This window comes from Pleurodeles waltl, chromosome 7, assembly GCF_031143425.1.
Source record: "Pleurodeles waltl isolate 20211129_DDA chromosome 7, aPleWal1.hap1.20221129, whole genome shotgun sequence".
NCBI lineage: Eukaryota > Metazoa > Chordata > Amphibia > Caudata > Salamandridae > Pleurodeles > Pleurodeles waltl.
The window spans coordinates 64944240-65088418 of NC_090446.1; the positions used below are offsets into that span (position 1 = coordinate 64944240).

At 46.5% G+C, this 144179-nt stretch overlaps 1 protein-coding gene across 1 annotated transcript; it reads left to right on the forward strand.

The window, feature by feature from the left end:
• The first annotated feature begins 40781 nt into the window (after window positions 1–40781).
• Window positions 40782–105892, forward strand: LOC138303638 (C-type lectin domain family 2 member D-like). The gene is made up of 5 exons (XM_069242935.1): window positions 40782–41022; window positions 87223–87330; window positions 92385–92614; window positions 96931–97034; window positions 105543–105892. The coding sequence occupies exons 1-5, from the start codon at window positions 40896–40898 to the stop codon at window positions 105697–105699; spliced, it is 726 nt and encodes a 241-aa protein (XP_069099036.1). The 5' UTR covers window positions 40782–40895; the 3' UTR covers window positions 105700–105892.
• The last annotated feature ends 38287 nt before the right edge of the window (window positions 105893–144179 follow it).

Below are 144179 nucleotides of genomic sequence, written 5' to 3' on the forward strand. Positions count from 1 at the left end.
TTTCCGGAGACAAGGTTAATGATCAAATCCCTCGCATTGCCAGGTTCACAACTCCACTGTTGCAATATGACTTCACAACTACATTTGTGCCTGGTAGTAAAAATGGAAGAGCAGATTATTTGTCTAGGTTTCCGATTAAGGAGACGGATGAACAAATGATTGAGGATGAAGAATAGGAGAGTTGTTTAATTGCTTCAGTTGATGTGGAAAGAATGAGTACCATTAGTGAGAAGAATGGAGAGCAGAATTGGCAAGCGATGAAGTTTTGCTCCAAGTGATGAAATATGTGAGAGGTGCTTGGCCTAGAGAAAAGATTGTTTCTTACCATTTCCAAACTTATGTTAAGGTGTCTAGTGAGTTAACCATTGAAGATGGAATTCTCATGCAAGGTGGGAAACTAGTTCCTCCAGAGAGTGTGAGAACCAAGCTGATACATGGGGCACACAAAGGACATTTGGGGAAAACATTGACTAAACGCAGGTTGTGTGAGGTGTTCTGGTGGCTCTTTATGGATAAGTCTGTTGAAGAATTGGTGGATGATTGTGTGATAAGTTCCAAAGATGAGAAAGGGTTCACAGTTAGAATTCCACCCATGCAGCCTATTGATCACTCAACAGGACCATGGGAGAAAATAGGAATTGATTTAGTAGGCCCATTTAACATTCTACCTTTTGCATCTAGATATGTATTAGTAGTCATGGACTATTATTCTAAGTGGCCTGAAGTACGTTTCATGAGTGAACCAAATTCCAAAAATTATTGTAGATTTTCTGAAGGATGTATTCCTAAGAGAGGGGTTTCCTTCATCTATTGTCTCGGACAATGGTGTTAAGGTTATCAGCTCTGAATTTCAATGTTTTTTAAAAGAAGGGGGAATTACACATTGTAGAAGCTCTCTGTACCACCCATAAGCCAATGGTCTGGTTGAGAGCATGAATCGAGTTTTGAACAACTATGTACAATGGGCTGTTGCTAATGGTTGTGTTCTGCAGAATGCTGTACGTTCTATGTTATGGTTTTACCGTAACACTCCGCATTCAACGACTAAGGTATCCCCATTTGAGTTCGTTAAGAGGTAGGAAACCCTCAACAAAAATGTGGCCAGTATGGATGTCCAAATGGGTGAAGATGGATGATTGAAGGGATAGATGAAGTGGTGCGTAGGAATGTTGAAAACTCACAAGAATATCAAAAACAATGTTTTGATACTAGAATAAAGTTTGCTAACAACCTATTAGTGTTGGTGATGTTGTGCGTATAAAAACTCTTATTCATCTAAAAAAAAGGGTTTCCAAAATATTGTGAGCCAGAAGTGGTTGATAAGGTTTGTGGAAATGCCATTCGTGTTGGCAAGAGGTACTGGTGGAACAAAGCAACAGTGTTCAAGTTAAAGGGGACAGTAGGGAGTAACATTGATGTCAATGGATGTACTTCTCCTGATCACTCTGATAACACATTACTTAAGGCTCAGGACGTTCCACATAGGAGTAAACACCACATTTCTCTACCTCTGAGGTATTGACAGTAACGTGTGGTGTTAAGTGGTACATATCCAGGTGTTTTGTCAGTGATGTGTATGCAAACATTTCATTTTATATCCTTAAGGTTCATGTCCATTTATATCCTATTCCAGTTGCTGTAGCTTGCACAGTGTTTGCTCACCCGGGTGCTCTTTTGTAAAGTACTAATTGTTTCTCACGTATTAATGAGACTAGTTCTCTTTATATTTCTGTATTTTGTTTTATTTTGTAATTGACTTATTGTTTAGCTTTGTATTTATGAAAGAGAAAGGATAATATAATAATCTGTCATGCTATGTGTGCTGTCTCAGCCAGGCTTGTGCGAGTCTTAGCAGACATCAGCGTTCGGAATGTGTAGCGTGCCCTGGCATGCAAGGAAAATGACAGTTGGTGTTAAGAGATGTCATGTGAAGGATGTTGTGCTCCGACGCAGCGTCTGTGTGAGGAATAAATCAACTTAATTTTAAACTGTACTCAGCAGTTTTTACCACACAGACTCACTTACCTCTTTAAATGTTTCGCTGCTGTGTGCTTAGCTCATCGTTGGCCTGAATCAGGTAGATGTGGAGTGTTGTGTAGCGCAGGTGTAGCGACTGCGCTGGATGTATGTGTGCTTGGGAATGGTACAGTACAGGAATAGGGCATTACTGTGTAGTAAATATGAGATTTGTACATGCGCTGAGTGTATGTATGCTTGTGAGGAATACATGACATGAAAGATGTAGTGCTGTGCAGTGCATGTACAAGGTGAGCATGTGTTGGGTTAATGTGTGTTTGTATGAAGTAAACTACACGAAAGGTGAAGTGTTGTGCAGCATGCACATGGTGAGGATAGGTGTGCTGGCAGGCTGTGTGTTTTGTAAATAGTGCACACTAGTACAGTAAGGAAGCTTCAGTGCTAAATAGTGCATGCAGACTGAGTGTGTGTTCTAAATGTATGTGCACTTGTAATGGTATGATGCATGGAGGTGACAGTGCTGGACAGTAAGTGTGCTGTTAATGCACAGTGAGAATGTGTGCCCGCATTGGTACATTAATTAGAGGATCCTGGGTTCCATTTTGGGAGACCCAGTACTGCCTGGTGAAAGCATGAGGAATAGATGAATCCCCCCAGACAGATTTATGGATTGCTGCATTCCTGTGAGCTGGTGGGACACACACTGGAGGGAAGGCAGAAGAGACTCCCTATACACTTCAGGAGGGGCCTGGATATGTCTCAGGGAGGGAATGGGACTGATAAGGGAATCATAAAGAGTAGAGCTGGGAGCCTGTGACTAACCTTTTGATCCACAAATCACTGTGGCTGACCTCCAGGTGTGAACTCTGGTCACTCAAAGGAATTGTGTTGTGGGTCAGTCAGCCACAGAGTCTTGCCTGCTGTGACAGACATTGTTTTAAGAGGAAAAAAGCAAAAGAGAAGTGGACACTTCAAAAGAACCAGAACCCCCAACATAAAACTTCAAAGAGTCGGACCTAAATCACATTTTCGTGTCTGGAAATGAACGATAAGAAGGAGAGGTTGAGTGCTCACGTTTTGTCATCTGCCAAGCAGCCAGACAGGCTGTGTGAGGAAAGGAAATTCTGCAAGACATCTGCCCGTGACCAGGACTGGTGACAAGACCTACTTGGTGACATCACCCAGGGACAAACAAGTTCACCTGCCGTAGATGAAGCACCAGTGCCTGCCTGCTTGTCAAGACCAGTGTGCCCTGTGAGGAAGAGGAGAGCGTTGGAGGGAGTGAGGTCCAGTGGGGAGTCCTACCAAGAGGACTCCCTGAGCGAGGTGTGAGGGAACAGCTCTGCACCGATCGGGTCATTGTTCATGTGCAGAAGTGGTTCAGGGACTCTCACTGAGGGTGCTAGAAGAGGGCCACCGTGATCTGAGCTGAGTTGTTAGCTTTGAGGGTTAAGTACCCGGGCCGCATTGCCACACCGCGATTACCCTCCCTGCTAGAGGGGGCCACCATTGAACCTATTCGGGGCCAGGAGCATGAGACTTGTGTCCACCAAAGATCAGCGACACTGTATGCTAGGATGGGCCGCCGGAGTGAAGGCGATTGCACAGGAGAAAGTCTTGGCCTTATTGTGAGGAATGAAGCAACCCCATATGCCAGGAGGGGCTGTTGGTGCCACTGTTAGCAAATGTTCAGTTTGTGGGCCAGACGAGCGGATTACTTCTGTGGCCAGTGGGTCAGGTCCGCCAACTGCACCAGACGGAACCCTTTTATACCACCTGAGCGGTAAGACTGGGCCTGTGGGGCCCGCGGGACTTACTGCTACTGGGAACTTTTAGTAAGTTGTAATATATAAAAATGAAATATGAATGATGTGTATTTATATATAGTGCAACTGTCATTAAAAAGAGACCATCCTAGCGCTGTTCTGGAAACTACTACAGGTTCCTAGATGAATAAGCAAGTAGAATTAAATTAATGAACTACAAAGTGAGTATGAGGCTCGGGAGAGCCAAGCTTTTAGTTCTGGTTTTTAAAGGTGCTTGAGATCTAATGAAGTGCATACTGCTAGGAAGCCGGTTCCATGCTTTGGAACCTAATCCTGCAAATGAGTTTCCACCTCGAGATTTCAATCGGAAAGAGGGTAGTTTCAGAAAATTCTCAGGGGATGATCTTACAGTCCATTGGGGCAAGTAGTGACAGAACCAGTCGTTGAGGTATTTAGGGCAGGTACATTTAAAAGCCCTATAAACAAGAGTAAGTATTTTAAAAAGGATCCTTTTATGAACTGGAAGCCAGTGCAACGTTTTAAGTGCAGCTGAGGATCTCCACCTGGGAACTTGTAAACCCAGTCTGGTGGCTGTATTCTGTACCATCTGGTGTTCATGAATTGGGCGTTTTTTGCAGCTAGCATAAAGACTATTACAACAGTCCAACGTTGAGGCAATAAGAGCAAAGGCTACAGTTGTCCTGGCAGCCAAGGACAAAAAGTAAAATAATTACATATATGCAGCATATAGATCTAATAGTATCAGCACAGCATTATTTCCTGAGTACAGGGTCGTTTTGATTGCTTCTGAGACTTCAAGGAGTGCTGACTTGGTTAAATGTTTGGGCCTAAAGCCAGGTTGTCCAGTGTGGAGTAAATCAGAATTCTCAAGGAAAGTCATATGTTGTTCATTGACAATTTTTTTCCAGGATTTTGCTTCGCATAGGATGGAGAGAGATGGGCCTTAAATTGGACAGAATGTTTGGGTCAGCCAAAGGTTTCTTTTGTAAAGGCGTAACATTTACAAAAGAATATAAACACTATACTTCGGGTGTGCATTATTTTTTTAAATAAATCTTAAAAACATTTTAAATTAATTTAATATACTTAAGTTACTTAATTTTTTTATATAAAAAGCAGTTAATTGTACTGTACAATGTTTTAATTGTTCTACATTTTTAATAAATATATAAAATTAATTTACATTAACTTTTAACTTACTAATATCTTAAACTTATTACAAGAAAGCCTTCCAGAGAATGAGAAAATGGGAGTCAGGGTGGCACACTTCTATTGCACCATGGACTCAGAGTCATGTAACAGAATACACTAACCTTCATTATTACTCTAAATTATGTCAGGTAATAAGCAAACCTAGTGGTATATTAAGGTATTTGTAGTTTGCTGCCTACAGTGCTGATACAAAAGAATGAAGAGGATGCCAGTTTGCAACAAACAGTCTAAAAAATTACCTTGATGCTAGTAGAAAAGGAGCACCCTATGGGCAAAACATAACTTTGCCTGGGGTACGGAAAGGCATTGCACTGGAGGATGTAACAAGGATATCCTTGTCCTTAGTTTGCTAGTAACAAGGCCCAATATTTTGTGGACATGTTCTTAGCTCAAAATTGCAAGGCACAATGTTTTATTTAAAGGTGTTCTGAGGACATAGCCCAATGGCAGCGAATTCTGGCGACTGTTATCCCACTGAATGTTCCACGTTTAGGTATTATTTCTATTTGGAGAATGGTGTTTGCATTCTTTTATGTGTCAGTAGTAATTCTTGTTGTGTATTTTAACCGTAAGATTGTTTGCCTGTCATCTCACTTGTGGTGGTCATTAACTCAGGTATGACTCACATTTTCAATGCTCAGCTGTTCAACATTTTCCTGCAGTGCATTCAAGGTTCTATTGGGCACCAAATACTTGTGATGGGTGTATGCCTCATTGCGTTAATTCACCAAAATATGAGGGATATTGTAAGTGGCACCATGTCCCATTTGACCACGATGTCATCCTACTGTCAGCTCGTTGTACTAATCTATCAGCAGCCTCCTATTTGCTGCTGCAGGAGTAGGCAATGAGCAAGGAATTGAAGCTATGGAGGATAAACTAGGATCATGGAACATTGTTTATTTTCTGGTCTGGCTGCCTTTATGAGCACTGAGATCAGTGGTAATAAGAACAGGATCTATAGGTTCTCCTGTACTGGCCTTCATCCCTGCTTTGGGATACCCATAGCAGCTAAGACAGTGATTCATGACCCTAATTAAACTCCCTGATGAAGTGCTGTAATAATAATTGCAAGATGCACTGGCAATGTAGCCTCCATGAGGTGATCAAATCATGCAGGCCAAGCAACAACGTTTGAGGGGCAGGCCAGGCAAACAATTACACAGGAGAAGAGTAGAGGGTAAGGCAAGCAACAATGCGGGAGGGGGAGAGATGAAGGGGGCGCAAGTAAAATAAAAACAAAAATACCTCTGAAAGCGACGAGCAGGGAAATTACACTGTGCAAGGGAAATAGTACTTGGGCCAAGCTCCAGGTTATTAGAGACAAAGAGGAAGTGAAGCCAGCACTCACTGACTAAAGAGAGGCAAGTAAATAAGAGTGACAATGAAGCCAACCTATGGAAAGCAATGGGTGGGCTGTAAGCCCCCTGTACGTAAACAAAATGTCTTGCAAGCAACAGTGCATGCTCTGTCACAGGCGAGACCTAAAGTATAGAGTATGTGGGGGAGAAGGAGAGAACAAACTGTCAAAGAGGTAAGGGTGTCTGTCAAACATACTGAAGGGCATTAAACAAGTGACAATGCCCCGAAAACATTTAGGATGCTAGGATGAAGACAGGAGAGTGTTTAATGAAGGGGCGGGGATGTGTCCTGCTTCAGGGGACGCAAACTCCACCTCGCTGCCGTTACCATGCAGGACCTTTGCCACACAGGTTTCACTTGAGTAAGCATTTGTACCTTTACCACGCAGTACTTTTTCACAGAGGTATTCTTTTTAAATAACATACTTTTTATTTTAAAAAAGTGATTTTAGGGTTTATCGCTGGGCAGAGGTAAAGGAAGGTGAGCATGACACTAGGGTTCAGAGGTGGTTAGAGGTAAAGGGGGGGTGAGTGTAACTTGAGAGCTCAGGGGTAGGCAGACGTAAGGGGAGGTGATGGTGACTTGAGTGTTTGCAGGATAGGTTGAGGTAAAGAGAGGTGAGGGTGACTTGAGGGTTTGGGGAAGGTAGAGGTAAAGGGAGGTGAGGAAGAATTTAGGGTTTAGGGGTGGGGTAAAGGCAGGTGAGGGTGAATTGAGGGTTCAGGGATGGGTAGCGGTAAAGAAAGGTGAGGGTGGCATGAGGGTTCAGGGGTGTGCAGAGGTAAGGGGAGGGAGAGTTACTTGAGGGCTCAATGATGGGTAGAGGTAAGGGAACGTGTGGTGAGGGTGACTTCAAGGCTTAAGAGTGGGTAGAGGTAAAGGGAGGAGAGGGTGACTTGGGGGCTCAAGGGTAAGCAGCGATAAAACGAGGTGAGGATGACTTTAGGGTTCAGTGGTGGGAAGAGGTAAAGGGGAGTGTGGGTGACTTGATGGTTCGGGTGTGAGTAGAGGTAAAGGGAGGAGAGGGTGACTTGGGGTTCAAGGGTAAGTAGCGATAAAGGGAGGTCAGGATGACTTTAGGGCCGAGGGGTGGGAAGAGGTAAAGGGAAGTGTGGGTGACTTGATGGTTCGGTGTGGGTAGAGGTAAAGGGAGGTGAGAGTGACTTGAGGGCTCAGGGGTGGGTAGAGGTAATGGGAGGGAAGGGTTACTTGAAGGTTCACGGCGGGTAGAGGTAAAGGGAGGTGAATGTGACTTGAGGGCTCAGGGGTGGGTAGAGGTAAACAGAGGTGAGGATGACTTCAGGATTATGGGGTGGGTAGAGGTAAAGAGAGGCGAGTGTGACGAGGTATATTAGGTGGGTAGAGCTAAAGAAAGATGAGGGTGACTTTAGGTTTCAGGAGTAGGACTTGACTTGAGGGTTGACTGCTGGGTAAAGGGAGGTGAAGAAGACTTCAGGGTTCATCGGCGGGTAGAGGTAAATGGAGGTAAGGGTAACTTGAGGGTTCAGTGAAGGGTACAGGTAAAGGGATGTAAGGGTGATTTAGGGTTCAGGGGTGGGTAGAGGCAAAAGTGAAACATAAACCCTTTGAAAACACTGCATGTCTAATGATGAATAAAACACTGTCTAAATTCCAAAAGGTAACTGGACAATAAGTATATGTGACACAGCGGCAAACATTATGCCAGAAAATCACATAGGGCCTCATTACAAGGCTGATGTCTTCAGAATGCCAGTCCCGCGGTGGCGGTCATGACCGCTGCTGCTGTGGGGGTCCGACCGCCACATAAAGACCCTGGCGGTCAGACCGCCAGCATCGCAGGGATCGGTGATCCCGACGGCTTGGCTATGGCTAAGATCGTAATCCACCAGGGCACCGCTGCATGCAGCACTGCCCTATGGATGACCTCGTTCTCTGCCAGCCTTTTCATGGCGGTAACACTGCCGTGAAAAGGCTGGCGGTGAACAGGTGAGGGGTCCCCCTGCCCAGCACTGTTGCAATGTTCACTGTCTGCTGTGCAGGTGTTGTTGCACCCTGCGGGCTACAGCATTGCCGCCGGCTCGATTATGAGCCAGAGACAATGCTGCATGTAGCCTGTTTCCAGCTAGGCCGGTGGGCGAAAACGAGATTTCCACTGGTCGTCCTAGCAGGAAACTCCTAACAGGTCTGGCGAAGTGGTCCACCCTGCGCGTCCACTACTGCGGCGGACACTCTGTCGGGAGTTTGGCAAATGGGCTTTCCCGTCTGCCAAATTCATAATGAGGGCCATACTGTCTGGCCACAGTCTTAAATGAAGGAAGTATGATTACAGCTTCATCGTCAATTAATGCAGCAGGGGGCCAAGTTGTATGTTTCAGAAATTGGTCACATGCCACAAAGTTTAGTTACTGTTAGTTGTTTGCATTCGGCTCCTGGAAATGCCAGGAACAGCAAGCTTCACTCTGATGGTTTCAAGTTATGTTGCAAGCAAGAGCAGAAAACAATTATAGCAATCCAAGCACAAACAGCACAGAAAAACACTAATTGAGAAATCAATCAGTATTTGCTCCATGATCCAGGAGAGAAGAAAAACATATGAGGGGGTGAAGTGAATCCGACAGGTAGTGACACACTCAGACCAAGGAGAAAGAATAATAATAAAAGTGACAATGACGTCAATCAATGGTTTAGTAATAGCGGGGATAAAAGGCCCCTTTTTATAGTTTTTTTTTTTTTACAGAATCAGTAGATCAGGCTTCTCCAGTGAGTAGCTTGTGAGCTACTCGTAGCTCTCCAGCTACATGTAAGTAGCTTTCCTGCTTGTAGCCTAGTCAACTAAACTAGAAGCTTTTCTTTGATGGATTAATATTTGTATACCTAAATTGAAAATGCATGAATTAGAGACATGAAAGTGTGTATTTTCAGAACTAAAAAATTAAAATAAAATGGTGTTGCGGATACTTATTACTAATATTATTAACTTGGTGGTAGAGGCATTACAGCTAGAGCTAGTATGTACCACCCATACAGAAGCATTCCACATCAACAAAGCATTTTTACATTAGTGCAATCAACGTGCCTGATGGACTAAGGTGATCGCTAGTAGTAATCTTGCATAAGGTTGCCACTAATGAAATCTTGTCTAATTTGGTAGCTTCTACATCTGTAAAAATATCAGCAGCTCGTGAGGCTTTCCATTTAACAGAAGTAGCACTTGTTACAGAAAAGGTTGGAAACCCTTGCAATAGATTGTCACGAGCAACAACACATGCCGCTGTCTCAGGAGAGGACCTTGAAATAAAAGCTTAAATATCCAATACCTGAAGAAATTACCCTAAAGGTATTTCAGAGCTTTCTAGTCTACCTCAAATTGATTATTAAAACAAATAGATGCAGAATGATTATGTTAGAAACGACTGCTGGAGGACTATATACAAAAATCTTATTCAGGTACCAACTCCTGACCTTTCCAGAACTTCAAAGCTTAAGAACATGATAGGTATTGTTCTTCAAGAAAGGCATCAATCCTATATGGGCACTAATGAAATGTGATCTATAGAAAAAGATGAAGAGATCTTGATGAGTTCTCTCTTTAAAACAGACCACATGGTAAATTGCAAAAAGCCTCAAAAACCTTACTTTATTTTCCCCAAGACCTGTTGGTGGTGGTCGAATGGTTGTTTCTGATTCTGTATTAGAACTCAGAGGTCATTGCAATAGAAAATGTGCACACTATGAATTTCCAAACACGTGCACATTAAGTTTTTAATACATTTTATCCATAATTCAGTGCTTGGAATGAAACTAGAGAGCAATTGTCTTCAAACGTTTTCATGGTAGGCCCCCACTTGTGTAAAAAATTCAAATAAGAGCACACCCAGAGTGACAAGCATATTTTCTTATGCTATTCATAATTAGCAATTCAAACATTGCAGTTATGTTCTGATATCCCATTTAAAAATGCTATCAAATACATGATAGTCAACATACTGGACTTCCTAAAAGTTTAACAACATTCACTGTGGGATGCTTTATCAGCAATGGGGAGAGGGACTTTGAGCATAATTTCGAACATTCTGGCTCCCCTCCCAACTCCAAACACACACACACACACACACACACACACACACTTTAAAGGCTCACTGCCAATCTGTTGCTGTTTAAGCAGGGTGTTTGTTGCTGTTACCTGGGGGCATAATTCATGTTCCTCTTGGCCAGTGCCTGGAATTCCCCAGAGATCAATTTAGAGCCTTCAATAGGGGCCCACCGCACTCCCTTTGAAAGCTTTTGTTATAGAAATATAAGTAGTCTCTATCTGTGAGTGGCTGTTTGCTTTTCAGAGGTGTCCGTTGGCTCTAATTAAATTTACCGCACCCAAGCTGGGAATGGGGTTGCCACCAGGCTGGTTTTCAAACGGCTCCACGTGTGGCCAGGACAAAAATAAGAAAAAAAAAGCCAGTAGTTGTTTACCCCTTACCTGTACATACTCCAAACACCAAATATAAACACAAAACTCTTTTAAATGTGTTCTAGAGCTACTTTAATAATCCCTAACTAATGATTAAGTGAAACAAAGGCTGAAAAGTAATGTTACAAATGTATGGATACAGCCCTGCCAAGTACCACGCATTTCAGGCGTTAAACTAACGCATTTTAGTGCTGGTGTCCACATCACTGCACTGAAATGCATCAATCACCCAAATATAGCGCCCAAGAGACCACCCCGAGATGCGCTAGTAATGGGGGAAGACGCAATGCATTTATGCAACGAGCATGCGTGCTGCCCAGCTGCATGCTATGTGTCCTCACAATAGTTGCCACGTCCATATTTATTTTCAAAAAGAACTGAACGTACATTTCACCATGCTGTGGGCCCGGCATATCACCTGCTTACAGGAGACAGTTTAATGAAGCAAGATGCCTTGCCCAGTCAGTGAGAGTACCACGTGGTTGCTCAGTGGTGACCAGGGCACAAGTCCTAAAAAAGAAGTGCGAAGACTAACTAAGTTAGGCAGTATGTAGGTGATATCATGGCCCATGACATCACAGCGCATCACAGGAAGTGACACCAGAGGAAGTTGAATCACAAGCCCTGATTTTACAGGAAATTACATTACAAGAAGTGACATCAGATCATAAGACCTCACACATATGCTTAGCAAATCTATCATGAGTCCATTTGAGCGCATTACAAGTATACACACAAACATCCCTGATTTAGACAGAAGACTCACTCTTTTGTAAGCTACACATAAAACAATGTTGCCTTTTGTCAGTGTGAAGCTTCCTTTACCCAAGGATTAAACAAACTAACTCTGCCGCCAACATACCCCACCAGGCATAATATTTCATATGCAGCACATTTCCACGTAGATGTGATTGCTTTAGCTGCCTGCTCTCTCCAGAGTTGAGACCGCTCTCCTATGCAAAGTATGCTTACTAAGCCCTACCCACCACTTAATGGGTCTGTGGTGGACACCAGCACTCGTTTTAGGAGGTTGAGGCTCATTTTTCACATCAGTTTCCCAGACCTAAGAGCATCAGAACAAAGCTGCCCTATGGTATTGTGTTATTATACAGTACATCGCAAACTTTGCACCATCGCTGCTGTAGGTAGGTGTGAAAAAGACACAAAACAATACCACCCATACCACTGTAGGGTAGCAACTTGGCAACATTTACCACAACCATACCAGCGTTCTTGAATTTCAGAGCTACAAAAAAGCATCTTCCTTTCAAGAAAAACAGCTCTTCAGCATTTTGTGATTGGAGTTGGTAAGTAAAGCACATAATTTCAAATCTTTGAAAATAATTTTTGTTGTGGTGTGACGCATTTAGATACTTCTGGAGAAGCAAGCAGGATTATGCAAGACAGTCCTTTTTTTAAAGTGAAAATTGCAGTTGCGCGATCTGCCTGCCACCCACGCTCTAACTAGGAATGAATTACAACGCATTAAAAAGTAAAACAGTAAAAATAAAGAGGTGTTCTTCTAATGGATGAAATAAACAATGTGAAAGCAGAAAACCTGTGATCGATCCCGGCTTCCCAGCTTGACCAACTTGTGTGATGCTAGGCAAATCACTCTCTTATGTTTGATTTAATAGGCTGTACTGTTACACCATATATAATGTGAGCCACATACAGGATGCACTTGACTTTCATGTGGCCAGCCACACTCTACCCCCATGTACCAAGAATTTGAGATAAAACATGAACCTTTGATGTAAAATAGGGTAAATAAAAAGAAGTGATTGAGAGCTGTCGCCCGGAGAATTGCTCTATCTAGAAGAGGGTTGTCGCCCTGTGCAATGATGTGACCGGATGTAGCGTTTCCCTTTGTGCATTGTAACGAACCACAAATGCCAGGATCAGGCCGTAATGAAGTGAGAGGGCTGTCCCCTGGGAGCAGCATGTAGCTGTGAAGGAGAAACAAGCCATTACCAGTCGAGGAAGAGCAACGATTCAACTACCCAACAATCCAGGAGGACCTAAGACCTGCTGCCGGATTCTGGAAGGCTTACTGTGTAGGCAGAGGAGTGCCTCAACTGTAGCACTGAGACTTCTGCTCACCGCCGGACGGTAGACATGTGCCAGGGCACTCCAAACCTCTACTCCAGCAAGAGTAGGTAAGACTGAATATTGGGCCGCCAGGCCTCGGGGACAACTTGCTATGACTGACACACTATGGGGTGGAGCCTCATTGACTTTCTAGGACTTCTTCTTTTCAAGACTTGAACTCAATAGAAGAGCATAGCTGGAATGTCACCTCACATAAATAGGGAATAACCATGATCCTTTGACAGGGGGACTCAAAAGCTGGGCCAGGGAAAGCTAGTGTCCCTGTTTTAATAAGACTATGTATATTATTTGTAAACAAAATACGGGGGTGTACTAGAATGCCTAGGCACTACCCATGTAATCTCTACCTGACACATGGTAAGACAAGGCCTTACATTAGTTTCTGGTTGTTTTATCTTTTTCATACAAAGCCACGCAAAGGCTATCGTATGAGACTATTTCCGCTTTGCAAATGTGCTGCAGCCTACTTGCAAAGAGGAAATAATGAGGAGATATAAAGATCTTTCTCATTGTTAAGCCAGCCTCCGGTAGACTCACCAGTATGGTTCAACCATAAGTTTACAAGTCTTTGTATATATGGGTTTGCATCAAACTACATGGGTGGATGCACAGAAACACCCAAGCACCATCCATATAATGCCTTCATGACGTACAGTAACACAAGGCAGTGCAATGTGTTGCCTTTTTAAAAATAATTTTAATGTCCTCATAGATTTCCACTCCGGCTAAGGAGGCCGTAGGTTTATGTCAAGAGGGGGAGACCACCCCGTGTCACTGTTAGTCTCCCCTGCCTGGCCCGCTCTCCACCCTCTTGCCGTATTCGGCCAAGGTGATGTTATTTACGGTTTCTACTAGACCCACTCAGAACAACACCAGCCTAAGACCTTGCCACACGGTCCAAAGACTGGTAGCGTCTTTTGTGGGATCTCATAATCATAGGACTCCATTTTGTTGAATGCCCCTAAAGACCTATCTCTTGGCAACTATTCTCCCAGATGAGCCAAACTGTATCTCTTTTATTTGGTGTACCATTGCGTTCTAAACAGCTCAGTTTATTAATTGACCTCAACATTTCTGTACAGTAGTGGCTGATGAAATGACCCATTTTAAGCAGGTTTCTAGTCTACCTAATAATATTAGGACAAAGAGCAAATGACTTTGATGCCTCGTAGGCAACTTGCTTTGACTTTCCCTGTCCAGCCACCCAAAGATTATCATCGGGAGGGGCTTAATTCTAGCTCAGAACAGAATATCTTCTTCAACACCCCTTCTACTGGGTTACAAAAGGACCCAAGCACTGCCAAAACATGTGACTGTCGTCTGCCTTCTCCTCAGCACATCGAGGGCAGCATTTTTTAACCCTTCCCAGAGCTGTTATCCTTTCCGGCGACCAGTATGCCCAAAGCAGGGTAAACAAATGTGTCTTCTTCAATGAGGCTGATTTGACTGTACTCCAAAGGGTAGCCATTGAGTCTTGCCAAAGATGAGTGATGTCTAAAGTAGGCAGTTCTTTCCCCCACTTCCTCACAGGAAGGGGGGAGACTCTTCTCCTGCCTCAATTATCATGCAGTACCACAGGACCACCTCCTTATGATAAACAGAACTCTGCTACAATCTTGCCTCCCAGATATTCTTCCCTGTCCCTTCTTTCTTCATGAATTGACCCACCTTGCCACTAGGTAATACTTAAATTTAGAAATTCTGTTCCCTGCTACCTCTTTAAACCTAGACCAAGATACCAATGAACAGTCTTCTAAAATTTTGCCACCCCACTCACCTGGAGGGGGACAGATAGTTTATCTAAAAGACACTCAGGTGTACCCGGTAAATCCCATATGTGAGCTTCATTACTGCAGTATGCTATCCCTCCTTGCCTCCTGATCTGAAACCATATTCTAGAAGCAGTGGTCAAAATGTTTAGTCGGATTTGTTTGAAATATTTTGTGTGGACAAACTTGTACACAAAATGATCTCCTGTTCTTGCTAAGAGATTAGTGTTTGCCCTAAAAAGAGGAGTATAATTTGATCTATTGTTTAAAAGGGCCCTTACATTTTTTAATTGAAAGGCCAGATAATATTTAAAGAAGTCTGGATTTTGAATACCCCATACTCCTTCTTCCTACTTATTTGAGGCCCATACAAATGAGGTCAAATCCTCCTGCAGTTTTTAAAACCAAGTCAACTTAAATTCAAGTGGGACAGTATTAAACAAAAAAGTAAATTTAGGTAAAATGGACATTTTTATGATATTTGACCTCCCTAAAAGATAAAGGGAGGCTAGACCATGTCTTTAACAACCTCCTTGTTTCTGCCCATACTTTACTAAAATTGACCTTGGAAACCTCCTCCAAGTTAGCTGTTATCTGCACCCCCAGGTTCCTTATCTCTTTCTTAACTAATAGGCTGTTATAAGCGGTGTTCCAAACATAATTTCTGTTTTCTCCTGATTTATCAAATAACCTGCCAGTCTGCCAAATTCCTCTAGAGAGAGTAATATACTAGGAAGGGAACTCACTGTATTCCTAGTATATACCATTAAATCATCCGCTTAGAGTGCCACTTTCTTCTCCCCACCATTGCTTTGAAAGGGCAAAATGTTTCCATTCTTCCTAATCAGCGCAGCCAAAGGTTCAATATATAGACCGAAAAGAAGGGGGAGAGAGCGGGCAGCCCTGGTGGGTCCCTCACCCGCTCTTAAATTTATGTGATAGTTTATCATTAATCAAAATTCTGGCAGTAGGGTTGTATTGCACTAATGAAGACATTCCCTAACTTATAGGCCTCCATCGTCTTCTGCAGCAAGAGCCAGCTAACCCTGTCAAAGGCCTTAGCCGCAACAAAGGTAAAGACCGCTAGAGGGGCATTCTCAAAAAGTGCTAAGTCAATTGCACCTAATAGATCGTGTGTAAGTTCATGGAGTTGTCTTCCCTTAACAAAGCCTTTCTGATCTTCATGAACCAGAGTACTAACCACCCTTCCCAACTTTTTGGACAGAATATGCATATACAGTTTGTAATCTGAATTCAAAAGCGAGATTCACACTCTGCCCGATCTTTCCTGGGCTTCAGGATGAAACTGATTATAGCATCTTCCCACAACTTCGGCGCCTCCATAGCTGCAAGAACAATTTGGTTGAATAACTAACGTATATGGAGCCAGCTCATCCTGAAGTTGACTATATAGCTCATTTGGCAGGGTATCGGGACCCGGGGCTTTTCCCCTCTTCAAACTCTTAATCACCTTATTCACTTCTTCCATCTCTATCCTTGCCTACAGCTCCTGTCGTTGCATCTCCTCTAAAGTTGGAAGATAAATACCCCTCAGAAAATCTCTGATCTGATCCTCCGAAGCTTCTAAGTCTTCTGTGTAAAGTTTTTGAAAGAAAGACGTGAAGGTGTCCCTATATCAGATTCCTGCGTACAATTCAACCCGATAATTGTGATTCTGACAGAATTCTATGTAGTTCCTTGACCAATCTGTTTTTATTTTCCATGCTAAAAGGTTACTGCACCCGTATCCATACTCATAATGTGAAAACTGACTACTTTCCCATCTTCTCCTGTTTTTATTCCTCTAAAAACAGCTCTAAATTTGCTCTAGCACTCTTCAGTTGCGAATCCACAGACATCTGTAGTTGTTTATCGTCTGATATCTGGGTGGATTATAGAGATTTTTGCAAAAAGTCTATAGCCGACTTGAGCCTGCCTATGTGATCCTTCTCCACTCTATACCTACATGCTGCCGGGCTAATTAACCTGCCCCTTATATATGCTTTGTATGCATCCCAGACCACCTGTAGGGAAGTGGATCCATAATTTATTGAAAACAATTCTCTAGTGTCCCGCTTTAAATTCCCAACTACCAATTAATCTAAAAATAAACCCGATTCATGGTCCATCCAGGGCTAAATATCTGAGCTTCAAAAACAAAATGTAATTTTACCGCCGAGTGATCGGAATGATGTTCTGGGGCATGACCCACAAACTTTACCCTCTCGCATAAACTCTTATGCACTAGGAAGAAGTCAATCCTAGAGTGGTGACCGTACTTGTTGTAAATGGTGAATCTGGGGCCTTCGCCACCTTTCGATCTCCAGGTCTTTGATAGCCTGCTTCACCCAAAATCTAGTTTTTATAGAATTTACAGTGCTCCTGGAACCAGATTTATCTAACATAGAGTCTAGAAGTACATTAAAATCACCCCCTAGTATAAATGGGTTTTCAGACATTAACAGATGGTTGTATAATTCCTTGAACGGGACCAGGTCGTCTATGTTGGGGCCATAATATCCCGCTATTGTAAGCTTCGACCCAAATATTTCCACCTCAGCACTCAACTATCTACGTTTAAGATCAGCGGTCACTTTGTCTACCCTAATCTTTAAGGATGTTTTGAAAAGAATCGCCACACCCTTAACCACACAGAATTGATTGGTAATTACACTATGGCCAACCCACTTCACATGCTTAAAAATTTCTTCCCACTCGTCTCGTAACAAATGGGTTTCTTGAAGAATGATCACTTCTTCCTCTATCTTATGCAAAAACTCCAAGATCCTCCTCCTTCTTGTCTTAACCCTAAGCCCATTTATATTCCATGAGAGAACCTTCAGCTGATTATATTTATCCCTTAGCATTCATTAGAAACCAACAAAAACAAGCATATAATGAAACCCAAAGTTTTCTGAGTATTTTAAGAACATCAACAATTAGCACCTGTGAGGACATATTTTTTCAATTTTTTTCCCTCAGTTTGCTCCTACACCCAGTGTACAAAAGGAGCAAGGATACAAAACAAAATCCCTATCCCCTTGCCTACCCACCCCGGGGAACTCTCCATTTCTTTTTTGGGGAAAGACAGAATAGCCCCCCATTTGAGCTCTCCTCAAGGCAGCCTGCATAAAAATCTACACTCGCTAAGGTGATGCCTTAATTCATTTTACAAAAGCGCAAACTTCACTTGGCTATCTAATATTATACATCTTATTCTTCCACATTATTCTTAGAGCAGCAGGGAAACTCATCTGGACCGTTGCCCCCAAAGTCCGAAGCTCCTGCATGAACTTCCCTAACTCCCACTGTCTAGCCAAAGTAGCCCTAGAAACATATGACTATGCGAAAAGACCAGTTCCCTTTTGAGAAGCTACTAACTTTCAGTGCTTCTGAAAGACTCATTTCTTTGATAGTATATGTTCCAAAGTTTACTAGAGTTCTCCTTTGGGTTTTCCTGGCAGCGTTTTTTTTTAAAAGCGTCTCAATGCACTCTTTGAATGTCCTCCTCCAGGATAAAATGCCCAATTTTAGGAATATTGGCCCTCATTACAACCTCGGCGGTCTTTTTAAATTTCGGGCAGTGAATTGCGTGACAGGGCTATGCTTGGGGGGCCCTGCACTGCCCATGCCAAGTGCATGGGCAGTGCAGGGGCCCCCCAGGGGCACCCCAAGTCCCCCTTACCGCCAGCAGTGTTTACCGCAGTGGACAGGCTGGCGTTCGGGGACTCATAATCCTCATGGCAGCGGTGCTTGCACCACTGCCCTGGGATTATGGTATTGTGCAGGGGCCGGCAGTATAGCCGTGGCTGTAGCGCCGTGGTCATAATAGCTGGCGGAACACTGCCAGCCTGTTGGCAGTGTTACCGCCACCTTACCGCCGGCCACCAGGGTCATAATGAGGCCCATAATCTCTAAGTAATGAAATGACTTCTTTAATTTTACCTTGATTGTTTTCAGAGACCTCGAACTTCTCTCTGATCTCTTTTGCTAGAGAGATCAGGAGTTTTGGAATTCCTGAGTTGTGCAGACTCAAGAGTTCCTCTTGAGGCACTGGTTCAGAGGACCCAGGGGAGACAGCGGAGCAGTTTCTAGGTGTATGCCAGGGAAATTAGAGTCATCTCAGGGAAGAGGGGGCTCCTGGCTGCTCATTTCTAATTCCCGCACCTCCAAGCCAAGATCCTCCACAGAAGACGTGGGGACCTCTATGACCGCTTTCACCGTCTCTATATCACTACTTGGCTTGGGGAGGGTGTTAAAAAAGGACATTACTGTCCCCTGTCAGCCTTTTCTGCAGCTCAGCGCCCTTTCTTTTACTGGGCTGCATCTTTCCAAAATTAGCAGTCACCTGTTGACATTCTTCTGAGCAAACTGGGCCTTTTAACATTCTGCTCCTCAATTTGCCTTTCGCCCCCCTTATTTCCCCTTTTTAACAACAAGTGGGTGGCCTCCCACCCCTGCCTTCTTAAAAGAGCCCACCCTGCCCTTCCAGTAGGCACTGCGCGGCGGGATGGGGGACAGAATCATCCTCCTCACCGTGTGCACTCCTCTGACCACGGGCCGGCATCATGGGCTCCGAGCCTGCCGAGCTCTGGGCCCGCATCACCCCTCGGCCTCCACTCGCCTCTTCTCCTGGCGAGAGAGCACCTCTCGTGCCCCCTGCTCCTCACAAGTTGCAGCGGGCCGAGAAGCGCCCCCCGGCATACGCTCCAGGTGGCGTTCGCCCACACGCTGCCTCCCAAACCGCTCAAGCCTCGCCGCGTCCCTCCGTCCTGACCTCCTCCCCAAGCCGTCTCCACCAGCGTCTCCTGTAATGACTCACACCACGCCGCTCCAGTCAGCTCCAGGTGAGAGCCTTCTTAGAGAACTGGCATCACTTTCTCAATCCGGAGCTGCAGGATTGCCTCAGAGCTCCCGGCCGCGCACTTCAGCCGGCTGTCATGTTCCCTCTGCTACTATGGTTACTATGGGGGGTGTACTAGGGTGTCTAGGCACTGCCCTACGTGACACATGATAACACAAGGCCTTACATTAGTTTCTGGTTGTTTTTTGTACAAAGCCACACAAAGACTTTTCTATGAGACTATTTCCGCTTTGCAAATGTGCTGCAGCCTACATGCAAAGAGGAAATAATGAGGAGATACAAAGATATTTCTCCTTGTTAAGCCAGGCTCCGGTAGACTCACCAGTGTGGTTCAACTATAAGTTTACAAGTCTTTGTACATATGGGTTTGCATCAAACTACATGGGTGGATGCACAGAAACACCCAAGCACCATCCATATAATGCCTACATGGTGCAGGGTAACACAAGGCAGGGCAATGTGTTGCCTTTTATTCATTCTATTTTTTAACAGAACCATACAAACACGATTTGTGTAGCACTGTAGATCCTGAAACAGATATTGCGACAGGGTTGTGCCAAAAAAAGGATGCAATCGCAAAGCAAAATCTGGGTCTCAGCTTATACATTTCCTTTGTAAAACTCTGCCACAAAAATTGGCAACAAAGAGAAACATGTCAGTAATCTTTTCAGCTTAATTGGTTGAAAAGCCTGCATTTTGAAATGTCTTATTGGGTTAAGGCACCTGCTGCACAGATCGTTGTGTTCCCAGTAAATCTTAGGGAATAGTAATAATGGTAAGATAACTCTGGTGGTTAACACATTTGCTGGAAAGATCTGTATTTAGTCTAGTCCCAGTTTCGACTTGAAAGTAGCATACATGGTTAATGTGACATCTGCAAAATATATCATGTAACATACAGACAACTGATTTTTATTTTATGTATATAGATTTGTAGATTACTGCTTTTAACGCAAAGATCCTTTTGTTCCTTGCAGTTGCATTGTAATCCTTCTAATACAGCAAAAATATACTAAAAATGTCCCAAGGATACTCTGGGTACCAGGAAAGTAATCCCAGATATCCAAAGAGGAGATCTCAAACATGCAGACCAGACGAGCGAGAAAACATAAAAATATATCAGATAAAAGTATACAATAATAAATGTATTTAAATATTATAAATATACTCAAACTCTACTAAAGACAAAGAGATAGAAAGATAGATTACACTCTGATAAGAGCCCACAATGTAAACCCTGGAAAACAAGCAAAAACTAAAACACAATAATCACATTCATACACACTCCACTCATACCATATTAAACAGTGTAAATGACAAGGACTCAACTAGATACATTAGGACCAACAAATATTTAGTGTAAGGGACTACCAATTGTAACAATGCCTAGTGGGCCAATCGGTCTCGCCAGGAATAACACAACAAAGTGATTCTCCACTGATATCGTAATCTACTGACCTAAACAAACCAACTGGGTGGGTTTCACAATATCTGTTGTACTCTCTATTAGCCCAACTTTCTAATTTATATATTCTTCTTTTTTTGTAAAGTGTGTCCTTTGGTCCCTCCTCATGTTAGACGAATGAATTAATTGTACTTTGCAGAAAAATGTCCATGTTGATCCCAACAAATGTCTTTTTCATTTGTAGTAGTGCCAACGTACGTTTCGGTGACCAGCGGCCCACCACGGGTCGCCCACCTTCCTCAGGGCACAAGACCTTGATATATACACAGTAATTCCAGGGAACAGTTTATTAAATACATAATTCTGGAGTATAAAAAACAACCTAAATATATCCATGATTATGAGATCTCCATACCAACAATACAAAAAGAAGACGGACAAGAAACCCAAAAGAAAAAAGAAGACGATAGAAAGGCTTTGTCCTTCTAATACAGCACAGTGAGCTGTGAAGGACATGTGACTCCTATACCTTGTAAGCCTGTCTTTTGTAACATATTGTGTACATTTATTTACAAGCATGTATGAATTATTGTCAATATAATGTGTATGTGTTATGTATAGTGCTCTGACACTCTACATTAGGATGAATAGCACTATAAAAGAAATACAAAATACTGGTGTTTAAATTGTTATTTTGTACTGGGACAGAGTAATGTCTGACATTCTTACAGTGCAGGCATATCTATTATATACGGGGTCTGAACAAAGTCAAAATTGGGCCTCTCTTAAGTACTTGTGAAGTGCTAACAAGCTGTGTGCTTTTGCTTCCCTTTCACTGCCTTTACATCTAGTGAGGCTACAGGCAGCGCCCAGTCTGGATACTCGAACAAAAGAAGAGCAAATGGCCCCTTAAGCTCGTCCTTGGTTACTTATGGCCCAGCCGCAGATGGAGAGCAAAGCCCCCTCCCCGCCTGCATGTTGCTGCTCGGAATGAAACCAGACAACCAGCAGACGCTGATGAATGTGTTCTGGTGGTTAGAAATTACACCTGGACATGCAGAGGCCGCCCCCGCAGGGGGCATTGAGGGCTGGCGCCTTAACGGTCGCCTTGGCCCGGAAGGGACCGGTTAAACCGGTTTGGGGGGGCACGCACCAAATAGGTGCCAACGCACCCCCCTTCCCCCCAGGAAGGTCTCAGGGGGGTTTGGCCATCCTGTGGCCACCAATTGGGGGGGTTTGCTATTTACAAACCCCCCAACAGAATCAAAGTAGAGGCGGGGGACAGGGGACAGGTAAAGGGATTTAAGCAGCGCTGTCGGCATGAAGGTCTAATCAAGACCAGGACAACGCACCCCGGCAGTGTCTGCAGAAGAGAAGCAGCGACGGAGAAGCTACGGAGACCAGCGACTACAGAGACCAGCGAGTATCCACCGCTTGCACCAACGCTTGACCAAGAGACCTAACCCCCCCCCCAACGAGGTGCGCCCCACTACACTCTCCGGGCACATCGAAGCAGGCCAGCCTTACCTCAAGAAACATCGAAGACGGGGTGACCTCTCTCTTCCAACGACGCCTCCTCAGCGAGTGCGAGCCAGCTCGAGCGTCAGGTCCGTTGGCCAGCTGCGGTGTCGAACCGCAAACACTCCGCCCGGCCCGAAAAAACGGATCCCAACTGCTGTGGGGGACCGCCTGCAGGCGACACGACCCCGCAGCGCAACAAGGCCCACGATCATCAGCTACCCTTTGGCAGTCCGGTAGGGGAATCACTGCCCGCTGGGGGACCGCCAGGCAGGCGACGCGACCCCGCAGTGATCCAGGGACGAAACGAGTCCCGCACTGCCGAGAAGGCACTGCCGCTGCGGGGGACCGCCAAGCAAGTAACGCGACCCCACAGCAAGCACCGCGTGGCTGAGAGCCCCGCGCTGCGTCGAAGAAGCCCAGATCCGGGGACCCCAGCCACTTCGGGGGACCGCCAAACAGGCGACGCGACCCCGCGGTGAGCCCAACCATCGGCTGGGAATTCCAGCGCCGAAGCGCTGCCGCTATGGGGGACCGCCTCACAGGCGACGCAACGCGACCCACCACGTGGTTAGGACCGTTGCGCTTGTGCGAGCGCAAAACAGAGGCACAATCAACAAGCGCCCTGACTGCGGGGGACCGCTCTCACAAGCGACGTGACCCCGCAGGCGCCCCAGTGAGACAACGCCTGCACGCATGTCTCCACGGCAACCCACACGCCGCTCCAAACGTCCTTTCCTCTAAAAGGAAAGCAACAACGTCCGAGGCAACGGGCGAGCACTAACAGCACGAGACACCGAATAGCCGGATTTCCAGGAGCAATTTGAGCAGAGTTGGCCTGCGATCCCTGCTTCAGGCAAATCACAGCCGGGACAAGACTAGCAGGATATCAAACACCTGCATTTAAAGGAACCCTCCTCACCCGCAACAGGCCGGAGCACCCCCACCAGCAACATCCCAAAGGGGTACGGCAGGCATGGGGGAAGATCAAGTTGTCGAACAGCAGGATGACTTGGAGAGAATGATCGCGCACATGAGGGCAGAGGCGCTAAAACGCGGCAAGGATTGGCTGCGGGCTAAGATAGAGGACAAGGGGGGAGAAGCACAGGAACGCGTGTCTGAACAACCAGCCCCCCAGAACGAGTCAAACACCCCAACGGCAACGGAGGACACTTCTCCCACAAGGCAGAAGGCAGTCAAAAGACAGAGCGCGGAGAAGAAACCAACAGGGAAACCGTCCAGGAGAGCCAAAGCCATGGCGCAGGACACCGACGACGGCGCACCAGCGATGCCGGAGACCAGCAGACCACAAATACTAGCAGAGTGTGAGCATATAAGCACAATAATTAAGAATGCTTTAAATCGCTTGCGCCGCTACTGCTGAGAGGCGAGGGGGCTGGGCCAGTACCAGAGGGGAGCAGTAATTCCAACAAACAAACAGTCCTAGCAGCAGGGCACAGAGACCGCCTTTCCCCGGGGGACCCATTACCTGCTTGGGGCGCGACCCCCAAGCCAACCGACACAGGCACAGGGAACCCCCCGAGTCTTACACTCGACCGTCCCTAGGCCCCACTCCATGACCACCATGGCCGCAGACCTAGCAACAAACATCCCATTGACAGTAAAAGAAAGAATTTGGAGAAAGGAGTTTATAGACATTTTCACACTGTTAGAAATCCAATTGGAGGGCCTGGACCTCACCGTGTGTGATAAAAAAGATGAAGATAGAAGGGACAGGAAGAGAGCGAGGAAAGAGAGGAACTTTGAAAATTGGTTCGATGCATTTAGGATCCTGGCCTGTGTTATAGTGGAGAAATTTCCCCACTGCGCCGCCGACCTCTGGCTGTACGAGGCCAAAATACACGAAGCGCACCGCCAATTCACAGGGGATGCATGGTTAGAATATGACAAAAGCTTTAGGCTAAAAATGCAAGGTCATCCAGAGATGGAATGGAACCAAGAGGATGTGTCTAGTTACATTCATAAAATGATGGTAGCAAAAGAATTTGGCGCTTGGGCTGGGAAGGGGGAGCAGTCCTTTTGGACAGCCCATCATAAGGGGAGGCAAGAAAAATACAAAACACCATTCAGACACAAGCCCTGGCACAGTAGCAAAGCACAAGGGGACAATGGATCCCAGGCTATATGTTGGAAGTTCGAGTCGGACGAATGCACCTGGGGACAGAAGTGTAAATTCAGACACTCTTGCTCAGCGTGCGGGGGAGACCACCCAGCATCAACATGTAGAAAGCACAAGCATAAGTCGGAGAGAAAGGACAAAAAGAAAAAACAATAGATCCTCCCCTGCTAGACCCCCCACGACCAACCAATTGAACTTGATGCTGGCCAGGTCCCCCATCAACACAAAAAGGTTGAGAAAATTAGCAAACGAATACCAGAACAAACAAGACGCGTGCACATTAATAAAGGGTTTTGAGGAGGGATTCATCATCCCTTTAAAAAGGCGGGTAACAGGCGGAACCCACAAGAACTTAAAATCAGCAATGCAACAACCAGAGGTAGTCCAGCAAAAAATTGAGAAAGAACTGAAGCTGGCCCGCATTGAGGGCCCCCTCTCACCCCCACTGCCAGCAGACCTAATCATCTCTCCATTGGGAGTGGTACCCAAGAAAGAACCAGGGCAATACAGACTAATACACCACCTATCATACCCCGAGGGTACATCGGTAAACGACAGCATTCCAGAGGAGGCGTGCGCGGTAGGGTACGCCACACTGGATGATGCAATAGACATGATTAAAACAGCAGGTAGAAAGGCGCTGCTGGCAAAGGCAGACATAGAGTCAGCATTCCGCCTACTACCGGTCCACCCGGACAGTCACCATCTGTTGGGTTTCCAACACAATGGGCAGGTGTTCATAGACAAGGCCATGCCAATGGGTTGCGCCATAGCCTGCGCCTACTTTGAGCAATTCAGCACATTTCTGGAATAGGCTCTACATAAAAAACATCCGGGAGGGGGGAAGATGCATTACCTGGACGATTTTCTATTCATAGGGGGGCCCGACGATGGCACCTGCGCCAGCCTACTAGCCGCGTTTCAAACATTGACAAGCGAATTGGGGGTCCCCCTAGCGCACGAGAAAACAGTGGGCCCTGCCACCTCTCTGATATTCCTAGGCATAGAGCTAGATTCAGTGGCCGGTACCTCCAGTTTACCCGCCGATAAAGTAGCAGACCTGAGAACAGACATTGAGTACCTGTTAGGTAAACAAAAGGCAACCCTGGGGGAAATACAGAGCATGATGGGAAAACTCAATTTTGCCACCAGGGTCATACCAGCAGGCAAAGTATTTGCCAGATGGCTAAGCAGGCTAACAGCAGGGTTACGGGAAAAACATCACCACGTAAGACTATGCGGGGGTAAAAAGAGACCTCGCCATGTGGCATACTTTTCTAAAAGATTTCAACGGCCGACTCATTTGGAGGGATGGCTGGCTATCCGCCAGCGAGATCTCACTCAACACAGACGCCGCAGGGGGATGCGGTTTTGGGGCCATTTTAGGCCGGGAATTGTGCGCAGGCAAATGGCCACCAAATTGGCATGAGTCAGGGATCACCAAAAACATTACATTTCTAGAGCTATTCCCCATCGTGGTGGCTCTGTCGATCTGGACGGCACAGTTGAAGGATCTAAAAATAACATTATGGTCTGACAATCTAGGGGTAGTCATGGCCATCAACAGAGGGTCCGCGTCATGCCCCAACACATTGAGGCTTTTAAGGCGCCTGGTCCTCATACAGCTAAAAAGCAATCTGGACATCAGGGCCAGACATGTACAGGGCACAAAGAACTCACGGGCGGACGCCCTTTCTCGTTTCCAGATGGAAAGATTCAGGAGGCTCGCGCCAGAAGCAAGCAGCAAGATGACCCCTTTCCCTCCAGAGCTGTGGGACCTGGCAGACCAGACCTGTCCTTTCTAATCCAGAACGCATTTACAACTGAAACACAACACAGATATGCCAAGCATGCCAAAACACTCATGGACATTGGGGGGCTCGAGTCTCTCAACGATCCAGCTGCAACCCGAGCAGCAGCAGAACAATTCATTCTATGGGCATTCAAGCAGGGAAAATTAAAGTCCTGGGCCCAAGCACACTTGGCGGCAGTGGCACATTATTCAAAACTCCAAACAGGCTCAGACCCCACGGCCTCCCACTACATCAAGACAGCAATGAAAGGGTGGAGACGCATCGAGGGCCCCAAAAAAGATACCAGACACCCCGTAGATTTTAGCAAACTGACACAGGTAATAGACACGCTGCAAATGATCACGGTTGATCAGTACGAGCTAGTACTGTTCCGCGCAGCATTCATCACAGCTTTCTTTGGGGCGTTCAGAGTGAGTGAAATAGTTGCGGCAGCTAAGAACACAGGGGGCAGGGTTTGCCTTCAAATGGACGACTGCCGGCTAGAGCCTGACCAGGTGTGCCTCACATTAAGGCGATCCAAAACGGACCAGCAGGGCAAGGGCACCGACATTATACTAAAATGCATTAAGCAAACAAGGTACTGCCCAGTGTGCAGCATAAGGGAGTTCGTAGAAGTACGACCTGCGGGGCCCGGTCCCCTTTTCAAACATACCAACGGGGACCATCTGAGCAAATACCAATTCACTGCAGTTATGCGAAAAGCCATAGGCAAGGGGGGCTTGCGCCCATCAGATTTTAGTGCTCACTCTTTTCGCATTGGGGCAGCCACCACAGCCGCCGGTTTGGGGCTAGAAGCAGACGCAGTCAAAGCAGTTGGCAGATGGCGTTCCAAAGCATATAAAGGATACATTTGCCCAAATTTACTATAATGAGATTTTATCATTTCTGCGGCAGGTGCGCCCAACAAGCTTGTATGGATCATAGGCCACTCATTCATAACCAGGCTAGAAGCCTGGTGGAAGCAGAACCAGATACCCACCACAAGAGACAGACCAACAGTTGGCATCAGATGGTGGGGAATCCCAGGGATGAAATGGGATCAACTCCAGGTGACAATGCAAAACATAGCCAAAAACGCCCATAGCCAACCAGATGCCATCATCATACACCTGGGCAGGAACGACTTAACAACACTAGGGCGAAAAATACTCCTGAACTACATCAGGGAAGGGCTCTGGAGTTTCACTAGGCTGTTCGACAAGACCACCATTATATGGTCCAAAATAATCCCCAGAATCACATGGCGCGGGCAACTTCAGACAGAGCAATAGATAATTCCAGGAGGAAGCTGAACATTGCCGTCGCCAAATCATGCAAATTCAATGGGCTGGAAAGCATCCGCCACGGGCTGATTCATCCCAGGCGACCAGAGCTGTACGCGCCAGACGGCGTTCATTTGTCAAAGGAGGGGATGGGCATTTTTTGGTCCAACCTGGCAGCAACAATAGATTACTAAAGAAAACAAAAAAAAACAACAAAAAAAAAAAAAGCAGCAGGGGAGCAGCCAGGAGACGTGAGCCTCTCTGTCTGCGTGGCGGAAGGTAACAAGGTTTTACCAAAAAGCGATTGGAAGACACACCCAGTAAGGGGGTGTGCGAGCAAAACCATGCACCTGGGGATGCCTTAACGGCAGGGTGTAAAGTGACCAAGCAAGGGGAGTAAGCAGAACACGGCACTCGCAGCCCAGACCCGCCACGTCGGATGGCAGGGCATAAGATACGCCAGGTAGCGAGTTGGGCCTAATACAAAGAACTGGAAGCTACCCCCTGAAACAACGCAAGCATGGTAAAACAAACTATAATGGAGTGAGCCCCTCCAAAATCAAAGGTGGGACTGCCAATATGCGAAGGCCGAAAGGAGGCAAGAAAAATGGAGGCCAGGACTTGAAGGCCCTCCATTTAATCACTGTAATATTTGGAAAAGATAACGTGATGTATCAAATGAGTAATATGAATGCATTTGCCTCAGGCCCGTATATCTCACAGCGCAGGGCAGTCACGATTGCCAACAATAATAAAGCGGCCAGTTATTATCCACTCTAGAAAATGTGTATACGTCTATTTCATGCATGAGGTTGGCTATAATGCAAACGCTTACTGTGAGTGGTAAATTGTCAATCAGGACCGGCTCTGCAGTGTGGCAAGTGCGGGAGTTAAAGTTCAGCATGTTATACAGTCGGGCCCAACTTCTTGGCAAACTAGTGGGTGGATGCCGTCCACAAGGGTGTACCCCTGACTTGTGCCCTGGTTGTGACTACAAACTGTCCGGACTGCCAGCAGCGATGGTGCTCTGCTCCCTCCGGTGGATCTGGCGCCTTGCCTGTTGTAATTCTCCCAATTACACCAGGGTGTCTGCCGTACTGTGATTACTCTGCAAGATTGGCTGAGAGCAGACACTGAGGCGATGAGGGGGTGGGCGTCAGTTTTGTTTTCTTGCCGTACAGGGCTGCTGCCTCATCCAAGTACGATCCTCCAGGATGCAAGTAGCACTCACTGGCACTGAGCACACCTACCTGTGGTCAATGAGTCGCTGATGACTTCCAGCTGACAAAAAAAATCACCAGCTGCGCCCGGATTCTGACTCCCACAGCAGCGAAACTGATGAGTGGTGCTGAACTCCTAACTCCTCTGGATTAAAATGGAGCTGCAGTAAAAGAGAGCACCCAGGGATGTAAGTGGGATGAAAAAAAGTGGGGGACCCCAATGGGATGGAGCCTACATAAATAAAGGTGCGGCTTAAACATCTACACTAAAATTCCCATAAAGTGCCACCCTACCCACATACTTGCACAGAAGCACAACTCCAACTGGCATACATGACTACTGCTGTGTGCACTTTGCACAGAGGCCAAGGATTGGATGACCACTTATTCAGAACACACTTCAAAGTGAGGGACTGCTCCATAGCTGCCAAACGTTCATGTGTGATACACTACTCCAGTCCAGGTTTCTTCCTCTGAATTCTGTGGCTTGTAGGTCTATCTTACAATGGAATAAACAGGAGACTACAATTCCCAGAATTCAACAAAAAAAAATCATGACTAGTGCATCGCCTCACACATGGATCTGGGAAACTTGGCAGAGCTGCTGCTCAAACCCCTAATGGCTTTAGGAACTTGCCCAGTGTCTTGCTCTGGATTCAAAGAGTTAAATATATGTTTGCACTGAAACTTTAAAGGAATGGACTGCTTTTGTCTGGAAAAGTATCAACGTAATTGTAGATCACAACAGACACAACACAGCAACAAAATACAAAGCAAAATAATTTAAAAAACCTCAATGGTGAACAATAAACAGAAGCAACACAACAACCCAGGGGTGTGGGAGACAACAAATTTCTGGGGGAACAGCGACAGTCCTGGAGACTTTTCAATTGACCCTATACAAGTTGCCCATTGTTTGTGAAATGCAAGCTCCGATAAATGTACATAATCATGTAGTTTGGACGTGAAATAGGGAGAAAGAAAGGCATGTTGTTACATTTTGTTATTTACATTCACAAAGTATTTAGACCAAATGTGAAAAATACGTGTTGATTAACCTTGCATCTTCATGCATCAAGCAAATAAAGGTCAGAGGGAGAAAAGGAAGAACATACCTTTTGTGCCCCCCACCGATCATGCCTCTCGCCTCATGCAAATTGAAACCACACTGGAGATATCAAAAGCAATCAGATACAATAATTGTAAACTGTGCTCCGAAAACATTGTTCAAGTAACACTTCTACACCTCTGTGCCATCTTGGGCAGCTCAGCTCCTCAGCAGTCAAAACTGGGAGCATTTACACTGAAGAAGCTCTTGTGTTACAGGCTATTTAATAAATAGGATTCTGTTATCCCTGTACAAACGGCAGTCAATAATTTCTTTATAATGGGTTACTTCTGTTGCATCAAGTCACCGATTATAAATAAAATATGTCAGATCTCGACTTTTATAAGGTTATTACAGTCGAGTTCCATCTCACAATGCCTTCTTCCAGAGCCAGCAACCAAGGTGAAAAGGAAATCAGGTCACGGAGGATAATTAAAGCAGCTGTTTAAAGCAACAAATGGAACTTTGCTTTTCTTTCTTCTGCTCTATTTTAATAGCTTTCATTGACAGAAGCTATGCACTAAGGCAGTGATTCCCAAACTTTTGACTCCTGAGGACCCCCACTGAATCACTACTGGAAGATGGGGACCCCCAAGCAATTTGTATGATTGAAATTTAAAACATGAAAACAGTAATTCACAAAAAAATACACAAACAAGTTCACACCAAACAAATACTCGAATTACTAAAGATATAATTATTTTATATTGCAAAAATATGCAAAACCCAAAAAATGTTAATGGGAAGGTTGCCGCTGCATCTCAGACGACTAACTTTTCAATGTTTGGTCTTAGTTAGGAAAGCTGAATCCTCAGATCAGATTCTACATTTCCCGAGTGATTTCTGTTTTTATTTTGTAGGAACATAAGATCTGAGAAGGCTTTTTTCACATAAATATATTTTGGGGAAAGGAAGTAAAACCATAAGGGCCTCTCTTCTCTCCATAACTTCATAGTCGCATGTAATTAATTTGTTTTATAGCCCTTCTGATACCAGCGTAGTGTGTCAGAACACTTTATAGGGGCCTACAAGGTGTAGGAATTACATGTCATCCACACTGGTAGGCATTTTCTAATAGTTTTTGGTGTGGAGAAGCACAAACTCAAGATTCAGAACATAACACAGTGGTTAGCATTGACTTTAATAATAAGAATGTATTTCTACACAAGCAAACCTTTTTCTAGCAGCATAAGAAAAATGAAAGACTGGAAAAAAACGTAACTTTCTAATTTGTGCCATGCAGTTTGCATGCAGCTTCTTGACAGCAGTTCACAGCTTACTGTGCTAGATTACCATTGTAAATTATAAACTGCACTGTAACAAAAGAATCTCTGTGGCAGAAGTAGTAACTCACTGTGCTCTGCACATAAAATACTTTTCTTTGCATTATACAGGGTCCTAGCAGTGGGCATATTAACCATCTGCATTAACTTAGATGAGTCAAAACGTCCACTAGATAAAACTTTCACCCCTCTCCAGCAGGTCAATTAATCCAAGTATCAGGTACTGACGTAGACAGTTATCTTGACGCTTTTATTTTTGCCTGAAAGCTGCTGGATGTACAAGGAACTTTGCAGTGCTTTTAAAACTGCTGCACAAAGGAAGTGATAAATATAAAAATGCATGTGTTTCTAGAGGCCCCAGCTGGAAAAGTGCCTTCCTGCAGACCCAGGCCTGCAAATCCTCCTGTAATGTGTCACGGACCCCTGGGGGCCTCAGACCAAGGTTTTAAGTGGTTTGTGGGAAAGTTGATGGTGTTAACATGTATATTATGGGCTATTGTATCCCCTGGCATAGATGATAAGGATACTGCAAGTCACCTTGAAGTTCCATACTTTATAAACACGCATTGGCAAAGCCAATAGGTCTCACCTATGCACAGCTATTGGCTTTTCCAAAGTGTTTTAGCCATATTGTAAACTAGCATGGCTACTGTTCAGCATGGCTATAAGTTAATGGCATAAAGGAGAATGACGTGCCATAGAGTGCTGTTGATTGGTGTGGCATAAAGTGTCAAGGAGTGAGTAAAGTGTCGTAGAGTGGAGTAGTGTCATAGAGTGGAGAAGAGTGTCAGAGTGGAGAGGAATAAAGAAGAGTGGAGTGGCGTAGAGCAGAGTGGAGTAAAGTAAGTGAAGGGTATAGAGAGTTGAATTGGGTGTCCTTGAGCACTGTACATTGTCGTATAGTGGAGTAGCATGGAGTGGCACAGATTGGAGTAGAGTATCATAGATTGAAGTGGCATAGAAGGTCGTGGAGTGGCATAGAGTGGATTAGTGTGTCACAGAATAGAGTGGAGTAAAGTGACATGGAGTGGCATAGAGGCAGTTGTTAAGAGAGTTACAGAGTCGAGTAAAGTGTCGTAGAGTAGCACAAAGTGGAGTAGAGTTTAATGGAGCAGAGTGTCAAAGTGGGGTATCATGAGTGTAATGTTGTATAGTGAAGTGTCGTAGAGTGGTTGAGTGAAGTGGTGCAGAGTACAGTGGTGTAGAGTAGATTGCTATAGAGTGAAATGATTTAGAGTAGGGTGCACCACTCTAGTGGTGAAGAGTAGACGGGCGCAGAGTGGAGTGGTGCAGAGAGCTCTGTCGTAGGTTGATGAGGTGCATGTTAGAGTGGAGTGGTGCATGATAGAGTGGCGTAAAGTGCAGTGATGCTGAGTAGAGTGGCCTAGAGTGTAGTGGCATAGGGTGCAATGGTGCAGAGTACAGTAGAGTGGCATAGAGGTGTGCAGTAGCAAGTAAAGTGGAGTGGTGCAGAGTAGAGTGGTGCAGAGTTCAGAGGCAAAGTATGCAGTGTTCCAGAGTAGAGTGTCATAAAGGACAGTGGTGTAGAGTAGAGTGGCATAGAATGCACTGGCCTAGAGTGCAGTGCCATAGAGTGGTATAGAGTACAGTGGTGCACAGCAGAATAGAGTGGCGATGTGTGCAGTGTTGCAGAGCAGAAGGTCGTAGAGTGCTGTAGAGAGCAGTGGCGTAGAGTGCCACGTGCAGAGTAGAATAGAGTGGCATACAGTGGAGTGGTGTAGAGTAGAGTGCTGCAGTAAAGTACAGTGGTATATACTAGAGTGGTGTAGAGTGCATTGTCTTAGACTGCAGTGGTGCAGAGTAGAGTGGGGTGGCCTAGACTGAAGTGGGGTAGAGTGCACAGGCATAGAGTAGAGTGGTACAGAGTAGAGTGGAGACGTGCAGGATAGAGTGGTACAGAGTAGATTGCAGTGGCATGGAGTGGTGCAGAGTAGAATAGAGTCGAGTTGAGTGACATAAAGTGGAGTATGCATAGTGTGGTAGCACACTGCCATTACAGGCAACATATCTTCAATTGACATGACCATTACATTTGCACAGAAATATGGTTTTACAGTTACAACGTACAGATGTTAATGGGTGAAAAGGTCATTACCAAGTTATTGATTTGCTTTGATCATCTTAAAATAGTTCCTTCCCCCACACTTATATTCTTAGGTACCTGCACATTTAATTTACAGACATTGAAAGTTTGTTGTGTGGTGGGAAAAATTAGCATTCTAAAGCCTTCCTCCACCACACCCCCTGTAGCTAGTATAATTTCCATATAAGTCCTCTCACTTTGAACCCAGAGAAAGAAAGATAAACACCAAGCTGCATGGGAAGACAGGGCCTGTCATTTGACCTTGGTCTTTGAATGCACAGCAAGTGAAACACGATAAGAACAAGATTTAAAGGGCTGTTTACAGAAATCTAACACTGGTGGAAGTAAACAGTAAACAGGGGATGCTCTATGGGAGGGCAAACTCAAGCTGGACAGCCTAATACAAATACAGCTAACAAAAAGAAACCAAGCAAATGTGAGTTACAAACCACAAAGCCAAAGGTAAGCAATGGGTAGAATAAATTTCCAGGGAAGCTTTCCAAATGTCTCCTAAATGTCTTTAGCAAACTACATAGATGTGCTGTCTGGTAGGCTTCGACCTAATGAACTCAGAATTCAACCTTGTTCCTCTATATGTTTGCGGAACTCCTCTGTGACTTGGAATATCTTTATACTGTATGGCAGGGGGTACTTTATCCCTTATAACATGGATACTAGCAAACATTTTCACAGGGGCCACAAAGTTTGGTTTGTGATGTGGCCAAGCGCCGCATTGATGCTAACTCTCCAAGGGAGAGTTTGGGAGAGTGCTGGAGCGGGGTGGTGGTGGGGGGAGACAGTATGATGGGTGTGAGGGAAGCGAAGCATATACATCTAGTGGGTGAACTGAACAATTTGGAACCAGAAAACTTGGGATTAATCCTGGCTTCCTCACTTTACCAAATTGTGTGATCCTAGGCAATTGTTTTATTTCCATGTGCCTCCTTTTTCTTCATTATTGCATGTAATAGAACTTCAAAATACATGACTTCAGGATTTGTGCTGTACAAACCTTTTCCTGTGTTTCATTTATTAAACAATATTGTTGTTCGTGTATAAAAGGAACCCAGGCCACCCAAAGAGTGCACATAACAACTGACTTGCCTCTTAGTTCACTATTGACATTTTCTTCAGGGTGGGGTGGGGTGAATGAATATTTCTGAATTTATGTTAGAAAACTATCACTTAAAAAGAAAACACTTCTCAATGCTCTGATATAACCTGATGTACTAAGATGAAACATCTCTACATGTTAATGAAATACACTTTTAGATTTTTTGAGGCGACCTTAGCATATTTTGACACTTTAGCTGCAATATGGCTTTAAAAAAAAGATGTTTTCCCAAAATTAAAGGTGCATGAGAAATGAGTTACTTCCTTTCTTTACCTTGGATTAACATTTAAATGAAGTTTTACCTGTTTATTTAACATCCTTTTGATCATAGTGCTGAGTCGAGTTAACAGCAGCCCACTGATGCTTTTGACCGGTGGGGCATGTAAAGGTCAGGAGGGACGCATGCGCCCCCCCGGGCCGTACTTTGAGTATCACTGCCTTACATTAAGAACTGTGTACTAAAACTTATAACCTAATGCAGAGCTTGGTGAGGCTGCACACTGAACCTCCATACCCCCTTCACTCGGACGTGTGTACCGTCCACCACCCCCTACTTCACTTGGAGGGGCGCTGTTTGAAATGGAACATCCATGATTAGCCAATTATGATACGTCACAAGGTTGACTAAGAGATCTCGCTCTCTGTAACACAGATTAAAATATAGGCGAACTTCCTTCTTTGAGACACAAAAGGATATCTGAGGTCTGCTATGTACCTTCTTATTCCATGTTGCTGAAGACGAAGATGTTGAACCATCAACCTCCTCTGGCCTAAACCACACATCAGAGAAAGGATGGCAGACTAGAATACAATATATCATCTATCCACTGCGAGAGTCAGACTGTATCTTGCTATTTAGTGCCTTTTACACACACTGATGGGCATGGACTGCACTCACTGTATTTTCCTGTAACATTATGAAATGTGTGCAGATTTATGCAAATGCATTGATACGAACACTGTATTGCTGATGCCTCAGTTGGCTATCACCAGGGCCACTGGAATTATGTGATTGTGTGCTGCAGTGATCTTCACATAGTTATGGATTTGCTGCATTTGCCACAAGATCCATCACCTGCAGCATAATCTGCAGATTTAAACATAAAAAATTGTTTCTAGCTCAAACGGTTAAAAAATTACTAAAGGTGCCGCAACACATGTTGGTGCACAGTGGAAGGCCCCTTTGCAGAAGGTGACTGCTAACCTTTCTTTTGCTTGTTGCTATATTTGGGTGTTACTAATGAAGTGCAACCTAAGCCCAGAGAGTGTTAGCAAGTGTAAAAATGACAAAAAGATGAAATTCTATCACAAAATGTGTCACATTATGCTGTATAATTTGCGTCTTCTTGCATCATAACTTAGTAAATTCTTCCACATAATTTGGCCCTATCCTGTCGCATAATTCTAGTGGCCCCGATTATCAAAAATGTATCCTCATGTAACTGTTGTTCTTTATTTGCCATGTTTTCTGTCTCTACTCATAAAAAAAAGAAAATTAATAAAAAAATATATAATACAAGTAAAACGAGCATGTTAGAAACAGAAAAGATAATATACTTCAAAATACATCAATATACTTAAGTATGTAACAGAAATAATAACATACCTAATAACGCTAGGCAAAACTGCCAAAAATGAAACATGGCTTCTCCCTGTCAGTCACGCTGTAATCCAACTAGTCATTACTTAGATCAAAAACATTACCTGTAAATGTTAGAAAGAGATACCCTTCTAGTAGCTAAATTGTATAGTGTGGAAAAGTAAAATCTTGCCTTCCCTGTTTCAGCAAATGGTGTGATCCTAGGCAACTACAAATACACAGGGCACAAGTCCCAAAAAAACAGAAGTGGGGGGACTAACTAAGTTAGTATGCAAGTGACATCACAGCACATGATATCATAGCGCATGACATTGCACTTAGTATCACAACCCATGAACTCACAGGAAGTGGCAACAGATCATAACACCTCAGACATATGTTTAGCAGGTCTATCATGAGTACATTACTATATTTAACAAATGATATTTTGCTTTGGGGTTGTGCCAAAAAAGATACGCAACCGTCACACAAAATCTGGGCCTCAATTTTGAAATGTATTTTTTAGAGGCTCTGCCATAAAGAAATTGGCATAAAGGAGAAATGTGGCAGTAAGTCAGTTCTGCTTAATTTGTTGCAATGTCTGCATTTTAAAATATCTTGTGAGGGTCAAGTCACCTGCTAAAGAGATCTTTGTGTGCCCAGTATATGTCAGGGAATAATAATAATGTTTATGTTTGATGTAAAGTGCTTAGACACCCTGCATTGGGATGAGTAGTGCTATAAAAGAAATAAAGCAAAATAGTGGTATTTAAATTGGTATTTGTGTAAATACTGGGGCAGACCAACACTTCAGATATTCTTACAGTGCATGCACATCTCTTATATGCAACGACTGAACAAAGTGAAAATCAGGTCTCTCTTAAGAACCCGCGAAGTGATAGCAAGCTGTGTGTCGTTTTTTCCACCATAGCTGCTGGGTGTGAGGCTCCAGACAGCTTCCAGCTAGAAAAAACAAAACAAGCATTTGCAATGCAAAAGGTCTCACATTTGCTTGAGTTAGAGCTATTGGCATTGTAAATTCATATCTGGACTTTTCTTGCCACACAAATTGGTCAACCCTGCCTCATAATTTCGTCTTTTCCACCATATAATTCCACTGGCCCTACATATTACAAAAGGACTCCCCTTCTTTCTTTATCTGCATCAAAAAAAAATGTTGCCATTTAGCATCCTAATTTAAATCTGCCATGCTAATTACAATAGAATCCCACTTTCCCCATCTCACCATCAGAGCTGCTGGCTTGCGCACGCGACTTAAAAATGAAAGCCACCGGACTTGTCAAATTATTTATTTTTTTGTTTCTTTTTTGCAGCTCCCATTCCCTCTTCCAGCTTCTTCCTTCTGTGCCTCCTTGCATAACAAGAATTACAGCAAATTAATTTTAGATGAAAAACAACTATGCTGAGGTTGACATTTGGAACAGAAAGGAAGCACAATGGGTATATAGAATTTCCCATGTCCTCTATCGAGTGCAGGTGGGAGTACTTCAACTAAACAGTGAGAAATGCATGTATAATTACAGGCATAGAGTAGCTTTACAGCATATACTTTTCTTGTCAATTACATGTACACTGCAAGGCGCCCTAGGTTCTCAGTCTACATAAAATGGCTTTTACATTCATTAAACAATTCCAAAGCGTAGATAAAATTCTTCCTTGAAAAAAAGACAAAAATTAACTTTTTTAAATCAACTCTTGGACATCAACGTAGTAAAACCAGTGTCAAGGCCACATTAGCTGTATCGAAGTAATATACAAATGCCAATTTCAACACAATACAAGAGCTGTTCTAAAGAATAAACTGGCAGTATTTGGTAAAACACAGGTACAGACTGGACAGGAATGAAAGACACTTTAAATATGAAACTAAAGTTAAATATGTCTGGATGTTCTCTGACTCTGCACCTTATAGTGGCATAATGTTATTGATCATTTCACACTTAAATTCATCTAATTGTAAAATAAAGCTAAAGAACTTAAATAGTGTATTTAAACAGACACATGTTCTTCATAGTTGTGTTTAAATAGCTTTCTTCTGAAGTGCATTAGATGTATTTCCAGGTGAGTGGCAGCTACTTAACATTTTGTTCCCTAAGGTGTTGTCTTCTGTATGTTACTGTGGTGCTGGCAAGAACCTCCCTCCAAATGCAAGCCCAGCATTCTCCCAGATTCTTACATATTTTCGCAGCTTGTTTGCTGCTCTTTCCATTAGAAACAAGTAATTCAAAATGTTTTGTAAACTTCAAAATGAACATCTTATATGAGGCAATAGAAATTCGAGAACCTATGAAAGATTCCGGCCTCACTGCTTCTTTGCCTTTAAACAATTGAGCAAAGTTACTATTGTACATACAGGCTCTGAAAGACATGGTGGTAATACTGCTGGTTGTTAAGATGAAATATCTTTGAAATGTTGATGGCTCCATCAAGCAAGACGTCTTCTTGGTCTGTGGTTGGCACCCAGGGGGCAGTAGCACTAAAAGCTTCTAGATGGAGTTTAACTGCTGTTTAGTTAGAACTGGTCCCTGAGGAGGAGGGGCGGGAGTCATATGAGATTCTTGTGAGAGATTTTGCCGTGGGGAGATGGTTGGGAGTAAAGAGCAGAAGCGGATGAGGAGGATTTCAAGCTGAGGATGTGTACAGACATGCTATGTTGATACGAAGCCACTGACTGCCTGGCTGGGAACACTTTGTGCCTCATTATGACCCTGGCGGTAGAGAACCGCCAGGGCCAACGGGGGCGGGAGCACCGCCGACAGGCCGGCGGTGCTCCCTTGGTCATTCTGACCGCGGCGCTTTGGCCGCGGTCAGAAAGGGAAAACCGGCGGTCTCCCGCCGGTTTTCCACTGCCCCTAAGAATCCTCCAAGGCGGCGCAGCTCGCTGCGCCGCCGAGGGGATTCTGACAATCCTTACCGCCATCCTGTTCCTGGCGGCTCGCCCGCCAGGAACAGGATGGCGGTAAGGATTGTCGTGGGGCCCCTGGGGGCCCCTGCAGTGCCCATGCCAATGGCATGGGCACTGCAGGGGCCCCCGTAAGAGGGCCCCGCTACGCAGACAGTGAAATACGCGACGGGTGCAGTAGCACCCGTCGCACCTTCCCACACCGCCGGCTCGATTACGAGCCGGCTTCATGGTGGGAAGGGAGTTTTTCCCTGGGCTGGCGGGCGGTCTTTTGGAGACCGCCCGCCAGCCCAGGGAAAAACTCATAATACCCTCCGCGGTCTTTTGACCGCGGAGCGGTATTATGGAGGGCTGAATTCTGGCGGGCGGCCTCCGCCGCCCGCCAGAATCAGAATGAGGGCCTTTGTCTGCAAAGGAAGCTAAGAAAACAAGCATTTGAACTGCAATGGGTCTCGCGTTCGCTGAAGTTAGAGCTGTTAGCGTTTTCTTGCCACACAAACTGGAAAAAAAAAGTAAAACAGTTGACATAAGTGGCCGGCTCAAAGCGCAGCCGTGAGCTCGCAGAGACAGACAAAAGGAACAAGCATTTGCAATGCAAGAACAGAAAATGCGTGAGGGAGAGTAAGGAATGCAATAAAAAAAAAGTCACACTTGACTGCAGATGAAAATAAGTAATAGACTAGAGCCCTGTTAACAGAAACAGACTGGAGCCAATGAAACATCCAGCGCTCTGGTCAAATGCTAATAGCCTTTGAAAAAAGTAATCCCTAAGCACATGCTACATAGGCACAAGTGGAAGGGTACAAGTACTAGGGCCATGCTCCAGTGGAGTGTACAACTGTGGAAAAGGTGGGACAAAGAGCAAGGATTGACCACTAGCAAGCAAGGATTTTTTTTAAGGACACTGAAACAAACCAATGAAAAAGCAGAGACTCTGCAAAGAAGTATAGAAGTATATACTAACGTATATATACAAGAGGTCTTGAATGCTCGACTTAAAAAGGAGGGCTGATGGCCCCTTAATTTCGGCCTTTGTCCTGGGCCAACAGGAATTTTAAATCAGAAAGCCCTCTCCCATGCTGCCCAGAAGGAATAAAAGTGCTTCTGAAAGTGTGTGCAGGCGCTATTGAAAATGTCCCACTACATCAGGACAAATTCGCCATATTTTACTGTGGCCAAACTTCTTGGCAGGGTAGACAGAGTGTACCCCCAACCTGTGCCCTGCAAATACTGTAGTTCACAGTCTCCTTTCTAGCCTGCAGGAGTCAGGCTGAGTGGGACTCTGTTCCCTCTGATGATGGTCCTGATGTGCCCTGAAGGGCTCGTCTTCCAGCGGCAGGTGAGGGGCTGAGCATGGCAGGATGGAGACAGCAATCATCAGGCAGGGCCAGTCTGTAGCGCTTCTGCGGGCTAATGGCCCTGCGAATAACAGAAGGAAAAGGGGAAATTATAAAGTCTCCTTGTCCCCCCCTCCCCGTGTCCCCCACACTCCAAAATCTGGAGGGGTACATCCCCCGCGTCCCCCACACTTCTTACGTTCATGAGTCAACAACCACAGGAGAGCTCAGCACAAAGCCAAAATGAAGCACACAAACACATGAGCACAAACAACACACAAGAAAAAGAAAATACAACACAATAAGTCACAAATATTCTAGTCTCTCGTCACCCCCTGCACCAAGTTTCTGTGTTGATGATGGTAGAAGTGGAAAACACCGGTACCGCCTTGGCTTGGCACGAGCCTGTTATTGCAGGAGTCCTCGGCTTAAGTTTCGTTTCCAGGCACAGCCCTCCCTGCGGGACGCTACAAAGGGCGTCAGGGACAAGTATTCTCACAAACATTTGTATCCGTCCAACCTCCGTGCGACAGAGGAGCGCCCGGGAGCCGCCTGGCCATGGGTAAGGGAGAGAAGTCCACGCCAGCGGCGGAGTCCACCCGGAGCCACGGGGACCGCGGGTCCGACGAGGGGCTCCTGCCCGCTCTGGAAAACGGTGCCAAGGACGAGTCAAAGCCCGGGACCGGTGAGTACCACAGGCTCTGCTCCCTGCCACCCGCGGGTCACGGGTGCGAGACCCAGCTCACCTGTAATCCTTCGGAGGCCGCTCACATGGTTACCACTGACTCGGTTACACCCCAGAAAATGTGAGAAGTGTGACCTAACTGTCAGAGCAGAGCTGCCGACACTGGAAACAGGTTCGAGTCCCCCGTCGGCCTTAGCATCCTGTGTGACTCGGGGCACACCACTTTATCTCTCTCTCTCTCTGACTAATAAGTCTTTGCCAAAGTGCGCGCTTTGTAAAACTGCAAAAAATAAACTCCTATTTGAATTTTTTTTGGTTTTTACTACAACCGCCCCAACCCCCTTTACTCTCTCTCTTTCTCGCCTAGTATGGGAATTCACATCCTGTCTGGCACCCGGTATGGAGATATTTCCAACATCCCCCTCTCAATCCCCCGCCCTCAGAGCATTAACAAAGGGAGGACTGATTCTGCCCCAGCAAGGTTGCGCTTCCGTCTTTAATAAAGAATGAGTTTTGGGAATGGCACAGGGTTATCATTACTTACACAGACATTAATGTGAACTATTTGGGTGATTTCAAGTGGGTGTTTACAAGGGCACACCTTTCAGAAGCAAAGGCTGAAGGCACAGCCATTTTTTTCACAGTGCCCATCCGTGGGTCAAGATTGTGTTAAAAATTCGTGCACATCCAATCCCTGGCCTCTCCACAGATGTTACAGAACAATTCACTGGACCAGGGGCGGCTCCTCCGTAGGGGTGAAAGAGCGTCGCGGTGCGGCCAGCAGCGGCAACTGCAAACCTTTTCCCCCAAAAACGATCATACACTATATTTATGATCGTTTTTTGGGAAAAAGGGATGGGGCCATGGGGGTGACAAGTGTGAGGGGGAGTGCTCAGCACTCCCGCTCAGAGCTCATGTATGTTTGGCCGGCCCTCTCCGGAGTGTTGAAACTTTTCAAACACTTACCCCCAGTCACAGACTGGGGTTTAATCCACGATATTCTGCTTGCCATGTCACCCCAGTTTCGACCCACCCGTATGCAAATCAGTCTTGGCCCTGCTCCCCATGGAAACAGTCCAACCCGAACTGCCAGGCCAGGTTCTCCCTCATCATCCAGGCTAGCTTGAATCCAGTACCGCAGCGCGCAAGGGACCCACCTGCTCCATGTCAAACAGGATTACTTTAGAAGCCATCCCAGAGTTATCAGATGATCATCTCACTACTGTAGAAGCCATTTTCACATCATCAGACATCATCAAGCTCTGGAAGTCATCAGCAAAGTTTAGAAACTTGTGCTGGATGATTTGTGGATGACTTGAAAATGAGTATCTGATGACTTCACAAGGTGTGACTATACCTGATGACTTCAGGATGATCTAAAAACAAGTATCCAATTACTTCACAAGGTGTGACTATTCCTGATGACTTCAGGGTGATTTAAGAATGAGTATCTGATTACTTCACAAGGTGTGACTATTCCTGATGACTTCAGGATGATTTAAAAATGAGTATCTGACTACTTCACAAGGTGTGACTATTCCCACAGATTTTAGGATTATTTAAAACTGAGTATCTGATCACTTCATCAGATCCAGTTGTTCTTGATGATTTGGGGGTAATTTGCAAATAAACATCTGATGATTCCACAAGCATAATTTATTCTTAACGTGATGAAACTGCCCCTGATGTTTTGAGACAGATTTGCTGATTACCCCAAGAATATGCCCACTGGTTGGTTTCATTTTTGGGCGGAAAGGTCCAACTTTCTCTATGATTTTAGTTTTTTTTGCTGATTACCACTTAGTGAGCACTATATAGGTATTAAATCACTTTTCTTTAACTGTAAACTGAAATACAGTGTGTTCATAAGACTATATGAGAATAGTCATAGGTAAATAGTTTTTTATTTTATTTTCTTTAACACAATTTACATAATTTCTATTTATAATAGCTGCTATTAACAATGTATATTGTGATAAAATGTTCAAAATGTTATAATTTGATTCCAATTTATCAATTGTAGGTGAAATTTTGTGTTGCAAGCATAACACATAATTCCCAAAATTAAGTGAATGATGTCGCTGTAATACAAATTTCTCGCAGGCCTAGTATATATATATGAAGCTTATATAGCACGAACCTGGCCAAAAGATAGAGGAGCACTGTACAGGAGCATAGGCAAGAATACAGACAAAAGACTGTAGTGGAGGAAAAGCTGTCTTGTGGCAGTAGAGGTGGACTGTTATTGCCATGATGTAGTGTTCTTCAAAGAGGTGTGTCTTCAGCTGTCTCCAAAACTGAAGCATGGTTGGGGTGGTCCTGATGGCGCTTGGGATGTCATTCTAGATAATGAGTGGACAAATGTAGCAGGCCTGCAGCATTGTTTTTTTCTTTTTTAACTACATTATCTCCAGTCGGATGGTGTCCCGAATACATGTGTGCTGAGAGTCATTGGAGGTGGTGAGCATGTTGGCCAGCTGACTTTGAGGATGGTACAAGCTGGCAAGGGGCAACCAATGGAATTCCATCAGGGTAAAAGGCGATGTGGTCATATTTTTTGAGGACTCAGTGAGGAATGCTAGAGCATACAGGATGCACAGCAGGAGGTGCTGGGGGCAGTATGATATCTGGGGGGTGTTGAATAGGGTATTACAACCATCTGGATGTGAGAGGACAAAAACTGGGATAGCATTTCTGAAGTCACTTTCTCTTAAGAATGGTTTCACTTCCTTCAGTATGGATAGATGGACCTGGCCATCTTGGTTTTCTTAGCGATCAGTTTATTCAGGGTGAAGTCGGTGTCCAGAGTAAATCTGAATGACTTGAACAAATGTTGGGATTCACATACATCCATGCTCATGTCACTGTGCCAGATTTCCACTAGTTGTTGCTTGTCGTTCTTGAGCAATAGTGGGAGTTCTGTCTTGGTGTGGTTGAGCATCAGATATATGTTCGACATCCATATCTTGTTGAGGTAAAGACAGTGTTTGATGTGTTGGATGGCTTGGCAACACAGGATGACTGTGGGTCATCATCCTGCTGGGGAATTTCGATGTTGTTGATTTGTGGCATGGTCAAGGGACTCCTTAAGGAGGTTAAAATGACCCTATGAACAAGATGAGACCCTGTGGGATCCACAGGCGAAAGGGATCTTCTAGCAACATACACTGAGTTGTATTCATCAGAAAAGAAACCTACATGCTTTAAAGCACGAGCAAAGTGGGCTCTGGCCCAGGGCCCCGGCCTTTCAGAGGGCCCCCTGATAGAGTCAGCTCTGTTCTGCAGAGAGTCTTGTCATGATGCCCTTGAATAATACTTAAAAAGAATATATTAAATATTGTTTTACTTTAATTTATTTCATTTATTTTTAATGTGGGTGATGTGTGAGCCTTTTACAGACATTTTGCAGAGAAATGTTGTGGTTTTGTTTCATGCAACATCCATCTTTTTTTTATTTATTTTAGATCAAAACATGACATGATATATGGGAAAAAGGAGGTTGTCACTGAGATCATTTGCAGTATTATATTGTTACAATATTGAAAACATGTCTCTATCCCTGAATAGTAGATGTAGAAATATTTCGAATTTGGACGAGTATGTCTGTGCACTGTCAGTGATCTGGCCAAATATGTAATGAAAGCTGAAACTGGATCATAAATTCAGAGCTGTTTCAAAAAGGGGTCTCCAAAATACCTTTGGCTCAAGGCCCCTGTAGGAGGCTGCCCTGGTTTGCAGTGGGTACCCTAGGTACTTACACCAGGTCCAGTTATCCCTTATTAGAGAAATGTAGTCAGTGTTCAAGCAGCTTAGGCTGTTAGAGGTAACTGTAGCAGAGCAGCTTAGGCTGAACTAGGCGACATGCGAAGCTCCTGCAATATCACTATAGTTACACAGTACTTATACACAATAAAAGACAATACCCAGTGTTACCAAAAATAAAGGTACTTTATTTTAGTGACACAAGGCGAAAAATATCTTAGAGGTAATACTCCTTCTGGAGGTAAGTATTATACACAATATATACACTAGAGACCAAAATCAGGTAAGTAGTCACGGAATAGTGCAAACAGTAGAAAATACAATAGGATGCAATAGGAAGCAATATGCTAGGGGAAACACAAACCATATACTAAGAAATTGGAATGCGAATCACGAAATCCCCCGTAGGCAAGTGTAGTGTGTAGAGGGGCGTAAGAAAACCACAAAGGTGAGTAAAATACCCCACCCCAGAGCCCAGGAAATGGGAGTAAAGTACTGCAAGTTCCTCAGGTCACTCTACAAGTCGTGATTAGAGTTATTGCAAGAACCAAGCAAGACTGCAAGCAACAAATGGTGAATTCCTGGGCCTGAAGACCTGTGGAGAGAGGAGACCAAGTCCAGAAGTCACAGAAGATTCCAGGAAGGACAGGAGCCCCTGTCAACCTAGAAGATGGTGCAAAAAAGGATTTTCCGGTTAGAGGAAGTCTGCAGAAGACCATCAAAGAAGATGGCTGTGGGTTCCTGCGTGGTGCAGGAGATGTCCCACGTCGAGATGTTGGTTGCAGGCAAGTTGCAGCGCTGGATTCGTCCAACAAGCCTTGGTTCAAGCAATGTCGCAGTTTGCGTCAAAATGGCACTGCCTGGGCCCAGGAGGGACCTGGGGGCCTCAACTCAGACTGAGGAGGCAGAGGGGGCTCCCAATACTGGAGGGAACCCACAGATGACCAGGCAGCACCGACAGGAGTCTGGGGATAAAGAAGGTGCAAATTGCAGTTGCTGCAGCACTACAAAAGAAGGTATCATGCCGCCGGAGAACAACTCAGCAAGTTGTGCATCACAGGATGGAGTGCTGGGGACCTGGGCCACGCTGAGCAGAAAGGATTTTTGCAAATAATGCACAGAGGCTTCAGGAGCTACGGATAACGCAGTGCACAGGGGTACTGTCGCAACCCGGGAAGGCAAGCTCTTACCTCTGCCAAATTTGGACAGCTGGACCTTAGGGGTTCACCACCTGTGTTCCAGGGAGCACGCTCGTCGGCAGGAGAGGAATCCCAGAGAACCGGTCGTCATCTTAGGAGGTGCCACAGGAGATTTCTTCAGTTCTTCTGGTGCAGGATGAATGCAGGGAGTCCTCAGAGTGTGCACACCTTGGAAACTGTTGCAGTTGCTGGCTGGAGCTGAAGTTGCAGGGTCACAGTAGCCTTTCTGTATACTTTGCTGCAGTTACAGTGGTTCCTGTAGCAGTCTGCGGTTGATCCGATGGTCAGAAGCTGAAGCAGAAGTTGCAGAGGATTCCTGGAGGAAACCTGCAAGCTGAATCTGAAGAGGAACCCACTGGAGAGACCCTAAATAGCCCTGAGAGGGGGCTTGGCTACCTAACCAGGTATGCACCTATCAGGAGGGCTCTCTGACATCACCTGCTGGCACTGGCCACTCAGAGATCTCCAGAATGTCCCCACACCTTGGAAAACAAGGTGGATAACGTCAGGGACACACTGGAGGAGCTCTGGGCACAACCCCTGGGGTGGTGATGGACAGGGGAATGGTCACTCTCCTTTCCTTTGTCTAGTTTCGCGCCAGAGCAGGGACTGGGGAGGGGTCTCTAAACCGGTGTAGACTGGCTTATGCAAGGAGGGCACCATTTGTGCCCTTCAAAGCATTTCCAGAAGCTGTGGGAGGCTACCCCTCCCAAGCCTGTAACACCTATTTCCAAAGGGAGAGGGTGTAACACCCTCTTCCCAAAGGAAATGCTTTGTTCTGCTTTCCTGGAGCTGAGCTGCTCAGACCCCAGGAGGGCAGAACCCTGTCTGTGAGGTGGCAGCAGCTGTAGCTGCAGTGCAAGCCTCAGAAAGCTGGATTGGCAATACTGGGAGTCCATGGTGGAGCCCCCAGCATGCATGGGATTGGCCCCCCAATACCAGATTTGAAATGGGGGAAATTTCCATGATCTTAGACACCTTACATGGCCATATTCGTAGTTACCGTTGTTAAGCTACATATAGACATTGACCTATATGTAGTGCACGCGTGTAATGGTATACCCGCACTTACAAAGTCAGGGGATTTGGCCTTGGACAGCGTGAGGGCACCTTTGCTAGTGCAAGGGTGCCGTCACACTTAGTAACTTTGCACTTAGCCTTCAGTAAATGGCGGTTAGACATATAGGTGACTTATCAGTTACTTAAGTGCAGTGAAAATGGCTGTGAAATAGTGTGTGCACTATTTCATGCAGGCTGCAGTGGCAGTCCTGTGAAAGGGTTTGTCTGAGCTCCTTATGGGTGGCAAAAGAAATGCTGCAGCCCCTAAAGATCTCCTGGAACCCCAATGCACTGGGTACCTAGGTACCATATACAAGGGACTTATAAGGGGGGGGGCAGTGTGCAAATTGGAAATTGTAGATGAAGTCACTAAACTATAGTGACTAATTTGGCAGCAGAGAGAGCGTAAGCACTGAAGTTCTGGTTAGCAGACCTTCAGTGACACAGTTAAGCACTACTGACAACACACACATAGGCCACAAACATTGAGCACTGGGGTCCTGGCTAGCAGGATCCCAGTGAGACAGTAAAAACACACTGACACACACTCACAAACAGGCCAAAAGTGGCGGTAACCATGCTAGAAAGAGGCTACTTTCTCACAGCCCCCCAAATCCTTAAGATGTCCCTGATACTATTTTCAGTCCCAGGCACTCTTAGCCTCAGTCACTCTCACTCTGAATCTCTTTCAGTCTCATGCTTAATCTATTTTGTTCTTAGTCAGTCTCTTAATCTAAGGGGCAGATTTAAGAAAAGTGGTGTTGCACCCAGTGCAGAGTCACTTTTCTTGCACCCCTTAGCGCCCCCTTCCACCACCATATGTGCGCCATATTTAAAATACAGCGCACCATGGCACAGGGAAGGGGGCACTAGTGTCAAAACTTTTGATGCTCTTGATGTACTTTTCGGGGTTAGTGCCAAAGTTTTGGCGCTAAACATAAACATGAACAGGACATAGGAGCCCATTATAAATAATGGTGTGCCCTCTTTTAACGCCTGCTCTGAGCAGGCGTTACAAATGCGGAAAAAAATGGCAAATCTTTTAGATTTCTTTGCGCCATTATTTCAGCCCCCTAACGGGGGAATGCCCCCTTGCATACATTATGCCTAGTTCAGGCATAATGTGGTGCAAGGGGTTACAAAGTGGTGCAATGCATGCATTGTGCCGCTTTGTAAATCTGGTGCGGCAATTTTGGCCTTGTTGTGCCACATTAGCGTAAAAAGAAATGACACTAATGTGGGGCAAGGAGGTGCTAGGCCCTCTTAAAACTGGGCCTAAGACTCAGGCATCCTCCAAGTTATTCTCACTTTATCAATCCCAGCCTCTCAATTGCCATATGCTCTCAATCTGTCACTCTCAGTCCCAGACACTGTGCCACCCTTGGTTCAATTTATCCTCATCTTAGTCGCTCTGAGTCTGTCATTCTCAGTCTCTTTCAGCCTCAAGCTCTTTCAGACAGGCAGAAACATATTTAGACACTGGGTGCTCATTTACTTGAGGTCAAAAACATTTTAATGGACAGGATGCTCCTATGTGTTGCTATGCATTCTGGGATTTTTAATCCAAGAAAGAATGCAAATAATGAAAATACAAGTCCCACAATGCAATGTGTTTTCGAGCAAAAAAAAGCAGTTCAATTTGATCCCGTTTGTGACTACTGGAGCGCACATTAATTGCCCAACACATTTATTTATGTACCCTCCCCTAAAACAGCCTCTGTAAATATCACAGTACACAACTTACTATTTTGCATACTTCTCACCAATGACCTTTGCGGTTTTTAAAGCGCATGTTTGTGCACCAAAATACCATACACAAGTTTAAAGGTGTTTTATTTCAAGGGACCGCTAAACAAGTAACTCCTAAAATGAGAAAAAGCCTGCTGTCACTGGCTTCAAAGAAAGCCTCCGCTTTGGTACGCACAGCCGGTGGCGACAGAAGTACGTCCCTTACTGCGTCACCGTGTGAGAAAATCACGTCGAGGGTAAGGAAGATTAGGACAGGAGATGTTTTACGGAGATGAACTATGGCACGTTTTCAAGCACTTTTGACTCTCTTCTGTATGCCTCAAAATCGACTTGCTCCAGCACCTGTTGCTCCAAGGAAGTTATGCAAAAGACAGCAACAATCAGCCCGGTCGGATCTTTGTTCGAAATGCGTGTAAGATGATAATTGTGGGGTGTGTTACTTTGCTATGCTGAGCAGAGTCTGTTTTAAACTCTGCAACTTTCTGCAGCAGCCTCTGTTGTTTTGGTTTATGTGAAGAAAACTAACGGGGCTTTCATTTCAAGTTGCAACCGAAGTTGAGCGCACGGCTTGGCTGTGGAGGAGTACACACAAATCTACCCAAATCTAGGCATCTGCAAAATTAATCCTTTAAAAATGTATGCATTTCATTTCTGTACAGCCTGTGTGTCCCCATCACCTGTAGTTGTGTTCTCGATTGCTAGACCCTCCACAGCAACAGCAAACTGGTAATTATTGTGCATTCAACATTTAAGTAATGCATCCCCGTTTTTCATTCTTCTGTATATGTTAGTGTGCAGCAGGAGGAGAGAAGCTTACTACTTGATAGAACCTGCAGATATGGTGCACATTTGTATCACTACCGAATTTGGACAGTAAAGAGTACAGGTTTCTGACAATCACTGCTACCTATATATTTCACAAACGTGTTCTATGGCATATGCAAGGGTCTCTCTGGCGTCTGAGAATTGTGGGATAGTGCTGCCATACCTGCCACAGGCAAAGCTATTGTGAAAAGCTGCCCTTGACTTACCGTTCTGTCTGACATGAAGATGTAGCACATACACACTGTTAGACTGGCAGACCCAGCAAAGTCCCAAACTTGGTTTCACACACACACACACCTACCTCTATCACCAGAGACAAAGATTCTACCAGTCTGCTTTTCCTCTTCACTCTCCTGTTTTGCTCCCCCATTCCCTTCCCTCCACTCTCCTTTTGTGCTATTCCACCAATGATTTACTCTTTCCCATTTCACATGTATGCATATTTCTCGCTTTACTGTGTCCTCTTTAACTCCCTTGTCCTCTTTTTTTCCTTTCCCACCTGTCTGTTTTTTCCTTCCCTTCTCCACCCCAATGTTCCTTTCAATTTAATTTCCTCAGTTTTCTCTTCCTCCCTCACCATCCCTTCTCTGTCAAATCCACCTCCCACTTAACCACCTTCCTCCATATCCTTCTCTCACCCGTCTTTCATGGTTCTCCCCTCTTACATTAAGGGACTGTTACTAAGTTAGCAAGAGACAGATGTGTAATCTGCTTCAATGAAGCTTCCATACACATACTAGCAATTGTTTTCTGAGGGTTTGTCTGGTTTCAAAACCAATATATAGCATTCTGTTAAAATAACTAGAACCCTACTGCGTCAGCCTTGGCCCAAAAATATCACATAACATGGAATTCTGATCAGAAGAAATGATAGTGTGGTTTCTGACCCAGATATCATCATACAATATAACTTAATTAACATTTGATAACTATGTCTGGTGATAGATGGCAGAGGTAGTTGTGTTAGTTTCCAAGTGGTGTAAATAACAGGTTACTTTTTAACTCGAGTATGGTATTCATTTTACCAATCTTAGAAGGATGGAAGACTAAGCTGGCACTGTGGGGATCCAGACTTATGACCTGAAGACTACCAGAACTGGACTACAAACTTTCCCTCATTGAATCATCTTTCCAATGTCAAATGAGAAGGTGTGTGATGGAAGAGAGAAGGCTGATTGGACAGCCAAATGCGTGTGGCAGTGCCACACAACAGATGACAAGAGGGGGGTGACTGAAGGGACAGGTATGGATATCTTAGAGTGTGTGGTTCATGAAAAGGTGTGGGAGTGGAGGGTATTGCAACTGAAGGGCTGGTGTAAGGACATGGGATGTACAAGTAGTAGTTTAATTGACAGGACACAGTAGAAATTGGAAGAATAGGTAACACAGTGTATCTGGGATAGGTGATAGTAGAAGAAAATTATAGTTGAGGGAAGGAATGGGTGTTGGGGTGACTTGAGGGGAGCAGGTGCATATGAGGTAGGACAGGGCTGTGAATTAATGGCATATCATAAGGGACATACACGGAATGAATCACAGCTTTGAGGAGGTAGCAAGGTGGCAGAGTGTAAGGGACAAACTGTGAAAGTTGATGGGCGACAGTGGAAAGGAGATAATCAGATAGGATGGAACGGAAATTTCAAGTGACACAATATAGATAATAGGAATCAACCTGGAATGTTTAATGGGGGGTTTGAAAGGCAGAGCAAGAGAAAGGAGGGAATGGACGACTGGTCAGGGCAGGTGTTGGGTGACACAGAAAGGGGGAATAGAAGGACTGGAGGAGATAAGTATGATATAAGGGCATGGTGGTTTGGTGGCATGACCAGAGGGAAAAGAAGTTGAGTACCAGGAGTGGGCAGGTTAAGGCATGAGGGGAGTGAGCAATCTGATCTGGGCTGCATGTAGGGCACCGAAAGACAGCAATTGATGATGGGATGGGTGGTAGAAGGGAGCTGCAAAAAGGAGTGGGTTGGGTGGGAGGGAGATGAAAGGGACGTTTGACAGGATGGTGTGTGTAATCAGGGGAGTAATTGTGACAAGATGTGGTGTACATAATGCTCATTTGTAGAAAACCTATAATGTACTTCTGTAACCATCTAAAGTATTTTCCTCTTCCAGCACATTTGTATACAAAGCTGAAACTACATTTCAAAATCAAAGGAGCCTTATAAAGCAACATTCAAAGACAGAGAGCAGAGCTGTGTGCCTCAAGAGAGCAGGGACTGCGATACCTTGGATAACGTAAGTGGCCACAGCACATGACCAGTGCCTCATATCAACATAGAGGAGGGTAAGTGCTACTTGGTTTGTTCCTGTCACAGCCTACACTCAGGATCTCTTGCAAGTATTCATGCCCACTGCCTCTCCACACAGCTTTGTATAATATCTCTTACTCACAGTATGATTCAACTCCAAATATTTTGTGTTTTCTAGTTACTTACAATAATATTGGAGCATGGCACGCAGTCAAAGCCTGCCATTCACTATGCCATTGAACCACACACATTGACATATTATAATATCCCTCTTAAACCCGTACACAGCCACTTACACCACCTGCTCAAAATACCCCTGATCTCTTACCACACATGGTTATCTGCTGCCTTTTACACCATATAATAACTTTCAGCTGCTTACACTACTCAGACCACCATTCATTGCCTCCAGCCTCTGCAACATTTGTATATCTCATAACATTAATCACTTATCTCACTGATTCATACAGTAACTCACCCCTGCAAGCAGTCATTAATTTGGTATACCACTGGACTCTAATCATACCAGTTGGCCTCTCACAATACCGAACTGCCACCTGCAACATTACTAAGTGGCACCACTTGAAACTAGTAATACAGCCCGCAACACTTATCTGCTTATACCATTCACTTACCATCATTCACATATACCACTCAGTTGCAACACTAAGAACGCATACCAGATGCAATAACGCTCATCCATGCCATCACCAATCACTCTCAACCTCCCAACACAGCACACATTCAGCCACATGTAACACCGGTGATCCACTGAGAAAACCAACATGCAGCTTGCGCTCAGTGTCACACCACTGATCACTCGCACTCAGATGGTTAGCAGAACTTACTTTTAACACCAATCACTCACGCTATCACACAAGCACAATATATCTTGCCCACTCTACAACAGATCACTATTCCTCAAATAACTTGGACAGTGATTAGATTGTCCTGCCATTCTCATAATTTGTCTGTTCACAGAACCACTTTCACCACACCTCTCATTCCTAGTCACTTGCAACACCACTCCTCTTTTGCACTTACAGTACATATTCACTACCCCAATACTCACAGCACATCAGCTACATTCTAGCACAATCCAAACACCATTTCATCAAGCTACTCACCTTCAGCCACTTTGACATACACCCACAGCTATTCTGCAACACCAGTCATACTGTCACCCACAAACCGCACTCTTTAAATCATAGGGGGTCATTACAACATTGGCGGTAAAAGCCGCTTACCGCCATGCAGAAGACCGCCAATACACCGCTGCTGCTGCAGTAGACCGCCACAGCTATTATGACACACATCTCGGAATCCGCCGAAATTCAGACACCCACACAACACCGCCACACCAAAGGTCAGTGATAAACATGCGGAAACAAATCCTCCACCTCCACGCCAACAGAAACACGCCCATGCTATTACGACCCACGAATCCACGCGGTGGTCTTATAACCGCGGTATTCCATTGGCGGTACACACCGCCGCGCTCAAAATACACACACATCTACAAAACACCGCCACATTGGACAATTCAAAATACACACACCTGATACACATACACACACCTCTCCCACACACACAATACAATATAAAACACACACCCACAAACCCATACGACCAGAAATTCTGAAAGAAGGCCAGAGAGAGAGCACAGCAATTGACAACCCCATCACACAGATGCACACAACACCATCACCCACACAACATCCACGCACAAAACACCACACACCACTACACTCACCACACTTATCACCACATACACCACCCCACACCTCACCCACACCACCCCATGGCACGCCAAAGACATCCCTGCTTCTCCGAGGAGGAGCTCAGGGTCATGGTGGAGGAAATCGTCCGGGTAGAGCCACAGCTATTTGGCTCATAGGTACAGCACACATCAATAGCCAAGAAGATGGAGTTATGGCGCAGAATAGTGGACAGGGTCAACGCCGTGGGACAGCACCCAAGAAATAGGGAGGACATCAGGAAGAGGTGGAACGACCTACGGGGGAAGGTGCGTTCAACGGTCTCCAGGCACAACATCGTGGTGCAGCGGACTGGCGGCGGAGCCCCACCTCCTCCCCCACAACTAACAACATGGGAGGAGAAAGTCTTGACCATCTTGCATCCTGAGGGCCTCGGAGGAGTCGGTGGAGTATGGGACACTGGTAAGTCAAATCTTAACTATCAGATCCCCCATTCTACCTGCATGCTCTCACACACCCCCTCCCTCACCCCCTCCCCTATCACTAGAACTCCTCACTAATGTACCCATGACACCAACCACCCATCCCAACACCAAGCCCTGCATGACACAACTAAGCATGGACACCCCTCACTAAAGCATGCCCACTGCATATACCCAGAACACCCCCCCCAACCATCATCACACAAACCCACACACAGGAATGCTTGCACTGGGGTACACAAACACCCACCCATTGCACACCATTACACACACACATGCAATAATCATGCTCTTATGCCCCTGCAGGAACCCGAAGGACCGTCACCACACCAGAGGGTCCAGACAACACCACTCCACCCCCAGAAGAGGCCCACAGTGACGATAGCAGCTCTGCCCTACTGGATCTTGATGACCAGTCTGGGCCATCGTGGGCCTCAGGACAGTCGGTTCCCCTTGCACAGGCACAGCCGAACACCGACCTTCCACCCTCTGGTAACACCAGCACAGCACCCACCCAGCGGGCCCAAACCTCCCTACCCAGGACAAGTCAATCAGCGGTGTGTCCACCACTATAGGGCACCCAGGGTAACCCACCACCCCAACAACAACAGGGACCTGTGGGCAGTGGTAGTGGGCACACGGTCCACGGGACGGAGGCACAGGAACACAGGGCAACTGGGAGGGCTGCTGTGCGACAGGGGGCGGACAGGCCAAGGGAACCCACTCTCCATGAGGCCCTATCCTCCATCATGGGAGCATACCACCACTCCCAGGAGACGATGGCCAAGGTCCTGGACAAGTTGCAGGAGACCCTGCGCCTGCAGGAGGTGCAGTATTTGGGGTTCAGGGAGGAGCTCAGGACCATCAGCTCCGCCCTGGGCACCATTGTAGGAGTGCTGAAGTACATACAGCAGACCTTGAGGGACACTGTGGCACTCCAAGGGGCCCCTGACACTAGCCACGACGATGAACTGCCCTCCACCTCCGCCGGCGCTAGTGGACAGGACGCCCCGCCACAGGACCACCACACCAGCACCCCACCCCCTGCAGACGGACAACAACCACGCAAGCAGTCCATGAGATCCAGGAACAGGACAGAGCAAGATGGCAAGACCCCGCCAGAAAATGAGACCACCCTGATTGTCCTCCCACTGTCCCACTTTGTTACCCTGTCCATATTCGAACTGCCCCAGCTCCACTTCCTATGCCCAGATGGGCAGTGCACCTGTGAGACTAATAGACTGGACTCTGCCATGGACATTCCTCCACCATCCCCCATCACCATTTTACAACCCCCCCTTCATTTTTTGAGCACTTAAATAAACACCCTTGAAACACAAAACAATCTGGAGTCAGTCTATGATTTGGTCATTTGTATTATCAATGACAGTGTCATAATGGCTGTACCATTGTAAGGCTAACATACCTATGTCACACATCACAAGCCCTTGAAGGATGCAAGCAGTTGACACGTAGGTTACCACACCTGTGAAACCGTAATGGAAGGGTACATCTCAGTTAACAAATAGTGATTGAAATTGAGAAACAGGATAGAGGTAGACGGGTGAAAGTTAATGTAATGTTAAACCTGAATATGTTCTCACCTGTGTGTCACTGGAAATATTGCTGTATGACTGACTCCCTGTTGTCGTTTTCTTCTTCCTCAGCTTCATCCTCATCACTGTCCACAGGCTCCACAGACTCCACAGCTGCTACAACACTGTCATCTGGATCATCTTCCTGCAGAAAAGGCACCTGGCGTCGCAAAGCCAAATTATGGAGCAGGCGATGATGATGTCGCACACCTTCTTTGGTGAGTAGAATAGGGATCCACCTGTCATATGGAGGCACCTGAACCTGGCCTTCAGGAGGCCGAAGGTGCGTTCGATCACCCTCCTAGTCCGCCCATGGGCATCATTGTACCGTTCCTCTACCCTGGTCCTGGGATTTCTCACTGGGGTCAATAGCCAGGACAGGTTGGGGTAACCAGAGTCCCCTAATTGCCACACACGGTGCCTCTGGAGTTGACCCATCATATCAGGGATGCTGCTATTCCGCAGGATGTAGGCGTCATGCACAGAGCCAGGGAACATAGCATTTACCTGCGAGATGTACTGGTCTGCCAAACAGACCATCTGGACATTCATGGAATGATAACTCTTCCTGTACACCTGTTCACTCCTGTGGGGTGGGACCAGAGCTACATGGGTCCCACCAATGGCACCTATGACATTGGGGATATGTCCAAGGGCATAGAAGTCACCTTTCACTGTAGGCAAATCCTCCACCTGAGGGAAAATGATGTATCTCCTTACGTGTTTCAGCAGGGCAGACAACACTCTGGAGAACACGTTGGAAAACATAGGCTGGGTCATCCCTGATGCCATGGCCACTGTTGTCTGAAATGACCCACTTGCAAGGAAATGGAGCACTGACAGCACCTGCACGTCAGGGGGGATTCCAGTCGGATGGCGGATCGGTGACATCAGGTCTGGCTCCAACTGGGTACATAGTTCCTGGATAGTGGCACGGTCAAACCGGTAGGTGACGATGACATGTCTTTCTTCCATTGTCAACAGGTCCACCAGTGGTCGGTACACCGGAGGATTCCGCCATCTTCTCACATGTCCCAGCTGACGGTGCCTACGAAGGACAACAGCGACGAATCAGTCATTATTCCTCCAGGTATGTACCCACAGTTACACAGAACACGACACCACACACAAAACCCTTCCTGTATGTGTGTTGAGTGTAGGCCTAGCTATGTGTGACGCAGTAGTAAATGAAGCCATGTGGGCCCCTGAAATGGCGGCTGCCTGACCTCTAAACTGGGACAATGGGATTGTGGGGTAATTGCGCTGGCGTTGCACACCGTCGCGGTAGGCGGTCGTAGACCGCGGCACAATGCTGCATTGGTTAACATTGGACCCTATGGGTACCAGGAGCCAATGAACAGGTGCGCCGGCCGTGATGATGCGCACCGCCGCGGACGTCACCGCCATTTTCTATCTGTTCAATCACTAGATACCCGACCTTCGACAGGAGAGGACCTACACTGCTAGTGCTGCTGTGACCTCGGTCTGGAAGGGACGCTACTCTACGGTCCTCCACACCAACAGGTTAGTACACAGGGAGCACGTTGTATGGGCTAGGCCTAGGTGGAGAGGGCTGGGTGGAAGAGGGAAGGGGGTAGAGTTCATAGAACATTAATGCAGGGGAATGAATGGGCCACATGGCCAGAGTAGGGAGGGGGCCACTCACATTGACGGTGCAGTTGGTAATGACTGTTCCTCTTCCCTTGTGCATGTCATGTAGGTCAGCGCCCACCAGAAGAGGGACATCTGGCGTGCCATCGCCAAGGAGGTCCGGACCCTGGGGGCCCACCAGAGACGGGGCACCCACTGCCGGAAGAGATGGGAGGACATTCGCCGCTGCAGCAAGAAGACGGCGGAGGCTCAGCTGGGGATGGCCTCCCAACGTGGGAGGGGTGCCCATCGCACCATGACCCCCCTGATGTTCCGGATCCTGGCGGTGGCCTACCCGGAGTTGGATGGGCGCTTGAGGACATCACAGCAGACACAAGGGGGTGAGTACAACCACATTCTGCGGACTTTGCGTGCATTGGAGGGGTCTGGGTGGGGGAGGTGGGCTGTGGGTGTCCCTAGGCCAGGGCGAGTTAGGTAGGCAAGGCCCCTCCGTAATGTAGGCCATGTGGCACTCAACCCCACCTCAGCAGAGTGCCAAGTCGAGGTATAGTTGCCCCTGTGGCATCCATGTGCGCAGATGTCCACCATTGCCATGTAGGCCATGACACAGAAATTGCGTATGCAGAGTGCAGGAGCACGCGTAATGCAGGGGGCTGCTGCGTCTGTCTTATCCACCAACGGTAGCGGAATGCCAAGCACTAAAACTCTCTTTCTTCTGTCTCCCCCCCCTTTTCCTGCTCTCCCTGTCCTTTTGTACATCAGCATCAACAGGCGGAGGTACAGTGGCACCGGAGCATGAGGGAGCTGCATCCCACATGGCCATGGAGGGCCACACCACGGACTCTGAATGCACCATTGGGACGGAGGGCGAGGGGAGCTTCACGTCGGCCACCGGATCACCAACCAGCGACACGGACTCGTCCGCCGATGGGAGCTCCCCTGTGGTGGCAGCACCATCTGTGCTCCCCACTTCAACAGGTACAGCCGCCACCTCCCCTACCAGCACCGCCGTCCCAGTAGCCCCTCAGCGTTCGCCCCGTGCCTGCTCACCCAGGAGGGTGGGCATCACCTGCGCCCCAGGCACCTCAGGCCCTGCTCCAGTCACCCCTGCTGCCCTCAGTGAGGAGGCCATTGACCTCCTCAGGTCACTCACTGTTGGGCAGTCTACCGTTGTGAATGCCATCCAGGGTGTAGAACGAGAGTTGCAACACGGTAATGCATTCCTGGAGGGCATTCATTCTGGTCAGGCTGCCCTTCAGCGAACCCTGCAATCTCTGGCCTCAGCACTGATAGCAGCTATTGTCCCTGTGTCTAGCCTCCCCCCTCCAACTTCCTCCACCCAGACACAATCCCCTGTACCCCAGCCCATCCCAAGCACACCTACAGACCAGCATGCACGCAAGTCAACACACAAAAGTAGCTCAAGCAAACATAGGCACCACACATCCCACAGGCACTCACACAAGCATCACACCCATACAGACACAGCAACATCCACTGTCTCCAATGTGTCCCCCTCCTCCTCTTCTCCCTCCTCCCTCCCAGTCTCGTCTACACACACACCTGCATGCACCACATTGACAGGCACCAGGAATCGCACCAGGACACCCAGCACCACAAGCCGCTCACCTGCACTCACCACCTCCACTGCCATTTACACGTCCCCTGTGTCCTCTCCCAGTGTGTCTGCGACGCCCCCTCCCAAAGTACACAAACGCCGGCAATCACTCACCCAACATCCATCCACCTCACGACAGCCTCCAGTACCTGCACCCAAAACAGCTAAAGTGACACCTCCGACAACCACCTCCTCTTCCTCCACTCCCAGACCCCCTCCAGCTACCCATCCCAGTGTTCGTCAGAAACTGTCCCTGTGTAAAATTGACCTTTTTGCCACCTCCCCACCCCTCCAATTCATCAGTCCCGTCGTAGCGCCTCAGCCAAAAAGCCTCCAATATCAGTGGTGCGTGTTCAAGGCTTGTGGAGTGCACCGGCCACTAGGGCAGGCAGTAGGACCCGGAGCCAAGGCACTGGCAGCCCACCCCCTGTAAAGGCTCTAAAATTGGAGAGTGGACGACGGGACCGTGTTAAGACTCCTGGTACAACAACTCACATGGGTTCGAAGGGGACTGGAGAGTCAGCTGTGACTCCACCAGAGGTAGGGAAGGTCCAGAGGAAGTCTGCCCAGCCTGTTGTGAGTGTCACGGCGGAGAAGTGCGACATCATTTCCGGCGGTCCAGACACAACCGCCAGCACCGTTGTCACTGGTCCAGAGACCACCGCCAGAGTCACAGCCCAGGAGGGCCCAAGTATCGTCACTGGTCAGGAGACCACCGCCGGAGTCACAGCCCAGGAGGGCCCCGGCTGCCACAGCCCCGCTGGGCAATGATGGAACGTCATGCCACACACCAATGCCCAGTGTGAAGAACGTAATGCCACACATCAATGCCCAGTGTAGAGATCGTCATGCCACACACCAATGTCCGTATCAGAACCGCCATGTCAAAGCACCGCTGAACAGTCCAGAACCGCCATGGCAAAGCACCGCTGAACAGTCCAGAACCGCCATGTCAAAGCACTGCTGAACAGTCCAGAACCGCCATGGCAATGCACCGCTGAACAGTCCAGAACCGCCATGTCAAAGCAACGCTGAACAGTCCAGAACCGCCATGGCAAAGCACCGCTGAACAGTCCAGAACCGCCATGGCAAAGCACCGATGAACAGGGCAAGGACTGCCATGGCAAAGCACCGCTGAACAGTCCAGAACCGCCATGGCAAAGCACCGCTGAACAGTCCAAAACTGCCATGGCAAAGCACCGCTAAACAGGGCAAAGACCGCCATGGCAAAGCACCGCTGAACAGTCCAGAACCACCATGGCAAAGCACCGCTGAACAGGGCAAAGACTGCTATGGCAAAGCACCGCTGAACAGTCCAGAACCGCCATGTCAAAGCACCGCTGAACAGTCCAGAACCGCCATGTCAAAGCACCACCATGTCAAAGCACCGCTGAACAGTCCAGAACCGCCATGTCAAAGCACCGCTGAACAGGGCAAAGACCGCCATGTCAAAGCACCACTGAACAGGGCAAGCACCGTGTAGGAATGAATAGCCCACCACATCAGGCATCCTTATCCCATGTGCAGCTGGGACAGTGACACGACAGGAACATTCACGGGGAGACTCATCCAGTCTGGGCACCAGTCCCACCCAGTACCAGTAGAGAACTGCATCTACTTGAGAGACTGTGGCTTTGCACTCCCCAGGATGGCACAGTGGGCAAACCACCCACTGTAGAGACATGTGAGACTGTGGCTTTGCACTCCCCAGGATGGCACAGTGGGCAAACCACCCATTGTAGAGACTTGTGATACCACCCACTGTAGAGACTTGTGAGACTGTGGCTTTGCACTCCCCAGGATGGCACAGTGGGCATACCACCCACTGTAGATACTTGTGAGACTGTGGCTTTGCACTCCCCAGGATGGCACAGTGGGCATACCACCCACTGTAGAGACTTGAGAGACTGTGGCTTTGCACTTCCCAGGATACATCAATGGGCATGGAGCCCGTCGTGGATCTGGCTTTGCATTCATCCGGCTGAGGTGCCCCCCCCATCCTTCCCCCTGAGGTGCCTGTAGTTTTTCTATCTGATACCCCGGCAGTGTTCTCTCCGATAGTGGTCAGGTATCGTTTGTGGGCCCCGCCCATGCATTTTTGGACTGTTGGTGCACGGACATTGTTGTGTACATATCTGCACTACTTCTCGTATTGTTGTGTATATAATTATGACTGATTTTCAAATATATATCTGTATATTTTTGTATGACATGTATATGGGCACATTATAATGTTTGACCGAATTTAGCATTGTCTTTTCATTCTTCCGGGGGGATTGTGGGTTGTTCTTGTGATTTTTGTGAATGCATTGGTGTGTATGTTGTAATATGCGAGGGTGGGGGTGGGGGTGTTTAGTGGGTGTCCCCCTAACTTTTGCCTCCCCTCTCGCCCGCGTCGTAGGTGCAGTGCTCACCGCTGTCTTCGGCGCCTACGTAGCTGTTGGTCGTAGAGGAGCAGAAAGACAAGGGCAGGGAGTATTTGTAATTCCGGCTCCATGGTGGCCTCCTTCCTCGTGGGATGTGTTCAGGTGAGCGTTTTCCCATAGCAAAAGCTGTTTCCGCCGTCTTTTTATCCACGGTGAATCCGCCCCGGAAAAGGTGGCGGATTGGCGGGTTGTAATACTGTGGGCGGTACATTGTCTCCTGCCTGTCTGTTGGCGGTAACCGCCGCGCTGCTTGTCTGTACCGCCGTGACGGGAGGTGTGTTAAAGTGGCTGTCTATGTTGACGGTTTCCGCCAGCGTCATAATTCCCTTTTTTTGTCCGCCGGCCTGTTTGCGGTATTTCCGCAGCTTTAACACCGTCGGCCAGGGTTGTAATGACCCCCATAGTCTTCATTTATGCAAGCAGTCATGTGCAGACATTCACCCTCACCCACTTGCTCACACCTTTTACTCACTCTCAACCATTTTAAACACCACTCATCAACATAACCAGTCACTCATACCAGTTCTCACCCACAGTCAGATGCACACCCTTTCAGCCTTGCACAGCAAAACCTACTGCTCACATCTGATACTGAAAACCTATAATCAATCCGAACATTTGCCTAAGCTACTTGCACTACTCATTCAACACATCACTTTGTACAGCAGCAGCCACTTATCTCCAGCATTTAACAACACATATTCAGTAACACTTTTCCCATATATCTGCTTAATCTCATGTAACATTTCCCATAGCCAGTTGCCATACCCACCCTTCACAACATGTCTGCAACCATTCACCACCCACTCTTTTGTGGTCACTGTAGCAGCTCTTTGCTGGTTTCAGACACTTTTATCTTTATCCTAGAATGTGCAAAGTTGTTAAGACATGCATAGAAATGTTGGCATTGTGTCCATTTAGGCTCACATAACATCATGCCCACTTATTGTGTACCCTCACTTGCTTTTTCGTTATAAATGCATCTAATCCATATGTGAATCAATTTGACAAATTTGTTGCCATGATTGTTAGCCTTCTGGATGCTTTACTGTCTGCAAGCCTTGCATTTATTTTCACAAAATAAGATAAAATAGGGGATCAGATGCTACAGAAACCCAGGTATTGGATCATAGTTGGAGAGGGACTTCCTACAGCAATATCACACCAGAGGTCACACCGGTTTGCAGCACCAAACAGCCTCAATTTGAAGCAACATTGGAAAACATGCTGTGGGCCAGTCGCTGTTTATACAAAAGCTCCAAACAAGCTGCAATGGAGAATAGCTGAGTTGATATTTATTAATGAAAATGGGTATGCTGCATGAGCCATTTTAAGAAACGTGAAAATAGGATATCTATTTACAACTTTATATCTTAGCGCAGTACTTCGAAATAGCCTAAGGGTATTAGGATGAAAAGAAGTAAACATCCATGTTAGAGACTTTCATATTGGTTTTGCTAATCGTGACATGGTTAGTTGCATTTCATTTTTGCATCCTGTGTGTTTACCATTCATATTTTATGCACTGGGTTGGATTTTAAAATAAACATTTTAAAATACATGTATTGTTCCTTTGTGCTTTTGTGAGTGTGTTATTTGTTTATGCAAGAGGGTTTGGATTTCCACTGTGTCGCTGAACCTATCTTGTGGGGCTGGTCGTTACCAGAAACACTTCCATTGCTCAGTGCGTTGTGTATAGGTTGCAGTCCAACTTGATTTCTAATTTATATTGCTGTAATGAGGAACTCTGACCCCTGTAGTTCTGGTTGGGGGGGTGGGTGGGGGCCCTTGGACCGTATAAACTCAAACCCCTCTCCTACTACTCAGTGTTACTTGTATCACTCACTGCTCTCTATATTACCCACACCATTCATCCAGATTCACAAAACAACACTGTTGCGTTAGATACATGCTCAGTTACTCGCATCATCCACTCAAAACATTACTTGCCCTGCCTTTACTCACACGCACCATGTAATCATACTTAGGACCTGATTTGGAGTTTGGCGGATGAGGTTACTCCGTCACAAATGTGACGGATATCCCGTCCGCTGTAATACGATTCCATTATAGCTTATGGAAATCATAATATGGTGGACGGGACATCCGTCACGTTTGTGACTGAGTAATCCGATGGCAAAACTCTAAATCAGATTTTAGTCATTTACACCTCACTTTATCATTCACTCATAGCATGCCCACCATTTCATACAACACTACCTGTTCATCTCTCTACCAATGGCTACTCATCCAAAGATACTCAGAGGCTCACTCTGTTCTCACAGCGTTCAGCATTCACAGCATTCAGCCATTCAACCAATTACTTAGTTATGTATGAAAGTTCCCTGACACCATATTTTTGAAACCACTCTAAATACCTTTGAGTCACACCAACACTTCTTTCCTCACTTGTAGGATCGCGAACTACAGAAACCATCTGATCAAGCCACTTTTCATCAGGTACTGCCAACCACTCACCACCACAGCACCAATCACCCACCACTGACATTAATCTTTTACAATATCTTCAAACCCAACTCCATTGAATTGCAGTATCCTGCTCTGCTGTACCCAATATTACATTGAATCTCAGTTACAGGCCTCAACCACTGTTCGTCACAAAATCCCGATCACACAGTCACACATACCTAGACACCTTGACTCTCTCCACACAAAGGGCCACCCCTTCATATTTGCGAGTCGAATTCACAATTTGTGAGTTGGTACCGACTCGCAAATTGTGAATGAGCATCGCGATGAGCATTTTGCATGGCGCAAACTGCGATTTTCGCAGTTTGCACCATGCAAAATGCTTCCTACATCTGGCCCTAATTCTCCGCCTGTTGCATTATCGCAGGCACTTACAATCACTCACTTTCTCCTGCCTTTCCACTAGTACCAGAAGGAGTCACAGAACAATATGGAAGCAGGACTATAAGGAGCGGAGAAGTGACAGGTGGGTTTGTGGTTGTTGCTGTGTATTAGCTTAACAATACTTCTTTGCATTTACGTTGTAATAGGATGAGTGATATTCATGGATCTTAGCAATTGTTAAATCATTCTGAAGTACCTTTACATATCCTACAGCACTCATGAAGTTTGCATGGTAAGTGGGAACCTGCTATTTTCTGTCGCCTCCTCCTCCAATTACGATGCACAGAAAAGGCACCAATAGCCAATTATATCCTCTAGTAAAAAATGAGTTGCTGCAAGATTGTTTACATGCTGGAATGGGCAGACAGGAACAGGGCTATTATGGGTTCTGAGAAGCTAATTACAAGGGTATAACAACTGCATTGCTTGCTGTTTATACACAACAAGTTGGCTCCCATCAACCAATCAGTACAGGTATCTGTTGCTAGATAGTTATGATTAGCCACTGGAAAACCTTTCAGAATAACAGTGGGTAGCCAGTGACTTCTTGGATCATTTTGCAGCACAAGGTAATGCAGGCAGCTTGACATGTGTTTTCCCATTTTTGGAAATAAGGGACTTCACCCCTTTTTCTAGTTTGCCTGCAAAGCACTTCTGGTGTTTCTGTGACCATGATCCACGCTTTTCGCACAAAAACAGGTTTTATAATTTTCGCAAAAGTGTTCACCCAGTAATACTCTGAGATCATCCTGCCATAGCACCTCCATCTTGAAATCAGTATGGGACCATCGTGGAGTAAAACAACTACATCGAGGAGTTAAGAGGGCACCACCCTTAAGTAGTAACAGCCTCCTCCCGAAATCATCATGCTATCATTCTAGAGTAATAAAACCTCATCCTGAAGTCATCGGGGAGTAATCCTGGTGTAGTAACACTCCATCCTAAAGTCATGCTGAGATCATCCTATTATAATCCTGAAGCAATACTAGCGTACCCTGAAGTCATCAGGGAATCATCCTGGAATAGTAAAAGATCATCACAGGCTTTCCACTGAAGTAATCAGAAGGCCATCCTACAGTAGTAAATGATCATCTCCTTGAAGTCATCACAACACCATCCTACTGTAGTTTTTCTGATGACTCTAGAGTCATCTCATTTAAATATTTCGCCCTATAGGCATACTTCAGGATGGCCTGTGATGACTTCCCCAGTTAATTACAGGAATAGCCCAGCTGAAGTCATCGAATGACTTCAGAATGACTCCAGGAAGATCTTCCTTTTTGACTAGGGTGGGGGATCAGGGGGACCTGTCAAGTGGGGGCCGAGAAAAAGGGGAGATCCCAAAACAAGTTTCCCTATTCATTTTTCCATAGGAAGTTTAGACAGGCGCAACTCAAACCGCTGAATGGATTTACCCCAAATTTGGCAGAAGGCTAGATCTTGGTCCAGAAAGAGTGCTATTTGTGTTTAGGTGAAAATCTGTTCAGTAGTTTTGGAGAAAAGAAGGTTTAAAAAAATGTACAAATCACACTGCAGAGGATTCCTAGAGCCCACAGATCTCAAACTGAGATCTGATTGGCTGCCACCACCTCACCCAGGAAGTAGTAGCAGCCATATTAGGACTGGGAACTCAGTCCTGAGTCCATAAAAACATAAAAAAAGAAATATGCGGAAGAGTAGAAATAATCTGACCCCTAGGCATGATGGTGGGGCCAGAGGTACTCTGCCTGGGGCCAAAAATTTTGTTTTTCTGAAAACGTTACCGCAGATTCGCAGAGGGTCCATGAATTATCAGCAACATTAAAAAAAAAAAAAAAAAACCTTGACTCCTGGGCTTCATTTTTAAATCTCCCGGGGTGGGCCAGGGCCTGAGGGGGAATTCTTGATGTTTATTATTTTGTGAGGGGCACGTGCCCCCCCCCCCCCATCTCCAGGTTGTTTTTTTTAAGGGGAAGGAGTATGTGTCCCACCCTTCTCCCGGGGAATACTCTACTTTTAAGGGGAGCGGCTGCACGTCCTCCTTCCATGAGCATTAAAGTGGCCCTGGGGGATCCATCTTCCAGGGTTGCTACTTGCAAAAAAAAAAAAGGGACCTCCTGAGCCATTAATGGCCCCTGGGACTCCATTCCCCGGGGCTCAAAGTACTTTGTAAGGGAAGGGGCGGGTGACCCTTCACCCCAGGCTGTTTTTGGGCCAGAGACCCCATCCCTCGGGAACAGAAGTATTTTTAGGGCAAGGGGAGTGCAACCCGTCTCCCTGGCCTCTTTTGGCACTGGTGACCCTTTCCCTGAGGACCCACTATATTTTTTAAGGGGAGGAGAGATAAGCGCCCCCCCTTCCCAGAGCCTTTAAAGGCCCTGTGTACTTCATCTCCCAGGGCTGCTACTTGTAAAAAAAAAAAAAAAGAGAGAAGGGGCCACAAGCCTCTCCTCCCTAAGCCATTAATGGCCCTGGGGACCCTATCCCCTGGGGCCAGTTGACTTGCTGGGTCCCGGGGAGCCCACTCCTGGGACACAGCAGTTTCCCTGCCCACACCAGCGTGGACAGGGAAATTTGTTTGCTCTAGTCTGGTGGGAGCATTTTTAAAACTCCCACCAAAGGGGAGCAAACACAAAGGGGGTCATTATGAGTCTGGCATTCACTAGACTCCCAGAATCGTAGATGGCGGTCTGACCGCCGCCAATGTAGGGGTCCGAGCGCCATATTACAACCCTAGCGGCCGGGCTGCCAGGGAAACGCCAGCTGTGCCAGGATCAGAGATCCTGGCTGTCTGAAGCTGGTGGCGGTCCTAATCCACCACGGCAGTGCTGCCCTGGGGATTTCGACCCCCTTCTCCGCCAGCAGTTTCATGGCATTACCACTGCCATGAAAAGGCTGGCAGAGAAAGGGTATAGGGGGCCCCAAGGGGGACCCTGCACTACCCATGCACTTGGCATGAGCAGTGCAGGGGCCCCCTTGGCCAGCACCTTCACAATGTTCACTGTCTTCTTTGCAGACAGTGAACCTTGTGAGGGTGCTGGTGCACCCTGCTCGCTACAGCATTGCCGCCGGCTCGATTAAAAGCCAGAGACAATGCTGTAGCCTGTTTTCCGCTAGGCCAGTGGGCGGAAACTCAGGTTTCTGCCCGCTGATCTAGCGGGAAACTCTTAATGGGGCCGGCGGGGAGGTAGCCTGTGTGGCGGCAACCTCCCCTTCGGTAGTTCGGCGGATGGTAAAAACCATCCACCGAACTCCTGATGGACCCCAAAGTCTTCCCCTAGTGGGAGGGACCTCTAAAAAATCTCCCGCTGGCGGGGAGCAGACTTCTGATCTGTTTCTTTGCCCTCACTGATGCAAGCAGGCAAACATATCAAGATATTGTTCCTGCCCAGAGGGGGTAGCATAAGCAGCTGCTCCCTCCGGGTGGAAGTAATTCTTGCTCCCGCAGCACAAGGGGAGCCGGCTGAGGCTGCAGGGTACCTGGAGCTCACTCGCCGGACACCAAGGTCAGCCAAGGGCTGCTCGGGGTGGGCACTGAGGCAGCCAACTTGAATTGATGCAGGCCCTGGGGGGTGGGGTCCCTGGGGTCGAACATGGATCAAGGAGGGAGGCCAGAAGCGAGGCACCTCTGGCCTATCCTGGTGTGCCACATCACCTCTCCACTCCTGTCCAAACTTTCCTGCACAGCATGCTGGGACAATGTAAAATTGCATCACCCAGGAGTCACTAGTCACAATTGCTCTGGGGGCCTCAGCTCCTAACCTCGCTGACATCACTGCCAGGACATTTCCCCCTCAAATCTTCAAAGAAAGCTCCCTCCTTTTGTTCAGTGGGCTTAGGCTGGCCCATCACTGGTACAGTGTGATTGATTGATGAAGATTCTTCATTCCCACTTCTTTCCTCCTTAGAAGGTGAGTGAAGCACTGTTAATTGCTCCCTGTGTTTGGGGAGGCCTTTGTTCATGCTGTTGGCGAGAAATGTAATTAACTTGCTGCTGCAGAGTGACAGAAGAGCTGTGCTCTGCTCCTGAGCTGAGCCAGAGAAATATAACACTCCTGGATGGTGTTCAGACTGCCACACTTGCGGTGGCGGTCAGGAATGCTGCTGTTGCGGCGGTCAGCGCCCCCACATTAAAACCCTGGGGGTTAGACCGCCAGCCCCGCCAAGATCCATGATCCCGGGGGCCTGGAGGTGGCGGAGATCGTAATCTGCCAGGGCAGCACCTCATGCATCGCTTCCCTGCAGGCCTGCAGAATACGATGTTGTTTTCCGCCAGCCTTTTCAGAGCAGTAACACCTCCATGAAAAGGCCGGTGGAGAACAGGTGCAGGGGGCTACAGGGGGGCTGCTGCACTGCCCATGCACTTGGCATGGGCAGTGCAGGCCCCCCGCCTAGTACCATCGCAATGTTCACTGTGCAATGTTCACTGTCTGTTTTGCAGACAGTGAACATTGTGTCTTCTCACTCAGACACCAATTTGGCGATTCCTAGGACTCCCTTTCTGTTTCTTAAGTACTACATAGAATTTAAACAGACTACATACAAAGACACACAACTACCTGCATTTGGCCAGGGTGAAAACTCAGAACAAGGCACACAAAAATATTTTCCAGATAGTTAAGAGGGCTACAGTGCCACACTAATAGTCGGCATGTACCACAAGAGTAACTGTCGCAGGGCCCGGTCGGACTAGAGTCAGTGTCGTATTTACAGGATAGAAAATGATTATGTAAACTAGTTTGGTTGAGATTTACTCTATGTACATTTATATTGTATGGCTATCCTGATAATATGGCATAGATCCAACTATTCTGGACACACACTGGACACCCTTAAGGGTGGTGAATGTTACTGCTTATTACATAACTACCCATATATAATTACCGTTCATTTCCAGGCGTTCTAAAAATGTAACTGTACAGTGCACAGGAAGGTGGATGCTTTGTTTGTTTATAGACCTACGCTGCCCCATGATGATGCGTTGCTGGCCAGTTGTGATACGATACCTAGTCTTTCGCTATGGAATGCCTTGTCTCTCACATGGCATCACATGGGATCACGCTGAAGTCTGATTATAGGAAACAAGACTCATGTGCACAAAGGCTTTGTAGTGAGAAAATAACTAAAAATGCTGTGTTTTCATTACATTATTACATTGTTTTTAACAGTACTTAAGCCACACCATTAATTAATGAAATAGGCCACACCAGTTGCTAAGGATGTCTAGTTAGGCTCCTTAAGCAACAGCCCTCTGAGACTCCCTTCCATTTTTTCATTTTTTGCGGTCGCAATTAAAGTACAGCACTCCTGGCTGACAAATGTCAGTCTCGCCCCTTGAAAATTTCCACATTCCCACTGAGGAGTGCCAGTACTGTCCGATTAAACATATCTACCCTTGTTGCAGAGAGTCAGCACTTTTCAATTTCATATGTGGCAGGACTGCTTGGTGCCAGTACTGTTCCAATAAAAATATAGTGCCAGCACACCACTATCAGAGAGGTTTACTGGGGGATACTAGTTCAAAAAAGGTACAAAAAATAAAAATTAGGGCTGTAGTCTCTTCTGACAAGTGCCAGTATTGTCCTTTGAAAAGCGAGCACTGTCCCAATAATTGCTTATCAGTCTTGCACATTAGTGACAGAAATGTCACATTAAATTAAAATGATAGCTCTGAGATTGACTGTTTCTGGCTTGTTACAATTCATATGGTAGTAGCCAGCTGTGCTGAGAATTGCTTATGCTCTCCAATGAAAAATGTTTACAGCATAACAATTAAGTTGCTGGGACTGTCTAATAAAAGGCATATATATGCTGCTGAGAGTGCCCGGTCTGTCCAATTAAACAATGACTGTGCTACTGAGAAGAACTGATCTTCTCCCCCTTGAGAGAAAATCAGCCTTGAGGATAAATGACCCATTAAATGTTATGCAGCCCTTCTGGGACCTGCTACAAGTTTCACTTTCAGATTACAGGATCCTTGCAAATAAGTGCTGGTATGCTTCAATAACAAAATATCTAGGTCAAAAATATTGTTATACAAAAATATTGCAGCAAAAATATTGAGGTCAAAAATATCAACTGTCAAAGAATAAAAAAAACAATATTTCAAATATTTAAAATAAACATATACAACTAATATAAATGTTTTAAAACGGAATTACAAAAATGTATCTAAAATATCAAAATGAATACAAAAAAACAAAATTCAAATACAAAAATAATGTAAACAAATTAAAAAAACCCTACTATCTATAAAATCCAACAAACATTAGTGAAAATATGTATAGCTTTGATACACAGGGTAACATATTTACAATTCTTACACCAACCAAAATAAATATAAATATTACATATAAAAACATACCATTGTAAACGTTAAGAAAATACATACCACTATAACTCCATTCAAAGAAAACGTTAAAAAAATACACATGGAACAAATGTATGCACAATGGTGGATACTGGTGAAGTCACTTTTTTTCTATACACTCCTCAAAGAGTCAATAATTGAGAAAATGTTGAACTGTGGAGAGAAGATGACTTCTATTCCCAATCCAACCTGATCAGCACAGTAAAATTGTTGGAATTTGCAAAAATCAGATTTACTATTCTAAACAATAAGTAACATAAAAACAGTAAAATGAGACAAAATGCAACTGACTAAATATAAAAAATAAAATTATTAGTTCTCAAATCCCATTGAATACAACATATTAATTACAAAATATACATTAAATAGTAATATAAACATTACAATTTAAGCTCAGAAGACAAAAAGAAAAAAAATAACTAACAGTAAAAAATAACTGTAGAAAACATAAAAATATGCACTGAAACTGAAAATAAATAATAAATAAAAACTGTAATAAAAAACAAAAAATATGCGCTCATTTTGACATGTTTATAAACCTTGAGGCTGATTTACTAAAGTCTCTAAAATTAGGACAGTCTTAGATAATGTTTAAGAGCATTCTTAACTTAAGATTGATATTTCAATTCACAAAAATGGTTGTCATTGAGAGTAATTGTAAGAATGTGTTAAGTTTTACTCTGGTCCTCAAAAATGTGTAACTTTTGTTAATGGTACTGAATTACTAGTGGGGTAACTTATAGCACTGATGTAACTGACACCAGCTGTTTAAATAGTGCTTTTCCTTATTTGTTAATTAAAATCCAAAATATTTCCTTGGCACTTCTATTTTTACTCCACTGAGTCCTTGTAATTTAGGGGAAATAGAATTTATTTACATATGGTCTACCAAAGTTACTCTCTTATTATGCACACTTAATTAAGGCTGACATGAGCAAGAATGGACTTCAGATTATTTTGTGAATTTTAAGAGAGTTGGGGTTTTACCTAGAAATCAGATAAGACAAACTATGCATAACATTATCATTTGCATTATCAGATGTCCTTTGCACACTGGATAACCCTTTTTTCATCAACGTGAAGTTGTCAGTAAAGTTTTGTGGCATAATTTATGCACTAATGTGTAACTTACTCATGTGCATTTTACACACTTATAAGTAAGACATCATAATCATCTATATAATCAACTATATAATGGTGTTAAATATGCTTGTATCTGTAGTTGCAGTACAATTTAATAAAACAAAATACATTTTAGAAATATTTATTTTAAATAAATTAACCCAAAGTTTGAAAACATCTTCCATGCTACTTTAAAATTACATAATTGCTTTTTTTGTATGTAAAAATTGAAGCTGACGTAAATATGTTTTATAGCATATATTCACTAAAAATTAACTTTAAAATATAATTGCATTACAAGCATATTGTGAATGATATCAAAGGGATTTTTATCATTTGTAAAATTTCATGTATTTTTTATTTTAATTTAAAGAGTTAAAGGTGGAGTAAATTACCCAATGATGCGTAATTTATGCATTTTCTTACAACAATCCACACAACTTTAAGAAGGCATTTACACGATTTTGTGAAAAGTAAACCATATAAAAGAAAACATAAACATTCTGTAACATTTCAGTATGATAACTGTGTGAATAAAGGTTATTGAAGTACTAGTGGCCCTTAAGGCCATTTCTTGTGTTCCCTTATGGAACCTCTACGTTATGGGGATTCTAGGAATGTTGGTGAGGGACACAGTTGGGAGCTGACTGCGAGCAGCCTGGGTTGTCTGTCGACATCTGCTTAAGGAAATAAACACCAGAACCAGTGTTCACTGACTGCGAGATTATTTCTACTTACTTCACATTCCTTTTTCACACTTGAGGCAGCCATATGTCTCTTTTTCTGTTTAGTACACTGACAAAATACATAAAGTTAATATATATATATATATATATATATATATATATATATATATATATATATATATATATATATTAAACCAAGGTCCTTTCAGGGATAGAGTGACGCATAAATTATGCAAAAAACAAAGGCGAACTCTGGGAAGTTCCCAATTTTAGGTGGAGAGCTGCTCTAGTAAGGATCACCCTGCAACACCAGCGGCACTCTAGATTTGCTCACCTCAAATGTCTGCTTATCTAGCAAAGTCTTTAAGCATAGGATTAGACATTTGAGGTGAGCAAATCTAGAGTGCCGCTGGTGTTGCAGGGTGCTCCTTACTAGAGCAGCTCTCCACCTAAAATTGGGAACTACCCAGAGTTCTCCTTTGTTTTTTGCATATATATATATATATATATATATATATATATAGTTACAAAATAATAAAAGAATGTTTGTAAACAACCCTACTTAAATACATACACCACACATCAAAAATAATAATAATTGTAAACCATTTTAAAACATAATTAACACAATCAAAATCTATTTAAATACACTAATTAACACATATATTAGTAAATATCTAGGGGGTCATTACAACCCTGGCGGTCGGTGTTAAAGTGGCGGTAATACCGCAAACAGGCCGGCGGACCAAAAAAGGGAATTATGACCGTGGCGGAAACCGCCAACAAAGACAGCCACTTTAACACTCCGACCGCCACGGCGGTACAGACAAGCAGCGCAGCGGTCACTGCCAACGGACAGGCGGAAGACAATGTACCCCCCATAGTCTCACAACCCGCCAATCCGCCACCTTTTCCGGGGCGGATTCACCGTGGATTAAAACACGGCGGAAACAGTTTCTGCAATGTGAAAACGCTCACCTGAACACATCCCACGAGGAAGGAGGACACCATGGAGCCGGAATTACAAATCCTACCGGCCCTTCTCTTCCTACTCATCTACGACCACCAACGCTGGCGCCGGCGAAGACAACGGTAAGTACTGCACCTACGACATAGGGGAAGGGGGAGGCAAAAGTCAGGGGGACACACACGCAACACCCACACCCCCACCGCCACCCTCGCATATTACAACACACACACCAATGCATTTACAAACATCACAGTAACAACTCACAACCCCCCCCCCGGAAGAATGCAAAGACAAAACGAAATCAGTTCAAGCATTGTAATGTATCAATATACATGTCTCAAATATATACAGATATATTATAAAATCATTCAAAAGTATTTACATTACGAGAAGTAGTGCAGATATGCACATATCAATGTCCGTGCACCACTAGTCCAAAAATGCATGGGCGAGGCCCACACAAGATACCTGTCCACAAACGAAGAGAACACTGCCGGGGCATCAGAGAGAAATACAACAGGCACCTCAGGGGGAAGGGAAGGGGGGGCACCTCAGCCGGAGGAGTGCAAAGTCAGATCCACGACGGGGCTCCATGCCCATTGATGTATCCTGGGGAGTGCAAAGCCACAGTCTCTCAAGTCTCTACAGTGGGTGGGTTGCCCACTGGACCATCCTGGGGAGTGCAAAGCCACAGTCTCTCAAGTCTCTACAGTGGGTGAGTTGCCCACTGGACCATCCTGGGGAGTGCAAAGCCACAGTCTCTCATGTCTCTACAGAGGGTGGGTTGCCCACTGTTCAATCCTGGGGAGTGCAAAGCCACAGTCTCTCAAGTCTCTACAGTGAGTGGGTTGCCCACTGGACCATCCTGGGGAGTGCAAAGCCACAGTCTCTCAAGTCTCTACAGTGGGTGGGTTGCCCACTGTTCAATCCTGGGGAGTGCAAAGCCACAGTCTCTGAAGTCTCTACAGTGGGTGGGTTGCCCACTGGACCATCCGGGGGAGTGCAAAGCCACAGTCTCTCAAGTCTCTACAGTGGGTGGGTTGCCAACTGGACCATCCTGGGGAGTGCAAAGCCACAGTCTCTCAAGTCTCTACAGTGGGTGGGTTGCCCACTGTTACATCCTGGGGAGTGCAAAGCCACAGTCTCTCAATTAGATAACAGCCTCCACAGGTTTTGGAGGGGGACTGGTGCCCGGATTGCTTCATCCTGTGAAGGACAGACAGAGTGGATGGATCTCTCCACTGGTTCTGGAGGGGGAATGGTGCCCAGACTGGATTAGTCTCCCCGTGACAGTTCCTGTCCCGTCACTGTCCCAGCTGCACATGGGATAACGATGCTTGATGTGGCGGTCTTTTCCTTCTTCAGCAGTGCATGCCCTGTTCAGCGGTGCTTGCCCTGTTCAGCGGTGCATGCCCTGTTCAGCGGTGCTTTGCCATGGCGGTCTCTGGACTGTTCAGCGGTGCTTTGCCATGGCAGTCTCTGGACTGTTCAGCGGTGCTTTGCCATGGCGGTCCCTGGACTGTTCTGTGGTGCTTTGCCATGGCGGTTCTGGACTGTTCAGCGGTGCTTTGCCATGGCGGTCTCTGGACTGGGCATTGGTGTGTGGCATGACGTTCTCTGGACTGGTCATTGGTGTGTGGCATGACGTTCTCTGGACTGGGCATTGGTGTGTGGCATGACTGTCCCTCATTGCCTAGCGGGGCTATGGCTGCCGGGGCCCTCCTGGGCACTGACTCCGGCGGTGGCCTCCTGACCAGTGACGATACTTGGGCCCTCCTGGGCAATGATTCTGGCGGTGGTCTCATGACCAGTGACGATAGTTGGGCCCTCCTGGGCAATGACTCCGGCGGTGGTCTCCTGACCAGTGACGATACTTGTGCCCTCATGGGCACTGACTCTGGCGGTGGTCTCCTGACCATTGACGATACTTGGGCCCTCCTGGGCACTGACTCCGGTGGTGGTCCCCTGACCAGTGACGATACTTGGGCCCTCCTGGGCAATGACTCCGGCGGTAGCGGTGGGCTCCTGACCAGTGACGATACTTGGGCGCTCCTGGGCAATGACTCCGGCAGTGGCGGTGGTCTCCTGACCAGTGACGATACTTGGGCCCTCCTGGGCAATGACTGGCGGTGGTCTCATGACCAGTGACGATACTTGGTCCCTCCTGGGCACTGACTCTGGCGGTGGTCTCCTGACCAGTGACGATACTTGGGCCCTCCTGGGCAATGACTCTGGCGGTGGTCTCCTGACCAGTGACGATACTTGGGCCCTCCTGGTCGATGACTCTGGCGGTGGTCTCATGACCAGTGACGATACTTGGGCCCTCCTGGGCGATGACTCTGGCGGTGGTCTCATGACCAGTGATGATACTTGGGCCCTCCTGGGCAATGACTCTGGCGGTGGTCTCATGACCAGTGACAACGGTGCTGGCGGTGGCGTCCCGGCCACCAGGAAGGATGCCGCCCTTCTCCGCCGTGAGGCTCACACCAGGCTGTGCAGACTTTTTCTGGCCCTTCCCCACCTTTGGAGGAGTCACAGCTGACTCTGCAATCCCCCTGGGACCCCTGTGAGTTGTCTTGCCTCCAGGAGTCTTCACACGGTCCCGTTGGCCACTTTCCAACTTCAGAGCCTTTACAGGGGGTGGACTGCCAGTGCCTTGGCTCCGGGTCACACTGCCTGCCCTGGTGGCCGGTGCACTCCACACACCTTGAACACGCACCACTGGTACTGGAGGCTTTTTGGCCGAGGCGCTACGACGGGACTGATGAATTGGAGGGGGGGGGGGTGGGGGCAAAAAGGTCAACTTTGCAGAGGGAGAGTTTCTGACGAACACTGGGATGGGTAGCTGGAGGGGGTCTGGGAGTGGAGGAAGAGGAGGTGGTTGTAGGAGGTGTCACTTTAGGTGTTTTGGGTGCAGGTGCAGGTACTGGAGGCTGTCGTGAGGTGGATGGATGTTGGGTGTGTGGGTGCCCGCGTTTGTGTACTTTGGGAGGGGGCGTCACAGACACACTGGGAGAGGACACAGGGGACGTGTAAATGGGAGTGGAGGTGGTGATTGCAGGTGAGCGGGGTGTGGTGCTGGGTGTGCTGGTGCGAGTCCTGGAGCCTGTAGATGTAGTGCATGCAGGTGAGAGTGTAGATGACACTGGGAGGGTGGAGGGAGACGATGAGGAGGGGGACACAGTGGAGGCAGTGGAAGTTGCTGTGTCTGTATGTGGGTGATGCTTGTGTGAGTGCCTGTGTGATGTGTGGTGTCTATGTTTGCCTGAGCTACTTTTGTGTGTTGAGGTGTGTGCATGCTGGTCTGATGGTGTGGTTGGGATGGGCTGGGGTACAGGGGATTGGGTCAGGGTGGAGGAGGTTGGAGGGGGGAGGCTAGACACAGGGACAATGGCTGCCATCGTTGCTGAGGCCAGAGATTGCAGGGTTTGCTGAAGGACAGCCTGACCAGAATGAATGCCCTCCAGGAATGCATTACCGTATTGCAACTCCCTTTCTACACCCTGGATGGCATTCACAATGGTAGACTGCCCAACAGTGAGTGACCTGAGGAGGTCAATGGCCTCCTCACTGAGGGCAGCAGGGGTGACTGGGGCAGGGCCTGAGGTGCCTGGGGCGAAGGTGATGCCCACCCTCCTGGGTGAGCGGGCACGGAGCGAACGCTGAGGGGCTGCTGGGAGGGCGGTGCTGGTAGGGGAGGTGGCGGCTGTACCTGTAGAAGTGGGGCGCACAGATGGTGCCACCACCACAAGGAAGCTCCCATCGGCGGATGAGTCCGTGTCGCTGGTTGGTGATCCGGTGGCCGACGTGAAGCTCCCCTCGCCCTCCGTCCCACTGGTGCATTCTGAGTCCGTGGTGTGGCCCTCCTTGGCCATGTGGGATGCAGCTCCCTCGTGCTCCGGTGCCACTGTACCTCCGCCTGATGATGCTGATGCACAAAAGAACAGGGAGAGCACAAAAAGGGGGGGGGGGAGACAGAAGAAAGACAGGTTGAGCGCATGGCATACCGCTACCGTTGGCGGACAATACAGACACAGCAGCCCCCTGCACTACGCCGTGCTCCTGGCCTCTACAGATGCATATTCTGGGATCTGGCCTACATGGCTATGGTGGACATCTGCACAAATGGATGCCACAGGGGCATGTATACCTGTACTTGGCACTCTACTGCGGTGGGGTAGAGTGCCACATGGCCTGCATTACGGAGGGGCATAGCCTACGTATTTCTGCCTGGCCTAGGTACACCCACAGCCCTCCTCCGTCAGCCAGCCCCTCCACTGCGCACCAAGTACCCAGAATGAGGTTGTACTCACCCCCTTGTGTCTGCTGTGATGCCCTCAGGCGCCCATCCAACTCCGGGTATGCCACTCCCAGGATCCGGAACATCAGGGGGGTCATGGTGCGACGGGCACCCCTCCCACGTTGGGAGGCCATCCCCAGCTGAGCATCCGCCGTCTTCTTGCTCCAGCGGCGAATGTCCTCCCATCTTTTCCGGCAGTGGGTGTCCCGTCTCTGGTGGACCCCCAGGGCCCGGACGTCCTTGGTGATGGCACGCCAAATGTCCTTCTTCTGGTGGGCGCTAACCTACATGACATGCACAATGGAAGAAGAGAAGTCATTACCAACTGCACCGTCGATGTGAGTGTCCCCCCTCCCTACCCTAGCCATGTGGCACATTCATTCACATGCATTAATGTTCCCTGAACTCTGCCCCCTTCCCTCTTACAACCAGCCCTCTCCACCCAGGCCTAGCCCATACAAAGTGCTACCTGTGTACTAACCTGTTGGTCTGGAGGACCGTAGAGTAGCGTGTACTGGGGGAGGACCCCATCCACAAGTTTCTCCAACTCCTGAGCAGTGAAGGCAGGGGCCCTTTCCCCAGACGCAGCAGCCATCGTCGCTTCCAGACCGAGGTCACAGCAGCACTTGCAGTGTAGGTCCTCTCCTGTTGAAGATCAGGTATCTAGTGATTGAACAGATAGAAAATGGCGGTGACGTCCGTGGCGGTGACGTCCATTGCGGTGCGTATCATCACCGGCTGCGCATTTGTTCATTGGCTCCTGGGACCCATAGGGTCCAATGTTAACCAATGCAGCATTGTGCAGCGGTCTACGACCGCCTACCGCGACAGTGTGCAACCCACAATCCCATTGTCCCAGTTTAGAGGTCAGGCAGCCACCATTTCAGGGGCCCACATGGCTTCATTTACTTCTGCGTCACACATAGCTAGGCCTACACTCAACACACATACAGGAAGGGTTTTGTGTTTGGTGTCGTGTTCTGTGTAACTGTGGGTACATACCTGGAAAAAAGTTGACTCTGTGGTCGCTGTTGTCCTTCCTAGGCACCGTCATTTGGGACAATTGAGAAGATGGCGGAATCCTCCGGTGTACCGACCGCTGGTGGACCTGTTGACAATGGAGGAGCGACATTTAATCGTCACCTACAGGTTTGACTGTGCCACTATCCAGGAACTATGTACCCAGTTGGAGCCAGACCTGATGTCACCAATCCGCCATCCCACTGGAATCCCCCCTGACGTGCAGGTGCTGTCAGTGCTCCATTTCCTTGCAAGTGGGTCTTTTCAGACAACAGTGGCCATGGCATCAGGGATGTCCCAGCCTATGTTTTCCAACGTGCTGTCCAGAGTGTTGTCTGCCCTGCTGAAACACGTAAGGAGATACATCATTTTCCCTGAGGTGGAAGATTTGGCTACAGTCAAAGGTGACTTCTATGCCCTTGGACATATCCCCAACATCATAGGTGCTATTGATGGGACCCATGTAGCTCTGGTCCCCCCCACAGGAGTGAACAGGTGTACAGGAACCGGAAGAGTTATCATTCCATGAATGTACAGATGGTATGTTTGGCAGACCAGTACATCTCTCAGGTAAATGCTATGTTTCCTGGCTCAGTGCATGACGCCTACATCCTGCGGAATAGCAGCATCCCTGATATGATGGGTCAACTCCAGAGGCACCGTGTGTGGCTATTAGGGGACTCTGGTTACCCCAACCTGTCCTGGCTATTGACCCCAGTGAGGAATCCCAGGACCAGGGCAGAGGAACGGTACAATGAGGCCCATGGGCGGACTAGGAGGGTGATCGAACGCACCTTCGGCCTCCTGAAGGCCAGGTTCAGGTGCCTCCATATGACAGGTGGTTCCCTATTCTACTCACCGAAGAAGGTGTGCCAGATCATCATCGCCTGCTCGATGCTTCACAATCTTGCATTGCGACGCCAGGTGCCTTTTCTGCAGGAGGATGGTCCAGATGACCAGATGAGATGTTGTGGCAGCTGTGGAGCCTGTGGAGCCTGTGGACAGTGATGAGGAGGTAGCTGAGGAAGAAGACAACGACAACAGGGAGTCAGTCATACAGCAATATTTCCAGTGACACACAGGTGAGAACATTTTCATTTTTACCATTACATTCACTCTCACACGTCTTCCTCTATCCTGTGTGTAATTTCATAGGATTATTTGTTAACTGAGTTGTTCCTTTCCATTACGGTTTCACAGGTGTGCTTACCAACGTGTGTCATCTGCATGCATCCTTCAAGGATTTGTGATGTGTCACATAGGTATGTTGCCTTTACAACTAGAAACGCATTTTGACACTGTCATTGATAATACATTTTACCAAATCATAGACTGACTCCAGATTGTTTTTTGGTTCAAGGGTGTTTATTTAAGTGCTCAAAAATGGAGGGGGGTTGTAAAATGGTGAGGGGTGATGGTGGAGGAATGTCCATGGCACAGTCCAGTCTATTAGTCTCACAGGTGCACTGCCCATATGGGCATAGAAAGTGGAGCTGGGGCAGTTTAAGTATGGACAGGGTAACAAAGTAGGACAGTGGGAGGACAATCAGGGTGGTCTCATTTCCTGGCGGGGGTCTTGCCATCTTGCTCTGTCCTGTTCCTGGATCTCAGGGACCACTTGCGTGGTGGTTGTCCGTCTGCAGGGGGTGGGGTGCTGGTGTGGTGGTCCTGTGGTGGGGCGTCCTGTCCACTAGCGCCGGCGGAGGTGGTGGGCAGTTCATCGTCCATGCTAGTGTCAGGGGCCCCTTGGAGTGCCACGGTGTCCCTCAAGGTCTGCTGTATGTCCTTCAGCACCCCTACGATGGTGCCCAAGGCAGAGCTGATGGTCCTGAGCTCCTCCTTAAACCCCAAATACTGGTCCTCCTGCAGGCGCTGGGTCTCCTGAAACTTGACCAGGACCGTCGCCATCGTCTCCTGGGAGTGGTGGTATGCGCCCATGATGGAGGATAGGGCCTCGTGGAGAGTGGGTTCCCTATGCCTGTCCGCCCCCTGTCGCACAGCAGCCCTCCCAGTCCCCCTGTGTTCCTGTGCCTCCGTCCCGTGGACCGTGTGCCCACTACCACTGCCCCCAGGTCCCTGTTGTTGTTGGGGTGGTGGGTTAACCTGGGTTCCCTGTAGTGGTGGACACACAGCTGATTGACCTGTCCTGGATACGGAGGTTTGGGCCCGCTGGGTGGGTGCTGTGCTGGTGTTACCAGAGGGTGGAAAGTCAGTGTTGGGCTGTGCCTGTGCAAGGGGAACCGACTGTCCCGAGGCCCACGATGGTCCGGGCTGGTCATCAGGATCCAGTAGGGCAGAGCTGCTATCGTCACTGTGGGCCTCTTCTGTGGGTGGAGTGGAGTTGTCTGGACCCTCCGGGGTGGTGACGGTCCTTCGTGATCCTGCAGGGGCATAAGAGCATGATTATTGCATGTGTGTGTGTCATGGTGTGCAATGGGTGGGTGACCGTGTACCCCAGTGGAAGCATTCCTGTGTGGGGGCTTGTGTGATGATGGTTAGGGGTTGTAATGGGTATGTGCAAGGAGCATGCTTTAGTGATGGGTGTCCATGCTTTAGTTGTGTCATACAGGGCTTGGTGTTGGGATGTGTGGTTTGTGTTCTTAGTATATTAGTGAGGAGTTTGGGTGATAGGGGAGGGTGTGAGGGTGGGGGTGTGTGATAGCATGCAGGTAGGGTGGGGGATATGATAGTTGAGAATTGACTTACCAGTGTCCATTCCTCTACCGACTCCTCCGAGGCCCTCTGGATGCATGATGGTCAAGACTTGCTCCTCCCATGTTGTTAGTTGTGGGGGAGGAGGTGGGGGTCCGCCGCCAGTCAGCTGAACCTCGATGTTGTGCCTGGAGACCGCTGAACGCACCTTCCCCCGTAGGTCGTTCCACCTCTTCCTGATGTCCTCCCGATTTCTTGGATGCTGTCCCACAGCGTTGACCCTGTCGATGAGTCTGCACCATAGCTCCATCTTCCTGGCTATGGATGTGTGCTGCACCTGTGAGCCAAATAGCTGTGGCTCTACCCGTAGGATTTCCTCCACCATGACCCGGAGCTCCTCCTCGGAAAAGCAGGGGTGTCTTTGGCGTGACATGGGGTGGTGTGTGTGATGTGTGGGGCGGTGTCAGTGTTGATGTGTGTGGTGATGTGTAGTGGTGTGTGGTGTTTTGTGCGTTGATGTTGTGTGGGTGATGGTGTTGTGTGCCTCTGTGTGGTGGGATTGTCTATTCTGTGTTGTCTCTCTGGCTTTCGTGACTAATTTTTGGTCGTAGGTGTTTGTGGGTGATGTGGGTGTGTGTTTTATATAGTCTTGGTTGTGTGGGAGTGGTGTTTGTATGTGTATCAGCTGTGTGTATTTGGAATTGTCCAATGTGGCGGTGTTTTGGAGATGTGTGTGTATTTTGAGCGCGGCGGTGTGTACCGCCAATAGAATACCGCGGTTGAAAGACCGCCGCGTGGATTCGTGGGTCATAATAGCATGGGCATGTTTCTGTTGGCGTGGAGGTGGAGGTTTCGTTTTCGCCAGTTTAACACTGACCTTTGGTGTGGCGGACTTGTGTGGGTGTCTGTATTTCGGCGGATTTCGAGATGTGTGTCATAATAGCTGTGGCGGAATTCCGTGGCCGCGGCGGTGTATTGGCGGTCTTCTGCACGGCGGTAAGTGGTTTTTACCGCCAATGTTGTAATGACCCCCCTAGTCTATATTTTTTTTAAAACAGCCAAATATTTTATAACATTTTCATAAAAATATCTATTACAGCTTGCACATTTAAGAGACAATTTAACCTATTAAAAAAAGCCAAAATTTAAAATATATATATTTAAAACACTTCTAACCTTGCTATTCTACAAGCACCCCGGCAAAACAAAATTAGAAAAAGTATTTATGACATATAAATACACTCAAGCATTGCACTAAAAATACCAATCGGTAAAACTTTAACATTAATAAATTACAAATATACACAAATGAATATATTAAATTAATTGATTGGCATAGTTAATAAACTAACTGTCCAATTATAATTTTAAAAAATTAACCAAATATTAAATATTGAAACATGTATCCTAACACACTTCCCACCCTACTCCTCTAAAAAATCCAACAACCAGATAACAAATAAAATAAAATATTATTCTGGGTGATCTGAATTATTTCAAGGTGATTTAAGATGCATGGTATATCTGGGTCGAATGGTGCAGGAAATACAATATAATGGGTGTCCATCCTTATCTATATATATATTTATATATATATATAACTTTTCTCATACATCTTGCATGACTGCACTCTTTATATGTGGTACAGTAGGGGGCTCAAAACTATTTGTCAGTTTTACAAATGTGGCACACTTCGTTCTTTATTCGAATTTCAAGGGAAATTTGTAGTCCCACCCAAGACTTTTGTTAAGTATCTTCAGGTGAGGGACTAATTAATTAATGACCCATATTCTGTTTTTGAGAATAATGAGCTTTTGAATATTCCATTTAAGCAGAGGGATAGAATTCCCATCAAAAGGCTCTATGTCTACTTTTCTATGCTGCAACAAAACGATATGATTAAACTGGCCGATAAATGGTCTAGCAAGCTAGGCACAATGGTTGACACCCAGATGCTTACAATGGAATTTAATACGTCCTCTACACTGCTATTGTCCAGCAGGTTGAAGCTACAACAATTTAAAACCAGTTGTATGCTTTACTATACCCCAAAACTGCTTACTAAATGGATGAAAAGAAACAGAGGAATGGTGCAAGGCCCATGTTGTGGCCTCAAATATAAGGCCTCATTACGAGGCTGGCAGTAATGAGATAGCCAGCCTCACGGTTGCGGTCGGACTGCCGCACTCCAGTCCGTCTGACTGCTACATTATAACCCTGGCGGTATGATCGCCAGGTGACTGCTGTCCCTGCCAGAAACATAGTTCCTGACGGGCTGACGGTGGTCAGACTCGAGTTCAGTGCCACCATGCTGGTCACAAGTCCCCTTTTCACCAGTGTTTCATGACAGTTTAGCCGCCATGAAAAGGTTGGCAGAAAGGAAGCCTTGGGCTGTGGTCATGGGCACTGCAGGGGCCCCCCTGCCCAGCACCCTCGGAATGCACACTGTCTGTATTCCAGTTCTTGAGGTGTGATGAGTGGCAGAACTGCTTTTAAGTCTGTTTTGACTCAGTTGGTATAAAATACATTTTTATAAATATACTTTCATTCTTAAATAATTAAACATCTAAATGCAGCATTAATTCAGAATTTAAAAACCAAGCAGGAAATAACTTTGGAAAATTTTCTAGCCTTTTCGTAAATGGCGATTAGGAATTACTATTTTATACCCATCTAAGCTTATTTAGGGGACTTTTTAGCAAGACCTACACAATGAAATAGTTTTTTGCCTATTATTCCACTGGCATGATTTGAATGCCTTTGTGGATCATATCTTCACTAATTGGCCCTAAAAAACAGTGGCAGGCTCTTTCTAAAGTTGCCACAAGTTTTAACTAATTGTGGGTAGCCCTTTTGTAGTATTGAGGACCCACACACTTATATGATAAAAGCAACCTCACCTTCTCGTTGCACATTTTCAGGTCCTGGTTGTTTCCGCCATGGACATGCAACTTTGATTACTAAAAGCATTTGAACGTTACTGTTTGAAGCATTCAGGTATGAGCACTTGATAAAATGCTAAGCTTCTCTGAAGATGGGTAAAATCTGTGAAATGAGCATAAGAAGATTGCTGGCATGTGATGTGATACTGATTTGAGAAGAAATGTAAACAACTGTGATGAGAAAGAACTACAAGTACCAGAGTTTACAAGAGTTTTACTGGGACAAACATCTGTGCACTGTAGATGATGACATAGTTTGGCACTTCCAGACCTGACCTTCAAAGACTTCCTGTGGACATCAGCGCCTGATGACTTGCTGCAGAGAGAATTAACCCTTGCTACAGAATAGAGGCTGTAGGGCGACTGCTGAAAAGGTAAGATCAGTTGAACATCTGTAAAAACAGTGAAACGTCTATGGAAGAAGACCGCTGACCTACCGTAAAACACTGACTTTAAATTGAGAAGACATATGTAGGATTGTGATGTCAAAGCCTGCAAGTACCAGAACATGTCGGACTTTTACTTGTGACGACAACCGATATATTATGAAGGATTAAAGTATTGTCTCTGCACACCCAGACCTGCTCTTCAAAGACTTCCTTTGTGTGGAATGATGGAATGGTTTGCTGCAGAGCTACTGTTAATGGTTGAAGCATTCAGTGTAGATCGACAGCTGAAATGCTGACCTCCCCTGAAAATATGTAAAACAATTTTATTTTATTATACCTCTCCTGAACGGATCAGCAAGCAGAGACTTCTTCGTCAGTTGGACATCTGTCTGGTCAGCATTGGCAGGGGGAAATGAAGCGTATTGGCTCAGCCACGATTGGGCTCTAAGTTAACTGAACCAACTTAGAAGGGGTATAAAACTAAGGAAAGAGCATTAATAGCATTAACAATCAATGTTAGCTACTAAAAGAAAGGGTATCAGGAACTGCTCTGGAACTGTCTGGGGGCCACTCTGGTAAGTGCAGTCAGGATAAGTTAAATCCATAAAGTTATTTCTCGAGTCGTCATTGGTCAGAATATCGAATGTTCACAGTAGAACATTATCTCTTAAGTCTGTGATCTAGTTAGACAGTCTTTCACAAGTCGATGAATGGCTCCTCTTCTCCTATTCCTGTCACCAGTTTCCGTCAGGTAACTTTTAGTTGCAATTCATAACTCCAGTCAGTAAAGCCACTGTCAAGTCCTGGGAATGATAGCTTCTCATACACCAAAGATACAAATGTATCTCTAGGTAGTACATCGTATTGCAGCAGACAGTTCTCACAAGAAAGTTTAAGACATCATCTAATTTAAAGTTACATCACAAATCTATTTGGTCAACACTGTGTGAACAAATAACAAGTGAAAAATTCTTGCTTGAAACAGAAAACACTTACGAACATTTATTTATGCTATGAAACTTAACATGAGGCTTTGTCTACTAGGCCCAAAATTTCATAATTACTCTATGCTTATAAAAATTAAGTAAATATATGTCATTAATACATCAGTATGGTCCACTAATACATTTAATTCTATATGTGCATATTATTTAAAAACTGTTAATATTAATTCTTTATTAAGGTCGTACCAATATGATTGCCACTTAGGTGGGCACATTTTCCAAACACTCGATTTCTCTATTTTAGCATAATTCAGGTCAATTCTTAGCTACAAAAAATGCATATTTATGATTAATTAATTCAGCTTTCACATGAGTGAGGGGTGCTGTTGTAGAGAGAGAGAAAAGTGCTGGATGTGAGTGAGGGTGGAGGGTGTAGAGACAAAAAAGTGCTGGATATGAGTGAGGGTTGCTGTGGTAGGGACAGAAAATTGCTGAATGTGAGTGAGGGTTGTGAGTGTAGAGAGAAAAAAGTGCTCTATGTGAGTGAGGGGTACAGTGGTAGAGAGAGAAATGTGCTAATTGTGAGAGAGGGATGCTATACTAGAGGCAGAAAAGTGCTGGATATGAGAGAGGGATGCTGTGGTAGAGACAGAAAAGTGCTGGATATGAGTGAGGGATGCTGGTGGTAGAGACAGAAAACTGTTGAATGTGAGTGAGGGATGCTATACTAGAGACGGAAAAGTGCGGGGTGTGAGATGCTGTACTAGACACAGAAAAGAGCTGGATATGAGAGCGGGATACTGCACTACAGACAGAAAAGTGCTGATAAAAGTGCTGGGTGTGAGTGAGGGATGCTGTGGTAGAGAGAGAGAAAAGTGCTGGATTTGACTGAGGGTTCCAGATGTAGAGAGGAAAAAGTGCTGGATGTGAGTGAGTGAGGGAAGCTGGTGGTTGTGACAGAAACGTCTTGGAGATGAGAGAGGGATGCTGATGGTTGAGAGAGAAAGTGTGTGAGTGACAAAGCTGTTGACCGTGTTAATGTTTGAGAAATCACATTTTGGAAGACCTACTAGGACGATGTATTGGTTGTCTGGTCTGCACATATGCAGAAAATTATTGAGTGATCTAACATTAGATGAACCAAGCCTTTATCATGGTTAATTGCTAATATCTTGAGGCTGTGTTGTCCATGAAGAATGTGAGACCCATGTGAGAGCTAAACATGCCAAGGGTTCCTTCATGGGGGAAGGGGGGGTGGGGCGACAAAGACTTCTGGGGAGGGGGGGAGAGGAAGCAGTGAGTAAATTAATTGATGAAGGGCTGGGCGCAGCAGGGATGCTGTTTTGTTGAGGCTTAATACTGAGATGAAAAAATGGAAGAAAAGGGTGGAAGAGAGATTGGTGAGTTTGAGGATAGGAATGAGGTCAGCGGGAAGTGTGTTGGAAATGTGGTGGTTTAGGTTGGGGAGGAGGGGAGAACACGAAAGAGAGAAGGGCTGGAAGGAGTATGGAGACGGTTGCACGAAAGAGGTTGTAGGCTATAATGACACTACAAGGAGGGGACAGTAAGGACTTTTCAGTCCCTGGGAATTGTTTGTGGCACAGCAACACCACAGCTGCTAAATGAAATATGCCTATTTATTTTTTCCAGCCCATAAATGGACAGGTTGCTGTAAACCTACTACCAGTGAAAAATTCTTTGTTGGACTTACAACAGTTTTGTTTATCGTTTGTCTCGCCTTGATTGGAATCATTGCAGGTGAGTTATAATCAATTCTTGCTTTGTTTGAAACATTGTATTTACTTTTTTACTGCACCTCTTTAAAGAACACTATATCATAGTGCATTAACTGCCCACAACCAAGGTAGTTCTTCAATCACTCACTGACTCAATGCTTGTCTTTGAACTTGTACATCATTCTACCACCTTTCGAGGAATAGAAATACCATATATTACATAGCAACAGATCTTGTTGTAGCCATTCTTACTTGAACGACAGCTGGCTGGAGGTATAACAGCTGAAAATACTAGTACCACAGAGACTGAAAAAATAGTACTTGCACACACTTGTTCCACTTTTCTAAACACAGTGCCCCTACAGTTCATATTGGAGTATTCAGTCATTTTCCTGGTTATGGGGAACTTAAAAAATATAATATCACATGTACCCCAAAGTAAAACACACCAGTTGCATCTTCGTCTTTGAGGTTCTACAGCGGCCTTTTACCTAACAGCTATGCTTTTGCTGTTCATATATCACAAACATATATACATACTTACACCTTGATGTTTTTCTTTATGACTATTTTGTTGATTAAACATGGTTTGCAACGGAAATGACCTTAACAAATACACCAACTACCTAAAAGGGCACAGAGGGCAGCAGTTAAACTTCTCGCTGTGCTCAGGATCGTCAATCGCAAATATTACCTTCCAACCTCCCTATTGGTATCGGCTGTGTTGGTCATCAAACACAGATGGAGTGCTCGAGTTACCCATGCCTAGCATCCGCAGAAATTGTCCAGTGTACTTGGTGAGTGGTCAGTATGTCCCACTTTCACATCTCAGGTCATACATTGAAAAGTATAGTGCTCAACGCATGCCTCAGGTGAGATGAAAACACTTATAGTTATCAGTCCTGAAAACTAGGATAATCTTCTGCTGTCCCAATGCTCCATAGTGTATTAAATGTCCTTTAGCAAGTTACTGAGAGTAGACCAGCCTGTTCTTTAGGTAGTAGCTATCTTCTTACCCAGTTCAGCTCTGTTTCCAGCGTCTAGAGATGTGCCACAGAGGACAATTCACAAGGTTTTCTCAAGCACAAGTTAGACTGATGCATAGAAAAAGTCTATGGCTTTCGATATATAACTCATCAAAAGCACCCATAGCCAGTTTTCCTTGTGGAGGAGTTGTCTGTTCTCACACTTTTGCTAAACACTTGCATAAGTGCAGCCTCACTCTTCCTGCAACACATTTTGAGCAGACTGTCATACACTCACAGCACAAATGCTTTTCTGATGTAGGCCACACTACATCCACATACTCGCTACTCATGCATACACCTGCTCTAATTCCTAAGGGCCTGATTACGAGTACAGCGGTCCACAAAACCGCTGTACCTGTGTCGCTGGCCCACCACCGTGTCCCTGATGATCTGACCGCCAGATCAGGATGCTGGAGGTCAAACCACCATCAGACCACCGCTGCATCATTGATCCTGACGGCTTGGTGGTGGTCCAAGTCTTGGTCAGCCATGGTGGTGGTTAAGTGAGCACTGTCGTGCTTATCATGATTTTCATTTCTGCCAACCTTTTCATGGCGGGGTCCCTGTCATGAAAAGGCTGGTAGAAAGGCAAAGTTGGGAACCCCCTGTCAGTACAGTCTAAATGCCCACTGTCTGCCATGGCAGGCAGTGCGCTTTCCGAGTGTGCTGTGTGCTGCAGCATTGGCCTCGGTCTCTGTGAGAGCCGAGGCCAATGCCATCGCACTGTTTCCACTGGTCAGCCCGGCTGAAACATTGCAATACAGTAGTGGGGAGGCAGCCAGCTTGACGCCTGCCTCCTCACCATCGTATTGGCAATCTCAGTGGTTAGACCACTGAGATTGTAATCAGGCCCAAAGTGTCCTGTTCTCACTCCTTTTCACACCAGTGCGTCTCTTAGGAACACAGAAAAAGCTAGTACGAGCACAACATTGCAATAATACTCATAGAGGCCACAGCACAAACAGTCTCCTCCATCTGTAGCTGCCTTATGGAATGATGTACTTCCTATCTGCAAGTGTGCTAGGGGCACATGTGAAGTGTTATGTAAATGCAACAGCTCCTCATGTGTAAACGCCAGTATGCCACTGATTTCTCAGCTTCATAGTTGTTACTAAAAGAGTAGTTGTGGGCATTCCCAGTACTTTGTCATCTCAGGAAAATGCGATGCAAATGTGCTAAACACCCACAGAACCATAACTTTATGGGCATCAGCAGACTGGTAACTCCTTTTCTTCAAATGCAAAAAGAACAAGTGATGGACGGAATGCTGAACAATGTCAAACACTCACCCCCAGCCACAGATCTGGGTTTAATCCATCGTTCTTTTGCTCACCATGCCACCACAGTTTGGACCCAGCCATATGCAAATAAGTCTTGACCCTGTTCCTCATGGGAACAGTCCACCCCGAACTACCAGGCCAGGTCTTCCCTGGACTGGAAACAAGCATCCTGGGACCGGTTTCGGGGTTTCACCCCTCATCAGTCTGGTGCAGCAGTAAACCTCTGTAGTGGGCAATTAGAGACACTATGCGGATCGGGCCCTGTATCTCTCTGTTTGCAAGGTCCTTCTTGTCTTACACTATGCAGTCTCTTTACGGTGCCCATTTGGTACTACCGTATTGGTAAACAAGAGCATTGCAATCATTCAGCCAACATACCGAATCTTTCTTGCGTCACTTGAGTATTTGTAAATGCATGTTAACAATTTTACAATGATGGACTAAATCTAGTCAATTCACACCGTTTTCACTAAAACCACATTAGGAGGACTCTTCCCAAAGGTAGGTAGATCTCTGCATGTTTAGATCCTCACTTACAACCAAGTGTAAATCACCACATGGAGGGAATTCACTGATTCCATGCCAAGCTATCTGCCCATATGTAAACTCAAACGAGGGCGTGGAGACTTCTGTGATCAAACTTATGCTAATAACATTCTGACTGTTCATGAAGATCTCCACCACTGGAGCTGTGATCTCCTTACAGAAAATAAGTGGGAATTTTAAGAAAATTAATGTTAAATTAAAAAATAAAGGCTATTTATTTTTGTAATTAAAACATATTTCCCTAACTCCGGTTTAACTAGAATTACCACAATAATAAATGAAAATATACCTCCAGTTTTGTTGCATTTCATTTATTTAATTTATTGTTTTATTTAATTATTGATTTGAAATTCAGTTAAATTAACTGTCAATTATTCCTCCCTTGCCCTTTAGAGTATAATTTCTGCTGAATATGTCACAATCTTGAATGCAAGTTATGTATTATTTTATTTGGGATTTAATTGAAAAAAATGTAAGCTATATTTTATTAAATTGCTATTTTGTTTATAAACAATACAATTTAAACTTATTTTAAAAAACTTAACAGTAAAGTTACAGATAAATAATGTAATTTAGTTTATATATTTCATTACATGTTCATGATATTGCTTGCCTCCACTGATGTTTATGGCCATGTGTTGTTGTACCATAGGTTGGTCATGTGTGGTACTTGACTTACCCTAAGGCTAAGGTGGCTTACGTTTATGCCTGTTTTGTCAGTAGTGCCCTTTTTAGTAGGCTTACGTGTGCATTTTGCAAATTGTAGCTGCCTATCTCTTATGATGGTGAGTGTTTTGTTTTAGCATGTCACTCCATAAGCCCTCCTTTAATTTCCATCAACCCCATCCATTTTTTAGTAATTATTACATATTTTCCTAACCTCTCCCTTCTCTCTCTCAAATAACTGTCTAAAACCTATAGCTATATGTGTGTATAGGATTGGGGGGGGGGTTGCCACCACAGGAGTGGAGAGCTCCTTACAGAAAAGATAGGAGTGGCGGAGACAGAGATCTCTGGTTGGAGGTTTGTGAATGACATTTGGGAGTCTGCCAAATGGATTTTGTGAATAGGGCTCAAAATGTTTAATGTTACTACTCCTTTTATTGTAGAAAAACCAGAAATCCATAATTTATTTCAACCCATATTTTCGCAATTTTGCAATTAGTAGAATGTGGGAAGGAGAATCCTTTAAAAAAAATGATTCTTGTATTTATCATGTTCCCAAGCACATGTTCAAGTTTATAGGCTACACTAAGAGCATGTAGGGCAGCCCGTCACGGCAATGGAGGCTATTCTGTCAGCTTTGCTCACTGCGACCACCCACCCATACATAGAGAGCTCCATCAGACTAGCGGGCACCTCACTGCCCTGAGTAGAGTTAATGCTATATTAGCTCCTTGGAAGGCACTGAAGCTTTGTTGAGTAGGTTTCATGTTTGAAGGGCATGTTCAGCCAAATTGTTTGTTTTCTGAAAACAAACTCCAAGTTTAAACTCGGAAGACACAAAACAGTTACTCTGAAATGCAGGGAGTCTTCTCCCTGTGTGTGTGGGTACATTGTTCCTATGTTCTGCCCAAAACAGTCATGCCTTGCATGGTGGTCCCGAGAAGGAAAAATAAGTGACAGTCACAGAAACTGATGGGTTGACAGGTTTAGGGTTTATTCCAGCAGAACCAGCTGAGACTCTGCCAATGTAAAACGGTGGCTCCACAAGTATAAACCCATTGCTTTCCCCGAATAGATCTGAGAAGATGCGAGTTTGTGGGTCGGAGCACAATCGATTTAAGTCGGTGCTCCCATTCTGCCAAATTGCAAATTACCTTATGTCACAAAAACACTTAATTCCTCTTTTGTTGCATTGTGTTAATTGATTGCACAGTACTTCCGTTTCACCTTCACCTTTGTTAAATCCACAATAACAAAATAGTCCACTTTATAATGCTTTAGAAAATGCTATTACACGTGCAATGGAAATATTATTCAACTAATAAATGAATACATAACACCCGTTTCTTAAATGATTAAATTCTTTCCAGTTTGTGTTTTTTCTATGGTTTCAAAATGTTTCAGCTTATCTGGTATATAGACCTACAAGAATACTTTTCTTCATGTACATTTTCTCAAGAAATTTGCTGTTCTGCAGATTGGCAAATATGAATATATGTATTTAATCAGGCATAGAAACGTTACCATACATTCACTATTATCTGCTTTCTTTCAAGTTCGGGTGGGAGAGAACTGCACTGACGTCCAGAATCGGAAAAATGATTTCCAACTTCATTGGAATCCAAGGACAGATGTTCTCTTCCTTGCCCCTTGTCCTGACAGCTGGATCTGGATCAAGGGAAAATGTTATAATTTCTTAATGGAAGAAGAAAATTGGGAAACTTGCAATGCCATCTGCTCTTCGTGGAATTCCACATTAGCTGTAATTGAAGACACAGCTGAATTGGTAAGAAACTAAAAAAGTAAAAATGGTGTCCCTCGTGTTCTTTCTTCAGTGACTCATTTGTGTACGTGTGTGTCTGTGTAAGTCTAACGTACATGCATAGTTGCTTGATTTACAGGTGCAAGGTCACAACAGTTAACTTTGCAGGTGTAAACCTTTTATTCCAGCTCAGTATTACCCCATGCATCCCGATGGAGTAATATTGTGTGCGATCCAATCCCTCTAAAGTAATGGGGATTGGGTGTTCCATGGTGTGGTTTCCCTGGGGATTTTGGCAAGACTCACAAACAAAGAGTGTCAGTATTTTTAATTTCTGTAATTGTGTCACAATAATTCCAGTTTTGAGTGAGAAGATGTCAAGAATTCCAGTTACCAGATTACAGTAAAGATAAGTACATGCTAGCAATGTTAGATTTACTATCCTTAACTCTACATCTACCCATCTTGAAGACCTACAAATATCATCTAGGCACAGAGATGTGGAGTCAGTAATATTAAATCTGTGTTTACCTAAGTATACGTAGTTTCAGACTTCTATGATGATCAATATTCTGATTATAATATTTTGGGAGGATATTAGACACTTGATACTGTGGAAAAAACACACACATCCCTCTCCAACCCCTTCTTGCTGTCTACATGTTCAGAGAATTCCTTGTTCCAAGTGCAGCGTAAATGCCTTCAGCAAGGGGTACCCCCAAATTGGTAAATGGGAAGTTTCTACACCAGTAAAAATATTTTCTCTGTGGAGAAAAAAGGTCTTCTTGCAAGACGGCAAATACATTTCACCTTGTCTAGTTGTGTAATGTACAATTATGTATGTAGATGGGAACTGGCAACAGTTTTTCAGAAGCATGCCTGCAAATAGGCTACTTCTGTAGCTTTCTGGGCGTACATCTGTAAAACTCTTGTTAATACCTAAAGTTGACATACCTGCACCCATGCATGGTAGTAAACCATCAGGTGCATGTTTATCAGCGGCAGACGCCACATAACTCAAGGGGAGGGGCGGGGGAGGAGAAGGATTGGGGCGGAGATGAGGTAAAATAAAAAATAAAAAAACGCTTACCTTGCCTCCGTCCTAACTGCCTCTTGCTGCCTTGCACTCCTCTTCTTCTGGTGTCCCTGTTATCCCAGCATTCACTGTTGGGACACCAGCACAGGCTCCTCAGCAATCCTGGCACTGCTTTCATGCAAAACCTTGCATGAAAGCAGCACCTGAATTGGTCTGAGTGGCAGTGACTGCTGCCTAGACACAGCCCTGGGGGTCTGTGCAGTTTCTCTAGCCTGGCTGTTAAACACAGCTGGGCTGGAGAAACCTAAGTGTGCATGTGTGTTTGGCCGGCCTCAAACGGCTGGCCAATTACACATGAGTACTTAGGTGCACTCTCCCCACCTCCCATGACCCAGCCCTGTCCCTCCCTGCACTGCTGGCTGTGCTAGAAGCAAAAAAATAAAATGATAGTAAACTTTTGTTTTATTTTTTTGCTTCTGGCACAGCCAGTGGAGCGATGCCCCTTCACAATCACAAAGGAGCCATCCCTGAGGTCTACCACCTATTTTGAGAATCATAGCCCATGTCTCCATCTTATGTGGCTCACAAATGAAGTCCTTGTCTGGCTCTCAGAGTGGAAGCAGGTCTTACTGTTGCAGCTTTATGATGAAAAGTTCTTTAAGGAGGGGTGTCTTCTTCTCTTCTCTAAATTCGAGCAGGATTTGGGTGGTCTTGACATAAGGGTATTGTTCCGGGTGTGGGTGTTACGAGAGAGGAGGCCATTTCTTTCTTTTATAAATGTCTTCACCTCATTTGAGTGTGCCCTGGCCGTGGGTGTGCCAAGAGCCATTGTAGATGGTGAGAGTGCTGGCGTGCTAGGAAGGAGTGCAGGTCATAAAGGCTTCCAAGATGATGCAACTGGATTTGATGATGGTGGGGATTGCAAGGTGTAGCCAGCTGGTTTCCTTCAGGGTTGGGGTGAAGTGGTCATATTTATTAAGGTCCTATTTGAGGTGAGTTGGATGTTCTTATGGAACGCAAGTGTGGGATCTGGGAAGCTGTGGATCAGGCTGTGGCCACTATCCAGTTGTTCGATTGCACAGCGTGAACAGCTGTTCTGAAGTCACTTTCTGGGAGAGACTTTCTGTCTTGTATTTCTTCATGATGTTCTCCTCGAGGGCAAAGTCAGTTCTAGGGAAAATATGAAAGACTTGGCACAAGGTAAGAGTTGTAATTTGCATTAAGCTCCAGCGAGGGGCATCCTGTACTAACGTGTAAACTGCAGAGAATTGTGCCTGATCTCATATTTACAGATTCAAATCTCAGCATGTCCACTCAACCTTTCATCATTCCAGGTTTGGATAAAATTAATATACCCGAGTTGGGTAGGATGACAAGACCTCAAAGCAGATAGTAGAATTTATTTTCATATCTGACTACAACTTTACTGTAAATTGTATTGTAAGGACAATGCCTTCAATATATATGATGATGCTTTATTGCAGATGTTCTTAACCTGTGGTATAGGGACCCTTGGTGGTTGTAAAGCCTATTCAGGCACTCAGCAATTGATAAGAAAATAAATAATATTAACTGTTTAATAGAGGGTGTATGAATAAAGAAGAAAAATTTACAGTTGAAAACTTGAAAACGTTCTGTAAATGTGAAGTCATTTGAAGTTGGAGGCTAAAAACTAAATTATTAACCTCAGATTGATTCATGGGAGCAGTGTAAGTGCATTAAACAGAATATAGTATGGATGATGAGATGTCTCAGTTAGGTTTAGAAAAGCTTCAACCTTCCTATTAGAATTAAAATGGTGAATATTTTTTATATTTTTCAAATTAAACGTTTAATCATTTTGTATTTATTTGCTTCATGTCCATTTCTGTATTTGCTGTGTATTGTTTTGCGGCTCAAAGCATTGAAAATGCTTAGACAGGTGTCTCTGACTTCCAGTAAAGACTCAGTAGCAAAGCCAGATTACCCATATCAGGCATTGGGCATTTCCCCGAGAGGCTGGAAGGGCCAGGGGCCTGTTTTTTAACTGGGGGGTGCTTTTTGGTAGTAGTGGAGCACATTTAAAAGCACTGCAGAGTTCCTTGTATAGCACACTTTTCAGGCAACAATAAACTTAACTCTGGTGATTAATGTACATGCTGGAGAGAGATGGAGTTTTGTCTAGTGGCAGTTTCAACAGTTTTAGTGGGATATTGCTTTTGTCAAAGCGATCCCTTCTTACTGTGCAGATCATATATTACAGTCATAATCTAGCACAGTGAGATATGAAATGCCATCAGAGAGCTGCATGCAAACTGCATAGTATAGTTTAGAAAGTTATGTTTTTTTCAGTCTTTGATTATCCTTATTTTGCTAAAAAAGGGTTTGTTTGGGTAGAAATAAATTATTTGTAAAGTCAACCCTAACCACTGTGTCGTGTTGTGAATCCTGAGTTTATCCTTTCTCCGACCAAGGAATCTTGAAAAATGCCCACCAGCATGTATGACGTGAATCCTATACCTTGTAGTCCCCTTTGTCTTATATACTATTGTCTATACACTGATTTACACATGTATTATTCATTTTCTCTGTATGTGTGTGATGTAAAGTGCTGTTGCACTCTACACTGGTAAGAGAGGCGCTATAAAACAAATGAAATACATGTGAGAGTGGGCTCTGGAGAGATGAGGAAATGTGTTCTAGAATGCACTGTTTTTGCCATTTATTTCCACATTTTCTTGAGAACCCCTGCCACTCAAGCCCCATTGTAGAAGTGAGACTTGTTTACTCTGGCTTTGTACCCTATGGGGGCTGGTCTGACAAAATTTGCCAGTGCTGCTTTAGTTTCCCAGTCTGGCCCTGAGTAGGAGTACCCGGATTCCAATAATGATTCAATGGAGTTTCTTTGGTTCCAGTAATGATTAAGTGGGGTTCCACAGAAGTCAAAATGCTAGCAGTCACTCATCTAGTGTGCACAAAATGTCACCCTTTAATCTGAGATCCCTAAAAAAAACTCTGCCATGGGTGTGAGGGTTAGAAGTGATGTCTGCTTTTGGTGTACAGTGCTCTGTTTTTCTTTTGCTAAGTGGACACTTCAGATTTTCAGGCAGATAGCCTGTTCATAAAATACCCATCACTCATATTTGAGTGAACTTTGAATTAGCCAATTAGGTTAGCCCGTTTAAGTTAAAAATGTGTTTCATATCGAGTTACTTACTTCTTGATTCTTGTTGGAAACCCAGCTTCCGCCCATTAAATTAATTGAAGGCTGGCAAGGTCTTGATCGTCATATTTGATGGTGTGCTTTCTCTGGTCTTGTTTAAAGGACATCTTGATGAATCGCAAAGGAACTTATGAGTACTGGATTGGACTGAGCGAGAATTCCAAAAGTGTTTGGACATGGGTGGATGGGAACATCTTCAGTAACTGGTGAGTCATACTGATTGCCCTCATCTCTGTCCAGAATACTGTTTGTGCTACACAGCATATGAATTGATGGATATGTTTCTCTTGCTGAACAAAGCGAGCTAGCCCAAAATATTCTATATTCTTATTCTCACTCCACCTTCATTCTCACTTATACTTATTCTCACTCCACTCACAGTCATTCTTACTCAAAACAGGAATACTGTACTTTATATTTTTGTGCTTGAGATGCTCTTCTTCTTTCCATCTGGGGATCAAGGTGAGATGAAATAGAACAGAGTCTGTTTTAGATCATTTGTGTGAAGTAATGCTTCACAGGGCAGGTAATGGGGCTGTTTCCAGTTTGGAGTACCTTGGTTATGGGTACAGTGAAGAGTAAGATCTTGCTTCTGGCTGTTATTCAGCCTTCACGCAGCAGTGGTCAGACACACAAAAGGAAAGGCCCTGCCTAGAAACTTCCTCACCTGAACAATAGACACTGCAGTCTCCACATCGCCCCCCCACCCCCACACTTTCGCACTTACCATCAACGAACCTGCAGGGCTCAGAAAAACAAGTACTGGGCAGGCCCTTTCTAACAAGGCCCTCATTGAATCTTCAAGGGGAACCCTGTCCCCTCTCTCGCTCATGTTATTAATTTCCACCCTCAAGCCATAGGAATGCAGGCACTATACTACCATTGTCTAGGGAGGTGACTGTATCTCTGTATTGGGTTTAGAAGCAAGGCATCATGGCACACCATTTGGGTATGATTTTACATCACAAAAACGTAGAGGTGAAGGCTTCATGCTAGAGCTTCAACCATATTGGAGTAAACTTATCCCACCTCAGCCACTCTTTGTACCTCATTGAAATCGAATTGCAAACGAGCCAAAGAAAATCACCATAGGGGTCAGAAGATAAACAAACATTTGCAATGCAATGGGTCTCGCATTTGCTCGAGTTAGAGTTATTTAGCTTTGTAAACTCCTAACCGGACTTATCTTGACACATAAACTGAAAATGAAAAGAAAAACAGTTTCACATAAGCGAGCGGAAGGTTGCCATTAGCGTGAAGGAAACGCTCGCAGTGAAATGTATCAGCAAAAGTGCAATTATCCATGTAATGGCAAAAGTCCAGTTATCTATGTAAACGGCAAAAGTGCAATTATCTATGTAACAGGGTTGATGTCATGCAAAGCGCTCGACTACTGCCCAGCGAGATCACGCTGCCTACGAAATAAAAAATAGTCCAGAAACCATATGGAAAACTTGGAGCCTCGTATGTTTTTAGTATTTGGCAGGTGCGTTCGAGGGGGGCTAAACACCGGAAAAAAACATGACGTATGCATGCCTTTCACTAATCAATTCAAGCACATTTTTAAAGGCAAGCCCACGAACCAACCAAACTGATGGGCGTGGTTACAAGCCTTTAGAGAGATAACAACAGGGACAGACCGCTTTGCATGCTTGACCCTAAAAACAGTCTTGAATAATTCCACCCATGCGCTATCACTGGGGTTGGGTAAGTAACATCGTGCCTGCATTTCACTTTAAAAGATTCTGCTTATGCTAGGGAGGACAGCAATTGAAGTTAGAGATTAAAAAAAATCAGAGCCAGCGTGCAAATCTGGGCCACACATTTTCTTCTCAAACAAAGCAATGAAAAAACACGCCGCAATAGTAATCAGCCTTAATGCATAACTTTAGTTTGGTGCCCAAAATCTGCTCTCAGACTTTCAAAAACTACAAAAAGCATCCTTCGGTACAATGTGTTGAGATTTTAAAGCTCCGCATCTTTGTGGGCGGGTATTAATCAACCCTGCAGCAGACGCGCTGTCAATGAATGTGGGCTTTAAAGAAGTTTTCTTCACACTTGTATTTTTTTGCAGACACGTTCCCTGCAATCAAACTGTCCTACAAGTAAACACAAAAAAATCCTGAATAAACAGCTGATGTGGTATCTTTGTACTATATTACCATGCAGCCTCTCACTCTGTTAGATGTCAATTGTACTTGTTACGCATCCCATTCGGAGTGCATCCTGGCCATGGGTAGAGGGAGGGCAGCATGCTGTCCTGGCCGGGTCTGATGTGAAGAGCCTAGTTCCCAATGTCTTCCTGAATTCTGGTACTGCTCCTGGCAGCCCTAATGTGAAGGGGGGAGTAAGTTTCAAAATTTAGGATATAGGTACGAAAAGGCGCCACCATTGGCTCTGGCTCTTTGGAGGTGGGGGACAATGGTGAGCAGGAGGTTTGCTGAGCTAAGGTGCTTGGTATGGGTGGGAATACTGATGTGGTTGTCGGTCGGTAGGTGGAGCCTAAATTATGTAGTGCTTTGTGTTTTCCATATGTAACGTGCTCTCTTCTCCCTTCTCCATGTAAAAAAAACTTGCCCATTTGCCACTCACCCCACCCATTCTCTGTGTCTTTCCTTATCTCCCTTTAGAAAGGAACGAACGTGGTGCCGTGACCAGAACTTCTTGTTTTGAGTATGAATGAGTGTGAGTGGAGTGGAATAAGTGTGAGTGAGAATAGGAATATAGGATCATTTTGGCTAGCTCGCTGCTATTCGGTGCAAGTATTACACCTCATCAGTTTCAAAGATCAGCCACTGCCACCGAAATGTTTATGCATCTTTTAACAAAAAAAGGGACACATACCTTGTCTGGTGAGATTTGGGCCCATATTTATCATTTTTTTACGCTAAAAGCGGCGCAAACTTACGAAATACAATTATATTTTGTATGATTGCGCCGCTTTTGCGTCAAAAAATGACGCAAATGCGGCGCAAGAAAAGTATAAATATGGCCCTTGGTCTAGATGGTATGGAGAAGGCTGGAGGCCAGGGGATGGGTCGCCAGGACAGTAGGGCAACAAGGCCTTGCCTGTCTTCCAAAACTCCAATTCTCTGATGTCGGAGAAATGAACGTTAACAGATACACTGTGAATGCAGAACTTAAGCATGCACAACCGTATCTATTTTCTGATTGTGACCCGATGCCAAAGTCATCAGATCTTTGAGTCTCACAATGCACGGTCATATGGAGAAGGCCTTTCCTAATGTCCTGCCATATGCAAAGGAAGCCTCCGAGATGTCCCTTGGAGATTGACAGGTCCACAGCGCCCACGGCTGCCTTACTGAATGACGCTTGCAGTGAAACATTGTGAAAGTCAACAGCATGACCAGAAATTCAACAGGCAAGGGCTTAAAGAAGGTGAGCCCTGACTTTGCCCAGCATCAGTTTGGCCAATGAGCACGTGTCACGTGGCACATGAGCGCTAACACATGCGCCTGTGAAAGGGGCCTCGCTGCCTGACCCTCTCTGTTTCGAAAGTCAGAGTGACAGCTAGTCATTCACAGCTAACTTTCTAATTACTATTGTAATCTGTATAATAGTAATTAGAAAATTAGCATGATGTTGATGTTAAGGGCAATTGGGTGGGCGCAGCCCCTTTGCCCACATGAACTAGTCGCCCCTGGTTTGTACGTCTTCAGTTTCCCCGAACGAGAATCAGATGTACAAGTTGTGAGAGTAAGAATAGGTGTGAGCAGAGATCTCAATGAATGCAGAAAGAGCTCTCTGATGTTGTTCTGATTATGTCATCCAATGCCAAATGTTATACTTTTTCTGGTTGGTAGTGGTTTAACAGACACAAAAAGTATGCATGTACTGGGTACACCTCTGGTTTTGAACAGAGATGTGCAAATTGTAGTTTTTATGCACTAGAGTTTGCAAAGTTGACTGTGTTTCTTTCCTGCTAAAAAAACTTGCTGGATGTTATTTTTCAGCAAATTATTTTTTTCAAAGCTTTGCAACATTAACAATGTTTTCAAAGCTTGCAAAGATGACTGCAGAGGAAAACATTCACTATTTGCATATCCTTAGTTTTCACTTCTGTGTTTTACATCTGGTAGTGGAGACATCTGTTTCAGAACAACCAATGACATTACTCCTAAAAACACTGAGGACCATCCCGAAGAGGATCAGCTTTGAAAGCACTAAAAGCAGCTTTTGATTCCTGAGGGGACTCCAAAAAGTCTTTGACACTGCAAAAGGCCTACATAATAGCAAAAAGTCTGAGCATCACCCAGGCACCATTACGTGATGTAGTCCACCGCACAATACCTATTGATCTTATTATCAGGCACATTGTGGTGCAACCTCCACACATTTCACAGCCAATCTACCAAAATAAATCCAGGCTTACTTTTGAAGCAGCCATCTCGCCTTTCTTAGAACTTTTCATATTCCATTATGGCAAAATCCTCACCAGGGCCATCCCACTTCGCACACACTTATAAAGATTCAGATAGCGCTATGATGTCTGGCTCACTACCTCCCTATCAAGTGCTAACTGCATTACTCAGAGGAAGATGCATGGCATACTTATAGAGCTGTTCCCCACGATGATCATACTGTAGACTACTTTAAGGTTTTGCTACCCAGTAAAACATCTGCATACCACAAGATCATTCTAAGATTTGCTCATCAAGATGATATGCCTTAGCAAGTTGAGGAACCAGAGGGCGATGATCTTATTGAAATTAGTACGCAGAAAACAAACAAGTATTTGCCTATGATCAATCCATCCTGAAAAATTGTACAGAAAACTTTCAAGGCTTTGTAAAAACAAGGCATGGAGGGATAGAGGGAAAGTTTAAACCTTTTCTGCCAGGATCCTTTATTCATTAGGGAGTATATACCTCAATACTGGAGGTACTGCAGGGATAGAAAGCAATCTTTTTCTGCAGGGTAAAGGGAGACATTGAGCTGTCTTGCAGAGTGAGTAAAAAGCTTGATGCCAACTGAAAGCATGTTGTGGTCATTGTGGGAATGGAGTGGTGTGTTGCCTATTCACTGGCTATCTTAAAAACGCAGTGACAGGCATCAGTGGGGGAAAACAAAATGGTTGTTTTGTGCACTTGCTGCATTTTAGAAATCCTGTATCTGTGGCAGGTATTGCGTAATGGAGTGTTAGGTGCATTCAACTCTGTTATGCTGCAGCTAAATACACATTTCATGTTACCCATCGGCCCCATTCTATCAGTGAGAAAGAAGGCACAATGCTTTTCTTAGGCAACATCCGATTAGCAACCATTTTTAAAGCTGCTACCTGGTATTAAGTATGCACACTTAACAGTCACTGTGTGAGTATTCATGAGTGCTTTAAGATTTTAGTTTACTGGTTGTTAGGGGTGAGTACCCACCTCAAGAAATAACCACAGCCATTGTCATAGTGAACCCTTAAAGTCACAAATCTAAACTGAGCTCAACCCTCTGGCAGCTATGGCACAGTGCAGACAACTTAATTTAGAGGCAATGTGCAGAGTATTTATGCAGTACTAAAACAGTAATAAAATCAGAGCACAACACAAGAAAAATACCAAACCAAATTAGATGAATAGAGTAAACTTTAATAAATTATGTGACACTAAAACGACAAAAATCCAAATAGGAAAGCTGGAGTTATGTATGGTTAAAGTTTAAGGTTCATAATAGTGCCAAAAAGCGGTAAGCATTCTGCAGTCCAGAAACCAGGTTTTATACTGGTTGGAAGTTTTACCTTTGGACTTGGGGCATAGCATATAATCCACTGAGTTCTAAATCAGACCCGTAGTCTCTGAAATGAAAGATAAAAATCCCTAGTGCAGCAAAGCATCAGGCTGTGGTCGAAGAGGGCTCCACATTGTCACATAACCGCAGGAGGAGATCTCTGTGAAGACATTGACATTTGGTGGGAAAGCTCAGAGTGGGAGGAATATATATTTTGTGAACAGAGTAGGTCCATCACCAGCTGGAACTTTTATCCTCTTCATCTGGGGAAGATTCCTACCTTTGGACTTAGTCCCTTTTTTGAAGCTCAGGATCGTTCAGTGGGGCAAACCTGCAGGCTGAATTCCATTTGTCCTGTAGTGCCATGGGAGCCACAACCCATATTTTATGACCTGGTGGCACTCCACAAGAGTTGCTTTCAGTCATGCCACTGCTTAATAAACTTCTGGCTGGCCTCCAAGTTTTTATTAGCCCTTTTCATGTACTCAGCCATGTGGGCTCACAGGCCAAGCACTTAGTGCACAATGTCCTGCTTGGGTTCCTTGAAAGGTTTCTCCAACCCTTCTTGGACAAGACTCAAGTGACCTTTGACAGGGCGCCTATACAAATGCTGAAAGGGGCTGAAGACCATTTATTTTTGTTCTGTTATGTTCTCCAATCGACATGCACTTTTAAAAGATGAGAAAATTGGAATAAAAAATAAAATAAAAAATGACGCAAAGACGTGATGCCAGTTAAAAAAACAAAAATCAATTTTTGCTTGGAGTTTTATGTAGGGATTTTTTAATTTCTCAAATAATAGATTAGTAGTACTGCTAAACACATGTTCTGGATCCCACCGCTGAACACCAATGCAAGAATAATGGCATTTTTACTTGTGGTGGACTACCTACAATCCACTTTCTCAGAATCCCTAACAATACCTGCTATTTAATTTAATGCTGTTGTTTGGAAATCTTTAAATACTACTGTAAACACAACAGGTCTTTAGCAATGTTGTGCTCCTTGCTCTACTATGCACTACATATCGAAATGGCTGCCATTTGCCTTGAATTCACTGCTCAGTCCATGTATGTTTTGAACTGCAAGCATGTATGCACACTTGCACTTAACTATGGACCATATGAGAATGCTTTGGTGAACTGTTTTCAAATAATAAAACTGTGCTTGAGATGACAAAAATTGGTGTTTCTATAGCATGCCATAGACAGTAGAAGCTATTGCTTATAGAGGTTGCGAAATATTAGGTTTTCCGCAGGCGTGATGACAATTTTATTTACCACTGTAACTGTGTTCTTCAACGGCGGGTGCAGATCTTCAAACAAAATAGACAAATGTCCAGGTATTCATACTAAACACAGTTAAGACCAGACCCATTGGCTCTGCCAATGGTTGTACTCAATATGGTTTCGAAATACAGAAGGAAGACAATTATAAAGAGCAATTATTAGCAATGGATGACCAACAAGAGGGAAACCATAGACATCAGTGTGTTTCTTGCCATTTGTAACACTTTATTTTGTTTAAATGAGCCTAATGTCTTTCAACAGGGCGTACATTGACTTTTCTGAGGGTTGGTGAGTCTAATTTAACCCAGTCTGATTTTACAGGTTCTACAGGGCATATTCTGGGCGTACATTGAGATGCCTTTGTTTGTGCAGCTTGGGAAGGCCAGACAGGCTCTAATGCATCATGTGATGCCCTGTTGACAGAGTTGTCTTGGTTAGGAGTTTGTGCAAGATGCTAGAGGAAGCCCTGGTCGGCACCTTTAAACCCTTTCTCCACACCAAGCAGTGTATCAGGAGAAAAAAAGAAATGGCATATAACAATAAAGATGTCGGTCAAACTTAACTACTAAACATGCACGTTTAAAATAATTTCCAATAGAGTAGAAAAGACAAAACAGTCTCAGGCCTATGGGTGGCTGAAAATAAAATATTGTAAGAAAGCTTTATACACTTTCACACATTCAAGTTGACTTCACCTATAGGTATATATAACAAGACAAACTTAATCTGGTGGTGGAAGCAGTGGTTGTCAACCAGGTGAAATGCTGATTCATGCACTGTGTGGGTGTCTTGGGTACACATTTTCTGTGGAAATATAATATTCCTGACTACCGAGCCTGATTATGAAATACTCTAATATTACAGGAGCTAATATTCAAAACTGACTTCAAAACATATGCAGTGCAGTGCTGTAAAATGCACGTTTAGCCCTCTTTTGTTAACACATATGCTGGGGGAGATAGGATAAGCCTCATATGAGTCGCAGCTCGCAGGAGGGAAAAGGGGTGGGGCGGCGCGGCACGTGGTGGGGGGAGGGGAGCCGGGGACAAACAAATATATAATAATAGAAAAAAACGTTGCTTTTTTGCCATGTCAGTCCTCCACTGCAGGCACAGGCTCCCAGCCGGCCATGCGTCTAATCCTAATGCTGCTTTGCTGCTGATGGCTGAGTGAGAGTCTCTGCCTGCTGTCTCCAACCCAGCAATGCATTGCAGACGGCCAGCCAGACATACATGCGCACTGAGGGGGAGTTATCCTTTTCACGCCCGTGGCCCCACCCCTTTTTATAGTAAAGCCATAATAAACATAGTTTATTATGGTTTTAGTGTAAAAGTTTAACTTCTGCTGTTGCTCGCAGGAGAGCGACGCTCCTCCGCCATAGCGGAGAAGCCGCCCCTGCCTCATATGCCCTTAAAGATTTGTATCACTTGCTCTCCTGTTTCACTCCAGCAAATCTAATACATTTTCAACCTCTAGGCATTTTTCTAACATATGCTTCTCTGCCTGTAACTCCTCCTCCTGACTCACAAGGGAGCAGTAACTGCACTCCCAGTCCTAGCATTCTGATGAAAGGCAAAGACTGGAAATAATCCGAAAGACATTTTCATAGCCCTTTTGTATATTGGCTCCAGTTCTAAGAATGGTCATTGTAAGCAATCCACTGACACTGTTGTATTTTTGTTGCAGGTTTCCAATAAAAGGAGACTCGGACTGTGCATACCTCAATGAAATTGGCATTTGCAGCTCCAGATGTTACAACAAAAGGAGGTGTCTATGTAGCATGAAGGACGACTATGAAACAAAAATAAAAAGATTTTTTGCCCTTGGACAACATTTTTCCTAGTACTTTTCTAGTATTACATTGGACATTTGGGGGGGTGCAAGTGAGTGCTGCTAATGATATGTACCATATGATTTATTTAACAAGTCTACGTCATCCGCACAATTACAAAGAAAATGCTTTCAGATTTACTGAGTCATTTACCTACAGGGTTTATCACTTCTTTCTTCTGGAGAATAAATGTTCTGATTTAAAACTTGGTGTCTCTCATTTTTGTGGTGCTAACAAAGATCTCTGTTATGTAGACATGCCTTTAAGTTATTGTTGCATTCTTTGGAGGATGAACACCGATAAACAGATGCTGCAGAATCGAGAGCTGCTGACGTCCTGCGGTGTGATCGCACCACTGCGTAGTCAACACATCACGTCTTGACCGACTTGATTCATCGACCCCGCCGGGTCACATGGAACCGATGCCTCGCCACCGACACTGCATCAGCTCCCCTGCAACCTGACGGAACCAATGCTTCCCCTGCCTCACAGTATGGAACCAACTCCTCACCTACTCGGTCAGTGTAAAGAACTGACGCCGCTCAGGCTCCAGCGACACCTCACCTCCATGCAACGTCTTTGTTTCTTTGTTTTCAAAGGTACTGTGCCTTGCGGTCGGTGCAACTATGTGACCAGCGCCTGTGGCACCAAACTATTGGAAACGACTCCGTGACATTGTGAGCTATTGGGTTATTTATAGCTTTATCCTATATCACAGAAACTAGAACACTTCTGTAGCACCATAGAAGCCAAAATACTTGCTCTCAAAACATCCTTCAACTCCACCCCTAGATCTATTCTATAATGATCCACAAAAGTGGAAGACGAGGCTCAAATAGGTGCACAACAAATCTCGAAAATACCTTGACACTCGGCCATAGAGGATGACATGCTGCGTGTTGGTTTCCCCTGGATTCTGAAAAGTGGAACCTAACTCACTGCCCCCTAAACTAAAGAGATTAAAATCTAAAACCCAATGACTCAAAAGAGGCTGAGGATGTTTTCTCCCTGCTCTTTGCACGTCAAAAATTCACAAACAGAGCCTCTGTGAATATGAATGGGGCAACCCAGGTCAACTAAATAAGTAATGCTCTCCTAACACCCAGCAAATGCAACCTGTGCTCTTCCCTTGAAGAAGGCATAGGAAAAAATTCAGGAAGAATAATTTCTTGATCGCTTTGAAACTGAGAATTTACTTTCAGAGTAAAGGAAAGTAATGGCCTCAACACAATTCGTTCCTGAAAAATCTCATCACCTACACGCAATTCACTGAGTATGTCACAAATGAAGAACACTTATATGTTATACTCACTATATACGGCAGGAATGGCTGTAAAGCAAGTCTAGGGCAATATCGTAAGTTGGGAATACCAGTAGAACTCATTGGTGTGATACAGAGTTACCTAACCTCATTAGTGATTGCCACTGGTCAGTTTTGCAGAATAGAGTTCAAATTTAGGCTGTTGTCAGATGTGCAACAGTTCCCGACATTCCTACACAGGACCCCCACACTGACAGCTGAAGTACCAGACTTACCTGTCCAATACAAAGTAAACATAGTCATCTTGAGTGTTGGGTTCACTGGATGGCAGATGCATAGACTAGTAGATGTGATTTAATGCCAATGTGACAGCTCAGTTGTCATTAGGTGAAGCACATGTCAAGAGAGGTATTTGGAGGCAGGACGGAATCCCTAGGGCAACCCCCATTTTACCCTGTGCACTCATGTGAAGACCCAGAGACACAATCACATAACACAAATTGTACTTATCCAACAACTAAAGCTATTTACCCTATGCTAAACTTAACTTACACATTGAACACCACACTCTAAACATTGGCCCCCCACCCCCCTTAAGTTACAAAACACATGCAGGACAACAAATACTAATACTACACATATACTAACTAATTCTAAACAAATATATATTTTTGTGCATTTTTTTAAAAAAAATATTTTTTATTTTTTCCATTATTTTATTAATAAAACACGTAGATACCCCAAAATGACCCCCCACCCAACGACCCACAAATTAACATATAAGAAGAAAAAAAACAACCCCCAGCTACACTTATCCTAACTAATCTACAAACCTACACTAACCTAACACTAACCTTCTAAAACCCACTATAATATATCTAAGAATAACGTAAGGGAGGGGACTGCACTTGGAGGTGACACATCAGTTTTGCTGTCACAGTTTTACCTTTTTTAGTTTTTTTTTATGTACTTCAACATCTTCTGGTTTTCTGCAACTTCCTCCTCCAGTCTGTCCAAACGTTTGAGAACGAGGCACACATCCCTCTGCAGGTCCTGCAGAAACTGTGTAGCAATAGCCGCAGGTGTTGTGGGCTGTTGTGCTGGTGTGGTGACTGCCGCAGCCAATGTCGTTGGGGTGGTGCTAGCTGTGCCCCCCTGCACTGCTACTGAGCCTTTTTGGGCAGTGTGAGGGCCCAATGTAGGAATGCCCGCCATTCCCCCGTAGCCTTCTGTCGTAGTTTGGACTCTTGCTCTGGGCAAGACTGCTGGTTAAATGATGACAGTACTTTTGTCTGTAAGCGACTCTGCCTATCCTACAACAAATCGCAACTGTTGTCCCAACCTTACCGGCTCACTAGCAGCACCTCACCAGAAACACAATAGTAAAAGGTGATTTGTGGCAGCCTTTACGCATGGCCTCGAGAATAAGACATCTCAGGGAGTGTCGTGGTTAAACGGAAATTCTCCCTTTCTCACAGATATATCATGTCTCATATAAACACAGGCAATGACAAAGATGCAGTAAAGTTTCAATCGTTTTTATTTAACATAACTGCAATGTGCGATAAGTTGCATGGGCTGCAATGATTAGGATAATGAATAATGCAAGAAACAGAATTGTGAAAACGAGAGTCATTATTAAGACCCCACCATCTTGCAATGCATAAGAAAGAAATACGAGATGTAATATGCCCTAATACCCTAATGTGAGAGGCCTAACCTCCTACCTAAAGGAGAGCTGGGTTTACTAAACCTAATCTGCCAATGCAATGTCCATGAGAGGAGCCCCCAATCCTCGTTACCTTGGAATGAGGTCTCTATCTCAGACACCGCAGGGACACGAAGTCTGGGTCAGCGTCAAGATGACGTGCAGCATCAATATCAGCGATGGTGGCGATGCCCTCTGGTCGGAATCCCTCTGATTATCTGTCTAAAGTGTGATGAACTTATACAGATCTACCAGGGCCCCTGACGTAGGTGTGTTCCCAAACAATAGATAACAGACATGCCAAGGACGGCAATTAATACAAACAATCCCTCGAAAGTATAGAGAGAAAAACTCCTGAAGTGTGAACACCTAGTGTTTGCTTGTCTTTGTTGCTTGATCTTGACGCCTAAACGCGGTGGCACTGATAATGCAAAGCATGACAAGTGGCCTAACTATAAACAAGGCAGCCATCTTAGAAGAATTAAATAATTAAATGGGCTAAGACAGATCAAGCTAAGTAGGTTAAAAGTCACTAGGTGACGGGGGCACGAGTCTGCAAGCCAGAGGCTAAGCTAACTCCTGTTATCCCATTAAAACGAACTAGGATTCACTACACTTCTCTTCACGGAAGCGGTGACCCATACGACTGTACCCAGACTCTTGTGCCAGGATGTGGTATTACCTTACTGTCCTCTTCTGAAACTCACACCTCTCCTCATTTGTCATGTTGGCAGCTGTAATATGAAGACTGGCAACCACCTGTGTCCGCATTGTGTGGAGTCTTTATAGATTACTAGCTTATACAGCTACATCTAATTACACATGCACTCCAACTCACATTCCAGGAAAGACAAAGGCCCTGATAAATGTTACGTCAACGCTGCCTTTGCATCATATTTTTGATGCTAAAGTGATGCAAAACTACAAAATGAACTAATATTTTGTACGTTTGCCCCACTTTTGCATAAAAAAATGATGCAAAGGCGGTGCTAACTTTACATTGATCAGGCCCAAATTTCCTCATCATCTGTGTCTATTTCCAACCATACGTCACCAGTAACTTCGACATGTCATTAGGAGGATGGGAGGCTGTTGGTACCCATAAGGGATCAGAGCTGATTGGTACACATGCAAGCCTGATCAATGTATCTGTCACCTACACTATGAATATCACATCTACCTAAAGATTTGGTATTCCTCTTCTCCTGAGCCTAATGGGGGATGACCATGCTATCCATCATCTCATCAGTCCTGGTCATCTACCAAGGCCTGACCACTCATACATGGAGTCAAGGAGTGGACCATATGTTAGTACAGCTGCGAATTAGGAAGCTGGTATCCATAGGTCAATCACATCTACATTCATGTGTCCAGGTGTAGACACCCATCAGTATGGGATCTGCCACCACTATTCCTTTCACACACAGTTCCCTGCCAGCACACGTTGGGCCATGAGCTGCATACAAGCCAATGACATTCCACAAAAGTGAAACATACATGGAGTGCAAAAGATGGAGTGCCATGCTGGGGGACAATTGCCAGCCCAGTCCTCCACCTTCATGACAATACCGGGATGCACCTAATTAGGATCAACATGGTGCATCCCTGTGTTGTTACCTATGCCTGGGCATATATTGCTAAAATACATCAGTCCAGGCGCCATGGTGCATAGCTGGCTGCTTTGAGAAGGAGTTTGATCATGTGCTGGAAGAAACAAGACATACAATAGATGTGTGCTTCCTTATGCATCAGCCATTGAAGTATCCCAATCTGAGGATACATGAGAGTATTCATCCTTATTGCACATTGCTGAGGACCCCCCTTGGGGTGTGTGCTGAATTTGGCACTCACTCTGGTGTGAGCAAATATGTTAATCTGGGACTGAGTCTAAATGCAATGGGTCTTGCTGTGATTGTGCCAGCGCAACACCCACTGCAGTTTATCATGCTGACCCAGACATTGAAATCTACTCACACCTCACGCCCATTCCAGTGGTGGCGTTAGCAGGGTGCAATAAGGAGAAAAGTTGCATGTCCCCTTGTTTGTTGCTCTTTCTATGTGTGCTGCACTCTACAATATGCACAGTAACAGCAATTCACATATGGACATACTATTTTGTGCAGGCTGGTGTCCTTCCTGCACAACAACTAACCCCATCTCAACGCAGCCATCTATGCACCTTGGCACAAGTAAGGGTGCACTGGGGCTTGGCTGCAAATTTAGCAACAACACAGGGGTGCACTGTATATGATGAAATAATGGAGTGCACCACTGCCAATTTTCTCACAGCATTGCACTCTGTCATTCTTAGTTACATATGGCCCTACATGTGGCTTGTCACCACCTTGTATACACAATGCTGACCATTGCACACCACGAGTCTTACAAGACGTGACTCTCTGGTGGTGCTTGGGGCTCTTTAAAATGGGCCTGATTTCACCATCCAGCCTACTATGATATCTGATCATTGGACAGTTTATCACATCTGGCATTGTATTCAACACACATGACTCACTCACACCAAACCCTGGATTACTTCTCAGGATACTCATTATTACAGTTACTGGATACATCTGGGTTTTCAAAACGCGCCACTTCACCAGTTGTGTAGGGGACTGGTCCACCTGTAAGAAATGAATGGGAAACCATTCTTAATGTGAAATCATAGTCACTGCGAGTGGACAACTAATTTCAGTGTGAACTAGTTAAGAGGAGTGAGCTAGTCATCCAAGTGAAAATCAGTGCAACAGACACACCACTATGATCACACAATGACACATACACTCAGGTGAATTAGAGCCACACATTTGAACACAAGAACTGGGCCAGAGACTCCTGTGGCACTACACCCTGCAACACTTATATGTGGCATTGTCATGCAGCTGTCTGTGGACACAACACCTCCATTGCCAAATGGGACTGTTTGATCATGTATTTTCCATCGGAGGGCCATGCTATGGTTGTAGTGGTGGCAGGACCATTGTCACATCCATGGCATTTCTGCCTACAACAGATGTAGGAAACAACTATGTCATCATCATAGCTCACAGACACGCTACTACCCTGGGCTTGTGTGGGTATTGCAAGGTGTTGGGGAATTGCATTACACACCATGCAATGAACAGAGTTAAATGTGTGTGCCATCACAAGGCAGCCACACTTAAGGTATAGATATGGATGTGGACTCATGTGCAGTTACTTTACCTACCTGCACATTGACTGCATTGTAACATGTATGTATTGCAAATAGTGGGTGGCCTGCAATGTTGCCTTTGACACTATTGTCAGTCCAGGGTGGGATAAGTACATTGGCATAGAAATTGCGCTCAACACAGACACACTTGCTCTGTGGTCAGAGGATGCATCTAGAGTTTCAGGTTAGTGAGTGATGTGGCAGAGATGGAGCTGATGCAGTGCCGCCTCATACTGTCAGTGATGTGTTGTAGGCCAGTGAAACAGACTCTGCACATGTGTGTGGGATTGGGGTGGTAGAGGCTGTCTGTGACAGAACATGAATTGGAACATGGAACTGCCAGTATTCTCTTCCAAATTCATGTTCAATCTCCCTTCCATGGCCATGCCTAATGACACAAAGAGACCAATCATACAAAAGTGGTACAGCACCTGGGACTTGAGTAATGAAAAGTGAGCGCCGCCTTTGCGTCATTTCCCGATGCAAAAGCAATGCTAAATTACAAATCATGTGTTTGAGGTTAATTTTGTTCTGCTAATGCGTCACACAGTGATGCAAGGGCGGTGCTGACTTCTCATGAACCCGGACCCCAGTGCTGCCCCACATTATTTGTGTCCCTTAGCACACCCCTGACAATACCATGTGTGGGCCATCTATACAAAACGGTGTAGGAAATACATGACGCTAAGTACTTAAGCTTGTCCTGCAAGGCACCCAGAGGGACTTTGTAATAGAAATGCAGCTCAGTTGAAAGTCTGCAATGATCATGCGTTGATTATTTTATGACTGATGTGGCAAAGTTGTCTCATGGATTGAAATGCGCCCTATTCATTGCCCCCTAAGGCAGGTAAACGCCCTTTGCAAACATAATGGCTGGGGCAGGGGTCACGTGCGTGAAATGTTGACAAAGTTGCGCTATGCATGCATTGTGCCACTTTGGTGACACAATCCTGGGAAAAATGGTAGGGTGGCGGTGCCTTGGCATCTCATACATGACACTATGCCTGTGCGCAGATGACTCTATGGGCTCTGAAATGTATGCCTTCATGATGGTTGTGCAGGACTCATCAGACACCTGACCTGCATTGGTATCATTGTTGGACATGTGAATTCCAGGCCTGAACTAGCATTGATACGCATCATACCGGTTGCATACAACCTGTTCACAAGCATTGCATGCAGCACTCAAAATTATCTACTACTGTCATACAAAAGCACTGAACAGTCAATAGTATGCCAATGGGACCAACAGTTCTGCCGATCTGGATCCCCTGGTGATCTAGCAGATCCTGCTCCCTGGCCACCAGATCTGCCCAGTGATGCTTAGCTGGTGGTCATTACGGCCTGTTTGGTAAATACGTCTCAGGTGGTGGAGCACCTTCTCCCACTGTAGCCGCCTGGCCTCTGTCCGGTAGCCGATGATCACCCGGCCACCCATTTCCAGCATCATTGGGAGGTAGTGTGCAACCAGCCAAACAAATCCACCAAGCTCATCTGGAGACATTCCGGACATCCTGCCCTTGTCAGACATGTCGACTGATGTTCAGAGTTGACCCCAATAAGTTATTATACAAAATAAAAGGAAACTTAACCCTACTAACTTAACCCAACTAATTAACATCCCTGGACAGACACCCCATAGTATAAATATAAAACTGGACAAAATCTACACAAAACCACAACTTCTAGGACAGAATGCACACTAAATTACACAGGTCACGGCACAAGGAACACCACAAACTTCCAATCACAACCAACAATCGACCACCAGCTCCAACTCTCAACATTCACAAAGGCACAGACTGTAAAGAGAAAGTGAAACTACAACCACTGTACCATGCTTGTAGACAGGATTTTCTATTACATCGCTTCATGGGCGTGTGCGTCCCGTTTCTCAGTTATGCGTGTTTTTTTATTTGACGCATTTGGCATATGCGTAGTTTATTTTAGACGCATAATGCACGTGCGATGTTTACATTGACGCATGAGGGTTATGCATCGATTTCACAGAAGTCTGCATTAAGAGGAGTGTAAACGTAGAATTCACGCTAAGGGCCCATGTGTCACTTTCTTAACGTTTGCGGATGTTTTTGACGCATTTGCGTCATATTTTTTACCTCATTTTTTTATTGTGTGGTTTCCACCCTGATTCAACATACATATGACATGGGCTGTGATGCAATGGGGCATGTGAGGGATGGCCACATGTGGAAGTCCATGCAGCAATGTGGTAAGGGTGTGATTGATTGGTTCCACCAATGAGTGTGATACAGAGTCAGCAGCATGCAATCATTTGCACGTTGTGCATATACATGCATGTGTGACAACAGTGTGTCCACATAAGTTTGGTACTCAGTACCATGCAATTGTTCTAAATTGTGGTTGTGTATTGTGTTTTGGTATGTGATGTGTGATGTTGTCATACAGAGCATACCATTTAAAGCTGCATACACAGGTCAGGCATTGTTGATGATGGGTGAACTATTGCTACCTAGGAAATATAACCCGACATCTGTCTCCGTATTTCGATTTGGATTTTCTGGAGACATGTGTGAAGACAGCATATTTGTCTGACATGTATACATCTTTGGTACATAGGGGGTCATTATGCCCCTGGCGGAAGGCGGAGAACCGGCGGTAAGACCGCCAACAGGCTGGCGGTCTTACTTTGTGGAATTATGACCATGGCGGTTACCGCCATGGTCATCTGCCGGTTCTCCGTTCCGCCCACTGGGCTGGAGACCTGGGTCTTCAGCCCGGCGGCCGTCACTATGCCGGCGGCGGTATTTGGACCCGGCTTACCGCCGTGGATTTCCAGCGGTTTGAACCGCCATGAAATCCATGGCGGTAAGCACTATCAGTGCCAGGGAATTCTTTCCCTGGCACTGATAGGGGTCTCCAACCACCCCCCACCCCCACCCCGACTCCCTCCCCTACACCCCCCACCACCCCTGCCAACCCCCAAAGGTGGCAGGGCCCCCCTCCCCACCCCGACCCCAACATCACATCACCCATACCCACACGACACGCACGCAGGCACCACCTACACACTTAGACGCACACATGCCTACATCCACACACACAGTCAGACACGCACACCCACACTCAAACATACACGCACACATCCATACAGACATACCCACAGACATACACGCACTCATTCCCATACACACAACACCCCCGCAAGTATACACGCACTCACACACCCCCTCTACATACACACACGCACACCCCCATGCACCCACACAACACACAACACCCCCCCGCCCCCCTCACGGACGATCGACTTACCTGGTCTGACGATCCTCCGGGAGAATATGGTTTGATCACACATTTTTGATTTAACTCATTGCATTTATCAATGTTTGTTGTTTTGTATTGTGGACCTGCAGCTCTAGCTGCATATGTTCTCATCAATACTAATGTGCATTCCATAGACGTGTCTTTACAAAGAGTGAGATCATACTTACCCTGTGTCAAGGTTGTGCCCCATGGCAGTGGATAGACTGTGCAGGCTCAACTTCTTCCATTGGTAATAACCCTGGGCAAATCATGATAACAATAGTTACCGATGAAGTCCCCCCTCGTCACACATGTTCCACGCAGCCATTGCAACTCTCACACTGATTTTTGACAGTGTTCAGTTCCAACATTACTTAATTTAAATTTTTTGACATTCCCTACCTCATGTGTGGGCCCCTTGCATACATCCTATTAGGACATGATGCATTTGGGTGTAATGGGCTATTGATTAGCAAATTGGCAACGTAAATGTACAAAATATGTAGTGGTCCATGGATTGTGTCCTTCAGATGTCACATACCAGTGATAAGGCTGTAAGTGATGTGTGTGATGGTGGCAGTACAATTTAACGCATCCCATATGATTTAGCTACATTACATGTCCGTTTAGTATTTGTTACATGCTCCATGAGGTTAGAGTCGCATTCTTATCGTATATGTAGTGGAGATTAAATAGACCAAAGCAGGACTGTTTATTTACAAATTCATCATGGTGACTTCTGTGGTTCTTAAGTATAAAAGTTGTCAACAATATGTTGTCTCCCGCATACCCCAGCAGCTGTGTTGTGCTGTCCCCCCTCCATATCGTCAGCACCATCCTCCTCCTCCTCCTCCTCAGGCAGGTCAGCAACCTGGTCGTACAATGGCACTTTCCTTCGCACACATATGTTGTGCAGGATGGCACATGTGAGGATTATTTTACACACAGTGGGTGGGGCATGAAGGAGGCTGCCTCCTGTCAGGTCCAGGCACCTGAATCTGGATTTGAGGATGCCAAATGTCCTTTCCATCACATTGCGTGTCTGACGGTGTCCCTCATTGTGGGCACACTCTGCTGCTGTGTCCGGGTTTGCAGATGGGGTCATCACCCACGGCTGTATGCTGTAACCCTGATCCGCTGCAAAGGTAAAAGATATAAGTTGTTGTTAAATCTTGCAACAGGTTTAGTATGTAGCATGGCAGTTGTTAGTTGGAGTTGGTTGTGACTCAGAAGTGTTTGTGGTATGGTGTGAGTTCCTGGCCTTGTGCTAAGTTTTACTAGCACTGTGTTGTTGGACATGACCATCTTTGGTATTGGGTCAAGGACATATCATTTAGATTTCTAACTGATGCTCAGTATGTATGTACCATGTGTTGTGTAGTGCATCTTTGTAGCACTGTGCTATCACTAGAGGGGACATGACACATCCTTGCTACACAATGGGCTCAGAAGTAGTGACAATATGGTAGCCCTACAAAGACTGGACATCCCAGCTATTTTGACATGTGTCAGTACAGATGAAGTGCAACACTTAGGCCCATTTTAATGAGTAAGTGACAGTGCACAACACAGCTCCTAAATTGACAGCGCTGCGCTGCATCATTTTCACTATGCAGGAATGCACCATGTGTAATATGTTACAAGGCAACCCTTTGTTGTCCACTGCGCCGGCACCAAGTATGCAGCCATGCACCAACACTGCCAACCTTGCACTAGGGTGCTTGGCTGGCTGCCCTGTGGAGGTGGATAAATCTGTGCAGGAAGGGACACCTTCCTATACATATACTATTTTCGTGGGCAATTAGCTCTTTCTGTGTGTGCAGCAGTATGCAGCACGCATAGGTGGCACATTCATATGAGGTCAAATCACAGTCTATTTTATGATTGCAACCTGCAAACGCCACCCCTGTGGTGGTGTTTGATGTTGGCACTGCCTCAGGTTTTAGGTGACACCTTAATCTGAGTCAGCGTCATTATGCTATGTATCTTGCGGTGACACACCTACAGGAACACGCATTGCATGTCCCTTCCGCGCAAAGTGCTGTGTGGGAGAGGGACCTTTTTACAATGTGGCATCAAGTCACAAAAGAGTGGTCATCCGCCAACTTGTACCTACAGTGCAGGCCATGACAATGGCTCTAGGGGCTCTTACATATGTCCCTTAGTGATATTGAGTGGCAGCTGATGTTTATGCCAGCCATCAGGTGTCCAAGGGTGAGTATACCATTGTTTCAGGATGATCAACATTACTACCAGTGTTTCTCCTATCTTCCCCTACATGAGTCAGCATTTATACTGTCAACAGATGCACAGTGCAGGCTTTGGGATGGGGCTCAGCTACTTTACAAATGTGTCCCTTAGCATAGTGCATGAAAGGTCAGTGATGTCCTAAATAGTCCTACAGGGTCCCACTATAGCATCCATGATCTGCACTGTCTAACAGTGACTCTGCCCCCTGGTGGGCCATTTATTGTTTATGGTACAGACATGATGGTGTTGTGGGTCAGTAAGTAGTGCATGTGAAGTGGCACTACAGTAGGTATGGTGCCACGTCTCACAAATACTGGCACATGGTATGTGATGGCCGATAATTTTGTATTCCAATGTGTGTAACCCAATGCATCAGGCAGATGTATATGCACACTACAGGTAAGTCAGGAATGTGTTGATGAAATGTAGTTGATATTGGCACCAGTTGTCTGGCATTTGATGTATGTTCTGGCAGAGACTTGCACGGCATAATTTAAGGGGTCGGTGCCTATGTGTGACTTTTGTTACATGACCATGGTGTATGCCTTTGACATTACTGTGCTATTCTTTGTTTGGTGTAATGTGTGTGTGTATAAAGTGTATTAAGTTGCAAACCTGTGGGCACTTGTAGTGGTTTGTGAACATCTTCTGTTAGCAAAAGGTTTATAGCTCCACCTGTCCTTCACGTGGTGTGCCTGTCAAGTTATGGGTGTGTTTCGTACATGTGAATGTATGTGTTTGTGCTGTGCACTGATTGTGCTGTACTGCAGCATGGTGCATATGTATTGTTACCTGGCCATCTGTGTTACCCTGGCCATGTTTGTTTGGAGTGGTGTATGTCTTGTTTGACCTACAGGGTTGCTGTGTTGTGTGTATATTGCTAGGTTTCGTGACTTACCCATAAGTAGGCCATTACCATATTGGCCATCCTGGAAGTGTTCGTTGATCCTGCTGTGCCTGAATATGTAGGCGTCATGGACACTACCAGGATACTTGGCTAAAATTTTTGTAAATAGTACACAGTGGTCCACTATGCCCTGCACATTTATGGAATGCATATGTTTCCGGTTCCTGTATAAATGTTCTGTTGCTGCATCTGGGACAAGTCAAACAAGCGTGCAGTCCATTGCACCCAGCACATGCGGAAAGCCAGCAAAATGTTAAAAGCTCTGTTTTATCTCCTGCTGCATCTGATCGGTGTTGTGGAAGCAGATGTGGTGGGGTGTCAGGGAGATGATTGCGTCTAATACCTTCGGCAGTTAGACAGAGAAAGACGGCTGTGACACACCAGCAACCAGTGCACCCGTTGTCTGGAATGAGCCACTTGCCAGCATATGCAGGACAGCTAGCAGCTTTGTGACAGGTGGTATGTTATGTGGTGTCTGCAGCCTGGCCGTGATCTGTGGCTCAATGTGGTGCAGCAGGCATAGCAAGGTTTGCCGGTTGAGACAGTAAGTCCTAATGAGGTCTTGTTCCCTGAGGCCAAGGAGGGTTGTCCTGTTCTGGAACATTCTCTCTTGCCTTCTGCGTTGCCTTTGTGGGTGCCATAATGGTGGTTGTGGTTGCTGCAGTTCTGGTGGCGGCTGCTGTTGTGGTTGTTATCCTCTGCGTCATCTCCCAAGCTTGAGCAGTAACACTTCCATTGTGTCCTGTGGGTTGCCAATGCTGCTTCTGTGTGTGTGCCTCATTTTGACGCCTGGTCTGACCCAGGCGTTGAAATTTGGCGCAAATCAGGGTTAACGTAATTTTTTGAGTCTGCCTCCTACAAGTGCGTCATTTTTGCACAGGTGGATAACTATGGCGCTAGGGGCTTAGAGTAATTTTTTAAACGGGAACGCCTACCTTGCATCTCATTGACGGAGGTGGTTTCACGCATCCAAAAAATGACGTTAACTCCTATATTTTGACTCTAGATGGATCTAGCATCAAAATATAAATACGGAGTTAAGTTTGCGCGGAATTAGCGTCAAATAAAATGATGCTAATTCAGCCCAAACTGAGTATAAATATGGGCCTTAGTATTCTTGAGTTCTCCTTGAGTTTTCTGCCATCCTTAGACTTATATGCCCCATTCGTTGATGTGGTTCAGTACTAATATGGGAAACTGATTGCTCAATCATTCTGGCCCTATAGTGCAGCTCGTGTTCTGCACTGACCCTGATGCTGCTATTGATCCTGTGAAGCTGTGACCGTCCTGTTTGATGAACTTTTCCTATCTGCTGTTCCATAAGGAGAGGTATAATTGCAATGTTATTTTTCTTGTTTCTTTTTCAGCTTAGATAGCAATACTAGTGGTATTTTTTCTTAGTGAGTTGACCCAGCTAGATGATTTTTCTAAAATATTTTTGTCCTCTTTTTCCTTTTTGTTTTGTCCGAATTTGAAAGCCCAGTTCCCGATACATGCAAATTCAAATTCGTGTTAGAAGGAACTTTAAAATTGAATTCTGTTTTATGATTTTTATCAATTTCATCACCAACTGCTTTGAAATCAGTTTCTGTTGCGCAAATTACTGTGTTATTAATTTGCGTCATATTCTTGCAGTGTTTAATTGTGTTAATTTTCAGTAGGCTTCATCTGTTCAGACGTTTTGGACTACATACTGTTTTCATGCATGTGTATAATTTAGTTTTGCGTACAATCGATCTTACATTATCTTTGTTGACATAATAAAGCTTTGAAATGTCATTCAGTTGTGGTTGTATTTCAGTTGCCAAAAAGGTCAAGGTGTCTAAATTGTTGATGATTTATCTTATTGAATTGTGTTGAACAATCTGACTACCACACTTTTCACAGAGTCCCAAGGTCCGATCGCATCTTGGGGTGGGTGAGTTGAAATTGTGGATGTCGCTTGGCTTCCTCGGCCTCCCTCTTCTGCCCCCTGCTCCGCAGCATACTCGAAAGCTCCCAAGATGACAGCTCTGCCACCACTGATAGGTAGGGTGCTCGAGACACATAAAAAACAGGTCGCGTGGTGTTGGTGGGGACGCAGTACTGCCTCATATGGTGATGAATAGAAACAAGAGAGGATGAGGACTGGTTAAAATTAGCATTGTTTTTTATGTCCGTCCCAGTACAATCGAATTTGTAGCTGGCTGCATTTTTTTCCATACCTGGAATTATCATTTGCGACTGTCAATAACACCTTTTCACCAGATCCCTTAGAAAAGCATTTGTCCTGTGCGTTATTTCACCTGGAATTTTCGCTCCTGCATTTCCCAACCAGTTAATGTGGGTTCCTTATTGCCACCCGTCAATTCCATGCATGAGCAATGCATGATGAGTCAGCAGTACATTACACACATATATACAGGAAATATGGAATTTTCTGGTGACAAACTCCATACCAGAGTCAAGGGAGAACAATCTTATGACATCCCAGAGCTCCTGCTGCATTTTTCCATCCTGTGTTTTGTTGAAGACTGTCACAGAAAGAAGAATCTCAAGAAGCCATATTGGAAAACTGAAAACAAGGAAATTTGATAGTATGTCTCAGGAACGTGAAGTTCAGTAAAAGTGAACTCCAAGCGCTTGGAGATGAGGTCACGAAGGAAGAGCGAACGCTCATAGACCTCCTTATGCAAAAAGAGTGTGAAGATGATAGCAAAGATCTGGCAATACCCAAAATGTGAATGCAGTTGCTTACATCCACGTACCAGTGGCGGTTCACACTCAACGTGGGTAGTAGTGCGGGACGGGGCACAGGGGGTGGAAAAAATAAATAAAGTTTTAAAAAATGCTTACCTTCGGGGGGAGAGGCTTTCGTCTCCCCTCCGTCCTCTTCCCAGCTGCACACAGGCTCCCAGCCAATCACGACACTGCTGTCACCGGCATGACAGCAGCATTGTGATGTGTCTGAGAGACCTGCTTCGCAGCTCAGACTGGGAGTGGGTGCCTGCGCATGTTCTCCACTAAGCTGTGCAACACAGCCAGGTAGACAACAAGCAAAGTGCGCATGTCTGTTTGGCCGGCCCAACACGGCCAGCCAAACAGACATGCACACATTGTGCTGCAAAACCCTTCTACAGCCCTCCTTCAGCCCCCTCCATCCAGCCCAGCCGTTATTATCATTTTATTTTTCCTTTTCCCACAATCCAGTGGGGCCACACTCCTCCACCTTTGCGGAGGAGCCACCCCTGCCACGCACTATAAAAAACAGCAAGAAAATAGTTCACTATCTGAAACACAAGTGAGAAGGTCAAGCAACTGGAGGAGGCCTTGCCTCAGACTTGATCATGACTCCATAGGAGCAGTGTATTAGAAGCATTATCAATTTTAAGTCTAACTGAAATTGAAAATGTAGTAAAAGCAGAAGTAGAAGTGAAAGAAACATAAGTCCTGCTGAAAAACTACTGTGTGCATGTACTTACAGGCAAGTTGCATCTGGCAAAAGTGACATGCATTGAAGTACGCCAGTCCCGTGCCAGAACCCATTTAAGATGCCCAACTGAAGGGATATGAAAGTGCTCAAACACTGTCTGCATAACAGTCATGACATTTCCAAAAGAGAGTTATGAGCAGGAATCCTGTGAGGGCCCCAGTACAGTTCTTAGGTGTGGCAGGAGGTATGGTAATACACATCCTACTTTTTTTATTATATCTGATTCATGCATTCTAGCATCCTTCCCACCCTGGTACTCATAAATGCCTGCTCACATAGAGCTTCGTCTTACACATCTGTATTGCTGTGCTTTTAACTGCGAACTAAGCATCCTAAACATGAAATCTTTTCACCACACCCGGCACTTACATCACAATTCGAAGGAGTCTATTAGGAATCAAAAGGGTCTCTTCATCGCTAACTCACAAGACACTACACACATATGGCATGGGCAGAAGGTGTGAGAGGTAATGCTTTGCAAGAATGAGTGAGGAAAGTATTGCTCAGGTGAAACCTCATTAGCAGTTGTCATGGGTCATTGTTATATCTCCCTTAATGACAGTGCCATGTCACCATCAACCACTGATAGAGCTTGAACCTTAACCCTCAATCTGTGTGGCTCAGCTACAACCAGAAAACCAGCGGCCTCTCCACCAAGGATCATCTAGGCAACTCCCACTCTGGGCGCCACAGCCCATGTCAGCAATGCACCATCAAACAGCTCATGCAATGTAGTTGTTGTGGACACGTCCGATGTCTCTGAATCAACATCTGTGGCCACTGTGATCCCAACAGTTGACACCACCTCCACAAATCCTATTGAAAAAGTCACCATCCTTGAGGAGATGGAGGAGGAATACTTCTCCAACACTCTTGTGGATCCACTGCACCTATCAGCCCAGGTGGGAGTTCCTGGACATCTTAAATAACAACAATGCAGGGTATTCGGGATACAGTGCCAAGAGTCCTGATCTGCCCTCTGACAGATGATCCAGCAGCAACTTGAACAACAATGTGACCAAACATACTGTGACATTTGGGGAAGGAACAGGTGAACAAGAGAACTATTTGAAAGGTGACACCTGACATCCAGAAATTTACTAGGGCATGTGGACATGTTGCCATGTTATGTGCCATTGAGATACTAGCCCATGAACTACAGAGTGGTAACCCTATAATATATACAATTACTAAAAAGCTGCCTGGACGGCGGACTTTGGACCATGCTACAAGCCATTCCCCTACACCTAATCCCCACCATAATCATCTCAGCAGGACTTGGAGGAGTTCTGCCCATTCTGCTCACCTCACAGAGGCATACTCTACCCCCCCACAAATATTTGCTTGATAATGGGATGTAGTTATAGTATATAGGGTTATTTGGCGAGTGGGTCGGATGTAAATTCTATGTCAGTGATTGTATCTGGTGGGAATTCAGTTTGGGTTAAAGTTGAAAGAAGTTTAATGTGGTGGGCTAGCTAGAGAGCAGGGGAAGTTTTTGCAGTGTGAGGCAAGGGGTGGATTTAGTTTGATAAATACCGTAGCCACTTAAAGTGGATACATCCATTCTGTTTATGGGTTACTGCAGTGTGTTTGGATACAGTGGCTCAAGAGGTCAGAGACGTTTGCAAGCAGGAAGCACAAGCTTATCTTTGTGTCTCTTCTGCAGCCACTTTACATCTAGCATCCGTCATCTCTCCGTGGCAAGTTGCATTGTATCCGTTCATCACTCTCCACTGTCCCATCGCTGGCGTAATTGCATTATACCGGTCTCTTTGTGCCTGCCCTGTATTTGTTAGATACCATTAGATGCTGGTCCTCATCGGGTGCCTTATTGCTGACTTCACCTTTTGGCTGTGCGGGACGCAAGGGGGCGGGACCACAAGGCCCAGGTAAGTTGTGGCAGGAGCCGCCATCATTCTCCCAGCACCATTGGGTGACTTATAACTGACTTAACCTTCCGGCTGCGCAGGATGAGAGGGGCCGGGACCACAAGGCCCATGTAACTTGCGGCAGGAGCCGCCATCATTCTTCCAGTGCCATCGGGCGTCTTATAGCTGACTGCACCTTCCCGCTGCGTGGGCCGCGCCTGGGCCAAGGGCAGGCCTGTCACATGCCCGTCAGTGTCAGGAAGGGCAGGGCCACCCCCTTTGGCCTCCCACATTGCCACCACTGACGCTTGATCAGTCAACTACTAGAGTCACTTATAGTCGCTATGTTTGTCAATAACTAACCTCTACTGCCCAAAGCAGGGACGAGCAATCACTTGAGGATTTTAGGACTATTAAGGGCTGACATCATGGTGAAGCAGAAGGTAAAAGATGGCCCGAGGGAACAGAGGGTGCTAAAAAGAAAATTTTGAGACACTCAGTAGAGAATTGTATGTTAGCAGAAATTGATGAGCTAATTGAGGAAGTTGAAGGCCTGCTTGTACATACAGATAAATGTCCAGATAAAGCGGCCAAAGGACCAGTACAAAAAAGATGGTAAAAGAACACACCCATAAGGGCATTAGACTGTTTCTCCAACAGTTTAATGGTGAAATAGCCGTACTCCCTATGAACAAACGTGGTCTCCCTCTGTACCCAAAATAACATCTAAGGAACAGCCTGAACTAGTCCAAAATATTCCGACTGGGGACCAAGAAATATCAACAACTTCATCTATACCTAGTGTAGATTGCTCAAATAGATATGAGATACTGGATACCCTGGCGATAGAACCCATTGACTTAGGGACCATAGATACATCTAAAAACCCACCCACCGTAGGCAGTAATTCCATAGGTGAACAATTACATTTCCTTAAGGGTAAAATAGTAAGCCTCCAAAAGTGTATGGGGCGACTGGCAAAAGACTTACATACCAAACTGGATAAGCTAAATACACTGGCAGAGGTAATAAAAGATACATTAGAAGAATTACCAAAAAGATCTGGAGGGACGCAACAGGATAATGTCCCAAATAAATCTCTCCATGTGACCACAATCAATAGCGCTAACGCGCCTAGTCAGAAAAGAGTAGGAACGCCATCTCTTAGCTCTATGACTTATAAGGACATAAGGCACCAAGATCATTGTGCATTATTAGGGTCAGCGCCACACTCAAACACCTCGAAGATCCATAGAGCAGCACCCCTAAGCAGCCAGGTTGATACAAATGGAGGAAGAGGTCCAAATGTCATGCATGGGAAGATACATGACATCTTAATGGTCAATGTCCCCAAACGAATAACTGATAGAAGGGAAATACAAGAAATGCTTATCAATAAAGCAATACATTGGATAAGACATAGGAAAGGCTGTAGGTCGGTCATTAGAGAAGACATTGTCCTAGCTACTCGCCTCAATAGTAACAACAATTGGGACACAATAAGACTGGGGTTAAGGTCAAAACATCTGGTGGAAGGCTTACTATCTCTTGACCAAAGACCCCGACCCACTATACCCTCCCAAATAACCCTCAAATTAGAGGACCCAAAGGAGAACGGTCCACCGCCTAATCCCACAAGCTGTATGCTCCCATCTTCCCATCCGACAAATCCCCTCTGGACCGGTCCGGAAGTCAACCTGAATGAGATTAATTGACTAAGGGGATATGGGAGAAAGATAGTGCTCCGTAATATGAGTACAGATGAGGATCGGGCCACATAGTAGGGCCAACCTCGATAAGGGTAGTCGACACCTGTGAGATTACCATGTGGAAATCTCAATGGGGGGAGGTTATAACTCAGGAAGAACAAGCGACCAAGAATTTACTACAAATACCAGAGCGATATGGGAAGAAGATAGTGCCCCATAACATGAATACAGACAACGATCAGGACCACATAGTAGGGCCAACCTTGACAAGACCAGCCAATACCCTTGCAATTGCCATGAGAAATTCTCAATCGGGCGGGGGGTGCTATAACTAGGGAAGAACAAGCCATTAAGGATCTAGTACAAAGACCAGAAAGAGACCTGCCATGGGGGGGATCAAATAAGATTATTGTCCTGGAATATAGCCGAACTAAGAGCTAAACTTTTGGACCCAGAGTGGGGATGCTTTATAGATCAGCATCACATAACACTTCTGCAGGAGACTTGGGCAACTGAACCAGTGCATAGATCTGGGTTTATAACATATAGGTGGTCATTATGTCATTGGCGGTGAGTGATAAAGTGGCAGAAATACCACCAACAGGCCGGCGATAATTACCGCCAAATTATGACCATGGCGGTGAGAACTCCCTTAGACAGCCAATGTACCACAGCAACCGCCAGGGCGTTAACAACACACACACCGGCGATCGCCATCAACAGCCAGGAAGAAGGCAAAGTACCACCCCCCATTTCATGACACAGGAAACTGCCACGATTTCTGGGGCGGTACCAACGCCATCAAAAGCCTGGCGGGAAACACTGTACAGAAGATCAAAAACTCACCATCAGAGACACAGAGAAGGACAAAGCCACCATGGAACCGGAACTGCAAGTCTTTCCAATGCTCTTCTACGCCATGCTCCACCTGGAACACCAACGGCAACGAAGATGACGATGGTGAGTACAGCCACCTAGCATACAAGGGAGGGAGGGAGGAAAAGGAGAGTGACACACACAAACACAACACACACCAGACACACACACACCATACACACAACCAGCTGCAGACAAAAAACAATGTTACACAACACACAGCATAATAATGCAAGGACAACAAGAAGGCAGTAATGGGAATGTATTGAATGGGAACAGCCACCAAATGAACCAATTGGATAAAAAGAGATATGTACAAATGTCCACAAAGGGACAATGCCCAGTCCAAAGTACTAAGGGCCCACATGGCCACAGGGCACAGTCCAAGGCCCAACTTGTTTCCTGACATCATCCACACAGAACTCTGCAGGGGCATCAGCTTGAAATCAGGCAGGCACCTCAGGGGGCTTGGGGGTGGGTGGCACCCCAGCTGAATTCGGGAACATGCCCACTGGTTTTGGAGGAGGCTCCATGCCCATTTCTCTGTGCTGGGGAGTGCAAGGTCACAGTCTCTCAGGTGGGTGACTTGCCCACTGGTTCTGGTGGGGGCTCCATGCCAATTTCTCTGTGCTGGGGAGTGCAAGGTCACAGTCTGTTAGGTGGGTGACTTGCCTACTGGTTCTGGAGGGGGCTCCATGCCCATTTCTCTGTGCTGGGGAGTGCAAGGTCACAGGCTCTCAGGAGGGTGACTTTCTCACTGGTCCTGGAGGGGGCTCCATACCCATTTCTCTGTGCTGGGGAGTGCAAGGTCACAGTCTCTCAGGAGGGTGACTTGCCCACAGGTTCTGGAGGGGGCTTCTTGTACAGCAGTCCCTGGCGGTGGCCTTCATGTCCTCTGCTGGAAGTGAGAGCTGCACTGTCTCATCTGAAGGTGCCTCCTGGGTAGCCTCTGCTAGAGGTGAGGGCTTCACTGTCTCAGCAGGTGAAAGTGCAGCCTCTGCAGGAAGAGTGGGCTGCACGGTCTCTTCTGGTGGTGAGGGCTGCACTGTGTCAGCAGGTGAAGGTGCCTCCGGGGCAGCCTCTGTTGGAGGTGAGGGCTGCACTGTCTCTGCAGGTGAAGGTGCAGCCTCTGCAGGAGGAGTGGGCAGCTCTGCCTCAGCTGGAGGTGAGGGCTCTATGACCACTGGTGCTGGTGGTGCCACCCTGCCAGCCTCTCCTGGAGTCGGGGGTCTTCCCCTTCATGGTAGGAGTTGAGGGCTTCTTCCCCTTCATGGCATGAGGTGTGGGCTCCTTCCCATTCATGGCAGGAGTTGTGGGTCCCTTCCCCTTCATGGCAGGAATTGAGGGCTTCTCCCCCATCATGGCAAGAGGTGTGGGCTCTTTAACCTTCCTGCCTGGCTGGTATCCTTCACTGTCTTGCCTCCACGACTAGGAGATGTCTCCACTGTCCGCGTGGACTGTTTGGCTGAGGTGCTGGGCTTAGTCGTTGGGACCCTGCTCTTAAGGGCAGGACAGGGGGAGGAGGAAGAAAGAGTTCAAGTTGGGCAAGGAAAAGCATCTTAGGGACAGTAGGGCGGGAAGAGGGAGGAGGGATGGGAGTAGATGTTGAGGGAGTGGTTGTTGTAGGTGTTTGTCTGCTGGACTTGGGTATAGGTGCATGGGCAGTGTGTGTATGCGAGGTGGATGGCTCTTGGGTGTCTGAGTGCTTGCATTTGTGTCCTTTGGCAGGGGACAGACATGGTGGCAGAGGACACAGGGGACATGTGGATGGATGTTGTGGAGGTGTCTGCTAGTGAGGTGTGTGTGCTGCTTGGTGTGGTGATGCTGGTGGTGGATGTTGATGCAGTGCATGCAGGTGTGAGTGTGGACGTGACTGTGAGGGAGGAGGAAGAGGAGGATAGGGGGGAAACAGTGGAGGCAGTGGATGTGGTTGTGTTTGCAACTGTCTGGTGTTTGTGCAAGTGTTTGTGGGCTGAAGTGTGGTGCCTCTGTTCGACTGTGCCACTCTTGTGTGATGTCTTGTGTGCATGCTCGTCTGTATGTGTGCATGGGATGGGTTGGGGTTCAGGAGACTGGGACTGGGAAGTGGTAGTTGGAGGGGGGACGGTAGGTACAGGGACAATGGATGCAATCAGAGAGGAGGCCAGAGCCTGAATCGAACTCTGTTGGGCCGCCAGTCCACTGTGGATACCCTCCAGGAATGCATTGCATTGCTGCTTCTGGGATGTCAGCCCCTGGATGGCATTCACAATGGTTGACTGCCCTGTAGAGATGGATCTCAGGAGGTCAATAGCCTCCTCACTTAGGGCAGCAGGGCTCACTGGGGCAGGGCCTGAGGTTCCTGGGGTGAAGGAGATGCCCACCCTCCTGGGTGAGCGGGCATGGACATCTCGCTGAGAGGCTACTGGGAGGGCGGTGCTGGTACGGTGGGTTGCGGCTGTACCTGCAGCTGTGGTGGTCACAGAGGTGTCCGGCACCACCAGGGAGCTTCCATCGGAGGAGGTATCTGAGTCAGTGTTGTCACCTCCTGTCTCTGCCGTGGTGCTCCCCTCCGTCCCACTGGTTCCCTCGGTGTCAGTAGACTCTGCCTCCTGTGGGATGCAGCTCCCTCTGTCACTGGTGTCCCTGCTCCTCTGCCAGATGATACTAATGCACACATGGACAGGATGACAGAAGAAAAAAGGGGGGGGGAGAGAAAATAAAGAGCACTAGGTCAATTACTGCACCAACACCACAGGTGGCATACATAGTATCATCACACATAGGGATCAGGATTGAGCACTTTGCATTGCACTGCCAAACAATTGGCTATATGCCACTGCAAGAAGAGGGCCAACCACCACCAACTGCACACCTCCTAGGACCCACTAAGCCCTGTCTGACATGGAATGCAACCTTGCTAAGTTACCTTGTTTTCCCTTTCAACCATTACCCTTGAGCTGGATCACGCTGCAATGTCTGGCCTGGCATTAAGGGACACTCACCAACTGACTCCCACCACCCGGATCCCATGCCACCTATAAATTATTGTTGCAACGGCCACTGTACTCACCCCCTTGTAGCTGCTGAGATACTCTCAAGCGCCCATCCAGCTCTGGGTGGGCCACCGCCAGTATGCAGACCATCAGGGGGGTCAGGTTCCGGGGGGCACCCCTTCCTTGTTGGGAGGCCATCCACAGCTGGGCCTCTGCGGTATTCTGTGCCCAGCATCTCAGGTCCTCCCACTGTTTCCAACAGTGGGTGCTCCGCCTGCCATAGACCCCCAGGGTCCGTACCCCCAGGGTCCCCAGGCAATGACACGCCATAATTCCTTCATTTGATTGGTGCTGACCTGCAGAGGCGATACAGACGGGAGGACACCATTACACATACAATCCAACCTGCCACACATACAGCCCACCAATCCCGTTTCCAGCACCATTGGCACAGTTATCGCCCGGCGCACACCATGTACACCACCACAAGACATTTCCTCCCACCCCCCCTCAATGACACAATGCTTGCACACACATCTCCAGGTATCTTTCCCACATGCATCGTGCCCAAGGTATATTCACCTGTTGGTCTGGAGGCCCATACAGCAGTCCGTACTGGGGTAGAACCCAATCCACCAATCGCTCCAACTCCTCCGCAGTGAGAGCAGGGGCCCTTTCCCCGGTCACACAGACCATGGTAGGTTCCAGACACAGGTCACAGCAGCACACGCAATGTAGGTATTCTCCTGTTGAAGGTCGGGTAGGCAGTGAGGAATCAAATAGAAAATGGCAGTCACGTCCGCGGCGGTGTACACCGTCATCGCCGACACTGATCCCCATTGGCCACTATATTCCATAGAGCCCCATATTATCCAATGAGGATTTGCACGGCGTTGCAAGACCGCCGTTCGCCATGACGCCCAACGTTGGCGGAGTTACCTCACTTCCACCTGTCCCTACATACAGGACAGGCGGTCGCCATTTCATGGTGGTGGACAACGATCATATTAACCTTAACTGCGTCACTGCCTAGATTTGCACATACCTTGCCATTCCCCCTGTCCCATCACATAAATGCACTTTGTACGCTGAGGTGGTGGTTCCTTCGTTCAAATTGTGACAGCCTACTCACTCTTGTGTCCCATAGATACCTACCGCTGCGGATGAATGGGAGAAGAAGACAAACCCCCGTGTACAGTCCCCTTGTGGACTTGGGTACACTGGAGGACAGGCACATTATACTGACTTATAGACTGAGCAGGGCCACAATCACAGAGCTGTGTGCCCAATTGGAGCCTGACCTGATATCAGCTATCCATCATCCCACTGGGATCCCCCCTCTTTTGCATGTGCTATCAGTGCTCCATTTCCTGGCAACTGGTTCTTTCCAAGTGACAGTGGGCTTGTCAGCAGGAATATCACAGCAAATGTTTTCAATTGTGCTGGCAAGGGTTTTGTCTGCTCTTATGAAAACATGTGCAGCTACATAGCTTTCCCCCAGGTGGAAGATTTGGCCACTGTGAAGGCAGGATTCTATGCAATGGGTCATGTCTCCAATATTATTGGGGTGACTGACGGGACACATATAGCATTTTTCCCCCTACCCCAGAATGAACAGGTGTTCAGGAATCGTAAGAGTTTCCACTCACTGAATGTGCAAATAATGTGCCTGGCGGACCAGTACATCTCCCCCGTTACTGCCAAGTATCCTGGGTCAGTGCATGATGCCTTTGTCCTGAGGAATAGCAGCATCCCAAATGTGATAGCTTAACTACAGAGGCACAGGGTGTGGCTAATACGTGAGTCAGGTTCCCCACCCACTGTATGTCAGTGTATGCCTTCAGGTGTCATCCCCATAGCATTGTGTAAGGCTAAATGTTGTCCCTCAATACTTGCAGGTGACTCTGGCTACCCAGACCTATTGTGGCTCCTGACCCCTGTGAGGAATGCCAGGACAGGGGCTGAGGACCATTATAATGAGGCACATGGGTGAACCAAAAGAATTATCGCGAGGACCTTTGGGCTCCTGAAGGCCAGGTTTAGGTGCCTCCATCTGACAGGTGAATCCCTGTGCTACTCACCCGGAAAGGTGTGCCAGATAGTAGTGGCATGCTGCAGGTTGCACAACATGGCCCTCAGACAGCATGTGCCTTTTCTGCAGGAGAAGGAGACTGGAGAGGCCCCTGGGGCAGCAGTGAGCCCTGAGGACAGTGAGGAGGCAGAGGATGAGGATGAGGACAACAGAACATCAGTTATTCATCAATATTTCCAATGACACACAGGTGCGACAGTGCAACTGACCTTTACTCTGACTATTGATGTTTCTGTGTGGCTGTAGCATGATGGCATGAACTTCCTTTGCATCTCAACTTACTGTCACCTATGGCTTCTCATTTTCCAGATGTTGGTGATATGACAACAATGTCCTGGTGTGATCACTACAGACAGTTACAGGTCATTATTCTTATGCTACCACAGTGTTCAGATCATTTGTACTAGATGTGTCTGTTCACACAAATGCACATTTTCTACACATAAAACAGTATCACTCAAATTGTGTTCAAGGATGTTTATTGTAGTGAAAATAAGTGACTGAAAAGTCCAATGGAATGGGCTGATGGTGGAGGAAAGTCAAGGGTATTGTTCCAGTCTGTTTGTAGCACAGGTCCAGTGCCCAATGGGCCATAGGAAGGGGAGCAAAGCCAGTTCAAAGTGGACAAGGTGACAGAGTGGGACACAAGGGGAACAATCAGGAGAGTCTTGTTTTCTGATGGTGGTCTTGGTCTTGGCAAGTGTCTCTGGCTTCTGTCTGGGTCGCAGGGAACATTTGGGGGGTGGTTCACCTTCTGCAGGGGAGGGGTGTTGGTGGCCTGTGGGTCCTGTGGCGGGATCTCCTGTCCACTAGCTACAGCGGATGTGGTGGGCTGGTCAATAGAATGGCTGGTGGTAGGGGCCCGCTGCTGTTCTGTCGATTCCCTCATGATGTTGGCCATATCTGCCAGTAACCCTGCTATGGAGATCATGGTGGTGTTGAGGGCCTGCAAGTCCTCCCTGATCTCCCGATGGCGTTCCTCCTGCAGCCACTTGTTCATCTGCATGTTGCTCAGGATCTGGGCCATTGTGTCCTGGGATTGTTGGTAAGCCCCCAGGACATTGGTGAGTGCCTAGTGGAGAGTCGGTTCCCTGGGCCTGTCCTCCCCTGGTGCACAGCGGTCCTCCCACTGTCCCTGTCCACCTGTGCCCCTGTCCCCTGAACCTGTGCCCCCTGACACTAATCCCAGGTCCCTGATTGTCTTGGGGCGAGGTGTGGACTGGGGTCCCTGTACAGGTGGGCACACTGCTGATTGACGTGTCCTGGGGACAGAGGTGTGGGGACTCTGGGTGGGTTCTGTGGTGTTGAATACTGATGGGGGAGGCTCTGTGGTGGACTGTAAGTGGGCTGGGGTGACCGACTGACAAGTGGTCCCTGATGGGCTGGGTAGTTCATCCAGATCCAGAAGTCCAGAGTTACTGTCATCACTGGGGGCATCTTCTGTTGGGGACTGGATAGTCATGGCACCTCCTCTCCGCTGAGATTGGTTTGGGCACCTGTAGGGATGTAAGTGATGTATTATGCTTCATGCCTGTGACATATTGTACATCCCTATCTTCCCCTCTATTGTTGCTGTTGTCCTGCCACCTTTGAATGTGTATGGTGATATATTGTGGGATTGTTGGTACCCATATGCTGTGCATGCTTTGGTGATGGGGGTCCATGCAGGGCTGGGAGGGCTGTCCATGCATTGGTATGGCATGCAGGGCTTAGAATTGGGTAAGTCGTCTGCGTTCGGTGCAGTTTGTGGGATGGAGTGGAGTGATGGGAGTGAGGGTGGGGGGGTGAAATGGCATGCAGATATGGGGGGTAATAAGTAGTAAATATTGACTCACCGGTGTCCAGTCCTCCGGCTACTCCAGTGAGTCCCTCAGGATGCAGTATAGCCAAGACTTGCTCCTCCCATGCTGTGAGTTGTGGGGGAGGACGTGGGGGTCCACAGCCAGTCCTCTGTATGGCTATCTAGTAAATTTCTGCCATGGAACGTACCTTCCCCGTAGGTCATTCCAGCTCTTCCTCATGTCGTCCCTTGTTCTTGGATGCTGTCCCACGGAATTCACCCTATCCACGATTCTCTGCCATAGCTCCATCTTCCTTGCAATGGATATCTGCTGGACCTATGCTACAAAGATCTGTGGCTCTACCCTGACTATTTCTTCCACCATAACCCACAACTCCTCATCTGTGAAACGGGAGTGCCTTTGTGGGGCCATGGGTGTTGTGTGGTGTGTGTAAGTGTGTGGGTGTTGGATAGTGTGATTGGGTGTGCATAGTGGAGTGCGTGAGGGATGTATGGGTGTGTGTAGTTGTGGCAGTTGTCTTGATGTCTTTCTGGTAGCAATGATTTGTATTCGTAAGGGGTTGTGGGTAATGTGGGTGGCTGTTTTATAGTGGTGTGAGTGGGTGGGTCTGGTGTGTGTATGGGTGTCAGGTGTGTGTTTTTTTTAATTGGCCAATGTTGTGTAGTTTAGTATTTGGGTGTCCATTCTGAGCGCAGCGGTGTGTACCGCCAATGGTTTACTGTAGTTGAATGTCCGCCATGATGATTAGTGGGTCATGATGTGGTGGGCGTTGTTTTGTTGATATAATGGTATGGATGTTGGTACTGACAGTTTACCACTGACCTTTGGGCTGGAGGATTTATGTATGTGGCTGTATTCTGTCAGTTTGGGGTGTGCGTGTCATAATATGGAAACGGGTATCTGCCACTGCGTCGGTATGTTGGCAGCCGGCACCGTGGCGGTAACGAGATTTAGCGCCAATTTCATGTTGAGGGCCATAGTGTTGAAGCCACTGCCTCATCTTCTGTTAGGGCTTCGGAAGGCTTACTGGTCTGGCTTCGACTGGACCTGTTCCCTGCATTAAATTAATTCCACCTGGGAGTAGAGACCTATTAGGTCTTGAAATCAGAAGCTCTACCTGCTACAAAAACAAAACCTATAGCTATTGTGAATATATACCTAAGATCTATCTCACCCACTATCTTCTCTCCCGTGGAGGATCAACTTTCGAATCTGCTAGATAAATTTTAGGGGAACTCATTGAAAATAATAGCAGGGGATTGCAACGCTACAATAACAATGGAGATGGGAAGGGAAAGAAGGGAGATTCATTCTCCTCATATAATGGTAAGACCTAGCTCCCTTAGAGCTAAGGGGAAAAAGCCACTGTATGTAGCCTTACAAATGGCTGACCTGATCTTCACTCATGGCATGAGGGTAGTAAACGGTAATACCAAATCTGACATCTCCCAGTGCCCAACGTTTCAAAGGTTCCTGACAACTAATAATATAGATTACATTTTTATAGACCAGCTTTTATGGCCCTCTTTAATAGATATGGAAATTGTGCTAAGAACGGACAGTGACCATCAGGCTCTAAGTCTTAGGATGAATTTGACCACCTTTGAAAACTCAGACTTGAACCCAATAATTAAAGTCGATATGCTTCAGGCTGCCAATAACTTGAGGAATATAAAGTGGTCAGTGATAATGAATGACAATATGGTCTTAACACGCATTTATAACGTTTTTGAGAAAACAACAACCAAGGCAATCAGTGAGGGAGTGATGGGGGGAGATTTTCCAAAATCTCCATACCCACTATATGGAACAATTGAGTAGGCATTTTGTAAAACAAGTTAAAAGAGTCAATAGTAGGGGAAAACATCTACCTGCCTGGTACACTAAAGAATGCAGACTGGCCAAAGGTAGACTACTGAGTGCTCTTTAGGAGGAAGGACAGGAGCAAATAAGAAATGCTCGAAGGAACTATTAAACTATTCTGCTAAAGGCTAGAAAAGATTGCGCAATCCAGAATTGGGCGGAAATAGCAGATGCTCAATACCGAGGGGATGAGAAAACTTTCTGGAAGCTAGTATCACTAGGAACTCGCATTATTGACATCATATGGAATCAATTTTCCCACCCGATAAATGGGTTGCACATTTTGAGACCTTCTATGCAATAAAGGAGAGAAACTGAATAAGAGAAACTGCTGAGATATATAATGAAAGTTTGGATGACAGCAGTAATGACATAGCCCTATGCGATAGCATGTTAGGCAGTATGGGAAGACAGTCAATGACCTTTACCTTAGATGAAACATACAATGCTATGAAACAGGTTAAAAAGGAAAAGGCACCCGGGCTGGATGGTATCCCTGGCGATCTATTTATTTCCCAACCTGAGGTCTGGGCTCCGTACCTCAATGCCCTGAGCAATGCCATATTGAAGGGGAAGGGGATTCCACCATCTTGGCAAGTAGTAGTTATATTACCCACATCCACAAAGGGGAACAGAGACGAACCATATAATTACAGGCCCATAAGCCTAATAGACACAAGCCAGAAAATATTTTGTAGGCAGATGTTGATAAAACTTCAGTCCTGGCTTAACGATAATGCAATTCTTGAAGACGCCCAGAAGGGCTTCAGGACAGATTTTAGTACAGTGGACCAGGTATTTCGCTTTATGACACTATGTTGGAAATATATCACAATGAAGCATGACCATCTATACATAGCCTTCTTAGATCTTCGAGCGGCTTTTGACCTGGTCCCAAGGGACAAATGTTGGGAGGTCCTAGAACTGTATGGGACACCCAAGGACCTCGTATGGCTACTAAGACCATTAAAGGACACTTTTCCAGAGTAAGATGGAATGAGGGGGCGACCTTATGTCTAAAATCCCCATTAGTAGGGGAGTTAGGCAAGGATGTGTTTTCACCCCAACACTGTTCAGACTCTATATAAATGGGGAAGTGAAGTGGTTATCAAAATGCAAGTACAATGCACCTAAACTAGCAGGTGTACCAGTTTCAATACTCATTTGGCATTTTTGTGATGTAATCAGCTGTTGGGATGTATAGAATTATTTTTGATGATTATGTGTATGTTTTCTTTATATTCATTAGGGACCATTCATATACTTTTTCAAAATAAGAAGCGGCTATACCTGAGATGGAAGTTCCCAAGCAAAATGATGATTTTGGATTAAGATTGTTGACAAATGGTGTTTATACCTGTTAATCAATTAGAAGGTTGGTGCAAGTGATGGATTGGCTATTGAGATATAAGATACATTGGAAGAGTGTGTGGTTAGATAATGTTGGTCTTTTTTCTTAGATTATCAGTGTACTATAGAAGAAAATGGATCACAAATCATGTCAAGAGGTACATCCAAACATTAGGAGTTACACTTGGAAGCACAGGGGATAATATCTCTTTACAGATTATTTGTTTGTTGCACATTTCGGACTAACTTACCACTGGTGTTAGAATGGGGTCCATTGCTTGGTCTTTATGTTTTTGTCTTTTTTAACTTTACTCTTTTCATTTTCACTTTTTTTAAGAATTTAATTTTTCTTGGGGTTGTGGTGTAGGTTTGGAGTAGTTTGTAATTAATCACATAGGTGGTCATTACAACCCTGGCGGTCGGCATTAAAGCGGCGGTAAAACCGCCAGCAGGCCGGCGGAAAAAAAAAGGAATTACGACTGTGGCGGAAACCGCCAACATAGACAGCCACTTTAACACTCCGACCACCAAGGCGGTACAAACAAACACTGCGGCGGTAACTGCCAACAGACAGGCGGAGGACAATGTACCGCCCACATTATTACAAGCCACCAATCTGCCACTTTTTCCGGGGCGGATTCACAGCGAACAAAAACACGGTGGAAACAGGACTTGGAAGGGAAAACGCTCACCTCTACACATCCCACGAGGAACCAGGATGCCATGGAACCGGACCTTCAGATTCTTCCAGCCCTTATCTTCCTGCTCCTCTACCAGGAGCACGAACGCCGGCGGCGAAGACCACGGTGAGTACTGCTCCTACAACACAGGGGAGAGGTAGGGAAAAAACAGTGCCACACACACGCAACATGCAACACCCCCACCATCACCCACGACAACACACACACCAATACATCATGATACATCACAGTTACACACCCCAACCCCCCCTGGAAGAATGCAAGGACAAAAGGAAATGAGTCGAATGATTGTAATGTATACGAAGACAGAAATAAAAAATATATACATATATTAAGATATTCACACTATAAACAAATATATACACCAAGAATACAAGTCCAAGGTATTCCACTATCATAGTCCGTGGACCACTGGGCCAAAAGGCATGGGCGAGGCCCACACTGAATACCCGAACAAGACGGAGAGAACACTGCTGGGGCATCAGATAGAAATAACACAGGCACCTCAGGGGGAAGGGAAGGGGGGGCACCTCAGCCGGATGAGTGCATAATGCCACATCCACAAGGGGGCTCCATGCCCATTGATGTATCCTGGGGAGTGCAAAGCCACAGTCTCTCAAGTCTCTCCAGTGGGTGGTTTGCCCACTGCTATATCCTGGGGAGTGCAAAGCCACAGTCTCTCAAGTCTCTCCAGTGGGTGGTTTGCCCACTGCTATATCCTGGGGAGCGCAAAGCCACAGTCTCTCAAGTCTCTCCAGTGGGTGGTTTGCCCACTGCTATATCCTGGGGAGCGCAAAACCACAGTCTCTCAAGTCTCTCCAGTGGGTGGTTTGCCCACTGCTATATCTTGGGGAGTGCAAAGCCACAGTCTCTCAAGTGGATAACATTCTCCACTGGTTTCTGGAGGGGGCTTTGTGCCCAGAGTGCTTCATCCTGCCAAGACAGAGGTAGTGGATGCCTTTCTCCACTGGTTCTGGAGGGGGCTTTGTGCCCAGAGTGCTTCATCCTGCCAAGGACTGAGGAAGTGGATGTGATACTCCACTGGTTCTGGAGGGGGCTTTGTGCCCAGAGTGCTTCATCCTGCCAAGGAAATAGGTAGTGGATGTGATTCTCCACTGGTTCTGGAGGGGGCTTTGTGCCCAGAGTGCTTCATCCTGCCAAGGACAGAGGTAGTGGATGTGATACTCCACTGGTTCTGGAGGGGGCTTTGTGCCCAGAGTGCTTCTTCCTGCCAAGGACAGAGGTAGTGGATGTGATACTCCACTGGTTTTGGAGGGGGCTTTGTGCCCAGAGTGCTTCATCCTGCCCGTGGCGGCCTCAGTAGCATCAGAATCATTGGCGCTCACTGGCCTGCGGTGCTGCTGGCGGCGGTGTCCTGGGCAGCGGTGTCTTGGGCAGCGGGGCTAGTGGCGGCGGTGTCCTTGGCAGCGGGGATGGTGGCGGCGGTGTCCTGGGCAGCGGTGCTGCTGGCGGCAGTGTCCTGGGCAGCGGGGATGGTGGCGGCGGTGTCCTTGGCAGTGGGGATGGTGGCAGCGGTTTCTTGGGCAGCGGTGCTGCTGGTGGCGGTGTCCTGGGCAGCAGGGCTGGTGGCGGCAGTGTCCTTGGCAGCGGGGATGGTGGCGGCGGTGTCCTGGGCAGCAGTGCTGCTGGCGGCGGTGTCCTGGGCAGCGGTGCTGCTGGCGGCGGTGTCTTGGGCAGCGGGGCTAGTGACGGCGGTGTCCTTGGCAGCGGTGCTGCTGGTGGCGGTGTCTTGGGCAGCGGGGATGGTGGCAGCTGTGTCCTGGGCAGCGGTGCTGCTGGCGGCGGTGTCCTGGGCAGCGGGGCTGCTGGCGGCGGTGTCCTGGGCAGCGGGGCTGCTGGCGGCGGTGTCCTGGGCAGCGGGGATGGTGGCAGCTGTGTCCTGGGCAGCGGTGCTGCTGGCGGCGGTGTCCTGGGCAGCGGGGATGGTGGCAACTGTGTCCTGGGCCGCGGTGCTGCTGGCGGCGGTGTCCTGGGCAGCGGGGCTGGTGGCGGCGGTGTCCTTGGCAGCGGGGATGGTGGCGGCGGTGTCCTGGGCAGTGGTGCTGCTGGCAGCGGTGTCTTCGGCAGCGGGGTTGGTGGCGGCGGTGTCCTTGGCAGCGGGGATGGTGGCGGCGGTGTCCTTGGCAGCGGGGATGGTGGCAGCGGTGTCCTGGGCAGCGGTGCTGCTGGCGGCTGTGTCCTGGGCAGCAGGGCTGGTGGCGGCAGTGTCCTTGGCAGCGGGGATGGTGGCGGCGGTGTCCTGGGCAGCAGTGCTGCTGGCGGCGGTGTCCTGGGCAGCGGTGCTGCTGGCGGCGGTGTCTTGGGCAGCGGGGCTAGTGGCGGCGGTGTCCTTGGCAGCGGTGCTGCTGGTGGCGGTGTCTTGGGCAGCGGGGATGGTGGCAGCTGTGTCCTGGGCAGCGGTGCTGCTGGCGGCGGTGTCCTGGGCAGCGGGGCTGCTGGCGGCGGTGTCCTGGGCAGCGGGGATGGTGGCAGCTGTGTCCTGGGCAGCGGTGTTGCTGGCAGCGGTGTCCTGGGCAGCGGGGATGGTGGCAGCTGTGTCCTGGGCCGCGGTGCTGCTGGCGGCGGTGTCCTGGGCAGCGGAGCTGGTGGCGGCGGTGTCCTTGGCAGCAGGGATGGTGGCGGCGGTGTCCTCGGCAGTGGTGCTGCTGGCAGCGGTGTCTTCGGCAGCGGGGTTGGTGGCGGCGGTGTCCTTGGCAGCGGGGATGGTGGCAGCGGTGTCCTGGGCAGCGGTGCTGCTGGCGGCGGTGTCCTGGGCAGCAGGGCTGGTGGCAGCGGTGTCCTTGGCAGTGGGGATGGTGGTGGCAGTGTCCTGGGCAGCAGCGCTGCTGGCGGCGGTGTCCTGGGCAGCGGTGCTGCTGACGGCGGTGTCTTGGGCGACGGGGCTGGTGGCGGCGGTGTCCTTGGCAGCGGGGATGGTGGAGGCGGTGTCCTGGGCAGCAGGGATGGTGGCGACGGTGTCCTGGGCAGCGGGGATGGTGGCGGTCTTGTCCACCGTGCAGATCTTCCCAGACTTGTCCGTTTTACTGTGCCCCTTCCCCACCTTGGATGGTGGCGCAGCTGTCTCCACACCCCCAACTGTACCCCTGGGAGCGGCTTTGGTGGCTGATTTCTTTCCCCTCTCCCGCCGGGCACTGGCCAACTTTTTATGCTTTACAGGTGGGGGGCTGTCCGTGCTCTGGCTCCTTGCCACACTGGCTGCCCTGCTGCCTGGCGCACTCCAGAAGCCGGTTTCTACTGGCACCACTGGTCCCGCAGATGTTGTGGCTGAGGTGCTTTGTTGGGACCTGGAGAGTCGGGCCCTAGGAGACTGAAGGGGTGGGGGAGGTGAGGGGAAGAGGTCAAGGTTGGACAGGAAAAGTTTCTTGGAAACACTGGGACGGGTAGATGGAGGGGGTTTGGGAGTGGAGGAAGAGGTAGTGGTTGTAGGAGGTGTAAGTTTGGTGACTTTGGGTGAAGGTGCATGGGCTGGAGGCTGTCGTGAGGTGGATGGCTGTCGGGTGGGTGTGTGGCTGCGTCTGTGTACCTTGGGAGGTGGCCTCACAGACACACTGGGAGAGGACACAGGGGACGTGTGAATGGTAGTGGGGGTGGTGACTGCACGTGAGCGGGGTGTGGTGGTGGGTGTGTTGGTGATGGACGTAATGGCTGAGGATGTAGTGCATGCATGTGTGAGTGGAGACGAAACAGGGAGGGAGGAGGGAGACGAGGAGGAGGGGGACACAGTGGAGGCAGTGGATGTTGGTGTGTCTGCATGTGTGTGATGTTTGCGTGAGTGCCTGTGGGATGTGTGGTGCTTATGTTTGCCAGAGCTTCCCTTGTGTTTTGAGGTGTGTGCCTGCTGGTCTGACGGTGTGCTTGGAATAGGCTGAGGGACAGGGGTTTGGGTCTGGGTGGAGGAAGTTGGAGGAGGGAGGCTAGAGACAGGGACAATGGCTGCCATCAGTGCTGAGGCCAGAGTCTGAAAAGCTCGCTGATGGGCTGCCTGACCAGAGTGAATGCCCTCCAGGTATGCATTGGTTTGTTGCAACTGGGTCTCTACACCCTGGATGGCATTCAAAATGGTAGACTTCCCAACAGTGAGGGAGCTGAGGAGGTCAATGGCCTCCTCATTGAGGGCAGCAGGGCTGACAGGGGCAGGGGCTGAGGTGCCTGGGGCGAAGGAGGTGCCCACACTCCTGGATGAGCGGGCACGGGGCAAATGCTGAGGGACTGCTGGGAGGGCGGTGCTGGTAGGTGGGGTGGCGGCTGTACCTGTAGATGCGGGGGGCACAGATGGGCTCGCCACCGCAAGGGAGCTCCGATCAGAGGAGGAGTCCGTATCGCTGGTGTCAGCTCCCGCCGTGGAGCTCCCCTCGCCCTCCGTCCCACTGGTAAATTCCAACTCCGTAGTGTCGCCCTCCAGGGCCATATGGGATTCTGCTCCCTCCTGCTCCGGTGCCACTGCTCCTCCGCCTGATAATGCTTATGCACACAAGAACAGGGAGACCACAAAAAGGGGAGGGGGAAGACAGAAGAAAGACATGTTGAGTGCATGCAATACCGCTACCGTTGGCGGACAATACAGACACAGAAGCCCCCTGCGCTACGCTGCACCCTTGGAGTTCTCTATTCATTCCCAGGGACATAGGTTACAAGGCTATGCCAGATTGCTGCACACATGGATGTCACATGAGCCTGACTAGGTGTAGTTGGCACTGTACACAGGTGGGGTGGGGTGCCACAGGGCCTGCTTTAAGAAGGCTCCTTGCCTACTAAACTCTCCCTGGCCTAAGGGAACCCACAGCCCACCTCCCCCACCCAGACACCTACAATGTGCGCTGAATCAGCAGAATGAGAGTGTACTCACCCCCCTTGTGGCTGCTGTGATGCCCTCAAGCGCCCATCCAACTTCGGGTACGCCACCGCCAGGATCCTGAACATCAGGGGGGCCATGGTGCGACAGGCACCCCTCCCACGTTGGGAGGCCATCCCCAGCTGGGCCTCCGCCGTCTTCTTGCTCCAGCGGCGAATGTCCTCCCATCTTTTCCAGCAGTGGGTGCTCTGTCTGTGGTAGACCCCCAGGGTCCGGACTTCCTTGGCGATGGCACGCCAAATGTCCTTCTTCTGGTGGGCGCTGACCTACAGGAATAGTACAGGGGAAAAAGATAAGTTATTACCGTCCGCACCGTCACAGTCATTGGCCCGCATCCCTACCCTTGGCATGACGAACATGCACTCACCGTCGTTTCATGCACGCCTCATTCTCCCCCCCCCCCAACTTTTATCCACACCACTCCACACAGGCATTGCCCGTACAGCATGCTCACAGTGTACTTACCTGTTTGTCTGGAGGACCGCAGAGTAGCGTGTACTGGGGGAGGACCCCATCCACTAGTTTCTCCAACTCTTCCGTGCTGAAGGCAGGGGCCCTTTCCCCAGACACACGAGCCATTGTCTCTTCCAGACTGAGGTCACAGCAGCACTTGCAGTGTAGGTCCTCTCCTGTCGAAGATTAGGTATCAAGTGATTGAACAGAGAGAAAATGGCGGTCACGTGCGCGGCGGTTCGCACCGTCACCGCCGGCGTACATCGTCATTGGCTCCTGGGACCCATAGGATTGTGCTGCGGTCTTCGACCGCCTACCGCGACGGTGTACAACGCCAGCGCAGTTACCTCATATCCCATTGTCCCACTTTACAGGTCAGGCAGCCGCCATTTCATGGGCCCACATGCCATTATTTTGGACTGCGTCACACATATCAAGGCCTGGCCTAAACACTCATACAGGCATATGTCGATTTGCTAATATTTCTGAGTATGCTGTGTTTATGTACCTCAGAGTTGGTTGACTCTCTGCTCGCTGTTCTCTTCCATAGGCACCGTCTGCTGGGGCATGTGAGGAGATGGCGGCATCCTCCGGTGTACAGACCGCTGGTGGGCCTGTCGACAATGGAGGAGCGACATGTGATCATCACCTACAGACTTCATCGTTCCACAATCCAGGAACTGTGTGCCCAGTTGGAGCCAGACCTGATGTCAGCTGTCCGCAATCCCACAGGAATCCCCCCTTAAGTGCAGGTGCTGTCAGTACTCCATTTCCTAGCAAGTGGGTCATTTCAAACAACAGTGGCTATAGCATCAGGGATGTCCCAGCCTATGTTTTCCAACGTGTTGTCCAGAGTGTTGTCTGCCCTGCTGAAACACATGCTGAGCTACATCGTTTTCCCTCAGGTGGAGGATTTGCCTACAGTGAAAGGTGATTTCTATGCCCTGGGACATATCCCCAACATCATAGGTGCCATTGATGGGACGCATGTGGCCTTGGTCCCCCCCGCAGGAGTGAACAGGTTTACAGAAACCGGAAGAGTTACCATTCAATGAATGTGCAGATGGTGTTTTTGGCCGACCTGTACATCTCCCATGTGAACGCCACGTTTCCTGGCTCAGTGCATGACGCTTACATTCTGCGGAATAGCAGCATACCTTATGTGATAGGGCAATTCCAGAGGCACCATGTGTGGCTATTAGGTGAGGACATGGACCCTATACAGTGTGGATAGTTGTCTGGGGTTGTCCCTAAGGGTTAGTGTGTGTCTAACAGTTGTCCATCGACATTTGCAGGTGACTTTGGCTACCCCAACCTGTCATGGCTACTGACCCCTGTGAGGAATCCCAGGACAAGGGCAGAGGAACGCTACAATGAGGCCCATGGGCGAACTAGGAGGGTTATAGAGAGGACCTTCAGCCTCCTGAAGGCCAGGTTCCGGTGCCTCCATATGACAGGTGGTTCCCTATTCTATTCCCCAAAGAAGGTATGCCAGATCATCGTGGCCTGCTGTATGCTTCACAACTTGGCTTTGCGACGACAGGTGCCTTTTCTGCAGGAGGATGGTCCAGATGGAGGTGTTGTGGCAGCTGTGGAGCCTGTGGACAGTGAAAACGAGGAAGCTGAAGAAGAGGACATAGACAACAGGAATACCGTGATCCTGCAATACTTCCAGTGAGACACAGGTAAGAAGACAACACAGCCTGCTACATGTGATTTAATTCTACTACCTCTCATCTGTCTGTCATTTTCACCCAGTGTATGGTCACTGAGTTGTCACTTTCCCTTACGATTTCACAGATGTGGGTCCAACTGTGTGACATCTGCTTTGTTTACGCATGGACTAGTGCTGTG

What these genes read in the sequence shown, in the direction of transcription:
- LOC138303638 (XM_069242935.1), top strand. Translation starts at nt 40,896, where the DNA reads ATGGGTAAGGGAGAGAAGTCCACGCCAGCGGCGGAGTCCACCCGGAGC. An exon ending in CGAGTCAAAGCCCGGGACCG is followed by an intron (nt 41,023 to 87,222) that starts GTGAGTACCACA and finishes TATTTTTTCCAG; the next exon opens with CCCATAAATGGACAGGTTGC. An exon ending in TTGAAGACACAGCTGAATTG is followed by an intron (nt 92,615 to 96,930) that starts GTAAGAAACTAA and finishes TCTTGTTTAAAG; the next exon opens with GACATCTTGATGAATCGCAA.